This window comes from Magnolia sinica, chromosome 1 (assembly GCF_029962835.1).
Source record: "Magnolia sinica isolate HGM2019 chromosome 1, MsV1, whole genome shotgun sequence".
Classification (NCBI taxonomy): Eukaryota; Viridiplantae; Streptophyta; class Magnoliopsida; order Magnoliales; family Magnoliaceae; genus Magnolia; species Magnolia sinica.
Genome location: NC_080573.1, coordinates 133,641,320 through 133,785,498, shown reverse-complemented (window position 1 = coordinate 133,785,498; position 144,179 = coordinate 133,641,320). Strand labels below are relative to the sequence as shown.

Below are 144,179 nucleotides of genomic sequence, written 5' to 3'. Positions count from 1 at the left end.
GGGACCCACCTTTAATTTATGTTATCTGCACCGTCCAAATGTATCTGGGCGGTGGATTTGGAGGGTGTATATATATATATATTAGTATAAAATATAAAATACATTAAAATATGTGATTATAGTGGGCCACGTTCGTGGGACCCACGTGATATATGTGATTTGCATCCAGCCGTTAGTCCACGGCCTGGACGCTGGTCCTATTAAAAGGATATAATATTATATTATATATTTATATCTATGATGTGCATTTATCATTATAATATATTATATTATATTATATATGTGTGTGTGTGTGTGTGATGTACACACACACACACACACACACACACACACACACACACACATATACATGTGTGTGGTGGGCCCCATGTGGGACCCACCTGCTGGACAGATTGGCGTGCCATGCATGGCCCCCACCATTATGCACGTGTTGTAATCCCTACCATCCATCCATTCATGTGGTGCCACCATGATGTTTGGGTCTTAGCCGCATCGTTCATATGGTTGGACGGTGGGCCCCACAATCTGATGCATATGTTGCATCCTAACCATCCATCTAGTTGGCGAGTGTGTCTCAAGGCTTGGGAATAAAAATAAGACAGATTCATTATCACTTGGACCACACTGCAGAATAGTGGGATTGAACGTCTACCATTGCAACCCTTGGGTCACAGAAGTTTTGGACCAATATGAAATTTGTTTTTCCTCTCAGTCCAGGTTTTTGTGACATTATGAACTGACTGGATGGACAATAAACGCTATGGTGGGCCCCTTTAAATTTTAACAGTGGAAATCATTATCACCACTATTATTTGTGGTATGGTCCAGATGATCTTTTGATCCGATTCATTGTTTGGATAATGCTTTAAAATGATCTTTATCGATGGATGAATGGTGTGGCCCAAGTAGTGCGGCCCACACGATGTTTATGAGGCCTATTGGTGCAGCCCAAGTAGTGCGGCCCACTCGATGTTTATGAGGCCCATTGGTGTGGCCCACTTGATGTTTATGAGGCCCATTGGTGCAGCCTGTTAATGCGGCCCATTTGATGTTTATGAGGCCCATTGGTGCGGCCCGTTGATGCGGCCCATTTGATGTTTATGAGGCTCATTGGTGCGGCCCATTTGATGTTTATGAGGCCCATTGGTACAACCCGTTGATGCGGTCGACTTGATGTATATGAGGCCTGATGTGATGTATTTATGGCCCATGTGCTAAGGCTCATTGTGAGATATGTGCGGCCCATGAGTGAGGCCCATAAGTGATGTGTATTAGGCCATTGTGTGAGGCCATGGGCCCACTATATATTATATTTGGCTCTATGTAGGTTAATCCTTAGGAGCAATGTTGGTTAAATGACCACATTGATGGGCAATGATGGTTTAATGTCCACGTTGTGACCTTCCCTTAGGCCTTGTTCGGCTCATTCTCCTCGAGACTGTTGAGACTCAAATATAACATAATTTTCTCCATTTATATCTTGATTTTATGAATATAAATCATCTTAATATTCTATTTTACTCATGTATGTGTTGCAAGGTAAATTTAAAAGCTTGGATTGAAAAAGAGTGCTAAAAAGTAAGAATTTGATGCTCAAAAATCACCAAGGCAAGGAATAGATCTTAGAAAATCAAGATTGAAGAATTCGCATGCCAAAGATCCAAGAAAACCAAGCGAGGAATGAAGAGAATCGAAGATTTGAAGTGAAGAATCCTGAAATCGTCCTGAAAAAGTGTATTATGAAGTTGTGAAGTTTATTTTGAAAAACTGCGCAGCAGGAAGTCTGTTTTAAACTAACTATGCAGGAGAAGTCTATTTTAAAAAAATAAGCATATTTGAGGCATTTTCTAGGGTTTTCAACTTTGTACGAAAATTGGAGTTCCTTACTTATAAATAGGGCCTCCTAGGGCATTCTTAAACATCATTAGAAGCATTCAAGAGCAATATCTAGGGTTTTTAAAGAGTTTTTAGTTTTATTAAAGCTTTATAAGTTGTTTTTTTTATTTTAGATCTTTTCTATTTGCATTTTTTTTCTTCTTTCTTTCTTGTTGCTTTTTATTTCTGCAATTTAATTATGTTTTTCTAAGTTCCCTCTAGCCCAAGCTAGAAGGGAAGCACATGGGTTTATTATTTCTTTAAGATTATAATGATTGATTGTTTTAATGATGAGAAGAATGGTGTATGCATGTTATCTATTATTTAGGTTTTATTTTTTATCCTCTTGTAAGATTCATATGTTTCCATCATATGAGATCCACATTGATGGATAGGCTTACCCTAGATCAATCAGATTTCCTAGATAGGAGATGTTCTCAACCTGCTATATTTCTTTGATATTCATTATCCTATAGCTATTGAATACTTAAAATCACTGGTGCTTGAGAATATATGTCAATGGTGCAAATCCATTATTTTCTAATCTTTTATATCATTTATTAAATATTTAAACTGTTTTATTTTCCGATTAGGCTAACCATAGTGCTCAGATCCTAGTTGTGTTATCCAAGTCATCATGATTTTGGAACATTAACTTATGTGTGGAACTTTGAAGCTTGGGTGTTATTTTATTCAGTTGAATTACATCCATTCAAAAATCTCAAAATCAAATCATCAGATTAATTTTTATTACTTAGTTTGTTTTACATTTGATTTTTTTTTCTTCTCGCAATTCATCTCCCTGTGGGATCGACCCTGTATTCACAGGATATTACTTATGAACTTCTACACTTGGAGGCAAGTAATCAAATTTTTGACGCCGTTGTCGGGGAGAGACTGAGATAGATCAGATCTGTGCAAGATAGTTAAGGTAAGTTTTCTTCTAAACCCTCCAGATTTTCTGTAGATTTTTTTTTCTTTTTCTTTGAAAATAATTTCAATTGGGTCTTTCAAGCACTAACTATGACATAAGGTTGCCCTGCTTGGGATTTTATCACCCAAGTGCTATGGTTGTCCTACAGTTGCTGTTTGATCACAAAGATCATCCGTTGAATCTATTTTCCAGATTAGCATAGTTTAATTTCTATATTAGTTTTACTTTTATTTATTTATTTATTTTATTTTTTATTTTTATTTTTATTTTTTGTGGACTGAACCCTCATGGTTGGCCCTGCCACCTGGGTTGTTGATTTATTTTGTTTTGTGGACTGAACCCTCATGGTTGGCCCTGCCACCTGGGTTGTTGATTTATTTTGCTTTATGGACTGAACCCTCATGGTCGGCTCTGCCACCTGGGTTGTTGATTTATTTTGCTTTGTGGACTGAACCCTCATGGTTGGCCCTGCCACCTGGGTTGTTGATTTAAGTTTTTATTTTTATTTTAAGTATCATACTTGCTATTTGAATTAGTGGTATTTGTTGTGTGGTGTGGATGGTTTATATCTCGTTGGAGTAAGGATTAAAACAATCGACTCTTCTCTGAAGGGGGACTAGTTCCAGGCCTTGATCATTCACTTAGAAGAGGCACTCAACATCACTTGGATTTTATGGCAGACCCAGTTGATAATCCAAATCCAAATTTATTAGATCCAACCATAAATCAAAATAATCCTCCTCTTGAGGATGAAAATGAAGTTCATAGGAATGTGTTAAACCAATCACGGACTTTACGTGAACATTTACACCCTGAGAGATCAACTTTACCATCCTGCATAGTGTTCCCTTCTTACACAGGGAACATTGATTTTAAACCAGGTGTGATTCAATTAATTCCTAAATTTCATGGCTTAGATTCTGAAAGCCCCTACTTGCACCTCAAGGACTTTGAGGAAGTAATTGCAACGTTACAAGTAAACAATGGCAATAGGGATGTACTTAAGCTTAGGTTATTCTCATTTTCTCTAAAGGATCGGGCCAAAGCATGGCTCAACTCTTTAAGACCTAATACCATCACTTCATGGCAAGCCTTAAGTAGAGAGTTTTTGAAAAAGTTCTTTCCCGAGCACAAAATAAATGCACTAAAACAAGAAATCATGTCATTCTCGCAAAAGGGGAATGAACTATTTTTTCAAGCTTGGAAGCGCTTTAAGGACATTCTAATTACTTGTCCACATCATGGTTATGAACCATGGCACGTGATTGATGCTTTTCGAAAGGGGCTCACCATGGATACCCGTCAATTCATAGAGATGATGTGTGGTGGAACCTTTCTTGACAAAGATCATAATGAAGCTTGGGATTTTCTAGATATGTTAGCAGAGAATACTCAGACATGGGATGTCTCTACTAAATCAGACCAAACTAGACCCATTCCTAGAGAGAAAGCGGGAATGTATGTCATAAGAGAGGAAGACAACCTTAATGCAAAATTCGTTGCATTAGCTAGAAAGGTCGAGGCCTTGGAAATTAGGAAGGTTGATATGGTTAAAGCAAACACTTCCTTAGGTAATTTTTGTAGCATTTGTGGTGGTACAGACCATGACACAAAGGATTGTCCAATAATCTCAGTTTTACAAAATATCACGCATGAGCATGATCAAGCAAATGCTATAAATAATTATCAAAGGTTAGTTATGCAACCAATGGGAAACACGTACAATCCAAATTGGCTAATCATCCTAATCTTAGTTGGAGGAATGGACCACAAATTAATGCGCCCAATGTACCTCAAATGCCTCCACAAAATAACTTCTTTGGGGCACCTAACAATGCACCATATGTGCCCCGACCAAAGCGATCATCTGTGGAGGATGCATTGACTATATTCATGAACTCTCAAGTTCAAATGAATCAGTCTCTAATCCAATCAAATCAGGAATTAAAGACAGTTGTGGCTAGGATTGAGACTCAACTAAATGCTAGGGAAAAAGGCACCCTTCCTTCTCAATCTGTGTCAAACCCTCAAAACACACATTTCATTGGAGACTCAAATCCAAGTGAACTACATCATGAATAAGCTAAGGCCATCATTACCTTGAGAAGTCGAAAAGAGGTCGATAACAAGATAATGTAACCGGTAGAAATACCGAAGGATGAGCCACTGTCTCAAGAAAATGATGAACTGGTTATGGTTCAAGAGCCACAACAGCAAAATGATAAAGAGACTAAGTCATATGAGCATCCAGTTCCATTCCCATCTAGACTTTGGAATCCAACTGTCCCCATGAAATATCAAGAGGTGTTGGATGTGCTCCAAAAGGTTACTGTCAATATTCATCTGCTTGATGCCATTAAACAAATTCCATCATATGCTAAATATCTCAAGGACTTGTGCATTGTAAAGAAGAAATTAAATGTACACAAAAAGGCCTTCCTTACTGAGAAAGTGAGCGCTATCATTCAACAAAGGGTTGTACCCAAATACAAAGACCTGGGAAGTCCCACTATTCCTTGTATTATTGGAAATTTTCAAATTGAGCATGCTTTGCTAGATTTGGGTGCAAGTGTCAACTTAGTACCTTATTCGGTTTACAAACAAATGGGGTTAGGCGAGCTTAAACCAACCACGATTACACTCTAACTCGCTGACCGCTCTATTAAGGTACCAAGAGAAATTTTAGAGGACGTGCTAGTTCAAGTGGAGAAAATCTACTTCCCCGTGGATTTTATTGTACTAGACACTGAACCATGTGTAAATGTTAGCACTCAAGTTTCCATCATTTTAGGCCGCCCATTCCTAGTAACTTCAAATGCAATCATAAATTGCAAGAATGGAATGATGAACTTGTCTTTTGGTAACATGACTCTAGAGCTAAATATTTTCAATCTATGTAAGCTGCCCATTGATAATAATGAGATCCGTGAGTTGAATTTCATGGACTGCTTGATAGAAGAAGAGGAATTAGAACCTAGTCTAACTGATGAATTGATTCAAGTCATTGGAGACTTGAAAAATTCTGATTTAAAAAAAGTGATTGCTGAAATTTCTGATGATAATGAGAGCACTACCACCCAGGACATTGGTATGTACCAATGGAGACCGCGCACTCAAATCCTATCTATTGAGGACTTGCGACCTCTGCCATCACCAACTAATGTTCCAAAGCTTGATTTAAAACCACTACCAAATGAGCTTAAGTATGTATATTTAGGTGAAAATAAAACTTATCCTGTGGTGATCTCTTCATTTTTAAACAAGGATTAAGAAATTAAATTGTTGAAAGTTCTAAGGGACCACAAAGGAGCCTTAGGCTGGACCATTTCTGACATCAAAGGTATAAGCTCTTCCATATGCACCCATCGAATCCACCTCGATGATGACGCCAAACCAATTAGACAACCTCAAAGGCGTCTCAATCCAAACACGATGGAAGTTGTAAAAAATGAGGTGATCAAATTATTGGATGTGGGAATCATCTACCCAATATCTGATAGTGTTTGGGTGAGTCCAACTCAAGTAGTCTCAAAGAAATCTGGAATAACTATTGTGCAGAATTCTAATAATGAACTCATACCGACACGTGTCACCACTGGTTGGCGTGTTTGCATTAACTATAGAAAATTGAACTAGGTTACAAAGAAAGACCATTTTCCTCTATCATTCATTGATCAAGTTTTAGAGAGGGTAGCAGGTCACTCATTTTATAGTTTTCTTAATGGATATTCTGGATATAATCAAATAGAGATAGCCCTGGAAGACCAAGAGAAAACCACGTTCACTTGTTCATTTGGCACATTTGCTTTCAAATGGATGCCATTTGGATTGTGTAACGCCCTAGCAACTTTCCAACGGTGTATATTAAGTATTTTTTCAAATATGGTTGGGAAGTTTCTTAAGGTTTTCATAGACGACTTCTCTGTATTTGGGATTAGTTTTGAGGAATGCATCAACAATTTATCTCTTGTCTTGTCTAGGTGTGAATAGAAACACATTGTCTTTAATTGAGAGAAATGTCATTTCATGGTTTAAAAGGGAATTGTTTTAGGCCATGTTATCTCCAAAAATGGAATCGAGGTAGATCGCTCAAAACTCGACATTATAGCTAATCTACGTATCTCCCGAACTGTTAGAGATATTAGATCACTTATAGGGAATGCTGGTTTTTATAAAGGATTCATCAAGGACTTTAGTGCCATTACTAGACCCTTGACTAATCTTCTTCAAAAGGATGTTCCATTTAAGTGGACAGATGAGTGTACAAGTGCCTTTAATAAAATTAAATCATCCCTTACCACTGCACCTATCATGCATCCACCAGATTGGACACTTCCTTTTGAACTAATGTGCGATGCAAGTGATTATGCCATAGGGGCTGTTTTGGGCCAAAGGAAAGATAAACGACCCTACGTTATTCACTATGCGAGTAAAACTCTAAACTCGGCCCAAGTGAACTACTCAACAACTGAAAAAGAGTTACTTGCAGTAGTTTTTACTTTGGATAAGTTTAGGTCCTACTTACTAGGATCCAAAGTGGTCATTTTCATGAACCACTCGGCTTTGAAATATTTGTTATCTAAGAAGGATGCAAAGCCGAGACTTTTGAGATGGATCCTCCTACTCCAAGAATTTAACTTAGAGATAAAAGATAAGAAATGAGTAGAAAACGTAGTGGCCGATCACCTTTCTAGATTGGTGTTAGATGATTTCACCGAGGAGATGCATATCCAGGACACTTTCCCTGATGAACAATTATTTGCGATCTCTAAATTGCCTTGGTATGCGGATATAGTGAACTATCTTGTAACGGGAAAAATGTTATATCATTGGAAGTCACAAGATGGGAAGTGTTTTGAAACCGAGGTTAGGAACTTCTTCTGGGATGACCCGTATTTATATAAATATGGGATTGATCAAATTTTAAGGCGTTGTGTCCCAGAGGATGAAGTTCAGAGTGTTATTTCTTTTTGCCACATGGAAGCATGTGGTGGCCATTTTTTTGTTAAGAAAACCACTGCAAAAATCCTGCAGTGTAGTTTTTACTAGCCCACCATGTTTAAAGACACTCATGCTTTCTGTGTTGCTTGTGATAGATATCAAAGGTTGGGAAGAGTGTCCCGGCGTAACATGAAGCCTTTATCCCTAATTTTACTATTGGAGATTTTTTATTGTTAGGGTATTGATTTTATGGGTCCATTTCCATCTTCTTTTGGATTTCTTTATATATTGGTTGGTGTGGACTATGTTTCAAAGTGGATTGAGGCAGTTCTAAGTAGGACCAATGACAACAAAATGGTCATACGATTGTTCAAGGAAAATATTTTTGCTAGATTTGAAACTCCAAAGGCCATCATTAGTGATGGCGGGTCTCACTTTTGCAATAGAATATTTGAGGCTTTGATGAAGAAATATGGCATCAAGCATAAAGTGAGCACCCCATACCACCCACAAACGAGTGGGCAAGCTGAGATTTCTAATCGGAAAATCAAACACATTTTAGAGAAAACTATAGGGCCGGATAGGAAGGATTGGTCCCTCAGACTATCCGACGCTTTATGAGCTTTTAGGACTGCTTATAAGACCCCGATTGGAATATCTCCATAAAGATTGGTATATGAGAAGGCTTACCACTTGCCTGTGAAATTGGAACATAGAACCTACTGGGCAATAAAGAAATTAAACTTTGATATTGATCAAGCAAATGGACAAAGGAAATTAGAGTTAAATGAATTAAAGGAGTTGAGGAGAGACTCCTATGAAAATTCTAAAATCTACAAAGAGAGGACCAAAGCTTTTCATAACAAAAATATCCTAAGGATGAATTTTGAACCTCAGCAAAAGGTCCTATTGTACAATTCTCGTCTTCAGTTCTTTCCGGGAAAGTTAAGATCAAGATGGATAGGACCCTTCATTGTGAAGAATGTTTATACTCATGGGGCTGTTGAAATTGAAAATCTACGTAATGGCAATGTATACAAGGTTAATGGTCAGATATTGAAGCCTTATGTGGAAAACTTTCATTTGGGAGAGGAGTCCGTCCCTCTTCATGAGCCAGAATATTCAGAATGATGCTCCTGGTCTGACGGAGCATTTGTGTAGGATTTGTATCATATTCAATTTTTTTAGTGTCACATAGCAGGTGAGTTTTTCATGGCAGGTACTATCCACCATTTCTTTTATTTTTATTATTCTTTGCATTATATTATCATTACATTAGGGACAATGTAGATTTTAGGTTGGGGGGTGTGGATAGTCATCCATGTGAATTTTTTTTTTTTGGGGTTTCAGTTTATTTTATTATTATTTTTATTATTTTTAGGTTTAAGGTTTTTTTTTAGGTTTATGAAAAAAAAATTCAACATTTTCAAAATAATATTTTTATATACAAGAATGTGAACATGATGATATTATGCGAATTCCAAAGGCAAAGTTAATACTTAGTCTAGGTTGATAGTAGTCAGAATTCTGATAACTGAAAATTATAGACTTGAGTTCAATTATCTAATCACTGGTTTAAAGTGAGTTGTAATTTGATGTACTGAATTCATAATACACCCTAGCTAACTAAGTGAGGAATATGATATGTGAACTAGAATAATAACTTTTGATTCAAATAAGGTTGAATGAACTAGTACCATTGATATATGTTTAAAAGAAAGAATATTGAAGGAAAAAAAAAGAGTGATGGAAAAAAGAAATTTTTATTATAGAGCATGAATGCAATGACCATAACAATCGTGTCAGTAATCCGGAGTAAGGATACCTAAGTATCCATTACTGTTACCATTACAAGTACGATACCTTAGATTATGAAGCAAACCCGATGGAAATCTTCATCTAGGGTGGTCTATAATAATGAGGATATTATGATAAAAGAAGAAATGTCATAAAAAAAACTAGAGATTTCATATTCTTGGGATGATTGAAAAGAGTTAGGATAGGGAACATACATATTTCTCAAAGTTAGACTAGTGTCACAGAGCACCTAAGGATATTGGATCATAACTATTCTAAATTTTGATTAGGTTTCTGAACTCAGGGATGTAATGAATTAGGAAATTGAGATTCTAACTTCAAACTTAGAGTAAGTATTGTTTTGTTTTGAAATTCATATGATGAATGGATGCATAATTGTATAAATTTCTAAGTGATGAACTGTTTTTCATGTTTTCAATGTTTGTGGGTAACATTTCTGAAAACTCTCACGAGACTATAACTCGTCCACTAGGAGAAACCTAAGGGTTTAAAAGCTTGTTGCATATACTAAATGCAATCTAGATTACTTGCGAAAGTGGTGTAGTTAGAATTTTATTTTCATTTTAATTTTATTTATGAAATTAATTTTTATTCTTATTTTTATTTTTCTTCGCTTATTTTGCTTAGGACTAGCAAAATGCTGGTTGGGGGGTGTGTTGAAACTCAAATATTACATAATTTTCTTCATTTATATATTGATTTTATGAACATAAATCATCTTAATATTCTATTTTACTCATGTATGTATTGCAAGGTGAATTTAAGAGCTTGGATTGAAAAATGGTGCTAAAAAGTAAGAATTTGATGCTCAAAAATCACCAAGGCAAGGGATGGATCTTAGGAGATCAAGATTGAAGAATTTACATGCCAAAGATCCAAGAAAACCAAGCGAGGAATGAAGAAAATCAAAGATTTGAAGTAAAGAATCCTGAAATCGTCCTGAAAAAGTGTATTATGTAGCTGTAAGTTTATTTTGGAAAACTGTGCAACAGGAAGTCTGTTTTAAACTAACTATGCAGCGAGAAGTCTATTTTAAAAAAATACGTATATTTGAGGCGTTTTCTAGGGTTTTCAACTTTGTACGAAAATTGGAGTTCCCTACTTATAAATAGAGCCTCCTAGGACATTCTTAAACATCATTAGAAGCATTCAAGAGCAATATTTAGGGTTTTTAAAGAGCTTTTAGTTTTATTAAAGCTTTATAAGTTTTTTTTTTTATTTTAGATCTTTTCTATTTGCATTTTTTTCTTCTTTCTTTCTTGTTGCTTTTTATTTCTGCAATTTAATTATGTTTTTCTAAGTTTCCTCTAGCCCAAGCTAGAAGGGAAGCACATAGGTTTATTATTTCTTTAAGATTATGATGATTGATTGTTTTAATGATGAGAATAATGGTATATGCATGTTATCTATTATTTAGATTTTATTTTTTATCCTCTTGTAAGATTCATATATTTCCATCATATGAAATCCACATTGATGGATAGGCTTGCCCTAGATCAATCAGATTTCCTAGATAGGAGATGTTCTCGACCTGTTATATTTCTTTGATATTCATTATCCTATAGATATTGAATACTTAAAATCACTGGCGCTTGAGAATATATGTCAATGGTGCAAATCCATTATTTTCTAATCTTTTATATCATTTATTAAATATTTAAACTGTTTTATTTTTCGATTAGGCTGACCATAGTGTTCAGATCCTAGTTATGTTATCCAAGTCATCATGATTTTGGAACATTAACCTATGTGTGGAACTTTGAAGCTTATGTGTTATTTTATTCAGTTGAACTACATCCATTCAAAAATCCCAAAATCAAATCATCAGATTAATTTTTATTACTTAGTTTGTTTTGCATTTGATTTTTTTTCTCACAATTCATCTCTCTATGGGATCGGCCCTGTAATCACAAGATATTACTTATGAACCTCTGCACTTGGAGGCAAGCAATCAGAGACCGATTATCGATCGATTCCGATTGTCGTGGCCATTTGCCGATTCTGATTGTCGTGGCCGATTGACCGATTAGCAATCGAGGTTGATTATCGTGGCTGTTTGCCGATTCTGATTGTCATGGCCGATTGACCGATTAGCGATCGATGCCGATTATCGTGATCGATTGTCAATTCCGATTGTTGAGGCCGATTCCGATTATTATCGAGGCCGACTCCGATTATTGAGGCCGATTCCGATTATTATCAAGGCCGATTCCGATTATTGAGGCTGATTCTGATTATCGAGGCCGACTCCGATTATCGAAGCCGGATATCGAGGTCGATTGTCAAGGCCCATTGTGATGTATATGTGGCCCGTATTTGAGGCCCATTCTGATGAGCATTTAGCATCGGCTTAATGCATTTGAGGCCTATGTAATGTATGTGAGGCCTATGTGATGAAGTTTATTGTGGTGCATTTAAGGGTCAGGCGATGGAGGGCGTTGTGTTGTATATTAGGCCCATGTGAAAGGCCCATCGTGATGTATATTAAACTCTTGAGTGAGGCTCATCATGTTGTATATTAGGCCCTCGTGTGAGGTCATGGGTCTACTATATGTTAGGCTTTATGTGGGTCATTCCTTGGGAGCAATATTGGTTAAATGTCCACATTGTCAATGCCGTTTATTAATACCGATTATGAGTATGTGATAACATAGCATCATAATACATGTCCATACGCATCATCTGCATGTTTGTTACGAGATGTGGTTGACCATTGCATATGTCATTGGGCATATTGTTATGAGACTCCCTAATAGGCGAAGGTTATCTCACATGAGCACACGGTATGCGCAGGGTTGATGCATGACTGGATTGTATGACTCATGCATCTTGCATTGTGTGTTGTGATTACTGTACGTCCTAGCGACATCAGGGCCGTAGCCTCCACAGGCATGTCATGGATGACTAGATGGGACACCGAAAATGTTTGGTTCGAGCATCTGGGCACTTTGGATGTCCATGGGTGAAAGTCCCTAAACCTCCATGGCTAGGAGACGCCCCAACGTCGAAACCAAGTGGATACATGAGCGCCCGAGTGCCGAATACCAGGAGGTCGTGTCTCCCACTATATCGTGGTTGGTTAGGAGGGGGTGTGACCTTATTCGCCCGAGAGTAGGGGGCATAGCTACGCTGAGTTTGACCAGCTCGTGAATGGGTTTACTATCAACGTGCCAGGTAGATATTGGCTGACTACTGGTCAGGAGGATAGTGAGGACACTTCCACTTGCATGGTCGCGCGTCAATAGGCGGCTATTTGCATGAAGAGTGTACTAGACCCCCGTGATGATCCCAAAGATGTACGGTACAGATTTGTAGAGTAGGCATTATATACTCATTCATTCATTCATTATCCACTCAGGCTAGTGGTGCGCAACTATTTGTTACATGTGCCTTCGCAATGGCCAGAATTTCGGTTGGGGGCGCGACTAACCTGAAATCAGGAGTTTACCACATTGAGTCTGACTATCCAAATTAGGTATGAGACTGGTTTGGATAGAAGTCCCTTGCGGTGGATCCCGTAGCCTACGATACTACGTACTATCATCCCGACTTCACACTCCATCATGGTCACCCCATTCGCACCGCATATTACATTACATTCGCGGCATATGATATTTTGGGTTACTGTGTTTCTGCATTTATATGGTCTAGATACGGCTGATGGTATTCGTGAAGTCATCAAAAATTGTATATTGCATTGCATCCTCGGCATTTGATATTTAGCTCTTTATGGCTCCTTGTTTGTATAGCTGATCTATATTGCGTACTCTAAAACTGTATGACTTATGGATTTGTCAGTATTTTCGATTATTTTGATATCGTATGATTCATGATCTTGCCAGTATTTCTGATATTGTATGATTATGATACTGTATTGAATACTTGACACTTACCTTGTACACACATGTACACCACCCTCTAAGCTTTCTATAAGCTTATGCACGATAAATGCATGCAGGTGATGTTAGGTTGCAGCAACGTGGAGCTTGGAGCATGTAGCTGACTTCTGGAGCTTTGATTTTGACATATGTATTTCCCTTTCAGCATTGTATTCAGATGTTTATATTAGTGGATATATGATGATAATGTTATCTTTGTGATTTGGGTAAACTTGTGGTTATGCTTCTTACGAGATAAATGTACGTTGAAAAATCCTCCTTATAAAATTTCAGGATCGGAACTTGGCATATGGGTGCTGGGAGCTAATAATGGGGTACTAATGAGGCTGTCGGCACCGAATTCGGCGATCGGGATTCCTGTGAATCCGATTTCCGAGTTTGGGGCGTGACACTTGTTTGTTATATCAGTTATTTTTTTTAGGAGACAATTTTTGAACTTACTGCGAAACAGATTGATACATCAAAACAGTTAACATCAATTTAACAAAATGTACACAATGCTACAAAGAACACATGATCCACTTGGTTCTTCAATCAGTTTATGAAGATATTAGAATAGAATATTTTAACATCAGGTAACTGCAAAATTATAAGATGTATACCAGAATTAAGAACAGATCATACAACAAAAATTTTTTATCGTTCTAACTCAGATTGATACGTGAAGCATGTAAACAGCAGAAAAAACAAATGTATACAGAATTCATAATAACTGTTAAACCACATGTTTTAGGCTTATCAGTTATTTTTTTATCCTCTGAGAATTTTTTACTTTCTCCTGAACAGATTGATACATCAAAACTGTTAACATCAAATTAAGAAGATGTACATAAAGTTACAAAGAGTACAAGAATCACTTGGTTCTTTAATTAGTTAATGATGATATCAAAATAAAAAATTTTAACAGAAGATAACAGCAGAATTATAAAAGGTACAGCAGAGTTAACAATAGATTATACAACAGAATTTTTTTATCGTTCTAACTCAGATTGATACGTGAAGCATGTAAGCAGTATCAAAAGAAGATGTACACAGATTTCAATGTAACACCTAAACCACATGTTTTAGGCTTATCAGTTATTTTATTTTTTTTTCATCTTACAATTTTTTTACTTGCTGCTGAACATATTAATACATCAAAACTATTAACATCACAATCACAATATATTAACAAAGTTACAAACAATACATAAATCACTTGCTTCTTCAATCAGCTAATGAAGATTTTAATAGAGAATTTTTTAAGCTTAGATAACAGCAGAAGTGCAACATGTACAACAGAATTAAGAGCAGAATCAACAGCAGAATTTTGTAATCCCTCAACCTCAGATTGATACATCAAACATGTAAAGGTCAGAAACAGCAGATGTACAGGTCCTCTTAGTTTGTTAATTAGTATCCCTTATTTACTTGCTGCTGAACAAATTGATAGTTCATATCTGTTCACATTACATTAAAAATATGTACAGTATGTAAAAAGAATACATAATAAAACAGTTGGTTATTCAATATGTTATTCAACATTTTAAACATAAATATTTTAATAACCCTGAAACATCAGGAATAGAAGATGAAAACGCAGAATTATCAGAAGAGTTTTGTAAACCTTTAACCTAAGATTGATACATCAAACATGTAAAGAGCAAAATTAGAAAATGTAAAGAGAGTTAAAAGTAACAGAGAAAACACTTGTTTCTGCAATCGGTTGCTTTATGAGAAATTCTCAAATTTTTACTTGCTGTTAACAGTTTCATACATCATACCTATTCACATGACATTAAAAATATTTCCAGAAGGAGAAAAAAAACACCTCATTCACCACTTGGTTCCTCAATCAGGAATTTCATATTTTAGGAAAGAATTTGTCTGCAGATACAATACCTCTATTTGAGATCAACCTAGACTGTGCAGTTCTTTATGAGATAATGCTTACTCCAAAAAAATGAAAGGTTCGAAGACAACAAATGAAGAAATGGTTTTGAAATCTCAGATAAAGGTTTTATGTAATACAAGGCATATCCACCTGATTGAAAGATTCGTCGGTACAGACACCACCTGTACATGGCCTTCCGCAAACAGATGGGTGTCATGCACCCATCTTTTCCAGACTTCTATTATTCAGCGAAATCTTTTATCAAAACCGATATTGGATTCAACAAGAGAAGACTACCCCACCATCGCCCGTATACGCATAGAGATGGGAACTAGAGTATATACGGTCAGGGTGTATATGCCTGACCGTATAAAGATAGAATCCGATCTTGGTAAAGGTCGTTGGATAAATCCAAACCGATTTCCAGAGGACGGAGGATCATACCTGAAGCAAGTGCACTCCGCAGTTGGACTGAGAAGCACGGACACCCGGTTTGCAAAGAGGAAGGTGGCAGCAAGGTACTCGAGCCAGTATGATAAAGTTTGTCTAAGAAAGAGAATAATCTCAGTTCATTTCCGACATGCAGGGTAAGGGAGATGATCTACGGAGAAGAATGAGTATAACATCGCCCGTTCTCCCAACATCCATCTTGAAATAGAAAGTTTTCGACATCTATTGCTCTTCAGTACAATACAGCGAAGAGACGGGATCGGACGCTGCGATGTCATTACCAAGTACTCTACAATCGATGAGAAAAATCGGTTCCACGCAGTATTCGCACGCGTGGAATGCGTTGCCCGCCCATTCGTGTCCAAACAAAGGACATGTCACATCAAGGTGTGTAATACGATACTATACACTCACAACCGTCAATCCAAACAAACCCTTAATGGATTACCCTTTCTGACTTGTGCTTCAACCAGGCTACGCCCTTATTTTGATGGGTTGGATTGGGACCCAAAATACATAACTGGTTATTAAATGTGTGGGTCCAATCCAATTCAATTGTCTACTGCTTATTTTCACCCCATCAATTGTATGGTTTGGTCGTAATTTGCACGGTCAAACTTAATTTTTCAGCCGCGCATGAAGATACCTCCAACATGTGCGGCTCACACATGCGGACTCTACACACGTGGGAGATCGAGATGGTTCATCAGACAGCCTCCAATGAACATATCTAGAGACGCAAAATCCGCCACTTCTACTCATCAAGCGGGCCGCATGTGATCTGAACGTGACCTTAACTCTCTTTTTTTCTAAGCTTCCATTTTTAATATGTGTGGCCCACCTGATGAGTGGTCCTAGTAAAGAGAGAGAGAATTTGACTTGATGACTAATCAGGCTGCTAAAATGAAACTCTCCTCGTATTAAATCGCTGTATTAACGAGATTGACCCCTCAGGTATCCCACCCTCTTTCTCTCTCACGGGTCACATGAATGTGTTTTATATGGTCAGGTGCATGATCCCAATCCTCATCAATCCCACGTTGAATTGACCAGATCATTTGATGGGGAATCATGTGATCTTTTACTCCTTTGGATATTGGTTTTCCACTTTGTACAAGTGAGGCCCAAGGATTGCTGATCCAGACCGTTGATAGATAGGCCCCACCACTGATTTTCTATATTGGAGTACCCTTTCCCTCTAACGTTGTCTGTTTTCAGTTTCGGATCCAATCCATCCAGTATCGGTCCCAATGGTTCAGTGGTCCTGATAACCAAACCATGTTTGCCCATCCATATGCAGGCACGTGTGTTAGATCTAAGCTTTTCATCAGATGAGCTACACTGTTTAGACCTCCTGGCCTAAAAACTCAGGCTAATTTACGCCTCAAGTGGGCTAAACCATGCAAAAGAAATGGATGATGTAAAACTGCCTGTTTTTGAGCCATTTCCAACCACATGGAAAAGCTCAGCTCTTGCACGTGTTCCAAATTGACACGTGGGCCTGCACATGGATGGCATAGCTTCACACGTGTATGGAATTAAGAAACCCAGCGTAGTTGCAATTTCTATATATAATTATAATACTGCCAATTGATTTTTGTATTGCAGAGAGGGTGTTAGTTTACAAAACAGCTGAAATCATGAATTTCTTGGGGAACAAGTTTGAGCTCCACAGTTCATTCCTAAGTAATTTTATTTTAATGGCAGGATTTAGTGGTCCGCTGGACTACCAATTCATGTTATTCTCCATAGTCGTATGGGTAGAAATGATGAGAACCATCTGGGTTTCGCTGTGGACCCCTGCCACACGTGGCTCAGGTCCCATCATTTACACCAACGATTAAACAAATAGGGTAACACCAGAATCTGGTAGTGCTGTGGATCATCATTCTTCATTTATCCCCTTGACATATCACGTGTGGAAGGATGTCATTTTAAGCCCAAGATGGACAACTAAATGCAACTAACTTTCTGACCGGATTTTCAACGGTAAAAATGAATAATGCTTCGTGAATTGAATTGCCCAAGTGGCAGTCTTTGAGAGAGAGATTTGCCAAAATGATCTCAATTATTTTTTTATTCTTTAGAAAGCAGTAAAGGTGAGAATTTTAAAGCCCACGTGATCCGTGTATGACATCTATCCGGTCTAACATATGCACTCAAACATGATGATCATTCAAATAAAAAAACTTAAGCCTGTTTAAGTATTAGATGGTTTATAAGTGATTTTAGATGACTTTAAGTGGTGTAAATCATTTTTTTTTTAATGATGTAGCCCACGCAATGATTGAATTCATTGTAATTTTTTGTCCATCTGATCATCATCTGTTACACATCATCGTCAACATATAAATGCCAATTGGGCATCATTATTATGGACCTCAACACTTCCTTTTTTTTAAAATGAACCTTTAAATGCATCATCAGGTCATTTCTAATTATTAAGGCATTATTTGGTAAAATCTGAATTAGTATGAAGGAAATTTTCTATAAAAATTATGGGTTTACATGAACCGAGTTAACTCAGTTAGCTTGCTTGACTCAATTTGAAAAAGCTTGATTCAACTCGGTTCGAAACGGATCCTTACTCTTGCACGGGTGGTAGGCTCTCAGGAGTTTCAACACCCAGTCAAGGGTCCGAATATCCATATATGGTGAAATTCCACTAGCGTTAGTGTGTGGGGTTTGTGTTTGTGGATTAAAAAAAATATAAAAAAAAAAAACTCGGTTCGAAACTAAGTTAGAGCCGAGTTGAGCTGATTTTTTAAGCTCGAAAAATTTCAAGCCGAGTTTGAGTTTGCCCGAGCTTGACTCAACTCAGATCGAACCCCGACTCGAATCAAACCAGTTCGGTGACTCGGTTATTTTGATATTGATGTTGCTCAACAAGTGCTTGATGAAACGAGTCAACGAAGGTGAGAACAATATAAATATGAAACAAATACCTTTGTATCTTGATTTTTTTGTTCCTTGCTAAGTGTTTGATGAAATACCTGTAAACCAATCCTGCTACTTTACATTTTGTGAGAAATTGAAGGTGCACCCCATGTGTTTGAGAATATGCTGCAGAGGCTCGATCTTGGCTCGAATTGGCCCGAGTTGCTAATCGAACCGAGCCGAGGTAGCCAATCAGGCTCGAGGGCCGAGTCGAGCCGAGTTCGAGCTTGGGTCAACTAATGGTCAAGCTGAGTCAAGCTATGCCAAGCTCAACTCGGTTCAACTTGTGTACAACCCTAATAAAAATTAATTTCTAATTATTCCTTATGAGAAATCTATAGTGTGAAAATGGATAACTGAGTTTGTATTTGCACTATTGAAAAGTTGATTTAATTTTGAGTTGTTTGTTTGTTTTGCAAGTGAAAATTTAAACCTTATTAAGCAAAAATATATTTTGAAAAAAAAAATGACAACTATAAGGAAGGACAATAATTATTTTATAGATTTCATTGGCTTCTTTACATGCTAAGTAACAAATATATATATATATATATATATATATATATATATATATATATATATTAAATCATGGATTTCTTGTGACCAAACGTACCTTAACATCCCTATGTATCAAATAATAGAATTTTAGATATTACTATGCCTCTGCAAACTGCCTATGGATGTTGAAATTATCGAGGGCTTTTGCCAACAAACATTCTAAAAGAGCACCCGCAACATGAGTGTTTTATATGAATAATTGTTCAAAACTCTAAATTTATTAAAGTATACTTATTTTTCAAGTATCCCCATTTTTAAAAAAGTTTCTACTTTTTAAAATTCCACCGCATAATGAGTATAAAAGAAAAAAGCATATAGACTTGATTCTATATGATATGATTATTTTACAGGTGAGATTCATGAACATGCTTGCTACTTAAGGGTCAGTTCAATTGTAAGTTACTTATGCCACTGAAAATTTTATATTAGTTTCTACTTATTAAACTGAAGTAATTAAATGTAACTCTAAATAAAAAAAGTTAATTATAATTGATTTTAAACCAAACTTACATATCTCAAATAAGTTCCTTATCTACTGTAGTAATTAATTGATATTAAACCTAACTTACATATCTCAAATAAGTTCCTTATCTACTGTGGTAAGTAATTGAGCCCAGCTTACACATCTCAACTAAGTTCTTTTTCTCTTTTTTTTTCCAACACGTGTTCATTATTATTATTATTTTTTTTCAACACACGCACACACACACCAAAACACACGCCATAGCGGGATTTCACCACCTGTGTACTCAAGCCCTTGACCTGGTGTTGAAACTCCTTAGAATCTACGACTGGAGGAAGAGTAAGGACCCATCTCAAATAAGTTCCTTATCTATTGTAGTAAGTAGAAAAAGTAACTTATTTGGTCATATTCAAACCCGCGTTAAAATCCAATGGCTAAATTTAATCTAGTTTAATCAAGTTCATTGATCTACAGTGGCCTATGAAATGTGGCTCCTCCCTGGCTCAAGTTACAGCATTTTTCCCCACAAAATCTAGGCCATATCCTGACCCACTTGCAGTAATTGTACCAAATGGGATCTCCAACTTAAAATGGGTCCAAGTTGGGCACCGAGAGCAGGCCAGCCGAACATGTACTAGCCTGCGGAGTACCAAGCCAAAGAGACGAAAGGCTACAAATAGAAAAAGACAAAAAAAAAAAAAAAAAACCAAGAAAATGCTGCACAACTCCCCAAATTAATGAAAAGAAAAAGAATTCCAAGTTGCTGGTGTCGTAAGTTGGGTGACACAACCATCTATAAAGGTGGAGAGAAGCGTATGCTAGGGCTTTGAATAGTATGACAAGGTGAAGTCATTCATTCACAAGCGTCTCGTTTCAATACAGCCCCCCTCCCCATTAGATATGGTCACATACAGCTCCTTTCTTCATCCCAACTTGTCAGTTATCGGGACATCCAGTCCGTGAAAAATGTGGGCCACGCGACGAAGATCACCTGGGGTGAAAATCAGGATGGCCTATTCATCTGGCTAGCTGCACTGTCGAAATGAGTAGGCAGCCGTTGCTCCTACTCAGTGGCGTGGCCCATCATTTGCACGGTTCTCATTTATGGCAGTTCATGTATCATCAGATCCCTTTGTAAGATGATCAAAATGTTAGACTAGTTGCATGGCTTTTCAGCCGTCCATTTCTTTTGTAAAGTACGGCCCACCTATTAATCTGACTGACCTATTAGATAAATGTGATCCACCTGATGAGATACCTTGTACACGCGTTATAACAGTTCGTTGGATTTCATTCCAAAAGGTCGCCGACACTTTTGTTAATTGGCTACGTTTTTTCGGAATTATATAAAGTATCATAATAGTTTTTGAGGCCTGGGATTCCCTTTACACAGGAGCAGTAAAAATGCCCAAAAAGGTTGAGATTGGAAGATCTCAACCCTATATATATGGTGGACTGAAAATAGACGGTTGGGATGAAAAATATCGAATTGTTTTTTTACCTTCTGATTTGAGAGATTTCCAAAGGTATATCTCGAAAAAGTGGGCCTTATCAGATCGACAGTGTGGATTTCCAACTGATGAGCCCCCACATACACAAGATCCTGTGTATAGACGGATGTTGATGAGTAGGAGAAGGTAGTTCCTTATCTAATTCCGTATTGAGGCTTGCACCGTTGCACGTATACATCCCGACGCACTGGAGTATACGTATGAACTTTTGCCCTTCAACTTGGGTCAATCCAAACCGCTATATGACAGCCTCACTTTGTATGGATGAAAATCAACAAATGAAAGCTTTGAACTTTAACCGTCAATATAAACTTTATACAATCAAAGGTTTGAAATATCCAATCCGATCGTTTTTTCTTTTTTTTTTTTCGGGCATCCGTCATCCAATGGTAACCTATCAAACAAAATAGCTTGGGTCATTGAAAAGGACCCAAATCCAACGGTTAGGGTCCCAACGTATATTATTGCAATACATCTGGATGCATTCAAAGAAACCTTTCTTAAGGAATTCTTGCCAAAAATGGTAAATGTGGATAAGCTTCCCCGTTGATAGGGACATGCCTTCGGTGGTTGCGTGACTTTGGGGCTCACCTTCGTGGATGTGTTTTATATCGTACCTTCTCCATTTTGCTTGCTCAATTTTGGGAGTGACTCGAAAATAAGTTGATTAGAAGCTTAAGTAGACTACACTACAGAAAACATGGGCGATTGAATGGCAATTATTGAAAACTTCTTGAGGCCTACACTTAGGGGAGTACATCGAGTTGAGCTAGCCTCAACTCGACTCGGCTCGGCTACTAGTTGGCCTAGCTTGAACTCGGCTTGGCTTGGTCCTCGGCCTTGATTGGCCAACTCGGCTCAGTTCAATCAATAGCTTGGGCTAGTTAGAGTCGAAGTTGAGCCAAAATCGAGCGTCTTTAGCATTTTCACAAAAATAAGTAATGCACTTTAAATTTTTCATTATATGTAAAACAGCAGCAGCCATTTACAAGTATTTCATCAAACACCTTATAGACAAGGTCAAAATCAAAGAAAATTGATATTTGTTTCATATACATACCTTGCTTGCCATTGGCCGACACTTCATTGAGTCATTTCATCAAACACTCGGTGAACATCAATATCAAAATAACCGAGGCACTGAACTAGTTCAATCCGAGTCCGATGTGAGTTGGGGTTCAATCTGAGTTGAGTCGAGTCGAGCTTGGACAAGCTCAAACTTAGTTTGAAATTTTTTCATGCTCAAAAAATCAGCTCAACTCAAATTAGAATGGCTTCGAACTCAACATTGAACCAAGTCAAACCGAGTTTTTTCCGAATTGAGTTGAGTTCACTAACCAAGCTCACTCAGTTCGTGCACACACCTACCCACAGTAATTTTAATTTGCCATCCAACCTTTAGATGAAGAGGAGATAAATATTAGCTTGAGCCACAACTTTTATGGCCCCTTAATAGCGGATGTTCAATTACATTGTTTCATGTAGAGTAATTCATGGAAGATTTTGATGATCTTCATTTTTGAGCCCATGTGGGAAGGAAACCTTTTAGGTCGTGAGTTTCGCTAAGCACACACACCACACAAGTTCTAGCATGGAACGTACGTGTGATATCTAATACATTCATCATGTTGGTAAAACATTCTACACGTTTTTTCAAAAATAAAATATGGTCCGATCAGCATGTGGGTCCCAATATTGGAAACGGGTGGATGGGTTTGATAACTTGACCCAAGTTTGTCATAGCCGTACATTTTTTTTGCAAACTTTGGTCCACCTGATGGATGGATTAGATCTTACAGCGGTCCTTTCGTACTGAAATGTGTGGAGTGTACATGAGCCCGGACGAGCTGGGCTATTCAATTTTTGCTTCTTCTTTTTTTTTTTTTGCTTGGCCCCGTTCATTGACAACCCTCGATCCCAACCATATGTGTTACGGGCCATGTTGTGTATTGTCCAAGCACCCAAAATCTCCAGATGGAAGTAGATGAACCATGGGTCCTACCTTTGCAATATGTATAACTTTTGGTGCATGTCCCATCCACAGTTATTCCGGTCACATCAACGGCTTAGATCACTGACCAATTGTATCATCTGTTTTTCCTGGTACGTTTAGTCTTGGTGCTAGTACGGACCGTCCAAACCTTAGCCATGTTTTGGGTGGAACATGGTCGAAAATCTCAGTGATTAGAACCGTCTGTCTGGTGACCTTCACCTGGACGGCTGGAAAGTGAGATCACTGGTGGAAATATTCAAAATTAAAGATTGTTATGATTGTCCATTTGTTGCACGGTAGAATTTACTTGAGAGAGTAAAGATTTTTTTATTTTTTTTTCCTTAACTAATTCACTCCAAATTGTCCACTGTTTTTTTGGAGGTAAATTTTCTTATACTTTTATGAGTTGTTTACAGTAGTAACATAGTGTAAAAGTATAAATTACAATGCCTGCAGGATTGAAATACCTGCAGGATAGAAATAGGTAATTTGACTGATGAGTGTTTGGATGAGCATGATAAACTTGTTATGATAATACGTTCACATTACTTAAATGTTAAATTAATGGGGAAAAATAACAAATCAAGGTAGTAAAATACATTGATGTGTGTGTTTGGATTCCACTACAATATGATGTTAAATTAGAATTATTACAATTTTCTTTACATGTCTTGTATTATATTTGTATTCCACCACCAAATTATATCGATAAACAAAATTTATAAAATTATAATTATTATGGGTGAAAATGCAACGATCGAGATAACCATAATAAGAGAGAACACAAAACATAAGTTGAGGTCGAACAAAAGTTTGGCCTTGACAATCAAGAATGACCTCCACGAGCGGTTCAAGATCAACCACCAGCAAAAAGTTTGACTCTGGTCGAGATTTTATCACAGCCAGTTAACGACTATCAATATGGACCCAGCTAGCGTCGAAGAAAGGCAATTCACAATCAACAGTTCGGCTCGGTCTGTGGGAATTCGACCCTCCGACCTAGAAGTCGACCTTGGCCCCCGGCTTAGAGGTCGACATCGACCGACTATCGCGATGTCTTCGGATCTTGAGTATTTGAAAATCTTATTAAAAGAAGATCTTCGAGTATCTCAAGAAGACAACAACGACACATCCGAAAGGAGATCTCTTCCTTAATACACATCTACTGTCATGCCCCAAACTCGGAAACCGGACTCACAAAATTTTCGATCGCCAAATTCGGTGCCGACAGCTTCCGTAGTACCCCATTATTGGCTCCCAGTATCCATACGCCAGATTCCAATCTTGGGATCCTAGAAGGAGAATTTTTCAATGTATATTTAACTCGTAATAAGCATAACCATAAGTTTACCCAAATCACAAAGGCAACATCATCATCACATATCCACTGATATAAACATTTAAATAAAATGTTAAAAGAAAAATACATATGTCGAAAATCAAAGCTCCAGAAGTTCGCTACATGATCCAAGCTCCACGTTGCTACAACTTAACATCACATGCACGCATCTATCGTGCATAAGCTTATAGAAAGCTTAGAAGGTGGTGTAAATGTGTGCACAAGATAAGTGTCAAGTATTCAATACAATACCATAAATCATACAATATCAAAATAGGTGAAAATACTGACAAGATCATGAATCATACGATATCAGAGTAAGCAGAAATATACTGATAAGTCCATGAGTGCCATCAGTCATACCAAGGCTATGCGATGCAACGCATGAATGCTAACGGCCATATCAATGTAGAAACATGGCAACCCAAAATGCTAAATGTTGCGGATGCAATGTAATATGTGGTGCGAATGAAATAAACAAGCTGGAGTGAATTCGGGATGATAATACGTAGTATCGCAGGCTATGGGGTCCATCACAAGGGACTTCTATCTAAACCAGTTTCATACCTAAATTTGGATAGTTAGTCACACGCCCCAACCGAAATCTTAGCCATTACGAAGGTACACGTAACAAATAGTTGTACACCACTAGCCCGAGTGAATAGTGAATGAATGAATGAGTATGCAACTTCTGCTCAATAAGTTCACATATCAGCACCGTACATCTCTGGGATCATCACCGGGGTCTAGTACACTCTACATGCAAATCGCCGCCCACTAATGCACGACTATGCAAGTGGAAGAGACCTCACTATCCATCTGGCCAGTAATCAGCCAATATCTACCCGGCACGTTGATAGCGGACCCATTCACAAGCTGGTCAAACTCAGCCTAACTATACCTCCTATGCTCGAGCGGGTAAGGCCACACCCCTTCCCAACCGACCACGACACAGTGGAAAACGTGACCTCCTAGTATTCGGCACTCGGGCATTCATGTATCCACTCGGTCTCGACGTTGTGGCGTCTCTTAGCCTCGGAGGTTTAGGAATTTTCACTCACGGACATCCAAAGTGCCTATATGCTCTAACCAAACATTTTCGGTGTCCCATCTAGCCATCCACGACATGCTTATGGAGGTCATAGCCCCGATGTCGTTAGGGTATAAAGTAATCAGAATCACACAATGCAAGATGCATGAGTCATACAATCCAGTCATGCATCAATCCTTCGCATACCGTGCGCTCATGTGAGATAACATCCGCCTATTAAGGAGTCTCATACAACCTACCCAATGACATATGCAATGGTCAACCACATCTCATAACAAACATGCAGATGATGCGTATGGGCATGTATCATGATGCTATGCTATCACATACTTATAATCGGTATCAATAACCGGCATCGACAATCGACTTCGACGATGTAGACATTTAACCAACATTGCCCCCAAGGAATGACCCATATAGAGCCTAACATATAGTGGACTCATGGCCTCACACAAGGACCTAATATACAACATATGGGCCTCACTCAAGAGCTTAAGACACCTTACGATGTGCCTCTCACATGGGCCTAATATACATCACAATGGACTCCATCGCCTGGCCCTCAAATGCATCACAATGGGCCTCATCACATAGACCTCATATTCATCACATTAGGCCTTAAAACGAGCTGCATATACATCACATAGGTCTCGACAATCGACCTCGGCAATTGAAATCGACCTCGACAATCGGAATCTACACTTGGAATCGGCTTCAATACTCGGCCTCGACAATCGGAATCGGCCTATATAATCAGCCTCGATAATCGAAATCAACCTGGATACTCAGCCTCGACAATCGTAATCAACTTATACGATTGGCCTCGACAATTGAAATCGGCCTCGACAAATCAGAATCGGCTTTGATGCTCGGCCTCGACAATCAGAATCGACCTATACAATCGGCCTTGACAATCGGAATCAGCCTCGATACTCGGCTTCGACAATTCGAATCAGCCTATATAATCGACATCGACAAATCGGAATTGGCCTCGATACTCGGCCTCGACAATCGGTCGAATAAGGCCTCGATACTCGGTCTCGACAATCAGAATCGGCCTCGACAAACGGAATCGCCCTCGATACTCGATCTCGACAATCGGAATCGGCCTATATAATCGGCCTCGACAATCGGAATCAGCCTTGATACTCGGCCTCGATAATCGGAATCGGCCTCGACAATCGGAATCAGCCTCGATACTCGGCCTCGATAATTGGAATTGGCCTCGATAATCAGAATCAGTTTCGATACTCAGTCTCGACAATCGGAATCAGACTATACAATCGGCCTCGACAATCGGAATCGGCCTCAATACTCGACCTCGACAATCAGAATCAGCCTCGATACTCGACCTCGACAATCGGAATCGGCTTATACAATCAGCCTCGACAAATCGGAATCGGCCTCGACACTCGGAATCGGCCTTTATAATCGGCCTCAACAATTGGCCGAACAAGGCCTAAAGGAAGGTCACAATGTAGACATTAAACTATCATTGTCCATCAATGTGGACATTTAACCAACATCGCTCCCAAACAGTGGCCCACATAGGACCAAACGTATAGTGGACCCATGACCTCATATAAGGGCCTAATACACATCACTATGGGTCTCACTCATGGCCCAAATACGCATTATAGTGGCCCTCGGCATATGGGCCATGATTACATCACATCGGGCCTCGGCATATAGGCTAACATACATCACATCGGGCCCTGCACGTGGCCTTAAATACATCATATGGTCCTAATCGTATGGGCCAAAAATATATCACAATGAGCCACGGCATATGGGCAGGAAATATATTACAATGGCCCACAACATATAGGCCGGAAATACATCATAATGGGCCGCTTATATACATCACCATACACATCGCAATGGGCCGCATACATGGTCTGGAAACACATCATAATGGGCCATATCACACAAGCCTCAAATACAAAACAGGCGGGCTCTGCACCTGGGCCTCAAATACATCACACGGGCCTCAAATACATAGCAGGTGGGCTGCATCAATGGGCCACACCAATGGGCCCCTTATACATCAAGCGGGCCGTATCAATAGGCGGCGTAGATATACGGTACAAACATATAAGGTGGGTCACATGTGCTGTCAAGGTAGGAACCACCATAACATTATTTTCTATCCAACCTGTTCGTACGGTCACAAAGACCTGAATAACAAAACAATTATCACATTGATCCAAAACTTCTGCACTCCCAAAAGGGTTTCAATGGTAGACGTTCAATTCCTCACTGGTTGCAGTGTGGTCCACCTGATAGACCACGTGGATATAGAATAAATACATCAGGGGTGGGTCACATGTCCCATGGATGGTGTGGATAAAACATTCATTGTGTGGGGTTCACGTCCCATGGACGATGTGGACAGGAACGTACATCAAGGTGGTCTCCCGTCCCTAGATAGCGTGGGTGAAATCATACATCAAGGTGGACCACACGTCCATCAAAATGGACAAACGGTGTGAATATAACACTTGCATCAAGGTGGAGTCCACGTCCAGCGGACTGGACTGGACAGTACGAATATACAACTCCTCATCAAGGTGGGCCCCAACAAAACAGATGGACGACATGGCTGTACAATACATGCATCCAAGGTGGGTGGACAGTTTGGATTAACACTCACCGCATGATCAGGCCCACATAGCTGTTGTCCAAGCAGATGTGCGGTTTGGATTATCACATACATCATACGGGACCCACGGAACTGGCTAACGTCAATGCAGCAACTGCTGCTGTTGACGTGGCCTACTGGCCCACTGTCCAAATAGTGGATGGCAGGGACAAAACATATATTTCATGGTGGGTACCCACCGTCCAGTCCTGCTAGACGGTGCAGGTGAGACCCATACATCATGTTGGGTGACACACAATAATGGACGGTGTGGATCTCACACATCAGAGAGGTGGGTCCCACATACACGTGGCCCACCACTTACATATAGAATAATATTTTATATTTATTATTATTATTACTACTTTATATATGCTGAAAGGTGGGTGGACGGTTTGATAAAAGACACATATTATATGGGTCCCACCGTCCATATCTGGACGGTGGACTGCATGGATGGAACGCATATATTTAGTGGGCCCTACCTCCACACGTGCAACATGTGTGGAGTGGGTCCCACACGGACGGTGTAGGATATATAATACATACCTCATATAGACCCACGGAACTTGATGATGTTGCACATCAGCTGTTGCTGTTGCTAGTCCAACAGATGGACGGTCGGATGCAACACATGCCACATGCGGCGTGTGGACGGCAAGGATATAGAATACATTCATCAAGGTGGGTCCCATCCCACACATGTGGGGTGGGCCACGTCCCATTTCAAAAATGGACAGATGGAATGTATAAAATACATACATCAAGGAGAACCTACACGTTGCAGGTGGGTAAATCCCACGTCCCATTGCTGGACGGTGGGGATAATACACATATCATACAAGGTGGGCCCCACACACTGCTATGGTGGGGTCCATGCTTATTCAATAGGTACATCAAGGCGGGACTCGCACAGATGGACGGCTGGGGCAAAACATATGCATCAGGGTGGTTCCCACACGTCTAGTTTCTAAACAGTGTGGACAGGCCCATCCATCATGGCTGGCCCCACAACATAGATGAAATGCATGCATCATTGGTGGGCCACACATTAAGAGAGAGAGAGAGGGAGAGAGAGAAAAAAAACAGATGGAGGAGGGGCCCCGTCACTATGGGCCCCTCAATACAATGCATACATCAAAACGGGTCCCACCACAAGTGGGCCCTCAAATCATCAAAATCAAATCATAAATCACCCACCTACCCTTCTTCTTCCTCCCTAGCATTCCAAGGCTCCTAAGAAGCTCCCTCAATGGTGGAGATGATGATCTAAGGGTTGGATTGGATAGTAGGAAGGTGGGCCACACCTAGCTCTTTCTCATGGAGAGCTTGGATGTTGGATCTCTCCTTGGGTTGCTTGGAATGAGAGAGAAATGAGAGTGAGAGAGACGGGTGATGTAAGGAGAGAGGGATGGGTGTGTAAAAAGAGGGATGGGTTGGGTTGAATTTTGGGTGAGAGAGGGATGGGTGGAGAAAGAGAGAGAGTTGACTTTAGGTAAGGGTGGTGTAAGAGGGGGATGGTTGTTTGTACTTGACTTGATTGATGGATTGATGTGACATGTTGTAGAGATTCTTTCGAAATTCGCAACGCGCGGCGTTTTCCTCAAACCGAACGCAGGCCCACATCTCCTAGTCCGGGTATCGCCTCGGCGTCGGAACCGCGGCGACGGCGCGGTCGCAAGGGTATAAGTTTCGAGTTGAGCCGACTCTGATATTCGGGACACGATTCAGGATCACGGGCAAACTACGATAATAGATCGCGGGTTGCCAGAATTCAACCGGGAGGACTGCGGAAGCCAACGGAATGGTACAGGTTAAGATACGGGTCTCACATCTACAATACGAAGGCACTACCAAATACATTATTGGCAAAAAAGAGATTATAAATGAAAAACTCATCTACGGTGAAAGCTACGCACAAATACATCATAAGTTTTACTAGACCCGTAGTCACTACCCTAACTTTGGCATCAGAGGGTCCACTATTATAACTAAGGTCTCTATTATTGTTTGCTTTTGCAGATACAATCTACTGAGGACGACTGGATCACACCATCAACAATAATAATAATGCTTTTACATTACATTATGGTCATAAACTGTAATCCAAGCAAACCATTGAATATTAGATGTGAGATAAGGGATCCAAGGACATGGATTTCATAAATCCATGGAAATCTATGAACTTCTTTAATTCATGAAATAGTATTTAATTTGAATTTGATAAATTCTAAAGATTTTATTATTATTATTTAAAAAAAAAAATCAAACTACTGCTCCATGGCTTTGGAGTACAGAGGTGGGAGGTGGATTGCCTACTGACACTGTCAGTGGCCACTGGACAGTGTCCCGTTGGCTCCATTATGGCCTATGTGTTCCGTCCATCCATTTTTTGGGATAAATTTATGGCATGAGCCTGAAAATATGGGAGATCGAAATCCCATGTGGACCACATTAAAAGAAACAGTGGTGATTGTATGCTCACCATTAAAAACATCGCAAGAACTACAAAAGTTTTGGATGAAGCCTAATTTTATGTTTTCCCTTTCTCCAAGTCATTTAATCAAAAAGTTGGATGGCAAATAAACACTGCATTGTGCCTTATGAAATTTTTAATGGAGTGCGTTCAATCACTGCTGATTTTAATATGTCTCATTTTTTAGCTCATTTATTATTTGGAAAAATAGATAGACAACATAAATTTTCTATATATATATAAAAGGTTTTGTACAGTCGAGCTCGAACTCCCCATGAGGTCGAGCTGTGTGGGCCCCACCATGATGTATGTCAAACATCAACACCATACATTTGATGGGTCCCCTTTAAATTATGGGATATCTCAAAAATCAGCCTCACACTGAACTCAAGTGGGCCATACCATCTAAAATCATGTGAAGACATGCCTAAAACATATAAAAGCACTTGGTGGGGCCCACTTGAAATTTGGATGCGTCTGAAACTGCGTCTGACCCCTCATCCAAGTGGGACACATATAATGTATGGGCTGGATTTGTGAACCACATCCTGGTGGGCCCAAAAAATGATTATGAATGTTTTAATAGAGGGCAACCCCTCTCAACGTTTGTAAGTGGTGTGGCCCAACAAAGTCACGGATTGACTTGATTTTTAAGCCCTACGCCCACTATTGAATGGTGCATCTGACTGATGGGGTAGATGTTCGAAATACATCATGGTGGGGCCCACACAGCTCGACCTCATGGGGAGTTCCCATGAGCTCGTCCGTATGGAACCTTTTCCCTGCGCTTTATATATATATATATATATATATATATATATATAAAGCCGCCGGTATCCTTCACTATTAAAGACTACTCTTTTCCTCTCTTTTTTTTCTTTTTTTAAATTATACTTTTTTTAAAAAAAACTTTTCCAAGCCTCTTACTATAGGATTTGAATTTTTTTTAGGAGATTTGGATTTGTCTCAATCCATGAACTTATGTTAAGTGAATATTTTTTAAAAATCTCATATTTTACAGATTGTTTGAAACCTATGGATTTCACGGATCCTTGCCCCAATCAGGCAAGATGCCATGCATCGATGTACACCAACTGGCAGTTTGCACGTTTCGCTCCCTTGAATGATTCTTGGTGGGATTTTGTCAGTCATTCAAGTCAGGCTTTGTAAAAATTTGAATTTAAGTGCTTAAAGATTTCCTGCAAGTTGCTTGGATTTTTGCCCACGACCAATAGATGCATACAGGGTGGGGGCCACCTTGTTAATGGATTGCATATCACAATCTAAATAGACCACCAGCAAAGACGCCTTCCTAATAAAGACAAAAGTGGTACAAAAATGTCCATGCACTAGTTAGATGTAAATGCTATTTAGATGATAAGTTAGCACCCTAATAAGACAATTGCCAATGTGTCATCAGTGCATGACATCCAGCCCGTTCGAAACGTTGGCCCCATGATGAAAAACATCTAATAGACATTTCAGGACGTTCTACTTATCATGTGGCCCACACCATAGTAAACATATAAAGATTATGTGTAGCCCAACTGCTGAGTCGATCGGTCTTATTTTTGTACAACACGGTTTTCTGGTGGGGCCAACCTTTTGGACGGGTTGGATGCGACATGCATAACACGTTAACGGCATCTAAGGCACAGCATAGTGGTCCGAGTAGCCCATGCGACCCCAGCACCACATAGTCCTAGGATTTGAGGTTGGTCCTCGGTAGATGACTTTTCGAAATCGGATTGCGTACTGAGTTGCTCAGGACGCTCTTATCGTACTGAGTAAACTTAGTTGGGCTATTTTGAATGTATTTCGTTTATCCACGCCGTCCATCCGTTTTTCCAGGTCATTTTAGTGGTTGGGTCTGAAATTGAAGAATGTCCAAAGCTCAAGTGGACCATACCCCAGGAAACAGTGGGAGTTATGATTTTCACCGTTGAAACCTTCCTATGGCCCACAGTGTTGTTTATTTGTCATCCAACCTGTTCATAAGATCACAAATACATGGATGAAGGGAAAACATAAATATAAGCTTGATCCAAAACTTATGTGGCCACTAAGAATTTTTCAATGGTAAAGGTTCAATTCATACTTTTTCCTATGGTGTGGTCCAGTTGAGATTTTTACCTACTTCATTTTTTTACATTATGCAATAAAATTATCTGTTAAAATGAATGTACGGAATGGATACCCCACAGGTTTTACTCAGTACGCAGTTCGGTTCCGGACTTTTCCTTGTAGAACTCCGGGGCCCACAGAAATTAATGGAAGCCCCTGCATTTAATGTCCCGGTCCCTTCACTTCTAACGATGGAAATTTCCCACGACACCAGTCAGGAAGCCTTTGCTACAAGAGGCTGCTGGGAAGGCCCACCTTGATGTCTGTATTGGATCAACTCCATCAGAGCAAAAAATAGGGGGATCCAAAAACTCAAGTGGGGACATCAAAGGAGTCCATGCGGATTGAAACACTACCATTTGAATCTTCGAGGTGCCACTTTGATGTTTATATGCCATCCAACCCGTTCACTAGGTGGCCCCAGGAGGACTAACGGAAAAACATGAATATCATCATGATCTAATACTTCAGTGGGCCAAAAAGAAGTTACAATGGTGGGCATCTCCGTTGTCACTTTTTTTTTTCCTATGATGTGGCCTACTTTTATTTATATGTGCCTGATTTTTTAATGGAGTGGATGTCACAAATAAATCAAGGTGGACCCTAACTGCTATTTTTGTTGCATGGGCTCCCTGCACCAAGTGTGTGGTGGGAAATTCACGTCGCAGGGCCATTTGAGCGAGGAGAGACTGAAGAGGCTGTGTAGGGCAGATGGGCCGCTGATGCAAGTCTTTGTGATTTTCAGACCATTCATCAGATGTGCCCACCATTTAAACACCCTGGCCCATGATCACCGTGGGCCCACCACCATCTATGTGTTGTACAAACAAGCTGTAGATAGGTGGTGAAATCCCACTGTAGCGTGAGTGTGTGGTGGTGTGTGTGCGTGTGTAAAATTTTTTAAACAAAACGATGGCCTGTTTATGGGACGAGGCATCTATAAAGAGACCCTGCATATTGAACGGCTCGATTTAACACACGTGTCAGTAGTTGATTGGCAAGTACCAGCAATGGTCCATATTCAGCGCACATCTGCGGTTCACTTTTTCTAGCCGCGAGATGTTCACGTGTCCCTGGTGAACTCATATTCAACAATGACACCTCTGGTACATGTGATGTATGTGTTTTATCTTTTTCATTCATCCATTTTGCCAACTTATTTAAGGATAATGAGCTCAAAAATGAGCCATATCCAAATCTTAGGTGATCCACACCGTCACAAGAATTAGTGGTGATTGAACACCCACCGTTGAAAACTTCTTGAGAGCCACTAAAGTTTTGGATCAAGCTGATATTTATGACTTCCGTTCATTTAGGTCCGTGTGATTTGATCAAGGGTGGGAAATAAACATTACAATAGGACCTGGTAAGTTTCTATGTTATTTAGCAAATTCTAGATTTATTTATTTAAAGAATAAAAGTATAGCTCCATAGCTTTGGAGAGCATTTATTCTAGCGGCAAAGCATTCATTGTTACAAAGATGTTAGGTTTTCAGTTATAATAGTAAGTGGTTGAAAATATAAAATGATTACTTGTTTGTAATTATGTTGTAGCATCATTTACATTTGTTTGTAACGAGTACATTATGCACATTATGTTGTTATTTGTTTTACCGTGAATTACTGTAAAAGTTATAATTTTATAATGTAAAAATGTAATGATTATAAATTTATTTATCAAGTTATTTACCTTGAGATGAAAATGATGAATCATTTGTTATTTGCTTTGAATTACACCTAAATAGGAGAACCCAACATGCCATGGGGAATACCTTCTTTTTTTTATTTTATTAATTTTATTTTTTATTTTTGACTTTGCTAAGATTCAATTATTTTGGGGATTCCTCAATTTTATAAATTTATGAAGGTGTGGATTTAAAAAAATCAAAGTTAGATAAATTTATAGTGCGAATGAAAATATGGCAGGCTTGAATCTTATGGGTTTACATGATTTTTTGCGGCATGCATTGATGTATCCTGAAAGGGTTATTTTGCAAAATTTCACTCTCTTAGACGATGCTTGAGCAGAATTTATTAGCCATTCAAATCCGTCTTTGCAAAATAAGACTATATAAGCATTTGTCACTACCTTTCTCTATCTAATGTGGAATAGGAGTAGGGGTGTACATTGAGTCGAACCGAGTCGAGCTGGCCTCAGCTCGACTTGGCTCGAACACTGGCTGACCTCAGCTCGACTTGGCTTGAACACTGGCTGACCTCAGCTTGAACTCGGCTTAGCTCGGTCCTCGAGCCTGACTGGCCAGCTCAGCTTAATTCAGTCAGCAGCTCGGGCCGAGTTCGAGCCAAGATCGAGCCGAGTTTGCCATTGAGGCATTTCCACAAATACCTGAACTCCAACTTCAAAAAGAGAAGAAGCTACCATCTCTTAGTTGTGTCTTTTGCTCCATGTCTTGAAGATGGAACTTCAACTCATTGTTCTGACTAGTAAGCTCAGCTAAGTCTCTCCGATTTGTACGATGCATGCTCCCACCACTTTCATTCACACTGTTCTCTGCTTCATTGTCACTGCTCTCCCCAGTCTTCGTGTCGTTAGCTCTGCTATCCAAATCTTCATGGTTCTCATTGCATTGTTTATCCAAAGTCTCGCCAGAGTTCAACGCATCCATATTGTCCAAGTTCATATACACAGAGAACAGGTCATCCACAGTTGCTTCCCCTTCAAATTTCCTCTCCCAGGTCCCTTCCACATTTTATCAAACAGTTAGTGAGCAACATCAATGTCAAAGTAACCGAGTCACCGAACCGGTTCGATCCGAGTTGGATTCGATCCGAGTCGAGTCGAGCTGGGGCGTGCTCGAACTCGGCTCGAACTCATTTTCGAGCTCAAAAAATCAGCTTGAATCGACTCGAACTCAGCTTTGAACCGAGTCGAATCGAGCTTTTTCGAGTCAAGTCAAGCGAGCTAACTGAGCTAGCTCAGTTCGTGTACACCCCTAAATAGGAGTTTTACACAATAAGATAAAAACAACATGTCTTTTATATTTGTATAAAATACTAAAACAAGTCGCGCATATGACATGTTAACAACATCAAAGATGAGGTTAGCGCAATCCAAGTAGCTCAAGTGAGACCAACACCTCATAGCCCTAGCTTTTATGGTGTCCTCAGTCTAGGCAAGAGACCACAAAAATGTTAGGATTAGGTCCCTCCTCATGTTGAGTGGGACCTACATGTGTGAGCTTAAGTGGTATTTTAGTGTCACATGTATGTGAGGGTATTTTAGTCTTTTGTCCAAGCAACTAAAATAAAATAATATGGTATTTTCCTTAGATATACTTAGAGCAACATTCGTGATTTTCTTTCTTAAAGAAAAATATGATAAATAATAAGAGAAAATGAAATTTTGCAAGAGAAGAATAATAAGAGCCTTCTATTATTGAAATCTTCGCATTTGGGTTCGTAAAGCTCCATCTACAATGTTGATTCCTTCAATTGTCTACTCCAATAGTTGTGTTGGGGATTTTCTATAGTCCCTTGTTGGTGAAAATTTATTTCTTTATGTTGCTTATAATATACATTTGGGTGATGTAGTTGGGATATCCAAGAGAGGTCTCTTGATGATTGTATTTTCATTATTTTAATTATAGTGAATTTTTTACAGATTAGGTCCTATGATTTTTTCCTTCACATTGGAGAGTTTGTCACGTAAAAAAAATTTGGTATCTCTTACATCATACATGTTTGATGATTTGCTTGTATAAGTATTAAAAGTGATTTTTCATATATTAAATCTTTTATATTGTTAATACCAATGATCTTTTCATGCATGGGATAGTTGTGTGGTTTCATAATAAGTGGTATTCAAGTTTCGGATTGGTTCTAATTATTTAGTTTGTTAATCATGAAGGCAAGCACGAGTTGAATAGTTAGTTTGAATGAAAATAATTTGATGATTTAAAAAATCAAGATAGAAGATTTATTGTATTGTAATGACTTGTACACACATGTTAAATATGTTGGGGCCAAACCAAAAGTTATGACTGATGATGAGTGGAATAAACTAAACTGGAAAGCCATTAGGTTTATTCGACAATGGTTGGATAATAATATCTTTCATTATGTGTCTACAGAAACTTTGGCACAATCACTTTGGAATATTTTGGAAGAGTTGTATGAGAAAATGACTGCGGACAATAAGGCTTTCTTGATTAGAAAACTTGTGAATTTGAAGTATGAATAAGGAAGCTCGATTACAAAGCATTTGAATTAAATTCAATGCATTGTGAATTGACTCTCTTATATAAAGATTACGCTATGTGATGAGTTGCAACCCTTGTTACTATCCAATTCTTTGCTTTTCAATTGAGAGATCTTAGTGGTGTCTCTAAGTAACAGTAGTTTGTTAAACACAAAAACAAGACGGAAGTCCTTGAATTTCACTTAATCAGAAGTATTTATTACATAAAATAGGGGGAGAAGGAAAACCAGAAAACCTCACTACCATGAGAAGTCAAGAAGCAAGTCCAAGTCAATAAATGATGTTTATTGTTATAATTGTGGCAAGATATGTCACTACCAAAAAATGGGTGGTAAAAGCCACATAAGGAGAATAATAAAGAAAATTAAAAGGAAAAACAATAAGAGAATGACACAATTGCGGTTGTCTCAAACGGTGATATTATTATATTATTGGGTTGTAAATAAGCATGTATCAATTTCATATGTCAAGACACATATTGGGTCATTAATACTGATGCTTCATATCACACTACTCCTCGTAAGGACTAATTCACATCTTATAAGTCTCGCTTTATATAAGACTCAAGTGCAACTATGCATAGCGGATAATAATTCTTCTATTGATTTATGGCACAAGCGATTTGGTCATATGAACAAAAAGAGCTTACAAATTATTACCAATAAGCATCTTTCATTGCTTAGTTGGAAAACAACATAGAATTTAATTTCATAAAAATCCTCCCTATAAAAAAATAGATGTTTTGGAATTGGCTTATTCTAACGTTTGTGGTCCAATTAAAATAAAAACTCTAGGTGGTGCTTCTTACCTTGCTACCTTCATAGATGATGTTTCTATAAAGGCATGAGCACATGCCTTGAAGACTAAAGACCAAGTATTGGATGTGTTCTAGTATTTTCATGTTATGGTGGAAAGGAAAACAGGTAAATTGTTGAACTGTATTTGTATGAATAATGGTGATGAATATATTGGGCCATTTGAACAATATTGTAAAGGCCACTGAATCCGACGTGAATAGTCTGTTCCCAAGACTCCACAGTACAATGGTGTAGCATAATGATGAATCATACTATTGTTGAGAGAATCATGTGTATGTTTTCACGACCCAAATTACCAAGTTCATTTTGAGGAGAAGCTATGCAAACCGCTTGTTACTTAATTAATCTATCTCCTTTAGTTCTAAATGAAGATGTTGCAAAAAGGATATGGACTAAGAAAAATGTTTCTTATAAACAGCTAAAAGTGTTTAGTTGTCAAGTATTTGTGCATGTTCCTAAAGATGAGCGGTCCAAACTCGATGATAGGGCAAAACAGTGTATCATTTCGGGAATGCAGATGAAAATTTTGGCCATAGGTTATGAGATCCAATTGAAAAGAAGGTAATTAGAAGCAGAGACGTAGTCTTTCTCGAAAACTAAATAATTGAAGACTTTGAAAAAGTTAAAAAGCCCCAGCCCGGTGTTGATGATCATATTGATGTAAATCCGCTTTCTCCTCTCATGGCGCATGATAATGGGAGAGATGTACAGGGCTGAGAAGAAACTTTTGGTGATGTCGAACATGGAGAACATGGGGAACAACCCCCTTAAGAACCAACAGTTGAGCCTCAGTTGAGAAGGTCCACTAGAGCGAGCCAACCATCCAAGAGGTACTCACCTCGTGAGTATATCATACTTAAAGATGGAGGTGAACCTAAGACCCATCGAGAAGCGCAAATCGATAAACATAAAGGAGAGTGGCTAAGAGTTATGCAATCGGAGATGGATTATTTGTATAAGAACCATACTCATGACTTGGTGAAACTGTCAAATGACAAGAAAGTACTCAAGAACAAGCGGATATTCATATTAAACTCTCGAAAAGAAGAACTCGCAACTAAGCTACAATGCAAGGTTGGTTGTGAAATGATTTGAACAAAAGAAAAGCATTGACTTCGATGAGATTTTTTCGTCTGTGGTGAAGATGTCATCTATATAGGTCGCATTGGATTTGGCTGTAAGCATGAATCTAAAGGTTAAGTGACTAGGTGTCAAGACAACTTTCCTTCATGGTGATTTGGAGGAATATGCGTGCGTGCGTGCGTGCGTGTGTGTGTGTGTGTGTGTGTGTGTGGAGCAGATATAAAATTTTGAAGTCAAAGGCAATGAGCACATGACTTGTATGTTGAAAAATAACCTATACTAGTTAAAACAGGCCCCAAGGCAGTGATTTAAAAAGTTTAATTCATTCATGGTGGATCATGGGTATAATATAACCACTTAAGACTATTACGAATTTACTAAAATTTTCTAATTATAATTTTATTATTCTATTTGTTTTATGTTCATGATATGTCGATTGTTCATCAAAATATTGACAAAAATGATAAGTTGAAAAATGAGTTAAGTAGGTCCTTTGCCATGAATAACTTAGGACCCATAAAATAAAATTTGAGCGTAAAAATCTCTCATGATATGAAGGTTGGCAAGCGTTCATTATCACAAAAAAAAAAAAACTATATTGAGAAAGTACTTGAAAGGTTCTATATGGGCAAAGTAAAACTTGTCAGTTCTCCACTTGCATATCACATTAAGTTAAGAAGTGAGCAGAGTCCCTCAAGTGAGAAAGAAAATTTCTCATGCATCGGCGGTAAGAAGTTTGACGTATGCTATGGTATGCATGAGTCCCGGTATCGCACATGCAATTAGTGTTGTTAGCAAATTTCTTGTAAATCCTCACAAATAGCATTGGAAAGTAGCTAAATGGATTTTCATACATCTCAAAGGTTCATCCAAGGTGTGTTTATGCTTTGGAGGAGGCGAGCATGTGTTAAAATGCTACAAAAATGCAGATATGACATGCGATATTGACTACAGGAAGTCCACATCGGGGTATATGCTTACTTTTGCAAGGGGCAGTATCGTGACAATCCAATTTGTAAAAAGTGTCCTTATCTATTATAAAAGCTGAGTACATTGCAGTGACAAAAGCTTCCAGGGAAATGTTCTGAATGAATAGATTCTTTCAAGAACTTCGCTTCATATAAGATAGTTATATTATTTATTGTGACAGTGAGTACCATCCACGTCGGTAAAAATCCAAGCTTCCATTCCAAGTCCAAGTATATAGATGTAAGATATTATTAGATTCATAATACTTATGAAGAAAAGTAACTGCAGCTTGAGAAGATCAATACCGACAAGAATAATTCGGATATGGTGACTAAGGCTTTACCTAAATACGAGCATGAGTTTTGCATAAGCATGGCAAGTTTGAGCATGATGGAGCCCCCCTCGAGTGTCGGAAGGGGGAGATTATTTGGCTTCCTCCTCATGTTGAGTGTTAACCACATGTGTGGGCTTAAGTAGCATTTTAGTGTCATATGTGTGAGAGGGCATTTTGGCCAAGCAACTAAAATAAGAGAATTTGATATTTTACTTGGAGATAGTTGGAGCAACATTGATTTGCACGTGGAAGGGAAAGTCGTGTGTTTTCTCAACAAAAAATTCATGGGAGGCCATGACATTTAAGGCCTTGGTTGAATTCTTACAACACCACTTGTCTATGGGAGCCTTTGCAACAAAAGGCTAGCAAGTCCACCTTAATATATGTGTTACATCAATTCCATCTGTGCATTGGGTAGGCTTATATTAATATGGGTGACATGTATCCCAAAACTCAAGTGGCTGGACATCCAAGGAAACAATAGGGATGAGAACATTACCATTGGATTCTTAAACGTGCCACCTTGTGCCTTCATGCCACCCAATCTATCCCCAAGGTAGTAATGTAGAACGTGACACAGATACATTCATAGCATGATCGGACCAATAGAAAGTCAAACGGAAGTAAAAATAGTCTGTTAGATTTGGGCACAGTCTTATGTGAGGCATTATGTAACCAGGGCCCATGAGCGTCCAATTCAAATAAATTCAATCCGGATAGGAAGAAATTGGCGTTTGAAGTATGAATCATAAATTAGTTAAGGCCTGTTTAAATACGCGTTTTCGATTGTATTGTATCATATTAGATGGTATGATGTGACATTTACCGTGTTTGGATTAGAGTGAATAGGAATTGAATCTCATGCGCGCGAATATATCCGCGAGCCAAAATTTTCAAAAGGCGGTGGAGTATTATCAGAATGTAAATAGTCCGTCGGTACTTCACTCTTCATTGCGCTGTATTCGGCAATGGACGAGTTTTTCAAAACTCCAAAGGTTATTTTTCAACGGGAGAAGAAGATATCTCTACACCATCATCCACTTTGTTTAACATCGATCTTTTACATGTCGTTTTGCTGTTGAAAATCTTCTCTTCCGCATGCAGGTTACTCTGTTCAGTGGGCAGGATTCTCTGCTTACGACATTGCGACTTGCCAATCGGGCAATCGCAAACTTGTTCGTGGTTTCACTCGGCAATCCTACAGGTATGAATCTCCTTATTCCAAACAAGGGTGATACTGGGAGCGAAAGACCAGTGCAGGTTAGCGGTTTGCATCTACTTGGCCCTGGTATCGCCCCCAGAGACATGCATGTCCTGTTTCCTTTACGTCATGGTGTGTATACGGTCTGCTGTATACCCCAGTAGATTGTATAGCATCTATTCCCTATCCACCTATGGCTATACCTCCGTTGGGCTAACAATCCGATTTAAATCTATGAGAGTAAGAATCCAATATTGGGGTTTTGTAAAATCGAGGTGGTGTGTGTGGAAAGCTGGAAATGACAAGAGCATGCGTCACAGAATTAGGTACACGATTCTGACTGTGGCTTGCAGATTTATTGGTGTTTGGAATGTGTTGGTTTATAAAAATCTTATTCCCCGCAAACATGCTATGAGTTTTCCAAGGTGAGTTATTTATAAGGTATTACTCTCCTAAAACATCTGTTTCTCTAAATTGCACTCTCTTTTTGCATGTTATCGATTCATTATGGGCCTTTTAAGATGAATCTCCCTCCATCAAATGTTAACCATTTTCGCCAACATATTCCCTGTAAACTGTCGGTAAGATCGTTGTATGATGTTCCTGAAATCATCTTTCATATGCATATTTATAACTATAGGGCTGCTTGGTTACATGTCGCTACCCTGAGATATTCAGCGGTAGCTGCATGCCTTTCCATCATTGTATATGTTTGAAAGTGCCGATAGCTTCATGCTTTCGGTCCTTTGTGGTAACACAGATATGTTTGAGAATGACGACTGTTAATATCAAAGGTTATATGAGAATATGTTTTCGGTTTTAATGTTCGTCTAAACAAACATGTTTTAAACTTCCATCTCATTGATGTAATATTTGTTTATGGCTAAATCAAAGCCTAACCCCTACATCTAATCATGCGTCGATGCAGACATTAGCAGTCTCTCCATCTGTCTGTGCAAATTTGACAATTCATTACAATCTCATTTCTCAGCGAACAAGGTATGTCATTTCTGATTCTCAGATTGCCATTTTTTTCCGATAGTATAATGTTCACTGATAGCTATCTAAACAGTTACATGTAAATAGAATATGAGAATAGTAAATCTATGATTGAGTGTCCATTGTTGGTCTCGTATGAAATTGTGTTTCCTGGTCAGATATATCTTTTTGTAAATTGATATCCATATTTGCAAAACTAACAATCAACATATATTCCCGTATGCTTAAAAAATCACGGTAAAGAGATGTTGATATGCTGAATGAAATAAATGTGGTTATCGTATGCAGCTTCGTTTGAAGTGAAAACAGAGTTTTAAAATTTTGAGACCATAGAAACCAATATTATTATTTTGACAAAGAACTATAAACAAATATTAAAGATATGTTTAAATTCTCAAAAACAAATATTCATATGTAGGCCAGCAACTGTAATCACATATTCATGCTTGCTTAATTTCATGTTTTCGGTTCTGCAGTGATGCGTTCATAACTGATTACCATATAGATATCGGTGGAAAATAGTTGTCTGAAAACATAAATTTTAGATAAAAAATCTGTTTATATAAATGTGAATATTTAAATGTAAGAATAAATTACAATCAGTTAACATCCATGCTTCTGTCAAATTCATGCCTCATTCACCTGTAATCAGATATTCCTGCTTCAATCATTTGCATTACAAACTGTAAACAACTCAATAAAGTTTTGCATAACAAATCTTTCATGACAAACTTACTTAGAATCTCTGTAGTGACTCCTACATATCACTCCCTACATGATTAACAATTTTATTACTGCTTTCCAATTCTCATTCAGATTAATTTCATCTACAATTCGCTTATGGCTTCCAATAGTGCTGAAAATAATGATGAAAGGTCCTCTGCTAGTGATTGGACTGAGAGTGAAGTAGTTGCTGTAATAACAGTCATTGCAGCCTCCACACGTATAATGGGCATTGTGGAATATTATCGTCGTTACTGTATTAAGTCAAAGAATAAGGAATGCCGCATTGATAGGGATAGATTTGTCAATGACATCATAAGAAAGAGCGATGTGGATTGCCTTACACAGCTGAAAATGGGCAGAGATACTTTCTTTGAATTATGTTCATTGTTAAGAGCTTAAAAACTCTTATCCGATACCGGGAGATGTACTATGGAAGAACAGGTTGTAATGTTCTTACATACTATTGGACACAATGTACGTAATCGTATGATTGATCATCGATTTATAAGATCTGGTGAGACCATAAGCAAATACTTTAGCAGGTCTTGGATGCTATCATCGGTCTATATCTAAAATATGCGAAGTTTTCTGGTCTATGCATACCCAAAGAAATATCCGACAATCCGCTATGGAGTGCCTACTTTCAGTTAATATATATACAAGTGTTGGATGTCATTTGTAAGATTTTTACTTTATAATAGGAATGACGTGTTCATGTGGCACACGTTTAATTTTAGGACTGCATCGGGGCTTTAGATGGCACCCATATCTCATATTTTTTGCCCAAAGAAATGTGCGCAACTTTCATAAATAGGGAATGATTTTGTCTCAAAATATTCATATTGCATGTACTTTCGATATGAAATTTGTATACATGCTTGCTGGTTGAGATGGCTCCACATCGGATGCATGTGTCTTACAAGATACATTAACCTGTCGCCCAGACTGTTTTCTTATTCCTCATAGTAATCATATATATGGGATGTTTCTTTACATTTTAGGAGTTTGTGTTCATGACATAACTGAAACATATATTCTAATGTGTAGGAAAATATTATGTCGTTAATGCTAGCTTTGCAATTCGCCTAAGTTTATGGCCCCTATCGATGTGTGCGATATCATTTGAATAAGTTCCGTACTAGAAGGAAGCTTACTAATAAAAAAGAACTATTTAATTATCGCCACGCACAATTGCGTAATGTCATAGAGAGGTCATTTGGGCTTTTAAAGTGCCGTTTTCCTATTCTACGTACTTCTACTCAGTTTAAGTTTAAAACACAGGTTAATATTGTTATTGTTTGTTGTGTTCTTCATAATTTCATTCGTGTTAGTGGTGATGACGGACTGGCTGAGGTAGTAGAGGATGATGGAGACAGCACAGAGGATGTTGCACCATCCCCTGTAGAGATATCTTACGTTGGAGGAAGGACAAGCTCTATCTTGGGTGACGGACTGCAGTCGGGAGGAATGGTTGAGGAAGAGAGATGACATAATCGATAGAATGTGGAATGACAGTCTTTCACACACCAGACAACGTACTTAGTTCTTTTCTGGGATTGTACTTATCTACTATGTTTATAGTAAGAGTATTTTAAAAAATATTTATTATTCGTGTGGCTATCCAAACTAAATAACGTTTTTAAACATTTTCATGTTTCGTATATGAATCATTACTTTATGAGTTTATATTGTGATCCTGTCATATTGCTATTAATATCTTATGTTTGTAAGTAAAATAAATTTTCTACGAAGCGACACAAAAGATCCAAGGAATAAAAACGTCGAAATTTTACCGTCACATATGGGTGGTCATCTAGCCTTAAGTCCAAGATCACCCACATAACTTCTTTCAACTTCAAAAAAACTGTTACGCCCTCAAGGAAAGGGTCATTACCAAAGAAATTTTTCACTTCAAAGCGTAAGATTGCCTCTACTAGTAAATCAAGTAGAGTGCAATGGACCGACAAGATGGACAATTCATTGGTTGATGCGTTGGTTGAACAAGTAAATATGAGCCTAAAAAGTGATATTATGTTTAAACCCGAGGCCTATAAGGCAACCATCAAAGAAATTAATGATACATGTAGCATTTTACTTGAAAATCGCCACATATCTAATCGCCTGAGGACTTTAAAGATGTTGTATTGGGCTATCAAGGATCTGCTAAATGCCTCTGGGTTTGGCTGAGATCATGACATAAAGATGGTTGTCGCAACGGATGATGTATAGGACAGGTATCTTGTGGTAGGATTATGATAATTTTGTAAATTCCGGTTTAATACATATACTTTTCATTATCCTCATATTTAACATATTGTCTTTGTGTCTACAGACACACTCTTATACCGATCGAGTCTGGGGCAAGCACATTGATAGATGGGACGATTTGACCTTTATTTTCGGGAATGAGTATGCACATGGATCGTTTGCTAGCATGGCTTACTCTTCACCTATATCAGGAAAACAGTGCCGTAATGAAATATTTTCTGATGACGGCTCAGAGGAGGAGGCTTCTGATACTGTAAGACTCTCATCTGATGATGAGTATCCACAAAATGATCAGAGGCTTACTCCCGCACTCGAAGAGGCGATGGATCCACAAATATCACTAAGAAGCATAACAAAAGCCCTATAGAGGCAATGTCTAGATCTCGCCACAGTTGAACATTTGCGAGTGACGTAAACCGTCATAGGAAGTGTAAGCCGAGCGAGCAAATTAGGGATAGGATGGGGGAAGTCGCTGATGCTGTAAAGACCTTGACCATAACTATGGTGCAGGGCAAGACTATGACGCGTGTGCAGCGTTTGCTGGGGATACTTGAGGAGGTTGAAGGTCTTAGTAATGAGGATCAAATTCGGGCTGCAAGGGTGCTGCAATCTGATTTAGTCAGTGCGGGTTATTTTATGAAGATGGTACACGAAAGAATAAAGGAATGGATAGAAAAAGTTATCATTCCTCGGTGTGGCCTCGAGTGATGTTGGCTCATTTAAACTTTGAATGATTTGTTAATGGTGGCATGAAGAATACTGGTTTTTTTTTTAGCTGGGTGGTTATGGTTTCTGTTTTAGCAGGCCTATCTTGTCTTGTTGGGGTGATGTAAGAATGAACTATAATACTGCTAGATGATTTCTGTTGCTATTTCGATCAGCAATACTAAAGATAATATAGATCTGTGTATATAGTAGATTGATCTGAAATTCTGTTCATTACTGTAGATTTTTATGCAGCTGGACGAGTTTATGTCTGACTTGAACTGCTGGATAGTGTTAAGATTCAAATAATGTAGGAAGTGGATCACACTAGGACAGGTGTAGATTTTAATGCTGACTACTAAGTTATGTGGCATTTACGCTATGACCTTTTAACTATTCCACTGACTGCTTTGTAATATTGCTATCATCAGCCTCTTATTGCTACATTTCTGCCATGCTTCAACCTGACACGATAATATGGTATATTCGTATATGCTTCTATTTTAAATTGATGTAGTTTTTACAATTTGGGATTATTGACAGTTAATATTCACAGGATGCATTGAGTTTCTGATTCAGAATATAAGAATGATTCAGATTCGCAGGTTTGAATTTCATTGTCTACATACAGATAACCTTCATAGATTTGGTTTATGTCCGACATGTTATTGTTGATATTAATCTTTTTGATTCCCAGTATTACTGGTACACTCTTGTATGAATTTTTTAAATAGGTTATATTGATAGAAAATAACTGAAACAGAGGTAGTTGAATCTATTTATATAGTGATAAGCTTCTTACTATTACGATGTAACATATAGACTTTGACACAGCCAGCGTAATCATTCTCCTCAAAATTTATTATAATTTTGTCATTCAATATTCGGACTGAGATAGTGTATGTTTACCAATTGCAAAGAAAATGAAGAGGAGGTTTTACGTAGTGTTTGAGGGAAGAACGCCCGGCATATATGAGACGTGGGAGGAGTGCAAAGCTCAAGTTCATGGATTCAGTGAATGCAAACACAAGTCATTCGCGGCTTATGAAGATGCCATGCTTGCATGGAATCAACACAAGGTTAGATAAAACTTTAACAAGTATTCGTATGTTATAAGAAATCAAATTTCCTTGATTGATATACATATGTTACAATCATACTATTAACAGAGATTATGCATTGTTTACTGCATTATTTAGACCACCGCCATCGGTAGAGGAGTGGATGAAACAGATTTAACTCAGTACGTTCGTGCATCAGCTACTACCATGATAATGGATAGCGGGACATGTGTAGCTGCACCCATAGAGCCAACAGTAATTGGTGACAATGGTCCGCAGGATGACAATGAAGAAAGAGTGGGACCTGATCGTCCAGGAAATGACCTACATTTCCCTTGTCCGCTTGCTGGTTTGCCGTTTGATCTCTTCATATTGTTTGCGGCTGTTTACGTGAATGTCCGCAGCAGTGGATAATCTTCTACGTCTGTAACACTCAAAGAATTGTTTGGACTGTTTAAAAGAAACCACTTACGGGTGTCTCATTTGTAATATTCGTTTTTGACGTACTTAGTTTTTTTTTTTTCTTTTAGAACTTTCAATATCATTTGTAATATACGTGAGTAAATTTTTTTGGTTTTTTTTTTAAAATTTGTTTTTTGTTGTTTTGTTTTTTAGAACCGTCAATATCATCTTCTTATTTTCTCTCACTTTTTTCAAATTAATATGTATTTTTTCTTATTTTGTTTTTTGAGGCGTGGATGACGTGAGGAGTACACATGGGGTCCATATATCACAGGTGGGTTGCTACCCAAATGTTGGTTGACCATCTGTACTGGTAGAGTTGAAATTTGTATGATTGTATAGTACTCAATTTTAATATCTCCTATCCAAACATTGATCTGTATCAGGTATTGTATACTGTGCCAACCAATACCTCTAATCCAAACATTGATTAGTATTTGCTTGATTTGGATGTATTTTGAAAACCGTTCAATGCATATATGAACAATACTCAAATAGAATACAATACAATATTATACACGAATCCAAATAGGCCCTTATAGCTTTTGATTTGAGAATCGTCGTTGAACACACAACCCATTAATCTTTTCCCATAATGGGCCATTTAAGGTCAACTGAGTTGCGTAGTTGGCTGCGGCAGTCATTAAGTGAGAAATCGCTTCATTCCAGTTCAAAATCTAAAATTTAGACAAAGTTTATTATTTTTAGTAATTTCTATTTTTATTATATTTCCTTATTTTAGTGTCTTATATTTTTGTCCTTTTTAAAGATTAATTTTAATCTTATAGGGAATCATTTAGTAAAGTTGATTTAAGACTTTTTATTTCTAACAAAATTTACTATTTCCAGTAAGTTTTATTTTAACTGAATTAAGACTTTTATTATGGTTAAAATTTTGCTAGGTAATTTTGAATTAAAATTAAATTTTTTTATTTACTAGTGGTCTAATTGAGAAATCATATACAACACACATTATTTAATAAAAATATTCAAATTTTCTCTTATAATTTTCTCCAATTCAAGAAATATCTTATACATTTAAGGTTTTCACTACTTGAAAAAAGATGATAATATTTTTCATCATTATTTCACACTCTTCCCAATATCATGTGAGTCCCACCAAGACTATGGGAAAAAAAGACAAATACCATCATGATCCAATGCTTCAGAGGGCTGAAAAAAAATTACAGTGGACATTGCCAACCTTACCATTTCCCCCCGAGTGGCTCAATTTCATTATGAAAGTACCTAATTTTGCTTGATTTATGGACGCGGAGTGACCGTTACAAATAAGTCTCCGTAGGCCCTGCAGTTGTTCTCGTTACAAATAAGTGTGACAGGAAATTCCAGTCACAGGGGCATTTGTGTCAGGAAAGAAAATGAAGAGGCCGTTAAGGGCAAATGCGCTACCGAGGCACCCCTTCATGATTTCCAGGGCATTCATCAGATGCGCCCCACCGTTTAAACGCCCTGGCCCATGATCTAAGATCGTCCACTCATCGCGTGGGCAGCGCACGTAGATGTGAGATGTTGAATGCGTTCGAGGGAGATGATAATTTTGGCACTCTTTTCTTACACGTGGCAGCATGCCGCACGTGTATTTAGTAATTGGGCTTATCCAGGCTCATCTGATAAACATGTGAGTCACATGTAAACGTGGAATGCTAACCAATACCGATTATTACATTGCAATACATCTACGAACCTGAACGGTTCTAAAAAATTAAAACAAGCCTGTTTTTGAGACGATCCATCAATACAGTAGGACCACGCATATTGAACGGCTCGATCTAACACACGTGTGTCAGCATGTGAGAGGCAAATACCCAAAACTGCATCTGTCGCTTTGTGGGTATCAACATTCCTCAAAGTGGACGGTTATTAAAGGCAGTGGACGGCTAATAGTCAATATTCACCGCACGTCTGCTGTTCACTTTTTGGGCCATGGGATGTTATCGGGTCGACGATCCGAAGAGTGTCCCGATCATCCCCCGGTATACTGCCAACCGCTTCTCTAATCCTTCCTCGCGCGAATCGCCGCGGCATTTCAAGGCGATCCATTGTCCATGTTAAGATCATTTTGCCTCCGTCGCGACTAAAGAAGAAGTGCGTACGATACCTCGTTGGGCCCACATATAGATGTGATCAGGTAATAGAGCAGTTCCATCCTTTGAAGAAACCAACAGTGATTACGAAAGGATTCTGACTGTTGATTTTATTCGGGTTGAATTTGTGCCACTGAAAACTACATTCGACGGTCTATATCCTTCTATAGTTAAATTAACGGTAAGAATAATCCATTCGGTGTAATTTTCTTTTTGTGTCACGTATAGGCTATCACCTAGATTTTGGACGGTTCAGATCATCATGATACTTTATATGTAAGCCTCGGCGGGTGACACAGCTGTAAGTCTGGAGTTGGGACCGAGGCTAACCAGGCCATTCTCGTTTATTTATTCATTCTTATTTAATCATGAGAATAATCCAGAGTTCTCTGATTACCGCAACTTACAGTTCTCCCAATTGCACTGGACACTTGGGCAGTCCAATCGATCCAGCCCTACTTTTGTCCATTAGATCAAGAACACATCCTATGGCCCACCATTCAAAAAAATGCACCTATCAAGAGATCATAACCACTGATCAATAGCCAATAAAATGGACGGCCAATATGGCTTCCTAGGTTCAATCAGCAGTTTCAGTTGTGGAGTTCATCATGGATCTCTTATGCCTCCAAAAGCATCACTTTTATCAGACAATCCTCACCATTCCATCCATGGGTCATAAAATAAATGACTAATCAAAAAAGGCCAGATGATTAACGGATCAAACCTTCGGATGGGAATGATTTTGACCACGTAACCAATGAAATACGTGATGGAAATAATGAACAGTCCTGATCGATTGATTGGACAGTAAAAATGAGCCGATTCAAAGTGGACCACTGTAACTTTAAAAGGGCAACGAGAGCACTGTATCAAAATTTCCTTTTTAATTATTCTCCGTCCATCCATCCATTGGAGGGAAGCGGAGCGGTTAATTTTAATTCCCGTTTAGTGTGCGTAGTACGCCTAGTTTTAAATAGTAAGTAGCTTCCCCGTGAAGCCGTGCGCAGAATAATGGAATCTCCTTTGAGTGGGTGCGCAGGTTAACACCCAAGGAGAAGAACAACGACCCCAAGGCTACAGAGAGAGAGAGAGTTTCGATCGTCCGATCGATCGATGCAGCCGTCCGATCCATGTCGAGAATGAAGCATCTCCTCCGCAAACTCCACATCGGAGGCAGCGTCAACGACCACCAGCGATTAGGCGAAAACCGTCAGAATTCTCCTTCTCCTTCTTCTTCTTCGTCACCTGCTTCTTCTTCTTCTTCGGCGACGGCGACCGCGACCGCATCAGCGAGAAGCAGGACCGCCGAAGCCGGTCCTCCTGCGGAACTGCAGCGGGCCGGGGCCGGGGCCGGCGGCGCTTCTGCTCCCTCCATCACCCCTTCCGATGGCTCCGTCGATTTCAATTTCTTCGAAGAGGAGTTCCAGGTGCAGCTCGCCCTCGCCATCAGCGTCTCGGATCCCGATTCTCGCGAGGATCCGGAATCCGCGCAGATCAACGCTGCCAAGCGCATCAGCCTCGGGTGCACGCCGTCCCCTAATGTCGAGTTCCTATCACTTCGGTATTGGGTATGTTTTCTCCACTTCCACTTCCAATTCCCTTTTTTTTTTTTAATACTCTGGTTCTTTCGAACTCTAGGGTTTCTCCTCCAAATCTAGTTTCTTCTTCTTCACACAACTTGAGGAATTAGGGCACAAGTTATCAGAGTTCTAAGTCTTTCTGATCTGTATTTGCTAGTGTTATGTCTATGTATTAGAATTTTGTAAGGATTAAAAATAATCTTGGTAACCCATAACTTATATAAACTATGATCTATCAAGATTATTTTTAATCCTTATAAAAAATCTGATAGTGATTACTACTAACTAATATGAGATGAACTCATTTTTAAGTGGTTACCAAGCAGGGCTTTGATTGAAGAATATTATTTCATAATATATTTTTTTTGAATTGCCAAATGTTATTTTATATCCTAAATCTATTTCATTTTCAATCTGGCGAGATCAGATTTTACTTGCTTGAATTTGAGGGCATTGATTGAAGAATATTATTTCGTAATATATATATATATATATATTTGCCAAATGCTATTTTACATCCTATATCTAATTCATTTTCAACCGGGCAAGATTGGATTTTACTTGCTTGAATTTGAAATAGAAATTGTGTTTTACTATGGGTGCGTTTGGATGGACTATTGAATTGAGTTGCAGAATTTAGTCTAATAGAGTGGAATAACCGAATTGTAATTTCTGTAGCATTTGTATTAGGGTATTCGCCTCTGAATAACAATTGCGTTTTCTTTCAAACTGGACTTGAGAGAAACACTGCTGCAGTTTGGCAACTAACTTCTCATTTCCCAGGAAATCCGGTTGTTATTTTTTGTCATTTCCTTTTGATTATACTGAGTTTTCGCAATTCATTTGCGCATTCAAATATGCCACACTTGGTAACATGCTTTTGTGTTTCCCATCGGAGTGCTACTTTGACCATGTTTTGTTATGCAAGGTTGCATCATCGGATTGCGGACTTCCAGCTGTGATTTGTGAGCCCCGATGATTCATTTACTTGCATAATTTTTTTTAGTCGGCTTTGACTAGGAGTGTTCTTTCAGATGTATAGTATTTTTGATGAATTGAATATGAGCAACTACATGGACGATGGAAGTGAGCATTTGTTTTATACCTTGGATGAACTGTGGCTGGAAGAATGAACATGACCTTGATTTTAGGATGGTTTTTTTTTTTAAAAAAAATATATAAATGTTTGATAAGTAGTATGGGAAGTGACGCATGTTCCACAAGCCTCTTCTAGGCAAGTGGGTTTGGAGAATTGGAGTTGAAAAAGGAAGTCTGTGGAACAGGTTAATCAAATGCAAATACGGTAGTTCAACGGGAGACTGGTGGACGAAGGAATCATCATCTTACAGGGCCTCGACCCTCTGGAGAGGTATTCTATCCATGAAAAAAGAGGTGCTCAAAAGCATCACTTTCAAAATTGGCAACGGTGAAAACGTCAGATTTTGGCTTGATCCTTGGCTGGGAGATTCTCCTCTCAAAGAAGAATTCCCAAACATTTTTCGTATAGCCCCTAACCAAGCCATCTCTGTTGCAAACTGTCTCTCCTATTTTGCTGGAAACATAGTCTGGAATTTGGTTTGCAGAAGAAACCTTCAGGACTGGGAAACTACAGAATATGCGGCACTTCTAGAACGTCTCTCCATGGCTAAGCTGGATTCGGGGATGGAAGATAAGCTGATTTGGAAGGCAGAGAAATCAGGATCCTTCACGGTAAAGTCGTTATACAAACAGTCGGACAGCGACCCTCTCCTCGATGATCAAATCATGACTAATCATATATGGAAATATTCGACTCCTCCAAAGATCGTTTTCTTTGGGTGGTTAGTTGGAAAGAATAGGGTGCTTACAATCGATAACTTGAGGAAGAAAGGGATGATTCTCCCAAACATCTGCCTATGCTGCATGGCGAATGAAGAGATGAACGACCATCTATTCGTCCATTGTCCTTTCATCAATCAGATTTGGCCTTCAATCTTAAATCCTTTCGGTATCAAGTGGTGTCTTTCTGACACTTCCGCCCGGCTATTAAAGGCGTGGCATGGAGTGCGCCTTGGAAAACACAAAACCCCTAATGGTGATTAGCCCTCTTAGCTGTTTGGTGGACCATTTGGGAAGAAAGAAACGGCAGATGTTTCAGAAACAAATCAAATTCTGTGGAGGCTTCTATGCGAAGAGTTAATCAGCTAATCATTGAATGGGCTTCAAATGTTGACTCCCTAAAGGGCTGTAATCTCTGCTTCCTAGGAGCTTAGTTCTCATCGCCTCCTCGGCGATCTTTGTTCTCTTTGTTTTCTGTGTTTTTCTTTTTAATAGAAATTCTGTGATCTTTTCAAATTTTTTTTTTTCCACAATAGCTAGAGCTTTCAATGAGAAAATTATATGCACAGAGTAGTGGTCTAATCACCAAAATAGAGGATGTTGGGTCTGTCTTAAGAGTAATTAGGTTCTAGTAGAATCCTTTCAGCTGCAATTCCAAGTTTCCAAATTAGCCTGGTTTCAGATCAGCATAACAAATTTTTACTAATAAAAAATTTACAAATTTACTATAGGGAAAGTTGCAGGCTTTTTCGTTTAAAAAAAATTTTAAAAAGAAAAAGTGCAACATAGTATGTACTATCTCTACTTCACTTTATGGCAATTGGAATTGTTTAGCTGCAATCAGTCTTGCAGTATTGTATTCCTTTCTCTATTTTTCAACCACAAACTTGTTATGTATCAAAGATCTGTCCCAGTGCATGTCTTCTACTGTACATCACACCTTATCTGTTGCTGTTTGTCTTGGACTATGTTTCTTTATCTGTAGTTGTTTTTGCCGCAGAAGAGAAAGATTAAGAGATCTGTTTGAATTTGATACGACTTTGGTGAGTCTATGTGATTTTCTTTTTGAGGAACTTGACTAAAGTAGCATGAAAAATATGGTACATAATGACACTTATAAATAATTATTAAATACCATGAAGGAATGCACACTGGGAAAATAAAAGCAACTATAAAAAGAAATGCAAACAAGGAAAAAACAATAAATACCCCCTAAAAATTGCAAAAACTCATTCATGCATCAAGCATGTCTAAAACTAGCCTTTGCATTATGCATGCACATATCTGAAGATGAGGGCTGGGTGCGCACCTTGGTTTGCTCATAAAATTGTATGATGCGTGGTCTGAAAATGTTTATATCTAGGACTGTTCTTTTATTTGCTTATACTAGCTTTTGGTCGATCATGTCTCTTTTTTCCTGCTTCCTGATGATTAGGCTACAGCCATTTGCATATGCTATTTGATATTGGATTAGATTATCTTGTTGATTGGCTTGAAGTTTTATAAATATTGCAATCTTAATTCTTTATTGTTAATATTTTGGAGATTAGGCTGGTTTAAATGTTGTCATCTTATACCATGGCTTCTTCATGAAATACATTTTTTTTTTGTGTGCAGAACTATAACGTTGTAGATTATGATGAAAAAGTGGTGGATGGGTTTTATGATGTATATGGCATTGTCTCAAATCCAAACATGCAAGGGAAATTACCCTCACTTGTAGACCTCCAAGCAATATCCATTTCAGATAATGTTGATTACGAAGTGGTTTTAGTAAACAGAACTGTTGACCATAAACTGCAACAGCTTGAGAGAAGGGTAGCATCTATTGCTTCGCAATGCCAAGCTGCACAGGTTGGTCCAGCTGTAAATGGGTTGGTCCAGAAGATAGCTGATCTTGTTGTTGAAAGTATGGGCGGTCCTGTTGGGGATGCTGATGATATGTTAAGAAGGTGGACAATCAAGAGTTATGAGTTGCGGAATGCTCTCAACAGTATTGTTCTTCCACTTGGTTGCCTTGAGGTTGGACTGTCACGTCACAGGGCCTTGCTTTTCAAGGTAGCAACTGTTGTCTATTTTATTTTATTTTATTTTTTCATTTTTTAAAATAAATTTTTTATAAGCATGATTTCATTGTGACCATGGAGCATGTGGAGTTTGTGCATCCATCTCTCACTCTTAAAATACAGTTGACAGTAATTTATAAGCATTTTTTTGAAGGATAATCTATGAGCATTTCAAAACTTGAAATTTCTGAAGTCCATTTGAAATGCATTTTAAGATTCCCACCCACACTGTTGGATGTTGGGACTTGGGAGATACGTGCACACTCACTTTCTGTGCTTGCTTAGCTCACTTAATCTTTTCCCTGGAATTTTTACTTAAAATCTAAGTTCTTTTTTTAAGATCCACCAATGATGGATGGATGGTAGGAGATGTGCATATGGAATCTATGTGCATTCTGAACTCAAACAATCTTTTGCTGTATTTTTTTTCTAGAAATCCAAGTTTTTCTAATAAATTTATATAAAATCCACTCTTGATCTCATGTTTGTATGATACTCTCATCCAACACTAGACACATCATATTTGTGATTCTACTTGGGCATTCTATTTGCCTTTGGTGAATTATTTTGGCAGTTGCATTTCTAGCTGGAGTTGTTAAGAAATTGTTATAACATGTCATGCAAACAAATGTACCCATACTTTTGTATGCCAAGCCTGTGTAGTGATTTCTTTTAATGTTGCTAATGATTGCCATGTAAGCGATGACTGGTGACAAACTTGTGCATAACGTATGAACTTCAAAGTGTTCGGTGGGCGAGATAACATTTTAGCACCTTTAAATAGGTGAATCTCATGCCCCCCATGTTTCTCAACATGAAAAATTTGCATGTTTAGATTCTAACGACACAGGTCATTATCATCTTTATATCTGTCCTAGATAAAATCTAATCTTAGCCCTTATCTTGGTAAGTGGAAAAGTTTTCATATCCCTCACCAGTCTCAAAGTTCTTTTAGGTCTTCCTCCATCGTCCCCCCAATCACTTCAAACCAAACCAAAATTCCCTTCCTTTTTGGGGCCATCTCCAATTTTAGCACATGCCTGAACCATTATCTCTTATGGCATGTTTGGATTAGCTATTACATACATAATGTGCTATGAATGAGTAATATTATCATTACCACCGTAGTTGGAAGTAAATCGGGGTGGTCGTTGTTCACATGACAACCATCGAGGTTGGATACATGTGGATGTAAATTTGTCCATATGTTATATCCACATTGTCCATCCATTTTGTAATATAATTTTAGTGCGTGAGCCAAAAAATGAGGTAGATCCAAAGCTCAAGTGGACCACACCACAAAAAGTAGTGGGGACATTGACACCCACCGTTGAAACCTTCCTAGAGCCCACCATGATGTTTATTTGCCATCTAACCTGTTCATAATGCTACACAGATCCTATGAATAGGTAATGATTATTATTACCACAGTAGTTGGAAGTAAATCGGGGTGTTTGCCTTTCACATGACAACTATCGTGGTTGGATACACGTGAATGTAAATTCACTCATATGTGTTATATCCACACCGTCCATCCATTTTGTATTATCATTTTAGGGCATGAACAAAAAAATGAGGTAGATCCAAAGGTCAAGTGGACCACAACACAAAAAGCAGTGGAGACAATGAAGCCCACCGGTGAAACCTTCCTCAGGCCCACCATGATGTTTATTTTCCATCCAACCTCTTCATAAGGTCACACATACCCGGATGAAGGGAAAACACAAATATCAGCTTCATCCAAAACTTATATGGATCCCAAGAACTTTTCAATGGTAGGCGTTCAATCCCCATTGCTTTCTGTGGTGTGGTCCACTTGAGCTTTGGTTTTGTCTCATTTTTGGGCTCATTCCCTATAAAGATCTCACAAGATGGATGGACGATGTGGATATAGCACACACATTATGGTGAGGCTCACAGAACTTTGCCATGTTAACACACCTCCACAAACCGGTCTCGCAGCCATTCAGAGGGATTACCGATATTCAACAGCTCGGCTCTATACAATCAATGGTAAATTGTCGTGATGTGAGTTTCCACCACCTTACAGTGGTAGTCAATGATCCAAACAGGCCCTTAAAGAAGAAATCTGTATCCACATCTATGCAATGGTCATCCTCAGTACATGTTGCCTTTATTTGCCCAGCACACTACCCTGTATCACATAGCCAGTCTAATAGTTGTCATATAAATATTTTCCTTAAGTTTTATGGGCATGTCTGATCATACAACACTCTCGAGGTGGATCACATCATCCACCCAGCTCTAATCACATTGGCATAGTCTTGGATTTCTCCATTTGTATGATATGGCTACGATAACAAAATGCATCACTTTGAGAAATCTCCTGGTCATTGTTTATATTGAAATCCTCATGTCTATTACTGCATCTATTAAACTTGCATTCCAAATATTGTATCTTGGTTTTGCTAAAAACCTCTATACTCTAAAGCGTTCCCCTGAACTTCCTATTTGGCATTAACCCCTCTCTAATATCGTTGGCCGATGCGAAGTCATCGGCAGACGTTGTACGCCAAGGGGTCATCTGGGTGCAAGCAGTTAGTTGTGTGTGGCAGGTTTGAAAATGTAATGGCTTAATGTGAACCCCTGATAGAGACCCATTGCCACCCGAACATTAACGCCTCACCACAGCCTCTTTCACTTTTGTAATGACGTCCCTCATACATGTATTTAATGATGTTGGTATATTTTCCTGTGACCTCTTTCCTACCCATTCCTACCACATATCCTCCCTAGGCACTAATTGTATTCTTTCTCTAGGTCAATAGAAACCATGTATAAGTTGCTGTCTCCGTACTTCCTGATCAATTGTGCAAGAAGAAAAATAGCTTCGGCTGATTTCTTTGTTGCCCTTGCTTTGTCTTGGTCTTTGCTCTTACACTCTCTCCCGGAGCTTCAAAGCGCACACTAATGGAGCACACGTGGAATCCTTCAATTTTTTGGCCTTTAGGATTAAATTGTTAACACTGCACGTTCAGTATTTTGTGCTTCCTTTCATTCTTTGAGTGTCATGCATCAATTAGTTTTCCAATGTGCATTTAACTTAGCGAACCATTACTCATTTAATAAAATCCCAATTATAAAATAAAAAACACTTAAAGAACCATTTAAGAATGGAACCATGGTTTTAGCTTTTGATAAATGTGGAGAATGGCTGAGGAATTTGTGGCAACCTTTTCTCCAACTGTAAGTACACCAGAAATATTTCGAAGGGAGACCAAAAAAGCCAACTTGTGGTGTATCAATGATCAGGAACCTATTGTGAACACAATGATTTGATGGTTGGGGGAGTGGAGGAGCTATCATTATTCTATTCCTCTTCATTGGCATATATTGCTGGCTAGAATGACCGGCTTTTCAAGACATTAAGATCATCTCCGGGACATAATGTAACCAGGGCCTTATTTTAGGCTAAGGGGTTGTTTGGATGCATGTAAATGGGGCTTTTGGTGTGTTTGACAATGTAAGTGGATTTCAAATGCATTGAAGAGGGTGTAAATGGGAGTTGTTTCAAATCCAAAGGAAAAGGTGAGATTTGGGTGTAATTGGGGAGCAATGGTCAGTTTTTTGACCATTGCTGGCTCCACGAGGCACATGAACCGATTGCTGCCACTGCCGGCTCCACCATTGCCGTTCAAACCCATTGCCATGGCCAATTGAATCCCTGGAGATGGCAAGCATGAATTCACGTTTCTCTGCTCCTTTGTTCTCTCTCGGCTCACCTTCCACCATCCTCATGCTCCGTCCATGCCTTGGCAGCCATGGCTCTGTGGATCTTCTCGGAGTAGAGAACCGCTCTATGTATTATGGGTTTAAAGAAAAGCCTGTTGGATTTGGATATTGGCCGCAGGTTAACATTGATATCCTGGAGTCTGGCCCCTCTGGCCAGTAATCCGATGGCGTCCACATGGTTGCAGGACCGTGCATTAGACGTTGGTGGTGCATGATCGGGAAGATAAGAATGGGGGTGGAGGTTGAGTTGGAGTTGGATGGGGGAAGGATGGGGGAAGAAGGATTCATGTTAGTGGACACGTGAGGAAATTTTAATGCACCATCACTTTCAGCGTTTAAGACTTCTGCATTAAGTGAAGTGAGGAGAGCTGAAAAAAAGAAGACCCATATTTTCAGTGAAAATTAATTTAAGCATTTAATGATCTGGATTTGCCAAACAATCTGAATCGTATGAGTGCTGAAAATAAGTTTGATCAAATGGCACCTAAGGGAAAAAGACTTCCTACAAACCGTTCTCATGGATTTCTAGGAACCTAACAGCTCTTCCATGAGATGTTAGCCCTACACCATTCTAAATACAGATTTACATTATAACTTAAATAAGTTTGGGTTTGTAAAAATAGGAATCCAGATGATAAATGACCCATAAATTGGATCTGGTGATTTGGGCGGACAATGGTTCATTTATTGCTGCCTTCTATGCTCAAGTTGTGGGCTCAGCCAGGGTTTTGAAGCCCTTAAAAGGAATCATGCCTCATGCTTAGGGTTTGATCATCGACAAAGACAGCGGTAGGCGTGCCTAGCTAAACTGGATTCTGTGGTTGACATGGAATGGTAAGCCACTGTACAGACACTTCCTGCCTGGCTGCAATGATCTTTTCTCTATTGGATTAAAAGAAATGCAGAGAATATGGTGTGGGATCTTTCTTGCTCCTTAGTGTTAGCTAGGGTCTCTATTATTGAAAGAGGAAAAATGATTCTTGGCTATAAGAGTTGATATAATTTATAGTCTTGAATGAATCACAATTCTACTCTATTTGAGGAATGTTTGGGAGTGGCTGATGTGTCATCTGCAATATCTTGGCCAACAAAGTATCTTAGTTTGCCATGATCCTGGTTCTTGAACATTTTTTTAAATAGAGGGATATGCCGATATGCCTTCTAACTTCCTTTGGTGGATTAGACACATTGATACTAGTCCTTGGTGCCATTCTTTAGTGGCTGTTGAGTCTCGCAATGCACCCCAGTGGGTGTAGTCAGAAGCAGATGCTCTTGGACTTGTGAAATGGGGCGCACTAGTGCAAACAATGTCCAGATTTTAATCATTTTTATGTTTTTTAGTGACGCATCATGCGTATGCATATTTTTTCCCTGTATTTTTACTTAAGGAAGTGTGTCGGGCAGAGAAGCCTTATAACTTGTTCACCTGAGTTGAGAGTCACATTTGTAGTCAAACCATGATATACTGATAGCCTGAACTAACCAGTTAGTGATCAGTTATCATTGCCTCTCCAAGAAGGAAAAAAAAAAGGAAAAAGAAAAAGAAAAAAACATCAGCATACCCTGGTCATTCCTTAATGAGAACAAATGGACTCTCCTTTTTGTGTGCAACATCTGCCCCCTGGTCATCCCTTAATGAGAAGAAATGGACTCTCCTTTTTTGGTGTATCAGTGCTCATCTTTTCTTTTATACGTTTATGATACCATTGAGGATATTTCAGCTACAGGTGTTGAAAATGTTGCCATACTTGTGCCAGGTACTAGCTGATCGGATCGGTTTGCAATGTAGGCTGGTGAAAGGAAGCTACTACACTGGTACAGATGAAGGAGCTGTGAACATAATTAAAATTGATCAGGAAAGGTGATACTGCATCCTGCCTTATTCTTCTGCTATTAATGAAAATGCTTTTTGAGTGTAATACCAACTACTAACTACCAGTAATTAACTATAATGAGGTTGGCAGTTTATGTGGGATATCGTATCAGCTGTTTCACAATTTTAATGGGTATCATTTGATGTTCTAAGATGAGATGAAATTTATTCTTAAACAATTTGCTGCTAATATTTGTAGAAGAAAGTTAAAGCTTTCGATGGGTACAGTGATATTCTGTATCCTGTGGTGGCCTTTAAAATAAAACCATCTTCTCTCCATGCACAATACTTACATGTGACTTGTACTTTCACCTACAAGATGTGGGTGTACCATTCTCCTTTTCTTTGATGTATACTCACAAGTTATTTATATGTTAGTATGTTTCTGTTCATTCTCCCGATATGATATTTTTACCATATTATGCTTTTCTTTTTCATGCATACTCAGTAATACCATTAAAGGTTCTTAATTAGGGACATGCTGTTTTCTTTTCTTTCTTTTTCTCTTCCTGTTCCAATACCTGTCTATTTTAGAATGTTTATCAGTGCAACAAGCTCATATCTGTATTGCAGCTCACGTGCTGTTTCTTCATCCTACCAACTTTTTTCTTTTTTTAGAGATAACAGAAATTATATTAAAGAAGAAAGGATTACAAAAGGGAGGATCGACCTGCTGAGTTAGCGAGAAAGGGATCCTCCCGAAGAAAACAGATTACATTCCTTAATATTAAGAAAATACAAGGCCCATTCCGCTGTGTGCTGCTGAACTCTATGGAGGACGAAATCCACTGAATTAGAAGTGTTGTTGAAGCATCTCCCGTTTCTTTCCTCCCAAACCGACCACCAGACCGCCAAAAAACATAACTTCCAGATCTTGTTAGCTTGGGGTCCGATATTAGAGCCAAAAGAAGCTAAGAAAACCCCGTTGAAGCAGGGCCACACCAGGATATGTTGAAGGATCTAAGAACCGCGTGCCATAATTGAGACGTATAGGGACAGTGTATAAACAGATGATTCACCGATTCTTCATCCTTCATGCAGCAGAGACAAATGTTAGAGAGAATCGTTCCTTTTTTTCTCAAATTATCCACAGTCAGCACTTTCTGTTTACTCACCAGCCATCCAAATGCTGAAATCTTTGGAGGAACAGCCACCAAGATGGACCGATTTGGGGCCAGACGGTAAAGATTGGGGAAGTGCTCCTTGATGAGAGAATCTCTTGTCCATTTATCTTCCCAGAAGTGAGCTTTATTCCCTTTTCCGATTGATATACTAGTCCCTTCCACGACCAGCTTCTTTGAGGCAAGAATGCCTTTCCACACAGCAGATACTTTTTTTTTTTTTCCTGGGAGTATCTTTTGTCCACCACCCACCCTAGGAAGAATCATATTTACTTTTAACAATTCTCGACCACAAACTGCCACTATCTGAACCCAGTCTCCACGTCCATTTGCCCAGCAAAGCTCTGTTCATAGTGTGGAGGTCTCTGATCCCTGCGCCTCCAAACTGATGTTGTTTACACACTTCTTTCCAATTTACGAGATGAAACTTCCTATCCTCCTTCCCGTGCCACAAAAAATCTTTTCAGATTTTATCAAGGATAGATAAAATGGCAGTTGGGCATTTAAAGAGAGACATAAAGTAAATGGGGAGGTTTGACATTGCTGATTTGATTAAAGTTAAGCGACTGCTTAGCGATAGATAACGGCATTTCCATCTGGCTTGGAAGAGATCGAATCAGCACACTATTGCTAACTGCGAAGAGTTACACTGCCTCAGCTGATAGATTGACTCCGTACATATTGGATTTAGCTAGGTTTATTTTGAGGCCCGATACAGCTTCATAGCAGTGGATGATGGCTTTCAGATTGCCCACTTGGTCTTCTGCAGCTTGACAGAAGATAAGCGTGTCGTCGGCAAATTGAATATGCGAGGTCAGGGTGACCATCCCTTTCACTTTGAAGCCTTGAAACAACTTTTCTTCCTGACCTTTTAACAGCATTCTGGAGAGTGCCTCTCTAATGACAAGAAAAAGAAAGGGGGATAGAGGATCTCCCTGGCGGAGGCCTCTGGATCCCCTGAAGAAACCCTTTGGAGAACTGTTTAGAAGAATAGAGAAGATCACTGATCGGACGCAGTCATTCATTCAGGCTATCCATTTGTCCCCGAAGCCCATATGGCCCATCATGTAGGAGAGAAAACCCCAATCTACATGGACGTAGGCTTTTTTGATGTCGAGCTTACAAATAAGACCCTTCGGGGGCAACACAAAGGGGAAGACCCACAAAAGTGGTTGGCAGGTTACTTGTCGGGTAGTCGAGATTTTCTGCGAAGAGTTACACTGCCTCAGCTGATAGATTGACTCCGTACATATTGGATTTAGCTAGGTTTATTTTGAGGCCCGATACAGCTTCATAGCAGCGGATGATGGCTTTCAGATTGCCTACTTGGTCATCTGCAGCTTGATAGAAGATAAGTGTGTCGTCGGCAAATTGAAAATGCGATGTCAGGGTGTCCATCCCTTTCACTTTGAAGCCTTGAAACAGCTTTTCTTCCTGACCCTTTAACATCATTTTGGAGAGTGCCTCTTTAATGATGAGAAAAAGAAGGGGGGATAGAGGATCTCCTTGGCGGAGGCCTCTGGATCCCCTGAAGAAACCCTTTGGAGAATTGTTTAGAAGAATGGAGAAGATCGCTGATCGGACTCATTCATTCATCCAGGCTATCCATTTGTCCCCGAAGCCCGTGCGGCCCATCATGTAGGAGAGAACCCCAATCTACATGGTCGTAGGCTTTTTCGATGTCGAGCTTACAAATAAGACCCTTCGTACCAGCCTTGTGACAGGAATCAAGACATTCAAGAGTGATGAGGGCGCTATTGGTAATTTGTCTGCCCGAGATGAAAGCATTTTGATTGTCGGAGATGATAGAACCCATAGCTGTTTTGAGACGGGTGGCAAGGACTTTTGCCAGAATCTTGTAGGGACTGCTGAGAAGACTGATAGGCCTGAAGTCAGTCACTGAGTTAGCTCCAGCTTGTTTCGGAATTAAAGCTATGAAAGAGGCCCCTAAATCTTTGGATAAGCGCCCTTAGGCGTGAAATTTTGAGAGGAAAGCCATGATGTCTCCCTTTAGGATATCGCAGAAAGAGTGGAAGAAATTGATGGAGAAGCCATCAGGGCCAGGGGCCTTGTCTCCTTCCAGGGAAGCAAGCGCTGCTCTGACTTCCTCGATCGAGAATGCTGCTTTGAGGGAAAAGGCTTCCTCTACTGAGATTTGATTGAATAGAAGATTATCAAGCCTCGGCCTCGCCCAATCTTCTTTACGATAGAGATTGCTGAAATAAGAGACTGAGGCCTTCTCGATTTCCATCTTGTCCTCTGTGCGGACCCCATCAACAATGAGAGAGGAGATTCTGTTCATTCTCGCTCGGGTCGAAGCAATTGCGTGAAAATATCGAGTGTTCAAGTCCCCTTCTTTTAGCCATTTGCATATCGATTTCTATCTTCAAAACAATTCTTTTTTGAGGATTCTTTGAGAGTAGGTGCGAGCAAGCTGGAATCGTTTTGACCTTTAATTGATGTTCGTTTGATTTACTTTAGCTGCAGAATCAATGGCTTGAATTTTTGCAAGAATACTCCTGGTGTCCTCGTCCCTCTGATATAGCGCTACTGATATCCAGTCCTTGATTTTGAGCTTGAGAAGTCTCGGTTTTTGACATAAAGCGAATCTAGCATACCCTGTAACTTTTAGCTCCGATCACCAGAGATGGATTTGCTCTTTAAAGCCTTCAATTAGCAGCCACGCCATGTCAAACCTGAAGGGTTTGGGACCCCATTTCTCCTTGTCGACTGAGGGGATAAGAGGATGGTGATCGGACGTGGGTCTGGGAAGGATGGATTGGGAAACTGAGGGGAAAGATTCGACCCAATCAGCAGAGACCAGGAATTTGTCTAGTCTGGCTAATGAAGGGCAACTCCTCTTGTTGGACCAGGTGAACTTGGCCCCTAGCAACGGCAGGTTCACGAGGGCATAATCTTCAATCCACGCAGAGAACTTCTTCATAGCGGTTGAAGCGGGCCTCCTATGTGATCTTTCGACCGCCCGACGAGTGATATTGAAGTTGCCCCCGATACACCAAGGCCCTTTGAAAATCTGTCTAGCTGCATTAAGGTCTTGCCAGAAAGCATCCCTTCTATCTTCTCTGTTAGGACCATAAACTGAAGAGATGAGTAATGAAAAATCAGAACTAACCTCTTTAAGAAGAATGGAAACCGAAAATTCTCCAATGCGACTGCCCAACAGAGACCATTTGGATGATTTCCAAGCAATTAGGATACCTCCAGCCGAACCTGAGGCATCGAGGTTCACCCGTCTCACATCTTTCGGCTTCCAAATAGAGCCCAACAGCTTCTAGGAGAAAATCGGGGTCTTTGTTTCTTAGATAGAAATGACATCTGCCTTGCTTCTTTTGATGGTATCACTGAGAAGGATCCGCTTCTTCCTAGATGCCAGCCCTCTGACGTTCCATGAGAGAACTATCATTAAGAGATTGATTTTCCCCGCAACCTGCCGAAGGTTCTGACTGCTTTTGCCTCTCTGACCGGTGAAGAGCTTAGGTGGAGGTTCCTGGATGCCCTGATTCCACCTAATTTGTTGGGAGGTTATCTTAGAGGGGATCTCCCAGAGAGAGGTCTTCCACGCGATTCAATGCATTGGAATAGAGCAACGAAATCGTCCGGATGGTCGCTGAAAGATAGCCCTATAGATCTTCCGACATGCCCCATGGCTTCCCTGATCCACCGTTTCTTTTGGATTATCTCTATAATCCTTGCCTTTTGAGCTTCCAGCTCCGAGTTGTTCGTCAATGAAGATCCCTTGAACGCTGCACAGTTTCCCACTCGAATCTGAAGAGGTTTTGCTATAATGACTTCGGAATTGTTATCTTCCTGGAACAGAGATATCATAGCCGACTCCGGGTAAGCCTCCCTGGAACAAGAGGATAGAGGAGAGAGACCAGCGAGAGAGGAGGGGTCCTCGGAAGAAGGGGGATCCCTATCTGATTGGGATGAAGAGTCGATATAGAGGAGGTTTGGGCCAAAAGCGTCTGGAACCAGATTGAAAGGGACAATTCCTTGTTCAGGAAGGATATTTGGGTGGGTCGAGGTGGGGATGTCGACTCCGATATTGAAGACGTGGGGAGAATGGGTAGTTGTGGGAGAGACGGGCGAGGAAAATGGGGTAAGTGGGGCTGGAATTGGGAAAGACGGTATAGGATTCGCGAGAGGAGGGCGATATTTCCCCACGGACGAGATGTTGCACGAGCTATGAGGGGGTAAGGAGGGAGAATGGGGCTGGTTATTGACACGTGAGTGAGAGGAGATAGAGAGGGGAAGGGGTCGGATCTCAAGGGGGGATTCTCCGCCATCCACGTGGCAATCGGATCTCTCGCAACGGGATGCGTGTCCAAGGCGGAAGATGATGGGACTTGGATTCCTCTCTTTTATTCTTTTGATGTGTTCTGCACAAAATCCAAGGAGAATAGTGATTTTATTACTACCTTACCACACCTGGCAATAAGACTGGCAACTGTTGTCTATCAGTGTCACCAATGTTGATAATACTGGCAAGGGTATTCCTGATTATTCTTAACATGTGATGTAAAGTACCACAATGGAGCAGATCTAGTTCAGTGTATGAAATTACCATGTTGGTGAAGGCAATGTAGCAGACAAACTTATTTTCATCCACCCTGATAAAAGGTGCTTTCCATGGGTATAGATCACAGTCAAGTGGTATGCATGTAACTCCTACAACTGCCTTAGGAGCTAACCTAGTTTCCTTTGATAGTTTGTACCAGTTTGCTCTTTCTTTTTCTTCCTGTTTGTGTTATTGGAACCTTGGCTAGAATAATGACTGGCCATGGGCAGCTTTGTGATTCATCATTCATCTACTAAAGTGTTGGGTTTTTTTTTTTTTAATTTCCCTTTCTCTTTTTGTTTTGATAAGCCTAAACCTTTGGGTTCTCGTTGAAAAAGCCACATTTGTTTTTCCTATTTTTATCTTTTCACTAATGATTTCATTCTTAAAAATTCCTGTCCTTCGCGTCACACTGTGAGTACAATGATTTTTATTCAGGCTGAGAATATGCTCAGAAGGAACACATAATTAAGGGCTTCTGCTTCAAAATGTTCTGAAAATCCATTTCGTAGTATTTTATCTTCTTGTCCATTATCCTTCCATTTGCAGCCAGTTAACTAAAAACTTCCATCCATTTTCTTTCTTTTAGATTTGTTGAACTTACAGTCTCTCTTTATCTGCATTCCCTCTCTCTCTCTCTCTCTCTCTCTCTCTATATATATATATATATATATATATGGTTCCAGGACTAGTACATGGAAAAGAGCTGTCATACGATACCGTCATCTTCACTTTTGTTTTATTTAATCTGAAAGTTAAAGTTGCAATTTCGATAGCTGTTGGGTTTTTTTTTTTGATTTTAGAGTTCTAATAGTGAGCAGTGTACAACCGCATGGGGTTTGGGCGAACGGAAAGCATCGTGGGTGTGCTCCCCACAGACGTGCATTCGATTCCCCTCCCCGGGATTACCCGATGCATGTGGTTTGTGGGTGATTGCGTGCATCCACAGGGAATAGTCTCACCTCAAAATGGGGCGGGGACACCCTGTTGTCATTAAAAAAAACATAAATAGTGAGCAGTGTATGACTGTCATTTGATGGCTTTGGAAAATAAGTTCTGTGTATACTGTGGTGCCAAAACTTTTTTCGTAGAATGTTTATTGCCAATTATCTTCTTTATAACTTCTGTAGCTTCTTTTAGTATATGAGATATAATGACAGAACTTTTACCAAGGATGATGGATTGATATTCTAATTCAGTGTTTAATGGTGTCAGTGAATACATCATCGATCTAATGGGAGCTCCAGGGACATTAATTCCTGCTGAAATACCCAGCAGTCATCTTCAAAATTCCGGACTCAATCTAATGAGCTCCGCTACGATGGAACAGACGGTCAAGGATTTATGTTTGGCACTTGATAATGGAAGATTGGAAGCAAGCTCATATGGTCCGAATCTTGATCTGAAATTAGTTGGTTCAGGGTCAGATGGTGCATCAAGAGTTTATTCTCATCAGGAAGAGGGTGTTGTCAGTCTTAATGAAAGAAATCAAACTGCAAGATTTGAGCACGAATTTGGGAAGCTTCCTTCATTAGGTAGACTGCGCAGAGGGTCATCGGGAATGGAGGAAACAGCTTCATCTGCTCAACAGATGAAAGTTAAAGATGTTTCCAAATATGTGATCAGTGCAGCACAAGATCCAGAGTTTGCACAGAAACTACATGCTGTGCTGCTGGAGAGTGGTGCATCACCCCCTCCAGATTTGTTTTCTGATATAAATTCTCTGCAGGATCTGGTAGAACAAAAGATGCTGGGTCGAACCTACATAACAGAAGGGAGGAAAATTGATGGCAGAGGTGAACCATGTCAAGACACGTTGTTGCCAGACATGGAACTCTCTCTTATACCCTTTCAGGGAGTAAAATCTTTCACCAATATTGTCTGTGGAGACGAACAAAAACATTTGGCTGATGATTTGGCTCAAAAGCAGAGGCAGGCTACAAATGTTTCCGATAGCAGTTTGGGATATCAGAATTCAAGCCGAAATCCTTCTGTAGAAAATCCTGGCTTGGGTGCCACAGATCTTTGTTTTCCTGTCAATGCAAATGCCATCAGTCCAGGTCTACCCTCACCTTTGGGGTGTACAAGTGAATGGCTTATGATCCAGGCTGATTCTACTACCGTGGCGGACTGTGTCCCTATGTCAGATTCATCTGCCGTAGTGCCAACAGCTTCATATGGGGAACAAGTTCGAGAATATTTCATGCCATGCACAGCTGACGCAAGTCAGACACAACCTGGAAATGCTTTTTGTGGAGGTGGTGCGCAATGCTTTCAAGCAAGCACAGGAAGAATTCCAAACCATCTTGAAACAAGAGGAAATGTTTCCTCACCAGTGGGTCAAGAGAAGATCAATGAATCTATGGCGAGATTCATAGAAACAGCCACTATCATTCCACATACTGCAATCAGTAACAATGAGAGGAGTAGTGCAATGCTGGATGATGTTGCAGAATGGGAGATTCCTTGGGAAGACCTTCAGCTTGGTGAACGGATCGGTCTTGGTAAGCATGAACTCTGAACTGATCTTTTATGGGTTAAAATAACTAGCTGGAGCATGAAGGACTGTGTGTGTCCTTTCTTTTCTACTTCTTCCTTAGATCTGAATGCCAATTAAATTAAATCATCTCATTTCTCACTCTGTTTTTATTTTCTAATTTGATAACAAAGTTTTGTTAAATGGATACAGAAACATGATTACACAAGGGCGCAACAGTGCCTGATACATAAACTTATTCTAGATCCTACTTAGCACAGGTCAGCAAACTTAATTGGCCCTCTTAAGGATATTTAAAAGGTTCGAATGGGTTTATTTATCAGTCTTCCATATATTCTTGGTGTCTCGTTAGTTTATCTGCTCAAGTTATCCAAAATTGACCACTTTGAAAAGATGTCTCCTTGTTCCATTACACAAAAGACGTCAGTCTTGAAGTTTGCTGCGATGGCAACACTGACAAGTGACTACAGAAGAAACTAATTTGAAAATCCGTAAACCATGCAATGTGCACAAGGGTTTCTTGCTGGAGGCCTGGTTATAAAAATTATTAAATAAAGGAATTGGTATGTAAAACTTGATAATAATTCATTAGTAATTGGCTCGGTCTTCCAAATATCGGCAATATTATCGATAATATCGGTATCTCTAGGTTAGTGCTACCGAAACCAATGGCATTTAAAAAAATTTCAAATATTGCCGATGTTTTCAATAATGTTGGTGATATTTAGCAATATTATCAATACCAACGATATTTCGAGAAGAATCTGTTACATAAGTTTCCTGGTATCAACATACCATTGATAATATCGATACCAGCGATAATATTCCGATACTAAGAAAACTTTCATAAATAATCGAAAATTGACAAAAAAAAATTGGGAAGAACTCCCCAAAATCCCAAAAGTCCATTCATGTGGGACTATTTTTTGGAAATTTGTTCCTTAGGTAATTTCAATCACTCTTGGTTTTTATTATTTAATCAAACTTTGAATTTGGGGGAGAAATCTCAACTAGAAGCGGAAATGAGCTGGAACTCAAAGGTGACAAAAATCCATAGAGCTTCATTTTTTCCCCCAAATGTTAGTGCGGATTGCCATGGAAATCCATGTTCATGCATGATTCTCATGAATTGACATGGATTTATGGAGTAAAAATATAACATCTAAGTGGAAAATAGGGGAAAGCCTAATTTTTCCATTTTTATATTGGAAAATGTGTTTTCATTGTTAATTAATGTAAAATTTTTATATATTGATTAGTGTTGGCCAATTTGTTGGTTGGCTACAAATTTTACATATTCATGCTATACTAATCTTTGTTGACAAGACGACACATGGTTTAAGCCCCTATAAAATAGGATCTTATCATATGTAGTTGTTTTTTCATAATAATTTGATTCCTAAATGTGAAAATGTGTCTTTTAACATCTCTTGAAGTTTCATTAAAAAATTTCACCGGAGCATTTTCCTCAAGCAACGATATTTTTCCAAGTATCGGTGATACTGATACATGTTTCTGTATCCTTGATCATCGATACATGTGGTCCCCCACAGCTCTGAAGAGACGGATATTCTCCCAACTTTGATTCTAGAATAAATTTACATTAGGGAACCTTAAGGCACCAAGTAAGAAGCCTCACGATCTAAGAGAAATGTTAGCGATCTCAGCAGTCGATGCAATCGAGGAATAGCTTTCCATGAATATCATAATTGGGAGACTAGGGTACTACGCCCAGGTAGTGTTTAGAGAGGCCCAAACTATGTGCTCCCCCAAAGCTCTGAAGAGACGGATATTCTTCCTTATTCCGCAGTACTCCTCAAACCAAGTCTGCCATCGAAGTGCCTTCACTATGACCACTACACTGCACTGTAGAGATGATCAATCATAATCTATAACCTGAGGCTGCACTTTGATGATCGGACCCGAAAAGGAGTCCTCCCTCCATACCCACTTTTCCAGCTGCTTCTGGCCTTCTGCAGCTGCCATGAAGTGGAGCATCCACATGATTAAGATGAGAAATGGGATGGTCTGGGATAACAACTGCAGGAAGCATCAGAAATGCTATCTGTAAAGCAGCTGTTTGCTGTGCCATGAGACCTTTTGTAAAGCACAAGGGTGGTGTTGCTGATTAGATTCTGACCAATCATTCTCATTTTAATAGAAAATTAAAGTATATGAGCAGAAGATCTTGGTGGCTATCATGTGCAAGCTAGTTCCAGAAAAACGACAATAGAACCAAAATAGAAGTATCTCAATCAAACCATACAAAATAACGATGATTCGAATAACTAATTTTCTTGATTGAAAATCCAGAAATCCTGGAAATACTTTTGCTGCAATTTTGAATCAACTGACTCTTGGCAAGGACTATTGACATAGTTCTAGATACTTTGTTGGTTCAGTCAATTGGAAGATGTCAATTCCATTCAGATTGCATTGTTACAGCAATACAAGCTGTGTAGTTAGCATGATGATATTGCAGGGTTATTTGTTTATGTTAGTTTGTGATGTTTCATGTCTCAGGTTCATATGGGGAGGTTTATCACGCGGATTGGAATGGCACAGTAAGTTGTAGCTATAGTAGTATGTTCTATATCGCCTTTTTTAAATATATTTTTATGAATTTTAATAAAATTTTCATGCATTATATTTTTTCTTCAATTGATGACCCACAATACTGATATAATATTGTTGAGACATGTTTAATGCATCTTATTTATTTATTTATTTTTCTTCTAGAAATGACAAAAGGTTAAATTTGGTGCCAACTATGCAATAATAAACTAAATAGGAGATGGAATAGAAAAAAAATTATGTTTTCAATTTCTGATTTCCATGCATGGTATCTGGAAAATTGACTAATTAGAAGTTGAGTTATTTTAGCTTTTTTACTGGATTTATTATTTATGACAACCAGGTTCAAGGTCTAGTCTTGAGCCTGACCATTGTCGGTACTGCATTCAATAATTTCAGAAGGTTTCAACTTTCAACTCCCTCCGCACGACTGAGATGTGTATGGATTGATTCATCAACTATTTCTAGGATAGCCGTCATAGTTTTGTTTCATTTGTATGGGCAGATTCAATTTGGCTTACAGCAGTTACGAACTAATTTTCCAGTTATCATCTTATTCTGTTTTCTTTTTTCCTATCGTTTTGTTATCATAAGAATTCTAGGAACAACTTTTTTGTTGTCTGCAATAAGGTTCCAAAACCAAGACCATTGTCAGACTCAGATAAAATCTCTGTTTTGTGAGACTTGTACTGCTTCATGCCTCAACCTTTCTAGGAAAGGGCTGACTAGGCTTACCGTTGTTGTTGGCTTGGTAGCTCAACTGTGTAAATTGTGTTGGCTCCAAAAGGTGTTCTGTCCATGTTGACGGAGTAACTATTTATCACAAACTACTGGACCATATTAAATCAGACAATTTTATGAACGAGTAACAGAAACTTTAGTAAAGGAGATCAAAGAGGAATCGATGTCCCAATGAGAAAGTTTGGTCTCCTAGGATCATCAATTGCATGAGCCATGGCCATGACATTAGATTCCTTTCTAAAAAGATTAAACAAAGTATTTAATCTATTAGACAGGGATTATCCCTGTCTCATTGAATACATAACAATGTGTCCAAGGTTCAGATCAGATGGTTGAAACCGAGTTTGCTTGAGTTTTGAGCAAAACTGCATGTTGTTGTTATTTGACCAAGTGGAACTCACGTGGCCAGCTGATATGAGTTGAGTTGGCAGGCCATGCTATAGAGTATCTATCTATAGATCTGTTTATTTATTTGTTGCAACTAGGATGTTACTATATTTTCATGCACCAACTTTAAATATTGTACATTCATGCAACAATTTTGAGTGAATCATCCCTTAAGTCTCAACCAAGGTCATCCCCTTACCAAATCAAACTTGCAACTCTACTTTAAAAAAAAAAAAAAAAAAATTATTTCTTTATATTAAAAAAAAAAAAAAACCCTGGAAGAATGGTATAGTTTCTCGAAGGCATGTCAAGCACTATTGTTCATTCAACTGCTATGTTCTAAGGAAGCTGCCAACAAATGTGAGGACCACTAGTGGATGGATAAGTGACTTCCAATTATTGTAGGTTCACACCAGGAGTTGGCATTGAGCGCTTGTCTTTTTGCAATGGTTATGGACACTTTAACGAGGAATTTATGAGAGGCCCCTCATGTAGGACATGAAATTCAAATATGATGTGCAAGATTGTCAGGCTTTAGATCATGTTAGTTCAGAAACAATTACACAAAATTCCATATTCCACACAAAAGTTCAAGCAGTCAATCAAGGGGAATCTATGCAGGTCCATGCCTACACAAGCTACGGCTGGATCAATCAAAATTATAGACTAAACAATAATTAGAGGAGGGTAAATTCATCCATACATGCACAGAAATAATTCCCAATCCAAGGGATTCACAGATTTCAATTCGGGGAACCCTAAAGTTGAAGAAATGGCATAAAATTGGAGATTTGAGTAATTTACGGTTAGGGTTAGGGATTTGGGATAAAAGAGGGTGAAAGAGAGGAGAGAGACGAACTAGAGACGCGTCACACGCGTGGACAGCAGTGAAGGCCCAGACGCACATGTGCCAGAGGTGGTCCGCACATTTGTGGGGCACACAAATCAGAAAACGGCCAACTTGGCCCTAGTCAGCCAGGGGTGGGCCACAAAACGTCTAAATTTCAGCCTAATCCGATACACTGTCTGTGCGTGGTGCTCCGCCAAAGTTTCAACCCTCCTGTAGGGTCAGATTCTGGAAATCTACTGTAGAGAGAACACCGATTGCAATAGAGGATGAATTTGAAGCGTAGATGATTGTAGGAGAAGAGAAATATAGATGGTAGAAGGTGGGGGCGAATCGGGATAGGTGTGACTTCTCACCACGGTAGTCAGCCCTTCGAGGAAGGGAGGGTTTCACACCCAGTTGGATCTCCACAACTCAGAAATTTAGAGCAGAAAAATGCAGAAATTTTATTAATCTTCAATGAGAAAAAAAGGCTACAAGTGGTGCCTATTCATAATAAAACCGTATACCCCAAAACTCGCGCCATGTGCGAAACCTATTACTTGGAGACGAAGTAATAAAAAATAACTAATCAAAACAATCTAAACTGTTCATAATATTCCTAATAACAATAATAAACAAAATCCAATGTACTAGATTAATTAGAATAGTGGGTCACCATCATGAGAACCCATGGTGGAATTCACATGACTATCGGGTCCACTCCAACGAGCCAAAACGCAGTCCTCTAACTAGGAGGCCCTCCCTGGACGTCGTCGTCATCGATTTAGATCGATGGTGGGGCCCTCCTCCTCCTTGCGTACGTGCGTAAGGGGGTGTGCGTGTGCACATGATGTCCCCATCAGCCCCATGGTGTATGTTGTTTGCAGATGACGTGTTATGGATTGACTAGATGAGGGAGGGTGTAAGCATAAAGCTGAACCATGGAAAGATGCTTAAGAATTTAAAGTTTTTAAAGTTAGTAGAACTAAAGTAATACATCTTTAACAAAAATAGTAGTGGAACTAGGAATTAGTTAAAGATTACTGACCATGAATTTCCCTAAAATGACCATTTTTTATATCTTGGATCAATAATTCATGCTAATGGCAATGTTGTCAAAATCGTTATCATATCACAAATTGTAATAAGAGTTTAATTGTATCAAATTTCTAATCACTTTGTAAACGTAAGATTTTTTATTATTTTCTTAAAAAATTGAAAAAAATCTGCAAAATATAAATAAATCGGAAAAAAGAAACTCATTAATTTTCCATTTCCCATTAGTATGTGCCTAGTAATACCACCATACCATGATAGAGTTAGAGGATTCTCGTCTTTCCTTTGTTTTTTGTCATTCAAGAAATTTACCTTAAAAAACATATAAGAATCTTTTAATAATTTATGTTTTGTTTACCTTTCTTAAGCATAGAATCACGTTGGAAAAGCGACATTTGAATTTGTAGACCGGCATAAAAAGATATTTTGATTTCTAACCATCATTACCACAATACATATAGTTCAACGTGATCATAGCAATCTAAAAAACGTTCTAGATAAGTCATGCACATGGTATTAAAAAAATTGGTTACATTAGTACCGTAATGTATGTTATGTAACAGTAACGGTGGTGACCATCATGCAATACAGGGCTGTAACACCCAATTGGAAAAAAAAAAGATGACCCATAATGGGCCGATACATTTTACAGGGCTGTAACAGCCCACAGCATAACGGCAATATGGCTATAGCCATTATGGCCACCATTACCATTATTGAATGCTATATCACTTTGCTGTATATAGGTCAACATGAGCATAGGCATCTATAAAAAAAACATTCTTGGTATTAAAAAGCGGTTACATTATGATGGCAACTTATGTTATGTAACGGTAACAGAGGTGACTGTTACACGATACGGGGCGTAATGCCCAATTTGGAAAAAAATGGCCCATAATGGCTGATATGGGTACGTAATAGCCTGATACATTTTTTCCTTCAATATAAATTTCGACAGTTATAGGGCTACAACAGCCTGCATCATAACGGCAATATGGCTGGCCATTACGACCATCATTACCGCTATTGTAAACCATATCACTTAGTTGTTTTGACCAATTAAGTAAGAAATCATAAGAAAGTGCAAAATGATTTAACGTTGAAGAGAATATTGATTATTTAATCTCTTATAAAGAACAAAATAAAGTAATTGACCTCTTCTAAATAATTCTTAAAGCCACCACCAATTTAAAAACATAAAATGAAAGGCAAGGAAAGCTTAAAAGAGAAGAGACCAAGTACAATTTGAATTGTAGATAGTAGGATTCAAATGATAGAATCGTAGGATAAATCTAAAATGGGATTCAAGGTGAGATTCAAATCGTTTTGCTTCAGATTCGACTGAAATTGTAAATCGTAAATCATAGGATTTTGACATCATTGGAGAGCGGAGAGATTGTGAAGGATTTTGATCATAGACTTCAAGCTGGTTGGAAGAAATGGAGATGTGCTTTTGGAGTTTACGTGATTGTTGCGTACCGATCAATCTGAAGGGAAAATTATACAGGATAGAATTAAAAATGAATGCATATGAGGGAACATCGGAGTAGCACTTAAGATAAAGGAAAGTAGAGTCTGATGGTTTGGCCATGTGCAATGGAGACCAAGAACTACACCAGTTAGGAGGGAGTTGGTTCAAGTTGAAAGTTCTAAAAGGACAAGGGAAAGGCTTAAAATGATGTGGGTGGAGGTAGTAAGAAAAGTCTTGAGGGAGGACCGATGCCTTAACTGAGGATATGGTCCATGATAGAGTGGAATGGAACAGGATTTTTGCAGTTGACTCGACTTAGCTGGATAAGGATTAGATGATGATTCTAAGGAAGTTGATAAATGCTTTTGTGATATGCATAATCCAACTGACTCTGATTATTTCAGATTGCTTTTTGCATCTCTCTCTCTCTCTCTCTCTCTCTCTCTCTATGTCTGTCTACCTCTCTCACTTGTCCTTGCAAGTTCTTCAAATATGAATATATGATTAGATTCCAACTTGGTCAACGAGAAATGTTTTAGACATAGAGATATCATTTCTTGAAGCTTATGTCTAGCAATTTAATTTATTCTTCAGTAACGTGTTTGTGAAACCATTCAAGGCATAGTTTCCATTCGAGTTTCCGAGTGAGGGTGGCAATGGCAGGGTGGCCCGTCCGATCTAATGAGCCCGACCTAGCTTTGGGTTAGCATTGGGCCTCACTTGCTTGGCTTGACCAATTTTCATGTCGGGCTCGGGCTCAGGTGATTTTAGCCTGGCCCTACCCACCCCGACCTGGATTTATAAGTACATGTGTTATAACCTACAAATATGCCATTCAATCCTCACCCAGTTTTGGGCCGGGTTTGGGCCTCACTTGATTGGCCTGACCAATTTTCATGTCGGGCTCGGGTTCGGGTCATTTTAGCTTGGCCCTACCCACCCCGACCTGGGTTTATAAGTACATGTGTGATAACCTACAAATATGCCATTCAATCCTCACCCATCTTTGGGCTGGGATTGGGCCTCACTTGTATGGCCTGACCAACTTTCATGTCGGGCTCGGGCTCGGGCTCAGGTCATTTTAGCCTGGCCCTACCCACCCGGAACTGGGTTTATAAGTACACGTGTTATAACCTACAAATATGCCATTCAATCCTCGGGTAGACAACCATCCATCTTGAATGTAGATAGTTGGTTTCATTCCTCTGAAATATCTATTTCTTTGTGCATTTGTGCCTACTCGATCAACGGATATATCAGAAACATTCAAGTGGGAAATAAGGATTTTCTCAAAATTTTGGGCCAGGCTGGGGCCCCAATAAATTTGTTGGGTTTGGGCATGGGCCTGCTGTTCTAGGCCGATGCCAGTCTTGGATTGGGCTCAGGCATTGCATATTAAGTGTTGGACAGGGTGCCCTGTCCTAGCCTGGTCCATTGCCACTCTTATTGCTGAGGGGTACTTGGATCTTTCATGTGTGTTTGATTATTGTGCTTGTGCAAACTTTAAAGTAGGGGATATCTTGAATATGTGTAGACCAGGCTTGCAAGCAAGGTTTAGTTCTTACACCTGTTCAAATGATGTGAGTCCAATGTGCCTAGAATCATCTCTATAAAATAAATTTAAATTAGGAAGTGTTTTAATATTATTATGGATATTAACTCAGTAGCTGTGTTAGTAGTCACTTGGAATGTTTGAATGCAAATATGTGTGCGCACGTGTGCATGCTTGTGCCTGCGCACGCATGCATGTATGCACGTGTTCATGCTTGCGCCTGTGTGTGCATGCTTGTGCCCGTATGTGTGTGCTCGCGTACGTGGAGAGGAGGTTCTGCAGCAACAATGGGATCACAAAGATAGAATATCACTTCCAAGTAGAAGATCCTTTCTATGGTCTAGCAGATTTCTTTGAATTGAATGGGAAGAGAATAGTGGAAGAACCTATTTTCTTCTTTGTTTTTCCCCAAATATGTGAGTGCATCGTTTCAATTCAAGCAGTCACCTGATTTCAAATAGTCTTTGCCATTTCTTAGATCATTTTAGTCCTAAGTGATGTTTTTCTAGTTCGATGGTCTGGTCGAACTCATATATGTTGGGAAAAATTACTCCAGGTTGATATTTTAAATTAAAAATTGCATTGAATGGTGATAATTTGGAAGCTATTGTCTATTCTCTGAAAATTTTAAATAGGAGTGACAATGAAGCTAATGTAGGTTGCTCTTGGGCTTATATAATTTCCATGACAGGAAGTTGCCGTGAAGAAATTCTTGGACCAAGCCTTCTCGGGTGATGCATTGGAGCAGTTTAGATGTGAAGTAAGAATCAACAAATTTAATCTCTGACGTAAACTCTAGAAACATTACAAACAAATTCCCTGGTTTTGTGAAATCCTTCCAACTCGATGTCCACCCTTTGCGCAGGTTAAAATCATGCTCAGGCTGCGGCATCCAAATGTTGTTCTTTTCATGGGAGCAGTTACTCGTCCTCCAAATCTCTCAATACTGACTGAGTTTCTTCCAAGGTTTGTCAAAAATATTCTTTTCATATGCTCATAGTGAGCTTATTACTTCTGGTGCGTTTAAAGTCAAATTAAATGGGTCTGCTTTATCTCAGATCTTTCTTGTGCTCGTAGCGTCTAGCGGCTCGTAACTTGAATACTGTATACTACTACTTAGAGATAATTGAATGCATTCCTCTGCCATTTATTCTCATCTCAGCTGCCCTTCTATACATTTTAACGGAAACACTGTAGCGTATAGGTATTAATTGCTACCTGCAGGCTATTACTTATTCATCAAGTTCACTTTGTAGATTGTACTACTATGAAAGAAACAAAAAGAATAGGTTGATATTGATGGCTTTTTAATTAAACATCTTACGCTGTTCATTATCTATAACTGAAGTTCATACTGCTTCAGCTGGTTAGTGCCATGCATGAGCTGCAGTTTGTTACCTTGAAAAAACTAAGAAGGATTACCTTGATATTGATACCTGTGTCAACTTCTTATGCTTAATTCCTTTGTCCACAGAGGGAGTTTGTACAGGTTATTACATCGCCCCAACATTCAACTCGATGAAAAACGGCGATTGCGAATGGCACTGGATGTGGTATGAGTGGTCAAATCATCATTTATTTCAGTGACTAGTTATTCATTTCGACCTAAAGCTGGGTTACTTGCTCTCAGGCCAAAGGGATGAATTACTTGCACACAAGCCATCCTACTATCGTGCATCGAGATTTAAAGTCCCCAAATCTTCTAGTTGATAAAAACTGGGTGGTTAAGGTTTGATTCTTAGTGCTTCCATCTGAAAGTTAATGTACATTTTTTAGTTGTCTATGTTGGAGGCTGTTTAAGTGCATGTGTAGTATGTTCTATTTTGTGCATGTTTTTTCCTTTGGTCAATCAACCTAGTTTATGCTAGTTCAAGTGTTAAACCTTGTGGCGCTTTGCATGTTCAATGCTTGACTGCAATATCAGCTTCATGACATATAGCATACTATGAAACACTGCTAAGTTGGATCTTGTGAATTGTTATATTTAATGGTAAAAGTGTATATAATTTTACAGTTATGGTAACTTTTAAACTTGTTTTCTGACTTAACCATGTGGTCTGCTGGTTTTCTTTCATTTCTCAGCGATCAATCGCTCCATAAGGATACTGAAATCTGAGTCAAAACTGTGATTTTTTCCTTTCACTTTACGGGATATTTATACACAAGCCTAAAGATCCTTGTTTAAATGGGATACTTATAAAAATTGGTTGATCCGTTACAATAAGAGATTTGAAAGGAGGAAATTATGGTACAATTACAATAAGAGATTTGAAATGAGAGGAAATCATGGTACAGTTACATCTTTGGAGGAGAGAAAACAGGAAACGGTCAAATATGAATTTGCATGGCTGGCACATCAGTTATGGCTTGCTGTAATCATGTTAATCGGTTTTACTGATTCGAGAGTTATATCAGATATGATGCGAACATACGATCAGTGACCTTTCCACGTAAATATACGACACATGTTTGTATCATTATATTTTTGGGATTTTTACTGCAAAATTCCTCAGCAATTCAGGTTTTACCAAATAGTGCCTTGAAGAAACAAAATTCCCAGATAATGCTTTTTAGGGAGATAAATTATATACATGCCCTTGTTTAATTTTTCTCCAAAAAGTGAAGAATTGAGAACTGTGGGCTGGGTGTTATATGTGTCTGACATCCAAACCATAAAAATAATGCACCACACTGAGATTATCACACAAGCCGAAAATATGGCAGGTTCAATTGTAAAGAAGGCCAATCCATAAAGGATAATGTACACCACTCAGAAACACCTAAATTCTAGATTTTTTGTTCTTGTGATCACCATGATTGGTTTCATATGTTGGACAGGTTGGATGTTACACATACCATGTGGGCACTACACTTGACTTTGCTACTTATGAAGAAAAAAAAAGGGTGAGGGCATCTTGGTAATTCCTCTCTTGAAAGTGGGAATTTCCAATTGTCCAGGCATTGTTTGGAACATTGCAAATTTTTTAGGAAATTTGTTGTAAAAATCCCCATATTTTTTTGCATCTAAAACCTGACTTTTTCATTGCGAATGCTTTTCTGTTGGTCAATGGAAAAGTTGACTATGCATTCTCATAGAACTTCATTGTCTCTTGTCCCCAAAACTTATCCACAAACTTCTTTGACCAATTTGAAGTTACAAATCCTATGTGGAATTGTCATTGACAGCTGATTCAAGAATCAATTGTCTCACTTCCTATTTCCAATCTCCCAGCCTTTGCCTTTGGGTATGGCATTTGACTTTTGGATTTATGTTCAACTATCAATCTATCAACACGTTTAACTTCCATAACGAAATAGTGTATGAAGAGTTGGAAAGACTCGAGAGTTTTTGAGAATGTTTATGAAAGAAGACTCGAGAGCAAGAGCTCTTCCGAGATAAGATTCGAGAGTTCGTAGGGATCTTCCTCCAGAAGACAGGTGACTAGAGAAAGGAAAAGAGAAAGTGTTTGAATCTCGTAGGGAACTCAAGTCAAGATCATATTGGCACTCTTCCTCAGGGCATCGTGGAAGATCTTCCTATCCCATCGAGCATAAAGGTGGGGAAAACCCTTTCTTCCTGAAGAGGGAGTTGGGTCTCGATCCTATCATCAAATCTGTAGGGGCGATTTGAGATTTGGCAGGTGATGTTTCGATTCAGTAGATAGGAGCTGGAAAGAGCAATTAAGAGAAGGGGTGGCCCATCTCCTACCGAAATTGTACGCAGAGTCAATTGATGACAATTCTTCGAGGGTTTGAATTCTAGCGGGATAAAGAAGGAAAATGGGTCAAGGGAAGATTTATAAAAAGTTAAATGATTAGCGAAGGGAGCTTCCTGCACTCTTCGTAAGACTGATTCTCAGAAGAGTGGATGGAGCTGAACTTTTCTTGGGTGCTTGGTCGGTTTGGTTTGGTTAGGGAAGTGACCATGCCATGGGTTAAACGTTCGGCCTTGATTAAGGGTTTTGCTTTTGTGCAGATAGGTAGCAAGGTATCCTGTATCGGTATCAGTTGGTGTAACGGTGCCCTCTGATCCCGATACGGATACGGGGGTGTAACGGCGATACGGGAGCGTAATGGCCCGTAACGGTGTAATATTTTTTTTTTTAAACAAAAAAAAATGAAAAAAATATGGATTAAATCCGGAATATTCTAAGCATTCCAAATATGCATTCATTTATAAATTGGAACATGTTTATGGTGGTGTAACAGTCCACCCTTTGGTGAGAAGTTATATCGGACTGTCTGATGAATTTATAAACCAGATAACCTGAATTTGACTACAAAATTCATATATTTAATTTTCTAAATATCTAATTTATATACTTAACAATTTGATATCATTTCTCCCAATAGTTCTTTTAAAAAATGAAATTAAATTCAGGTAGATCGCATTGCCAATTTGGGGCTGACTTGGAGGACCAACCCATGCCCCAAATCAGCCTCAAATTCATGCAATTTATTGGCATTATCCCACTTGTGAATTGGTGGACATTTATTGGATAGTGAATCATGAAAAAAAATCAAAAGGCCCTATTTTAAAAAATAAGCGTCCACAAATTAACAATTAAAACTATTCAAACAATTTGATTTTGGCATTTTGAGTCAGCAATTACAGTCCATAATTTAATTGGTAAATTTTAAGTTAATACATGTCTTGTGTACAATTTTTGAAGGGCCTGAATTTGGTAGGACTCGGATTGTGAAGTGTAGCACACGAGTGCCAAAGTTTTTTGGACCCCACTCGTGATGAATGTGTTATATCCACACCGTCTATCCATTTTGCCAAATAATTTTAGGGCATGAGCCTAAAAATGAGGCAGATCCAAAGCTCAAGTGGACCGCACCATAAGAAACAACAATAATTAGAGAACTATCATTAAAAATTTATTGGGGCTACAAAAGTTTTAGATCAAGCTGACATGTGTATTTTCCCTTCATCCACGTCAGTGTGACCCTATTTTTAATGGTGAGCATTCTATAACCACTGTTTCCTATGCTGTGGTCCACCTGAGATTTGGATCTTACTAATTTTTTGAATCATAACCTAAAATGATGTGGCAAAATGGATGGACGGCATGGATAAAATACATACATCATGGTGGGGCCCATGTGGCACGTGTACATTTTATTAAATTGTGCGACGTGCTGCGTAACTCGTACGCAGTCCATTCATTTGACGCAAGCAAGTCCTGTGGGTCTGATCATGAGGTATGTGTTATATCTAAACCGTCCATTCATTTGACGAGCTCGTCTTAAGGCTTGACACGAAAAATAATACAGATCTAATTATCAAGTGGACCACACTGCAAAAAGCAGTGGGGGATTGAACGTCTACCATTGAAACCCTTTTTGGGATCACAGAACTTTTGGATCAATATGAAATTTGTTTTTCCTCTTCATTCAGGTCTTTTTGACCTTTTGAACAGATTGGATGGAAAATAAATGTTATGGTGGGCCTATTTTTAGTGAAAATTATCATCTTCGTTGCTATTTTTGGTGTGGTCCAGACGATCTTTGGATATGATTCATTTTTTGGCTATGCTCTAAAATGATATTTAAAAATAGATGAACGGTGTAGATATAATAAATACATCACTGTGGAGCCCATGTAACTTTGATCTCCTTTGAACCGTTCGTACAACTCGGAGCTCGAGGAGTGTCAGCGCTCGTCTTAGCATGACACGTACCTACAACAGCTATCCTGGTGTGTGGTACACCAGTTAATCTGCTTCCGATTTCAAAAAGAAAAAAAACGGGAGAGAGGGAAGCCGAAAAGAAAAAGAAGGAAAGAAGAGGGAGAGAGAGAGAGAGAAGAAAAGGAGGAGGAGGAGGCTTGGGCTGCAGCCGCAGCAAGGCAAGGCAAGAAGAAGAAGAAGAGGAAGAAGAAGGTGGAGGAGAAGAAGTAAAGAAAAGAAAAAAAGGTATGTTTTTTTTTTTTTATAATTATTTTTATAATTTTTTATTTTTACCATTTTTTTTTTCATTTTTCTTTAGGGTTATGGACTGTAACGTTTGTTACGGTACCGTAACGGCTGTTACGAACCCAAAAAACAGAGGTGCCTCGTTTCGGGGCCAAATCGTGTAACGGTTGATGCCGTTACTGTTATGTATCGGCCGTTATGGCTGAAACGTAACCGATTTGGCATACCTTGATAGGTAGCGAGGAGGAACTTTCCAAAGTTATCCAGGGTCTAAAGGGACAAAAGTTAAACATGAAAAAAAATTAGGATTCAAATCCCATTACGGGCCATCGGAGATGAATCGGGAGCTAGGGTTTGGGACCTCTTAGGGAGAATCCTAGGGGAGGTCCTCTGATATCCAAACCCTTTTCATGTGGGTAGATTGCTTGGGGTGGTGTTTGGTAACCAAGAGGAGGATTATGAAGCCCTCTTTCAATTGATTTTTGAAAGAGGTCTTCGGTTGTCTCATGTTGTTTCTCCTACGTGATCCTTGAAAGTAGTTAAGGGTTTAGAGAATTGATTAACCTTGGGGTGGATTAGAGTGGGCAGACTGATGCCATTCCTCGCAATCGGAGGAGGGGGAGGGGGTCAAATTGGTTCCCCGATGAGATTCTCTATTGGAATTCTGAGGGCTTGGCTGCCCTTAAAAAAGTTTTCAGGTTAAGGAAATCTACTCCTGCTCCAATGCCTGTCTTTTCATTCTTTAGGAATCGAAACTTTAGTCGGTTAATTGGGGTCTGGTCAAATTTGTCTGGGGTCACGGGGTTGTCGAGTGGGAGGCTCCAAATTTGGTTGGGTCGTCGGGTGGTGTTCTAGTAATGTGGGGCCCTGTTTTCTGGAATAAAGAAGATAGTTGGGTGTGGCAATTCTCTGTTAATGTGCTTTTATGTGAGAAGTCTTCTAGGTTTAGTTGGATTTTTTTGGGTGTATGGTCTAGCTCAGCCGTCTTTATGTTGCTTGGTATGGGATGAATTATCCTTTCCCTTCGAGAGATGACATCTCCCCTGGTGTATAGGGGGAGATTTCATTGTCGTCCATTTTGCTCACGAGAGGTTGCATGGAAATCAGTTCACCAGCATTATGTAGGGTTTTTTTTTTTTTTCTTTTTCTGATTGGATTCTTAAGCATGATCTGGTAAATCTCCCGATGGGGGATGTTAAATTCGCCTCATCTAATGGCAAACCCTCTCTAGCCATGTCTTTGTTGGATAGATTCTTGGTGGTTCTTGTGGTGAATTCAAAAATTTCCCCTTGTCAAAGAGGTCTCCCCAAGCCCTTTTTTTTTTGTCATTGCTCTGTTATTCTTAAGGTTAATGAAATTAACTGGTGTCTAAAACCTTTTAGATTTGAAATACCTTGGCTCGAGGTAGATTTTTGTTTGGCTTTTTAAAAGCTTTGTGGGGTCTTCGTTGGAAGCTCTGAGCAAAATGTTGTCTAGAGGTCATTTAGTAGGCCTTTTTCGAGGGTTTGAGGTTGTCGATTACCCTCAGTGCATTTGTCATCTCCAATTTGGGACGACAACTCGTTGTTTTGTGAAGTGAATGAGTCCATGGTGGACAACCTCAACATGATTATTTGCTGGTTTGAGGGTGGTTTCGGGTCTAAAGATGAACTGGGATAAGTTTGAATTTCTTGGGATCCATTTGCCTGGGGAGGATGTCTATTGGCTTGTAAGTTTATTCGGTTGTTGTGTAGGAACCTTTCTTCATATCTCTATCTTCTACTTTGCGTGGGAAAGCTTGCGGTGCATTTGTGGGACAAGGTCATTAAACGTATGGAGAGAAGCTTTCTCCTTGGACAAGCAAGCTTGTTTATTTGGGGGGCATAATTACTTTAATCAAGGCTTCCCTGTCCAACCTCCCACTGTATTTTGTAGCTATAGTATGAATGACCGTCTCTTTCTTTTTTTTTTTGTGAGGATTATTAAGGCAATTAACAGGCAATTAACAATAAGGCTTCCAAGCCAATAGTGGATCTAGTCACATAGACTAGAATATATTTGCCAATGAAGCAACAAGTCTATAATCGATAGTATACTTGTGTGTGCTTTACAAGTTAAGTACCTAACATACAATCCAATTCAGGCATTCAAATGATTTAACTAATCAAACACATAAGCACAAATTAAACATGTATGCAATTCACAATCCCAATCACAAGCATATATAGTGGTTCGGTTTCCCTAGTCCACTCTCGGCGGATGCACTCTCCTTGAGTGTACCGATATTCACTATCTCGGAGGTTAAACCAGGTTCACCTCTAACTCATACAAGTGTACACTCCCGCCAGATGCCTACACAAGGACTAATCAAGTGTACGCTACCGCCGGAGGCTTACACAAGAGACTTTAGCTGGTTTTTTATTGGCTAACCAACAACCTTGGTCCTAGGCCATGGACCTACGTTTACTCCCGCCGGAGGTTCCCATGGAGACTAACACGTACACACCCGTGTCTGGTGAATTCGGCCCTACACAAACTCTTACCCTCAATCCTACACAAGGAAAGAAAGTGTGGACTCATACATGACACTTGTCGAACTGAGCCCCTTTGACGCGTCGTGCTTGAGTTACTTTTTCAAAGCTCGCTTGTGCTTGAATATACTCAATCGCTCCCTCAATCATTGATGCCAATGCTTGGCCAATGTTTTATATCTTACGAACGTTTGCCTGACATATAATGTGCCAAACGAGGTGACCAAGGTAAGAGAGGTTGGGTGAATCTCCTACAACATATGAGAATGTTGTAATCCTAAGGGATTCACCTAAATGAGTCTTCTAGAGGATTTAGACAAAGGATTTGCCAAGAAGTCTAGGTCTAAATTTTAGAAAATGGTGGTGTTCAAAATCATCTTCAAGGTGGAGGTTAGAATCCTCATTAGAGTGAAAATCTCAAGGAAGATGACTTGGAAATTATGGGATTAAAGGTTTATGATGTGCGGTTTGAGTGGAAAAACAATTAGCCTTTTATTACACCAAAAACCCATGAAAATGCCCAAGGTTCGTATGTCCTTTATAAATGAACTAAGTTCTAACGGTAAAAAAAAATGGACAGAAAATGGCCGGTTCGATCGATCGATCTGAGCATTTGATCAATCGGGCGATGTATCGATCAATCGCTATAATTCCAGCATTTAAGAGAATTTGTTGCTGGACAATTTTGGCCATGCTTGATCGCTCGAGCCCGATCGACGATTGCTCGATGGTTGCCTACTTGGGCAGTTTGTTTCACAACTGCATTGCACCTCTTTCAGTCGTACTTATCATAATCCAATTTTGGCTTATGAGGCTATGGATGATCAAACAAGGTTTACCTATAAGGGTTAGGATCATCTAGAGGTTAAGGGTTGTTTTGGGTCAAGGTTAGGGTTGCCAAGGCACCTCATATGTCTGTTCTTTGCTCCTTGATGATCTAAGTTTCATGTATCTTTGGTTTTCAACTTTCAAGGGCTCAACCGACTCTCTGACACACAGACACCCATGATTGATAAACAAGGTGCGCAAATAAGTGCACTAACAACTTCTTTTGATGAATCGGAAATGCCTTGACCTTGTTGACGATATGCTCTCTTGGGCAAATTGGTTGGTGGTTCGGTAACGAGGAATCCAGTTTGTGGAGATCCTTAATTGTTGCTAGATACGGTTCTTCTCGAATGAGCTGGTGGACCAAAGATTTGTCCCTCTATTAAGCCTCTTCCTTTTGAGGGGGAGGTGTTATCAAGCGCCTTAACCTTGTTGACAATATGCTCTCTTTGGCAAATTGGTTGGTGGTTCGGTTACGAGGAATCTAGTTTGTGGAGATCCTTAATTGTTGCCAAATATGGTTCTTCTCTGATGAGCTGGTGGACCAAAGATTTGTCCCTCTATTAGGCCTCCTTCCTTTTGATGGCACGAGTTTTCCCGTCATAGATGGGTCTAGAACAAGATTTTGGGAGGATGTATGGTGTAGACTCTCAGCTCGTCGTTCCCATCTCTGGCCGATCTCTGTCTTGTGAAAGACATTTCGGTTTCTAGCAGCTTATGTTCTGTTCTGTTGCTAGGAGCTTCTCTAGCTTGGATGCTGGAGGTATCTGGGTCCCTTAAATGACTCTGAGATAAATGACTTAGTAGTCTATTTGCTATCCCATTTGAAGGGGTTAGTTTTCTTCTCTAAGTCTATTTTCTATCCCTTTTGTAGGGGTTAGTTCTCTCCTCTAGTTAAACACTTTGCGTTGGCAGTTGGACAAGTTGGGTGCTTTCTCAGTGCAGTCTTTCTATCTATTCCTCTATCAGTCTGACATTTCTGGGTGCTCAATTCACAATGGCTAGTCTGGTCCTACGAAGTCCCTCCGAAGATCGCTGCTTTTGCTTGGCTTGCTAGGAGAAATCAGATCCTCACCATTGACAATCTCCACAAAAGAGCTTTGATCTTGCCCAACACACCTCCTCGGCAGTTTGGTCTGGTATTGTAGTCCTCCAAAAGTCTTCCTGGTTATGCCAGGTTCCATTGAAAGCGTGGCCATAGCACACTGATGGCGGAGGAAGTTGGTACATCCAGATGGAGAGTTGCCTTATTAGCTGCTATTTGGTCTATTTAGGGAGAAAGAAATTACTGATGCTTCTGTAACAAAAGTGGATTGGTTGTCAGGGTCTTAAACCGGGTACTCAGGACTGTCTATGCCATTCTTCCAAGGCTTGATGTACATTCGGCCATTGTATGACAGTTCTAGATTGTCCAATGCTGCCACAGTTTATTTTTGTTTATTTGATTTTCTATCATCCTATGGAAACCGTATGGATAAGCCCATGTAAGATTCAATGATTTATGCTATCAAACTCTTCCAGATGGGATATAACCTTATAGTTACAAAGAACGACTATGCAAGCTTTTGATCTGTGTCCATCAAACAAGGCAAGCTTATATTCATTTGTTTCCCTGTATGGCATTTAAAGAGAGTCTTCACTGTCTTTTGACTTTTACATGTATCATATGCATTGAGCAAGTCCTGAGCTGTTAAGGACAACCTTAATTATGCAGCTATGTCGTGTTATTACTAGCACTTTCTCCATGATGAACAACCACCCTAACTGTTTTTCCTTTATTGTCAATTGATTGTATTCAATTAGTTTGTGTGCTCGTGCTGATCAAATTAAGAATGCTTTCATGACTAAGGAAGCACCCAAGTTTTGATATCTACTGGCACATTTTTCAGGTCTGTGATTTTGGCTTGTCACGGTTGAAGCACCACACATTTCTATCTTCAAAATCTACGGCTGGAACGGTAATCCTTTGTGACTCCAACAATTTTGTATTTCAGCACCTGTTAGTTAACTTCACATACTGTGTCCTTCTCTCTGTTTTGGTGTAAGATCCAGAGTTTATCTGGATGGCCTTGTCTCCGAGGGACAAATTTTTGTGTTTGATTTTCTCGAACTACTATTATTCATCAATAAATGTTTCTTCTTTAGTGCTTATTGTTTGTGAAACTGCTTTGAGTGTTTCTTTTCCTGAACTTCATTGAATAAGAGGAGTAACTTAAGGTAAAGGAAACACATTCTTTTTACAGGAGATCTTGTCACAACTTTAATGGATGTGTTGGCGATTGCGTTAGATTCTCCTCCTGAGCAAACAAAATTTCTAGCCAAGAAGCCTTTCGTTGAATCTCTTCAGAAATCAATGGAAGCCTCTTGGCTTGGAATGTATGTTTGTCACTACAAAATAACATCAAATAGCACCTTAAGTTGCCAAGCTCCTTCCCTTATACTCCAGTCGAACAATCCCACCTGGAGGATCCTGAGAAGGTCATTCCAACAGTTACATCATTCTTTCTAAGAACACCTCACACCTTGAAAAGGCCGGAGGACCAATCAGGATCTGAGAAATTTCATGGACCCTGGATTCCATGCATTGCTTCAAATTTTAGATATTTGCATGTGTGAATGGACACTTTGGTTTCTGTTCTATGATTGCATCAGTTCTATAGTGAAATGCTGTGTGTTGAACTGCAGCCAGAATGGATGGCGCCAGAAGTTCTAAGAAATGAACCATCCAATGAGAAGTGAGTAGCAGCTTTTATTTCTCTTGGAAACTATTGATAATGGCAGTTCCATTTCATTTTAAGACTCACACCTGTTGGTAATAATACAAGCGGTTTTCTTCTTGCAGATGTGATGTCTACAGCTTCGGTGTGATACTGTGGGAGTTAGCTACCTTGCGCATGCCGTGGAGTGGAATGAACCCAATGCAGGTAGTTGGAGCTGTCGGGTTCCAAAATAGACGCCTCGATATACCAAGTGAGGTTGATCCGATGGTTGCACAGATCATATGTGATTGTTGGCAGAGGTAAGCTTGCAATTGTATCACATTTAATACACCGTATAGGCTTGTCAGGTTTAACCAAATCACACTAATAATTCTGGTAAAAAAAAAGTTGTTGGGTGATTTTTTTTTTTTAAAAAATTGATCAATAAAAAGTTGTAGGGTATTTTTTAGTAAGATTTTATAAATCCATGAAAAATATGGAAATTACAGGGGCAGCAAGGCCCTGATAGCAAGTGGCTCAATTCTAGTATAGCCTATACTGAATTTCAATAATTAGTCCGATAGAGAAGAAATGGCTTCCTTATAATGAGGAAGAAGATCTGAATTTGCTGTTCTACACCTTTCAAGTCCAGCTTGAAAGTAACACATAATCTCAATTTGGGAATATTAATAATAAAGTAATTGCGATACAGTCACATCCAAATTTTATTTTTATTTTTATTTATCGGCAGCGATATCCACTTTATTGGAACTGCAATTGAATTTACTGCACAATCCCAAGTACATAAATTTTTTGCTTATTCACATTTGATTATATGGTCTCTTGGAAAAGTAGGTGATATGGTCAGATCTGTCTGACTGAAAAATATAGATGCCACTTCATTAGTGCCAGACATACCCATCTACATGCATACATCACAGCTGCGTAGCTGGCCCTACTGGTCATGTTGGTGGGCTCCACAGCCTCCACTGCATGCCATGACACCAAGAAAAGAGTGAATGTTTATCTGTCAGATGGTTATGACATTATCGTTCCTGAAAGAATGTGGGAGTTTTACATCCACTGTGACTGATAAAATACAGCTACCCATTCTACTTCTGCTAATTCATTGGTGCAAAGTTGCTCACTTGTCCTATTGTCTTAACCACCTTTGGAGAAGAAAAGGTTGTATTTATCACTTGGTGGGTGTGGATATCAATTTCCTCTATAATAAACACTTGGACCTATCTGAGAGACTTGTAAAAATGAGTTCTCATTTTATTTAACAGCAATTATGTGTTAGAGATCTTCAGTATCTCTTAAGACTCGTTAACTAAAATGAGACACTAACAAACATGGCTGAAAATTTTCTCACCATCTCTTTTGTTGAATGCTCTTGAATATGCCAAAATTAGTCACGGTTGTAGTGGGATTGCACTGACTCTGACAAACGTTTTGGTTGCTTGTGCAGTGACCCGGGTCTACGCCCCTCGTTCACTCAGCTGATGGCTCCGCTGAAACACCTCAAGCGCTTAATTGTGGAGGTCACTTAAGCTCCAACACTTGGGTAAATGAATGAAAATAATGGTAGTTTGCCACGTTAAAGTGTGCCAAAGTGGCACAACTTTGGTTGCGGAAACATTGGTAGCAAAACTTGGAGAGTACGGATATCGAGAGGAGAGATTGAAGTCAGAGTAGATGATTTGCTCAAAGTTGCAACCCCTGAACCCTGCCAGAATGGTGAGTGGGACGTTTCTCTGTCAGATGACGATTGCGCGAAGTGCATCGGAAGACAAACAGGGAAGTAGCATGTCGCCTAGTGTTTTAAAAAAAATGTTAAAAGAAAAGGAAGAAAGTCTATAACAAATATTATAATTATTGTTGATGTTTTGGGTGTCTAATTCAGTGAAGCTCTGGCAGCTTCAGAAATGTATACATCAGATTTGTGCTGATAATTGTCAAGAAAAGAAGGAAAAGAAAAAGAACATTGGATGGGAACACACAAAGGCAGTGTTCCATCATTATTTACAACAGATGAGGGCATAAAATGGATGTTTGATGCTTCTCCTTGAATCCACACACACTAATATGTCATCTTTGTGTATGGAAGAGCTGCAGGATTTAAATGAAAATGGAAGGCAGAAGTCTAGTTGATAAACCCTCATCTTGTCAGGCCCAAAACAAGTGTTTAATGAGGGAAATCCTTCAGTGATGGCCTTTGAGTATCAAATCACAGGAACTATGGACAGCGGGGACCCTATTATGATCTCATCCTAGCAGGTCCTGGATTGAAATAATTCCAATGAACGGGTTGTGGGCCCTCTAACAAAACAATTATGATATTAAAAAAATGAAAATAGAAGCGTAACTGTAACAGGTCTTCCTTATCATATAGAACTGAAAGGGACCTTCCACCATTTCAATCTTAGTAGGAAGGTGTTGGTTCACATGCCTAATTTTCTATACCCTGCTTTGGTCATCATTTTAGGAAGTGATGGGAGGGCTCTCACTTCTCTGAGTCTGATAATGCACAACTTTAGGTAGAATGCATACTGATCTATTATAATAGGATGCGCAAGGACTTTAGCCAGTGGATTTGGGGTCATCTTTCACTTCAATGATCTAAACTGTTTATATGATGCATGCAGAATCACCAAACTCTTAGATTGGAATTAGAAATACTAAAGATTTTTGGTTCATTTAAAAGGACCATGAAGGGCTACGGAAGTCCCGGCTTACCTTTTATAATAGGTTGGAATGTATTCTGGCACGCCTTATTGGCCCCTCGTAAGGTTTGCTATGGCCACACGCATGCACAAGGTATCCCAGCTACAGGCCACTTCATGTGGCATTCTCCCATCAGGGAGAAAGATGGAAGCTATATCCATCAGTAGAACTTGCCCAACAATCAAGCTGGTCCACACTTCAGTTGGGCCAGTGTTAGAAACAGGCATACAATCTAGCAAATCATTGCCCAGTTTTTTTTTTTTTTTGGCCTCCTACTGACAGGTGGATCATCTGAGTGGGTCTATTCGATCCGACCCGATCCTGGCCTGTTCGATGGAGTCCGATCCATTGGTTTGGGTCGGATCCTGCCCACCTCTAGGTGGAATGATTTTTAGAGCAGAGGATTTTTAGTGGGAGCCCTCTGATGGACGGCTTGGATCTTGCTCCTGGGAAGCCTGGTGTATGATTGTATTGTCAGCTAACTGCCCACCTCTAGGTGGAATGATTTTTAGAGCAGAGGATTTTCAGTGGGAGCCCTCTGATGGACGGCTTGGATCTTGCTCCTGGGAAGCCTGGTGCAAGATTGTATTGTCAGCTAACGACCAACATATGGTAACTGGAAGAGTAACACTTAGAGAGTGTTTGGACGGTGGCAATGGATGTGAGTAGGTAGGAGTGGTTTTGTGAAACCCATGGATTTTAACTTGGGCCTGTTTGGGACTGACGTTGGAAGTGGATTTACCGAGTCTTCTTGGAAGCAACACGGGCCTACTTTGGGTTTCGTGTGGCTAGTGGTCGGTGCTAGGTGGACCCCATCATAATATGTGTTTTATCCATGCCGTCCATCCATTTTGAAATATAATTTTAGGGCTTGATCCCAAAAATGAGGTAGATACAAATTTCAGGTGGACCACACAAGGGGAAAACAGTAGTGATTGAATTACACCATTAAAAACCTCCTAAGGCCAACTGTGTGGTCCACTTGAGATTTGGATCAAACTCATTTTTGAGCTCATACCATAAAATGACATGGAAGAATGGGTGGACGGCATGGACGAAACACATACATCATAGTGGGGCTCACAAAGCACCGACTGGGAGTTGTTAAAACCCTTCCATCTCATGCCATCCAAACACCATGGCAAAGGATCCATGGAATTACAAAACCTATGGTATTGTAAGACAATTCCTTGACAAAGCCTATCATTACATTTTTTTTTATACCCATCCCACCTAATGCCATCTATTCCTATCGTCCAAACACTCCCTTAGCTCATAGTAACAGGACCCGTCCACAATACAGCAAGCTAGCCATACACAACCCCACCTCCCAAATGCAGGACATTTGAGCCATGCAAAAAAGGTTCGCCCATAATGATGACCACCCTTGAGTGTAAATCAGATTGATCCACTCATCGCTGTACATTGAGTATGAATGTATGATCATTGGCTGCCCATCAATATCCATGATTGTACTGGCCTGATTTTCATTCCATGAGGTCTTCTTGATGGCCCACATTTTTCACAGCTCAGATGTCATGTTGACAATGAGAAAAAAAAAAAAAAAACAACAACAACAAATGTTTTCCTCTCAATTGGGGCAAAGCTGAAACCTGTTACAAAGAGCTTCCAATGAATTGGGTGCTGAAATCATAGTAGAGGATACCAACCATCAAGTGCAAGCCTGTATGGTTATTGAGCTGTTTAAAATGCCAATATTCCTTGCTCGGGTCTTGTCTTTAGCTTCTTTGCTCATCCAAAAAGACACCCGATAGTTTCGTGTTTTCCATGCAAGTCAGAGACTCTTGGCATGGATACAACACCATCATATCCCATAAGAAGGATACTTTGAAAAAGAATCAGAAAAAAAATATTTTCAAAAAAGCCTGTTCATATCCTAAAAAACATCAAAGATATGGAACCCCCCAAGTTATTGAAGAAGGATGTAAACCGTGTTCCACACGATGTCTAAAAGCCACAGACGTTGGATTTTTTTTCTATAGAAAACAAAAGCAAGAGCTGGCGTTTCCTGAAGAAGATTAATAAAAAGGGAGAATATTTGTTGATGGGATGATTGATATACAGCAAGAAGGAAGCCCACATGCACGCACAATTGAACAGCATATCACCATCTCAATCATCCCCCTGGTACAACAATCATCTCCTAGAAGTTTGGAATGGATTTTGATCGAATGAACTGTTTGAGAATAGCCTTCTCTTCATCAATGCGCTTCTTCTCTGAAGGATTGCTGGGCTTTGCCTTTCTCTTCTCTTCCAACATCCACTTGAAAAGCTCACGCTGCTCATGTTCAGGGATGGGTTGGCGTACCTCTATGGGCTTTGCAATGGGTGGCACCAGTGATGTTTTCTCGGGAACTAGGGCAGTTGTACTTGCAATTGGAGCTGGAGTTTCTCCTGCAATTTCATCATCTTCTGCGCCCGTATCTTTCTTCTTGGTTCTCATGAACAGATAACCTGCAACATCACACTACCATCAAGACAAAAAGAAATTCCTCAAGAAGCAACGCCACACTACCGTCAGCAATAAAAAAAAGAAATTCCTTAATGCTGCAATGCCAAACTACCATCGATACATTAAGAAACTCCTCAAGGGCCTGTTTGTTTTTCAATTTACACAATAAACAAGTCATTATTACTTACACATGTAATTACAGCAGCAACCCCAAAGCTGATGTTGACAACTATTGGGTTTGGGCGAAAAGCAGAGGCAGGAAAACGTTTTGGGCAAAAAAACTATGGGTCCACTGTGATGTATATGTCATATTCATGCCATCCATCCATTCCGCCAGGTCATTTTAGGGGGTGAGACCAAAAAAATGAGGCAGATCCAAAGCTTAAACAGTGGGAATTGAATGCCTACAATTGATAACTTCTTGGGGCCACAAAAGTTTTGGATCAAGCTAATATTTGTGTTTCACCTTTATCCATGTCTGCATGACCTTATGAACAGGTTGGATGACAAATAAACATCACTGTGGGCCCTAGGAAGGTTTTAGCTCTCGACAATTGAGGTTCGTTAGGACCACTGTTTCATGTAGTGTGGTCCACTTGAGCTTTGGATCTGCCTCATTTTTGGACTCATGCCCTAAAATGAGCTGGCAGATGGATGGATGCTTGGATATGACATAATACATCATGGTGAGCCCCACAGTTTTTATCAGTACCAAAACAAATGGAATTCACTGTTTTCAGGAAGAGTAAAAACTTAGCAAGCAACGGTAAGAAGTAATGATGGGCCATTTACAGGTATTTACAAATGTAATTGAGAAAATCAAATAGGCCCTAAGCTGCAACACATTATAAACAAGAGTGCAATTGGAAATGTACGAGTGAAATTCATTTTTCACTGATGAGAGAAGACCCTTACCAGCAAACATGGCTGGTCTGACTGGCATACATCATCGAGAGAGAACAAACATGGGTCTGGGCAGAACGTGTGTATATAGAAGCTACATGAAAGGTGACATCTGCTGTTCTTTGGATCCATGTATTGGTTGATCCAGGATTGGTGTAAAAGTATTAATTTAAAATGCATGTATTGGCCAATCCTGGATTGACCAATAGAAGGATCCAAACAGGCCCTAAGGGCACTGTGAGAAGGTGGCTTTCAGGTACTGAAGTGTAAGCTCAAGATATACTACCTGTTTGGACCATGGGATCAAATGGTATGGAATTGCATTAGACAGAATTAACACCATTATTGAGCAATGATTACATGTCTAAAAGTACCATGGTTTTTTGGCTGTCCAATCCCACGTTTCGGATCAAATTCTTAGCTAGGGAAATACACATATTAAGTGAAGTGTGCATTTGGTGGACCATGGAATTGTAATCAATGGACCACATTTCACAACTAATACTGGTCACTTGTACACATGTGCAACTTGAATGTGACGTTTAAAAGGCACATATGGATGGACGGCGTGGATAAAGCATATGCATCAATGTGAGGCCCACAAATGTAATGGACTTTGAAATTCTCCAGAAATCATGCAGTATCTCCCACTGGCTCTGGATGTTATGATACTGGGATTAGTCCAATCTTTCCCGTCATTTCCAAATGCCGGATGGAATTTGCATGGGACCAAATGCAATTCCATACCACCTAATACCACACACCAAACAGGCAAGTTTTTAAGAATAGAATAGTGAGGAAAACACATTAAGGTTTGTAGATGGAGAAGCCTGCACTATCCATACAATAATGAGTGAAGCATCGCATAGACTGCCATGCGTGAGTGAAAATACATTAAGGTTTGAACATGGAGAAACCTGAATTATCCATATAATAATGAGTGAAGCATAGCCTAGATTGGCGTGGGTGCGTGGGTGTGTGCGCATGTATAATGTGGTTTGCTAGCTCCTTAGCCAAAAAGGTGTCACACCGTGGGTTGATTAGTCATGTAATCCACTCCTTTTGATGGAGCTCCTTTCTTTCTCCATAGTAAAAGTTTTTGATATCTATCATCCTCATCACAATCATCTAAGCGTTGTCCCAACAAATTGGGATCGGCTACATGAATCCTGCCTCACCATTCCACAGTAGCAACGACCATATCCTCAGTGAAAAAAATAGGCCGTCACATATTTTCTTAGTTCATCCACGTCCTTTTGGGCCTTCCCCTTACCCTTGGGTCCAGTGCATTAGTACTGGAATTGCACCAAAAAACACCAAAACAAGACGTAGAGACTGATCATGATTTAATTTTTTTTAAGATAAAAAAACAGCCAATCATGACCTAGAGACTGATCATGATCTAATGCTTGAAACTAAATTTGCTCCTCATCTTACAATCCCAGGTTCTCATTATCATCACTGGTGTAGTCCGTGGAGTCATCCATGTATGGTATTTAGGAAGTGGTGGCAAGAAATGACACTTCTATATTTACTTTATTAGCTTTACAGTCAATTGGACACAACTTCTTTGCAGTGGTATTCCGTCCATTTGTTAAATGTAGGCGTTCGTCATTTTGCCTATTGTTTCTCCTCATCTGTTTGGAGTTCTTGCCAGTCACCTTAAACATGGTCTACAAAGTCACGCCTTTAGGTGCAAGCTTGTCCAAAATGAGAAAGATGACATGGATTTGAATACCAACTTCTAGCATTGGGCCATATGAATTGGTGGTAGTTACTAGAACTGGTGCTGCCTTGGGCTTATGGAAGTGTTGTGATTGTTTTTCCTTTTTTCACTTATAAATGAAAACTTTGTTAAAAGAAAAAGGAAGAGGAAAACATTCATTAAGATAATGGACGCAAGGTTCTGGTACACAAGCTATGCCTGGAGGGGCACGCATATAAAATAAAGCTAGTGTACACCCCATGCATGTGCCAGCAGGGCACATAGGTGTGAGATCTAATCCATCGATCAGGTTGGTCCGACCTACTACATGTTTTACCAAAAATAAATTTTGATCCAATAATCATGTGGGAACCAGTATTGGAAACCGGAAAATGGGTTAGAAAACTTCAGCCAAGTTTTTCAGAGCAGTACATTTGTTTTGCAAACTGTGGCCCACCTGACCAGTTGGCTAGGGCATCAATATAGAGGTGCCTACTGATGGATGGATTGGATCTCAGACATCTTGTGCATGCTGGAATGTGTGGTGCATACACAGACTTTTGCCCGTGTGTGGGCTCAGCAAAGCTTGCCTGAAGGTTCCATCTTTAGCAAACAAATCAGCTTGAGCATTGGTTTCACCAGATAAAATGCCTCAAGGAAATGGAAAACATATAGCTATTAACTCATACACGAGGGATGTAAGCTTCCACACAACAGGACCACTTATGTACCCAAGCAAGGGCAGTCTTTAATCCCCTTCAAATCCCAAGTCTTCAATTCCCCTTAAACCATCAACAGGCCCCCAAGGAATAAAAGGGGAAACTGATGCCATTTTTTATTTTATTTTTGAAAGGTGACAAACTGACAATTTTATTAATGAAGCAAGGAACCAGACACAAGAAAACAACCAGGCTGAGTGACACTCTCATTACTTAACCAAAACAATAAGCATTAAAAAACCCCAACAGGTGAATGAAGCAGAAACAATGACAGCAACAATCCCCATATCCCAACCAAGAAAACGATTACAAAGATTCTCAATCCCTGATAAATCTTCCATAGCCAGCCCTCTATATTCCTGATAATCTAAGGACCAACTGATGATCACAAGAGATTCTTCTCTTAATGAAGTTTAATTATGGTGATTTTTCTTCAAAGATTCTGTGCTACTATTCTTTCCACAAGCCCTAAAGGATTATGAAAGAATAACAACTTCCATAAAGTTCCTTTGCAATCAATGAAAATGCTCTCTGCCATTCAATCAACGAGTCCCCAATATTGTCGTTGAAAGTCCATGCAACCCCAAGCCAAGACAGAAAAAGGTCCATATCTTTGTTACCATTGAAGAATGCAAAATCAAATGATTGACATTTTCTTCATCTTTCCTACACATGACACATGTTAGGAAAGGCCATCTTCTATATTTTCAAGTCATCCAGGATGAATGCCTTTTACTACTTGGGGGATGAGCATTCCACACTTGGCAAAAGGAGAACTCTCCTCACTTGCAGATAAGGCTGAGAATAAAAATTTCGCAAAGAACTCACCATTGCACAGCCATTTCCACGCTTCCCTATCTTCTGCTACCACGCCAATATGTGCCTTAGCTTAGCTTATACAGGAGTTGCAATGGACCGGTCCAGGGTTGGCTCTAACCCAACCCTAATCCCTGGCCCTGGCCCTAACAGGCCGAGCTAGTCCTATAGGGAAATCGGTCACGCAATCAAAGGTTTTTAATAGGCCCAATTTCAGAACTTTTTTTTCAGATATCCACAGTATAAGCAGTTCGAATCACTGAAACATGACCCTTACGGCGATCTAGGCCAGGGCTTAGCCCTATAAGGGGGGGAAAATTCAAGTGATCAAAGATTTTAATAGGCCCAATTTCAGAATTACTTATTTTAATTTTGTGCGTGTGTTGGGGGGACTACACACGTACGTTGACCAGGAGCCATTAATAAGTATCTTTTAACAATTATAATGGTGGTCCACTTAATGACCGGATCAGGCCAACAGGCCATTCATCATTGGCTTTGGTCTAACCCGGCCTGAGCATCGAACCTAGATTTCAGGCTCACACCTGTCCCTCAGGCCAACTTGAGGGGCCCAAGCCCTGGCCCTACGTGGCCAAATCGCTCGAGATAGGCTAGGCAACTTGGCAAATTGCCACCTCTATCTACAAGGCAAGTAAAAAATTCTACCTTCTCATCTCCTTGCCAGTTTAATCGACCAAACCATGCCCTTTTCCACTTATATCGTAAAATTCTCGAGCCTTTTCTTCCATATCAATTGCAAGCTCACTGAAAGCTTGGTAAGATTATTAAAAGGCCTGTTTAACCAAGCATCTACAGCAGGGAATTCACTTTTAAGTTTTACCTGCTAAGAACTGAATTCCTTTGTCAAATTCCTTCCCCACTTTTCTCGAGATATCACCGATGTCTCCACTGAGGTGCCTACCCACTTTACAATATCCTTCCACACAATGGTTCCCCCAAATCTATGGCATAAACCTGGAAACCATCCCTCGCATCCCATCCTTCCCACGAGCTGTATTTTCCCATAATGGAATTCCTTCACAAAGATCCTCAACTCTCCACTATTTGCTGAACAACGTCTATTTTCTCTATAGCTTTTGAACCTCCTTCCAATTAATTAAATGGAACCTATGGCCTTCTTCTCTCCCTTCCATTAAGAAAGTTCCTTGAAGCTGCTCAATTATGATGCAATTGCAATAGGGTTCTAGAATTAAGGGAAATAAAATAAACTGAGAGATTTGACAAGGTGGACTAAATAAGAGCAATTTGTCCCCAAGGTAAAGATATCATTCTTTCCGCCTAGCTTCAATTCATTCCATTACGGGATCCCAAAAGGATTCAACACTCGGGCAACGCCCAACAGCAAGGCTCAAATAAGTGCAAGGGAGCATGCTGAACTTGCACCCCAATACCTCCGCCATTTGCTTGATTTACCGCCATACCAAACACAACACATTTTCTAATATTAAGCTAAAGACCAGAGAGTGGGTCAAAACACCAGAGAATGATTAGATAATTGCTCAACATTACCTCAGACATTGTCATCTGTAAACTAGTAGATGGGACCTTTGTCGTGATCAAACTTAAACCTTCAACGGAACAGAAACATGGTTCTGAATATCAGTATCAACAGGTGTATTGGCTTGACAAAAAACCGATACAATATAGTGTTGCATATCGGTATCGGCCCGTGTTGTGCATTTTTTAAGTAAAAAAATATGGAAAATTATTTTTAAAAAATAGGAAACAAAATGAGATATCCAAGAATCTATCTTTTTCATGTGTGTATTTTGAACATGTATTCAATGGTGTATTAGACCATTCTTTGGTAAGAATATTGTCTGTCGGGTTGACTTGTTGTAAGCTATTATGTTGAAAAATATTCATCTATCATTTCATCCATATGTCCATTTTTCCCAACTTGATTTTTGGAAGGAAAAAAATTATATATATATATATATATATAATAATCGTTGAAAATACATAAAGTGTTCAAACAACAATAACTTTCACTTTCTCAAACTGATTTATGAAAAAATAAAATAAAATAAATTCGAATGTAAATATGTTAAAAATACAATTACAGAATATAAAATGTAGATCTATGTTTCAACAACATAGATTTATCATTCCCCAAAGAAATTTAAAAAATAAAAAATGGCCCAAAAATACATAAATAATTAAAATCTAGCACCAAATGATAGATTTATGTTTAAGAAAAACATATATTTACTTAGATTAGTCATTTATTCATTTCCCTCATATGTATTTTGAAAAAAATTAAAAATTACAAAAAAGCCCAAAAACAGCCCAAAAATACGAAAAAAAAATTGTAAAAAAATTATTTAAGACATGCATGTGCAAAAACTGTAGATCTATAGTATTAATTGTCTTCGTGCATCATTACAACAATTAGTAGAAAAAAGTTTTTTTTTTTTTTTTTTTTTAAAGGAAAAAAGAAAAGAAATTTTCCGAAAATCAGTGGGGTAGATAACTTGACCTCCTACACCTAACAGAAAGGAGAAGTGTTCTCAAGAATACTTCTGTTTTTCTCCTGCCACATGCTTCGCATAATGGCATGATGAAGCATATTGATTGCACATCGCCGCCTTGGTTAAAAGGACCTCCCATCAAATCCCTTCTTAAGGTTTGCAATGCAGATAGGGAGAGCCCATGAAACTACAAATAGCTAAGGGCCAGTTTGGTTAGCTGTAAATGCATGCAAACAATGGTAAACAAGTAATGATGACTTTGGTATTAGCTGATGTTGACAATATGGTTTTTGGAAAGAGGATGGAATTGCTCACGTAAACTCTATAACCCCACCATGATGTCTGTGTTTCATCCATGCCGTGCATTCATTTTGCTAGATCATTTTAGGCATAAGCCAAAAAAAATGAGGTAGATCCAAAACTTCTGTATCCCCCAAGAAGTTTTCCATGGTAGGCATTCAATCCTCACTGTTTTCTGTGGTGTGGTCCACTAGAGCTTTGGATCTGCCTCATCTTTGGGCTCATGCCCTAAAATGATCTGAAAAAAATGAATGGACGATGTGGGTATAACATATACATCATGGTAGGGTCCACCTGTTACAAGGTTGAGATTTGCTTGATTTTTGAGGAATAATTCACACCCTACACCAAACAACAAGCACCTGTCATGATTACTTATTGATCGCCCACTACATGCACTTATAGCTAACCAAACAGGCCCTAAAGGAACTAAAAACCTCCCAGACCATTCCACAAGAAATAACACAATTAACACTATAGTCCACTAATTATGCATCTTTCCAACACATAAAACATATGTTGGGTAAAGTATGGTATCTACATTGGAGATAGTCAAGCATGATAATCTTCTTTGCTAGGGATGTCCAACATAAAGCTTTCACCTACAGAGGAGCCAACGGACCTCAAACTTCAACATGTGGGTATTTGTGGGATGCCATGGTTGTTACTTAGCACGACTTATCCTCGTGGTGATTTTCTGAACTGAGGGGAGATGCAAATCCATCATCATTTGTCATCTAAGACTTATCCCAACTAATTGGGGTGGGCTACAAGAACCTTGTTTCGCCCTTCTATTCAATTAAGGACCATATCCTCAATTTAAACATTTAGTTGCGGGATCCTTCTAACTACGTGCCTTTTTGGCTTTGAATCACTGTCGGACTCTCATTCTCACCCAAATTTGTTGCCACTTTGCTTCACGCTTCATACAACTATAGCTAAACCATGAGTCATCAAATCTTTCTCATTACCTCCACCCAAGTCCATTTGGGCATTCCCCTTGTTATTTTAGAGCCTTCGACTTGAACCAAGTCACTCGAAATCAATGAATTATTGGTCCATGTCAATGTTACTTGGGCATGTGGCAAAAGTGCCGAGTTTCAAATTTTCCTAAAGTGTCCGGCACGGCAAATTCCAAAAAACCTAGGCATGAGGACACTTCTGCAAATAATATTTATTTAGACGATGGAAACACTAAAACAAAGGAAATTAGACAAGAATAAGAACAATTAAAAATGAATATTCACAAAGTCCAAATAAAAATGAATTACAAGTAATCTAAACTAACAAGTAACCAAGTAACAAATTGGGGTAGGCTACAGGAAATGCATAAGATCTTTTTTTTTTGTTAGCTTGCTAGTACACAACACTGTCAGTTCACACTTCACTGTTAGCCACCCCCCACTAGGGATCGATACCAAGACCTCAGTGTTGAAACGAGGTATCTCTCACTCAGTCTACCACTTGAGCTATGGATCTGGGTGTAAATGCATAAGATCTTGTAGCACTAACCAATGAGGCCCTATAAATTAGTATTACACTAGGAGGTTCTGGACAGAAGTGTTCGAACTCCTAGGGCTGGTATAGGAACAATGTCTATTGATGCAGAAATAGCAACTGGGCTGCTAGTTTCCTCCTAATCTATCAAATATTATTGAGCAAGGCCTTCCTTAAAGATTGGGATGAGTCCATGTCAGTCGATGGTGTGAAAACACTTCCTAATGTCGAATTCCAAAAATCTCATTCAATTGGGACCTTCCGACAGACCGACCTCCGCCATAGCTGCATTCAAATTTCTCCACTTAAGAAAGATGTTCTATTCGGGATTCAAATCCATACCCAAATTGAGTACATCGGTGAAGGAAATTTGGGGTTGGGTTTTTACCCGGAAGAGCAGAAGAAGAGGTAGCAGTTTACCCATCAGCATGAGGAGATAAGGGCCGAAGTTATGAAATTGTTCTCACACTTTCTTTTTTTTTTAACATTGATAATTTTATTAAACGAGAGGCTGAAGCCAAAAGAAAACAAGCACACCCAAAACAGGAAATACATTAAAGCTCAATCCAACAATCTGGAAAATGAACTAAAACTTTTCCTGACAAAGCCCATTCCATAACAAAAGATTTAGCCGTACAAAACACCTCCGAGACACTGTGCTGACAATTCTGGATGCATCTCTCATTTCTTTCCTTCTAAATGGACCAAATTCCCACTAAAAGACTTAACTGCCAAACCTTTTTTCCTGACTTGGACTATTCCACCTCCGCCACATTAGATATAAACAATCAATTGACAGCGGCATCACCCAAACGATCCTGAACAAAGAAAAGAAACTGTCCCATGAAAAGAAATTGTTCTCACACTTACCCATCTTCTCAAGCCAACGGGCAGAAAGCAGTAGTCCATCAAATAGTGGACAGAGTCCCCTAAAGGAGCAGGAGTTATATTCCGCCGAACATCGTTCTTGCCAAGGTTGTATGTCTTTTTCCAGCCCATTCAAATCCAAACCATTGAGACCTCTTAGAGGTTCCAACAAGGGAGCGCGAAGATCCAAAAAAGCTACTCACTTCTACTAAGGCTAGGCTTAATAGGAGCAAGAGACTTGGTCGCAATCTTGTTTTGCCATTCTACTGTATTAAGGACCATATCCTCAACTAAACCTTTGGTTGTAGGATCCTCCTAACTACGTGCCTTTCTGGCTTCGAATCCCCATCGGACTCTCATTCTCATTCCCGCTTCTCACCTATTTATAATTGCTTACATGTTGAAAGAGACACTCCTGTGCCCCTGCATCCAATTTTTTTTTGCCAATTCACTTCACGCTTCATGCAACTATAGCTAAACCATAAGTCATCAAATCTTCCTCATTACCTCCACCCAAATCCATTGGGTATTCCCCTTGCTCTTTTAGAGCCTTCAACTTGAACCAAGTCACTCCAAACCAGTGACTTCTTGGTCTCCTTCAGTGTTACTTGGACACATGGCATGGCTGCAAATTCGGTGTCCTAAAGTGCCCAGCACAGAAAATTCCAAAAATCTAGGCACGAGGACACTTCTGTACACAGGAAAATAATATTTATTTAGAAAATAAAAATAAAACAACGAAAACACTAACACAAAGGAAATTAGACAAGAATTTTTTTAAAAAAAAAGAAAAGAATAAAGAAATGAATATTAACAATGTTAAAACAAAAACAAATTACTAGTAATCTAAACTAACAATTAATTGATTAATAAAATATTGAGGACCGTGTACAATCACCTCAAGAAATGATAATTTGTATGAACACTACCCACTCTCTAAAAAAAAGAAAAGAACGACAACAGTAGAGAGAGAGAGAGAGAGAGAGAGAGAGAGAGAAATGAGAAAGAAAGAATAAGGAACAACAAAACTTCTGCTTTTTTAAATATGCGTCATAGAACCTATTGTGAAAAATAAGCCAAAATCTAGAAATGAAGTTATCGGTAGTTTCATATTATGACTCGAAAGTTTAATCTGACAATAATTAGCGAGCAGATCCCTTGCCCAAAAACATTTTTCAAGTGATGTTTGTTACTTGCATTGGAAGAAAAGACATGGTAGGTGGGGAATCATCTTGAAGTGATTATCATAAAGCACAATTCAATGAGCATTTATGTGCATCTTTCAAACTCTTGTTTCTAGGGTTTGAACAAGAACACTCATCTGTCATTTCCAAACAGAGGCAGCATGTTGGTCATAGTATCATACAACATATCCATTGTTTAGGGCCCCAGAGTGTCCCTGCAGCAGTTCATGGTAACACTGAAAAAGTTCATATATGTAATCTTGATAAATATCCAATTTATCTCTGGAACATGCATTAAAATTTTCTAGGTCTAGCATCCAGCATTATCATGGCAGGAGGTTTGCTTAGTCTGACTCCCAGCTCCTCAGGGACCCAATGGCCTCGTGACCTGACTGCAGTTGTGATGGACTATAGCACAAGGGTGTGGTCAACTAGTGCTAACGTGTTCAGTCCTAGTTCCTAAAGTACAGTAGGTTCAAGCTATGAGACTTGGCAATGGCTTGCCTTGGCACAGCAATGCTTATGACAGTGGTTGAGATAACTGTGGTATGGGCACCTGGAAGCCATACACTATTCGCTCATGGGCTGCAGTGCATTGGTCATCACCTGCGTTGGCGTCATGTGGCTTGCAGCAGCCCTTGCAGGCAGCTGAAAACTCAGCAGACAAAAGCCATACATGAGATTGTAATAGGCACTTTATGTTTGAGGATTATAGAAATAGGAAGGGAACTGAAAAGATTCCGAACACTTTGGATGTTTGTTGTTAATCTCATGTATGTAATGTTGTCTGCTTTGATTCCAAATGCAATGTTCCAAACATGCATAGGACCTTTTCTATGATACTAGACATCGACTAATGCTAGACCGATGGTGGTAAAGGGTGTTAGATATCTCTAAAGATGCTTTCGTGCAATGGCACAAAGTGCTTGATATCATGCTTGTGCACTAATGACTGCAATCATATGTTCTATGATGCATATAGAAAGGTGCTACCGCCCTTTGTGGGTTTGTTGGGTGAATGAGAGTCTATTGTTGCAGAGGTAAGTTACCTATCACTTGGACTTTCCTGCTCACATCTATTCCTATGTAAGGTCATCATTGGGCGATCAAAGGCAACACCTTAAATACCATACAGTACGATACTTGAGGGGAGATTATCTTGTAGAGGGTTGCAGGGACATTTTATAAGATTCCATATGTCCTTGTTCGATCGGAAAGCTTTGATTGTCAAACAAATATGAGGGCCCCAATTGCCAATAGTCCCATAATATTTGCTATTTGATTAATAGTTCATCTCAAATGAACAACCTAAAGGCTGCATTTGGATGCACAAGTGAAATTGAACTATGGACACCAAGTTCAATCGAGAGGAAATGGCAAAATGAATTTTCCTAGTATATAAAAGTGGGAAGTAAGCCCTCAATTTGCAGTTATAGTTCTTTGAAGTCCAACTTGAAAGTAACATAAATGCACTTTGAAGGCCGGACCTCAATATGAACACTAAGGAAATGGCAATTTGATTGTGTATGCTTTATTAGACTAATAACCACAATCATATGGCATCCGAATGCACACATGCAAAAAAGAAAATAAAAATCTCATATTTCCTTCTCAACACCACCGAAGCTTTGGTTTAAGGAATGATTGACTTGGAATCCTATTGACCTAATGAGATGTTTGGGCCCTAGTAAAAAAATTAATTCATTCATTCAATTGATAAAATCTATGCGATCTCGTATATGATAATTGATAACAGCCCTCTTTAGCATTGTCATGCAACTAAATGATGTAAATTGACATATGCCTGGTCTGAAATAGATTTGAATTAGTTAGGGATTTTATCAGAAGGTGCACTCACACAAACACAAAAACCAACACTAAAATTTACTGTCATAGAACAAACTCAATGCCCTTCTGATGAACACCCAAAAAGAATAACATCAGGAAATATAATCGCTCCTGCTAAGTTCCACATCCACCCAAAAATGGACGAATGCACTTCTGCCCAATGCAACATTTAGGGTGCATTTCAAAGCAACCCAAATCATGTCAAGGTCAGGGCAACTTCATTTGAGGCGGAATGCAAACCAAACCCATTGGGCTGGCTAACAGTTTTCTATTTTTTATCCCAAACCCAAATAACAATTTCCCCATTTCAAGCACATACCGTTAATCTGCAGAAAAAATAAAAAAATCATTCCTCCCACATCCTTGATCCTCAGAGAACCACCAAACACGGCCATAATCAGCAAAATCACATAACCACGGCTTAAAAACATACATGGTTTTTAAACCAAACCCGATTGGGCTGGCTATCAGTTTTTTCATTTTTCCGAGCCCAAACAACAATTTCTCCATTTGAAGTGCATAACATTAGTCTGCAGGAAAAAATATTTCCTTGGCCATCCCAGATTCTTGGGGTAACTCCAAAGTCCAAACACAGCCATAGTCAGCAAAATCACATAACCACAGATTAAAAACAAGATAAAAACATACATGGTTTTTCATATAGCCGAAAGCGGGACCAAAGCAAGCATTCAAAACCCACTTCTCATTTAAAGCTCTGAGCATGATTTCTTCAGAACGAAAGAGTAAACGAGAACCAGAAAGGCGAAAAAATCGAAGTGATAGAGTGTGGCCCACCTCCGACGGCGAGATTAACGGCCAACAGTAGCGGCCAAACGAACTTGTAACGGCGAGCGAATGACTCCTTTGGAGGAGTTGGAGGTGGAATGGGCCCCATTGCAGATGGGTTCGGAGCAGGTGTAGAAAAGTCTTTTGCCTTTTGCTTCAACTGCCCTGCTAGTAGTAGAAAATATCAGAAGGGATCACGATCGCTGATTTTTATTTTTTTTCTTAATTTTTGGGAAGTTTGGAATTTGGGTTTTTTTTGAAGGAACTGAAAGAATCAAATGAGAAGAAAGAGAAAAGAAAAGAGAGATCGATTTTCATACCTTTCTTGGGTTTGGTGGTGTATAGCTTCGGACCATCACTCATTGTTCTTCACCTTCTTCCTGTCTTCTTCCCCACGTATTCCCTCCCCTTTCTATTGAGGTTTTCATTTTTATTTTTGGGAACTTAATAAAAAACTAGCTAACTGATATCTAATTTACATTCCGATGCCTCTTTCGGAGAAAGTTTTCGAAAAACTACCTCATTAGCCAGAATTACTTTCTTCCCACTAACTTACGTTAGACTTCTTTAATGCCAGGTTAGGTAGACCGTGAGATCGAATGTTGGGCTGCTCGAGTGGCCCACCACTATTTGTATCAGCTTTTTTCAGCCCTGTGCTAAAAATTAAACCTTATTCATGATTTAGGTGAACCACGTTATTGGAAACACTCCACGAGCACCTCCAAACTCTTTGCCTTAAGTGGGGCTGTTTGGAGCATGAAATGAGATGGGTTTAAGTGGGATGAAATTATCAAAATGTAATGATTACACTCGGTCACGGATTGTCGTCTAATCCCATGGCTTAGAGGCCATCTCACTTCATGTCTAGAAACGGATTGGCTACTCACTTTGCTATTACCGGTCGGTGCTTTATGGGCCCCACCATGATGTATGTGTTTCATCCATGCCGTCCACCCATTCTTCCATGTGATTTTATGGTATCCGCCCAAAAATGAGTTTGATCCAAATCTCAAGTGGACTGCACAGTTGGCCCTAGGAAGTTTTTAATGGTGTAATTCAATCACTACTGTTTTCCCATGGTGTGGTCCACCTGAGATTTATATCTAACCTCATTTTTGGGATCAAGCCCTAAAATTATATTTCAAAATGGATGGACAGCATGGATAAAACACATATGTCACAGTGGAGTCCCCATAGCACTGACCACTAGCTACACAAAATTCAAAATAGAATTGCAGAAACTCTTGCCCAGCACTGATTTCAAGAGGGGGCTTTACAACCCATACCTTGTGTGAATCCCAAACAGACATCTCAATGATCTATGGGATCTTAAAACTCACTCCCACCAAATCTCATTTAAACCCATGCGCCAAACGCCCCCATGGATTTTGAAAGGATTTGAGTAGATTTCAAGTTGGTTGTTTAGCATTATAAAGTAATTGGGGGTTTCAAATTCAAGAGATTCCCACTCAAAGAGAGGGTTTGAAATCCACGGTACAAGCTTGGATTACATCTAAAATCCTTTCAATAGTTGCATATGTACTATGTGTGTCACTAGATTATTAAACTATAGGGCATATAGCCTATTAATGATATCCCAAAACAATTAGATTATCAATTGCATCAATATAATTAATTTAATATGATGATCAACGCCATCTAAACATTGTCCATTTAAATCAACGATTAGAAATCGTTGGTTAGTCACTTGGATATGATCTTGTGCTTGTGGCCCATCCGAGACTTAGAATTTTATCATTTTCGAGCAAAGTATACATTTTAGCGGGTTTATTATAACTATTGTGTCAAACATTATATTTACTAATTAGAGATATTAAAATTAATTTAGTAATTAAATTCAAACCCCTGTAAATATAACATTCATAGGTACCTTTATATTAAGGTTGATTTCCAATCCAGGGTACCAAACACAATAGGAAGATTTCCAATCTAGAGGGTTCTAAATCTAAGGGGTTCCGAATCCATGCTTCCAAACGGGCCTTTAGCGTGACCCATTAGAATACTAATAAGCCTGACTTCTAGGACGGAAGAGATAATGGTTAGAATATATTTCAATTTTCATGGTGATCTCTATAAAATAAAAAATAGACATCGTTCTCCCGACTATTTCCTTTTATACGGCCAAGTCAGCATAATTTTTGGGCTATATCTCTAAAATTGAATTACATATTTAATGTTTGGAGTAGATCTTCAATTAACATTATAGTAGGCCCTATCAAGGTAAGAGTCTCCGTTAATTTTTAAAGGTCTTAAAGAGTTTAACCCTAAAGTTCTTGGGTTAAGTACCATGTGTGTGGGTGTGAGGGTGTATGCGTGAAAATAATAATAATAATAAGTCCTATGGATTTGACCATATTTTCACAACCACCTAGTAGATAGCTTACAACATTTAAAGTTTTTGTGACATCCAATCCTCCTTCTCGCTTGTCCGCATAATGAGGATCACCTGCTGAAAAAATCAGTCATATCCACTCATCGAGTGAGCCTCACCATTAAAAAAAAAAAAAAAACAGTTTGTAGTCCTTGATAAATAACAACTACTTGTAACCATTGATAAATAAGAAAAAAATATATATATACAAGTGTAGCTGGATGGCTTGGAGAGTAAATAGGGTTGAGTTTTGCACAAAGGTCTCCATGGTGGGTCCAACCTATTGTACGTGTTAGATGTCACATGCACTTGCAAGTAAGAATTTATGTGTTAGGTGTACCAGGGTTCCAACCGGTTGGACTCATAATATCTCAATTTTTAAATATGAGCAGGTCTCAAGTCCAACTGGTTAAACCACAACTTATAGTCCACTCAGTGAAAATACTTCAATCATATTAATTGCATGCCTAATCCAATACATTCAATAGTTTAGTACCACCCTGAGAATAATAACCTTATACGAAAATAAACTTATCCATTCATCAGGTAGGCCACACCATGGAAAACAATGTCTAACCATTAAAAAATAGAAAAATAAAAATGTATCCTACTTAGATTACTCAACATGGATGATTTTTGCATCAGGTGATTCTTGTGATAAGTTCAAGCTATTGGACAGGTTGGATTTTGTACGAACTTAACGGGTTGAATGTTATAAGCTCAGTGGACTGTTACTTATGGTCCAACCACTTGGAACCTTCTCTTTAAATATATGAGTTCGAATCCCTCTTTTAGTTCGCACGTGGGAGATGGACACAGCTCTTTTATTTTTGTGGAATTTAAGGTAATGTATATGAAATCCACTCCAACCATTAGATGTCTAATTCAGTTTTAGACTTAGAGGTCATTTGGCATCATGGATTTAAGGAAGTTTCAAATCCCCTTGTATGTTTGGCATTATAAAGCAACCGGGGGTTTCAAATTAGGGGTTTAAAATCTAAAGCGAAATCTTGGGTTACATCTAAAATCTTTCTAAGAATTGTATGTGTAACATGTGTGTCATTGGACTATTAATCTATTGACTATTAATCTACTGGGCACATGGCTCATTGATGATATCCCCAAAACAATTAGATTATTAATTGCGTCACTATAATTACTTTGTACAACGACCTAGGTCATCCAAATATTTGACCACATAAATCAATGGTTACAAACCACTAATTAGTTACTTTGATGTAATCTTATACTTGTGGCCCATTCAAGACTTAGAATTTCATCATTTTCAGGCAAAGTATATATTTCAACTAGCTTATTACAACCATTAATGTTAAACATTACATACGTATATTAATTAGAGATATTGAAATTGATTTAGTAATTAGATTCAAATCCCTATAAATATACTATGCATAACTGCTTTAGGGAGCGTTTGGCGCATAGGTTTAAATGGGATTTAGTGGGAGTGGGTTTTAAGATCCCATGGATCATTGCAAAGAGACGGTGAGGGTTTTGTGATCCTACTTTGGGTTTCATGTAATTAGTGGTCAGTGCTATGTGGACCCCACCATGATACATGTATTTTATCCATGCTGTCCAGCCTTTTCGAAATATAATTTTAGGGCTTGATCTGAAAAATGAGGTAGATATAAATCCCGGGTGGACCACACCATGGGAAAACAATAGTGATTGAATTAAACCATTAAAAACCTTCCAGGGCCAACTGTGCAGTCCACTTGAGATTTGGATCAAACTCATTTTTGGGCTCATAGCATAAAATGACATGGAAGAATGGGTGGATGGCATGGATGAAACACATACATCATGGTGGGTCCCACAGGGCACCGACCAGTAGTGGCAAGATGAGTAGCCAATCTGTTTCCAAACATGAAGTGGGATGGCCTCTAAGCCTTGGGATTGGACGACAATCCCTGACATAATGTAATCATTGCATTTTGGTAATTCCATCCCACTTAAACCCATCTAATCCTATCCTCCAAACACCCCCTTAAGATTATAGGGGATTTTGAATAGAGTTATAGAGAGAACAAAAGGATTTCAAATATATGGGTTTCAAATCTAGGGGTTCCAAATCCACAGCATCAAACCGGCCCTGTAACGCCCCGTGTTTTCAGGACCCGAGTATATGACTCGTTTCCCAAAAACCCGAGTGTTAATCTTAAAGGATGGTCAAATTCACGTATTTTTTTTTCTCCTTATCAGAATAAGTAGATGAGCGTAGAATGGACAAGTAAGCTAAAAGGGAAGTTTAAATTTTCATTTAGAATATACAAGTGGTTACCCATAATGACTTATACAAACCAATGTCCCCATCCTCACGAATACAAAATGAAATAATATTACATGTGAAATAAGATAAACTGCAACAATCTTGAACTGTAAAATCATGTAGCAACCCTTAGCAAATAGAATCATGCACTCTTGTCAACCATAGCCTGCTCCTCACCAATATACGGGGCCACCTACACTACCTGTACGGTTGTATATTTGATAGATGAGTGGCCAGCTCAGTGTGAATTCCCCTCAAGATTACAAACCGCCGCATTAGGTAAGCATAGTTATAAAACAACAAGGCCATCAAAACAATACATGATGTAATCTTTTTAAATGCATGGATGCATGTATGCACATCGGCCTGGGGATGTACATCCAGCCGGACTTGGGCTCGTCACCCATGCAAATCATCGACCTGGGAAAATCATCCAGTCGGACAGGGGTCGATAGTCGGTGGTCTGGGAGCTAGCGAAACGATACCCCGAAGATCCTAAGGGCACGTGCTACAGTCAGAATTAGCCACCGTCATCGCCAACATGCTATGAATGCATGATTAGCCAAACCGTTATTAGTCCGATTACAATCAGCCAATTTAGGTAAGCTCAAGGTCACTACGGGAGCTCGTCACCGGCGTAGGCCGACAGCTCGGGCATAGTGTCCCATTACCACCATCCCCGGCTCATGAGACTACCATCTTAGGATGTTTAATGGAAACTCATCGACTAGTGGTCAATCATATTACAACATATGGGGCTTGCCATCGCATGGTTGCACAGTATAAAAACATCGAGCCCATGTAGGGAAAATACCAGGACAAGGACACATACGGCGATATCAAAGCAAGACAAATATCAAAATAAGCCACATAGGGCGAGTATCAAAATCATGCGATAAAAGACCATCCTTGAAAACTGTTGGACACAAAAACCCTGGATGGTAGGCCCATATCACTGGTTAATTTAAACCACCATTCAATAACCACTAAGCCGAAGGTCCATTACTATCACAACCAGTCGGGTTACATCCCAAGTATGGGTGTACACATATAGGTGGGGGTCTCCCACTGGTGTACCAATTCAAGTTCCATAAGCAATCCACAAATAATCCATGAACAATCATACAAGATGAACATTAAGCAGGCAACATAGCAATTCAATTTCCACCAGCTAACACATGTGATTATAAGAGAGAGATATCAAATATAAATTTAAATAAAAACTATAACTTAAGCTAATGAGAAGATGGAAAGCTCAAGGGGAAGAATCATCACCTGTATGGTAGTGTTTTCGAACTTGGTCTGAGCCTTGTTTTGGTCCGGGGTTACTCAGGGAGTCTCCTAGAGTTATAATTTACATTTGTCAGGTATTCCCACGACTTGGATTAACAGATATATCACAGTGAAGTCCCGTGGATGGTGCAGATATGCAACACATCACGAGGTGGCAGTTTAGATGAATCATGTATAGTAGGGTGGAGTCCACATGTATGGCACGTAGAGTTTTAGAAGGTAGTTTGATATCTCGGCCATCTCTGACCAATCATGGGGTGTATCTAACGGATGGTTTAGATGGCACTGATGCTACCCCTGATAGTACACACATTCCATGTTAGCCTTCAAAACCTCAAGTGCTGAAGTGAGGTATCTCCACACAGCCTACCAGTGGGGCTATGGATTTGGGTGTTCACATCTGGCGCTGGATGTCCATAGATGGATGATCTAGCTACGTCCATTGATGGACAGCCAGGGATCCATGGTTCTTGAAGGACGGAGTGGATGTATAATATACACATTAGGGTGGGTCCTATGTAAATGGGCCCCACTTCTAGCTGGACTGGGTGTCGTGGATAAGGTACGTGCGATGTGGTGGCCCACGCACCACAGTCGAAGGATGGACGTTTATGCATACATACATAGCAGCGCTCCCCTGCCTTACCGTTTATCCTACCTGGACGGTTGAGATACCACATATACCTCATGGGCATGACCCACCAGGGATATGAATAGGCTCTTGGATGGTGTGGATGCACCATACGCCCATGACAAATGGGGCCTGCAGTCTGGACAGTTGAGAGGTATTACATACCTTAAGATGGCATCCATCTTACTGATGTCAGTTAATCAGTGAAATCCACCGTCCAGAAGAAAACAGATGGACGGCTGGGTGAGTTTATGTGTAAGTGGTCCCTACCACAACACATGTGCTATACAATACTTCCTAATTATTTATTATATCACTTTATTATTATTATTATTTTTTTTTATTTTCATCATATGCATTTATATATATATATATATACACATTTATTATTATTATTATTATTATTTTGAACGTGTAGGGCAGCCCAGCTCAGAATGTCTTTGGACGGTCCTGGGCACATTGTTTTTAGATGGGCATTTGGGCATTGTGCGGCCCACTGTGGCTTGATGGTGCGGCCCGCCAGCAGTGCAGGCCGCCAGCTTTTTAGTTGGGCCCACCACATGTGCCCATTACACATGTAATTATCATATTAATGCCACATGCACATGTATATGAATATCATATATTACATGCATCTGATGTATATTCCAGCCTTATATAACGTTGCATGCCTCTGATACCTATCTAAACGTTATAACTCATATGTACCTGATATAAATCTGAATATTATATTATCATGGGTTCCACATGGGTGTGGGGCCCACATGTAATACTTTATTACATGAAATGGAGGGGACTCCATACTATCGCAACGGTGAGCTGAGAATGGAAGGTTTGGATGAACTTCTCAGATCCGGCCCGTAGAAAACCTCTGATGGACGGCCTGTATGCAGTCCTCATGCATCACATTTGCATGGAAGGACGCATTCAACAGCGGTGCTGTATGCAATATAGTATATTATATTATGCTGTATCCACATGCACGTAAAGATGCATGCTTCTATATTTCAATACACTATTATATATATATATATTTTTTTTATTTTTTTTTCTTCTTTAAAGTAGGACGTCCAAGGCCTGGGAAAATGGACGGACGGCCTGGACAAGCTGCCTCATCAAGGTGGGGCCATATATGTGGCCCACCAACTGTGGTACGGTGGAGTCCACCTGCTGACACTGTGCGCATGCCCGCCTGCATTTGTGCAGGGCCTAAAACCAAGGCAGCCCATCTATTTTGGGTGAGGCCCACCTGCATTTGGCAAGGCCCAGGTGTATTTGGTGTAGCCCACAGGCACTTCTTCCTTGCTTTGCAACATGTACAGCACCCTACCTATCGTGAAAACGGTCCCTGCTTCAGCCGTTTTGGAAATCATTCCCGGCTCTGATTTTCAGCTCAACCACGGCTCTTTTCCTGGCCGTTTCACACTCATGTCGATGCCCAAATGGTGGCATGGTGATTGCCACTTCTCTCAGCCAAAGAATGGTCCCATCAGGGCCGTTTTCATGTCGAAAAATGGCTGCTTCTCCGTCCGATTTTATTTTATTTTTTCCTGAGGTGTGCAGCAGCTCAACAAAGCCCGATTTTTAGGCTGTCCTAGAACTCAATCTTAACAACTTCCTGATGCCATTTATACGTCACTGCTTGGCCTAAAAACAGAGCCATACTTGGGCCAGTTTCGGCCCCGAAACAGTGCCTGAACGCAGGCCACCATCGACACCAAAACAGGGCCTGTTCTTGGTCCGGCGTGTGGTTCTAGCTGCAGGGTGTTTTTCAGTTATGAACAAGGCTTTGTTTGGGGGTTTGTTTCAGGTGCGGGAGAGGCGTGGTGGAGCTTTAGTCCCAGTTTGTTTTAGAGTTCCTAGAGAAAGAAGTTTTACCTGGTGCAGTTAGGTCCGACCCGAACTTGGGTTGTCACGCACACAGCCACCACCCTCACCTTCTTCCTCTCTTTTCTCTCACTTTCCTTTCTCTTTCACCCCTCAAGTGGTGTGGCTGCAGACTTACACTGACTCGGCTCGGTCCGTTCTCACGGACTGAGTGGGGGCAGTGCGAGCCGAGCTCACCGTACGCTCAATTTTCTTCTCTGTTTCCTCCCTCTCTCAGTTTTCTCTCCTCTCTTTCTTTCATCCTTCCTTGGATGTGGATTTTGAGGGCACTAACGTCTCCCTTTATAGGCAAGGAGATGGAGATCCAAAGGCTGGGATTGGTTCTGCCCATCCCCAATCGACGGCCGCCGATGCCAGACGCCGCTTTCTATAAATGGAAAGATCTGTTTCCACTTTTTATCTATGTCAGGGAGTGTATGGCTCGAGAGAGAGAATTCTCTTTAGCTGGCGGTGCACGCCAGTGATTCCTTGGGCAAACCGACGCCGCCTTGCCCTTCACGCCAGCAATCCATCCGCCCTTTAAAGACCCAGCTGTGTTTGCTAAAAATGGACGGCTCAAAGCTATTTCCTTCGTTCCTCTGTTGGGGCCCTTATCCTAATATGGTTTTGTTGGGGTGGATCCCAACAACAAAATGAACGATTTGGATTACCCGGGAAGTGGCTATGGTGGCCCACTTTAAAGTTCCAAGATACTTATTTTTAGATCGTACGTTGGCGGGAGATTTGCTTTAAGAAATTGTATTTGAGTCGGTCAAACATTGTTTGACCGCAGAGAGTTGTTCAATGCACCTCGTGCATTAGAGCTTGGGTGTACGTGCACCTGGCTTTGGGACACATCACAGCTCCGGTCTCTGATCTGCTCCGATCAATTGTCTTGGAGTCTAGTCTTAAAGGTCCTAGCTAGGTTTGGGGCGGAGCTGAGGCCCAGGTGGGCTGTATTATTACATTCGGGGCCTTCCTTTGTCCTTATGGCGTATTCCAGTGGTCAGATGGGCACGATGTTTTGCTTCAACGGTGGATTCTCGTCGATCTAATGGTCGGATTGTTCCGAAATTGAATGTCAATGGCTAAACTGGAATCTAGATTTTAATGGTCAGGTTATGAATTAAATGGTCTAATATATATTTATAACATTAAATAACATTTTTGGAATATTTTATATTTCATTTTAATTTATTATATATATTATTATTATTATTATTATTATTATTATTAATTATTCGTATTTAATTCTCATGGTTCTCTCTTTGGAGATGTTCTTCATGTTTTTTAAGGATAAATTATTTATTTGTATTTAGATATATATATATATATATATATATATATATAGATATATGTACATTTCTAATTTGTTCACGTGGATAATAGCCCAATTAGAGCCATTTATTCATTTTTTCAGTCTTCTATAAGTATTTGATTATAAGGATTAAATTATTTGGGCTTGTAAGTGGGCCAAAATACGTGGGTTTTTAACATTTAGTTACCAATTTATTTAAATCAACGGTGGGATATGAGATATTGGCATTCTGACTATTGACACTAAGTAATGAGTTGTGACTTATCAAATGATGGCGAACAGTGTACGTTATTTGTATCTTCATACAAATACGCTAATCTAGATTATAATAGTAACACCCGAGTACTGAAAATTACGGGGTGTTACAGGCCCTTACGGACAAAATATTAAGTTGACTTGTGATTCATGTGATGGATATGAAATCCACTCCACCCATTAGATGTGTAATTCAGCTTTACACATAGGGGTAAAACATTAAGCAGAATTGTGATTCATGTGGGCCACCCAAAGAAACACAGTTTTGAGAATGACATCCACCCTTCCTTTTTATAAGGTCCACTTTGATTAATATATGAAATTCACTCTAACCATTAGATGATTTTGCCATAATTTAGGCCTAAATCCTAAAAGTCAGGCCCATATGTTATTCGTGTGAGTCACACCAAGAGAAAACGTTTCGAGGGCAAGTGTTGCCTTGTACACTGTAATCACGTGGTCCACTGGAACCATGGATTAAGCTGATTTTTGAGAATTATGATTAAAATGGATGAAACACCGAGTGGTTGGTGTGGATTTCACGTAAGCATCACTGTGGATCCTACTTTAGCCGACGAATCATTTAGGGAAGACAATCAGACTGATATTAGTTGAATTAATGGGGAGTTTTTTGAAAACCTTTCTGAAAGAGGTACTGAAATGTTAACGTGACATTGTTTAGGTAGTTATTTGTAAAATTCTTTTTCTTTTTTAGTGCACTCGCACGTGGAAACGAGGACCACATGTAGGAGATCTAAGCAGTTCATCAATAGATCCCCGCTGATTATTTGCCAGTCCATCTAGGGTGAGTTGCTGACGGCAAGGGCCCATCTTGATGTATGTGTTGTATATCCAGCCTGTCCAGCAGTTTTTTCCAGTTCATTTTAGTACATGATCTTGAAAACAGAAGCACATTTAAATCTCAAGTCGACCACACCACATAAAACAGTGGTCATTGAAAGCCTAATGTTTATTTTCCATCCAACCCTTTGATAAGGTCACACGGACCTAAATAAAAGGAAAACAAAAATGTCAGCCCAATGTTTAATTTCCCTTGAATGCCTAATGTTTATTTTCCATCCAACCATTTGATAAGGTCACACGGACCTAAATAAAGGGAAAACAAAAATGTCAGCCCAATGTTTAATTTCCCTCCGACCCCTTGAGAAGGTCTTAGAAACAAACCTAAATAATGAAGGGAAAACAAAAACATCAGCTTGATTCAAAACTTTCTTGGCTTATAAAAACTTGTAATGGTCAATGACAACTCTTTTCCTTGGTAGACTCTCGGGAGTCTTTCAACCCGCTCAAGGGTTTGAGTATTCATAGATGGAGAAATTCCGCTGACGTGTGAGTGTCTGGGGCTGGGGGTGTACGTGCGTGCGTAAAAAGAGAGAAAAGCAAAAAAAGAGAAGATCTCTTTCCCATGGTATAATTCACTTGAGATTTGGATATGCTTCATTTTTGGGACGCTGCCCTAAAATAAGTTGGAAAAACTAATAGATGGAGTAGATATACAGAACATACATCAATGTGGGCCCCACTGTCAGGGACTCACCCACTAAATTGTCAACCGGGACTCACCTAATCCGCAGCCATATGAAAGAGCTGGTGCCATCATCAGGTGGTCCAGAAAAATGGAGGTACCGCCAACTGTAACCAGGGTTTACAGGTAATGTGGGGCCCACCATGATGTTTGTGTTATATCCATGCCGTTCATCAGTTTTAGCAGCTCGTTTTACGACATAAGACCAAACTCTACCGATATCCAAAACTCAAGTGAGCCACACTACCAGAAAGTTAGTGGGGATTGAATGCCGACCGTTGAAACCTTAAAGTGGGCCACAAAAGTTTGGGATCATGCTGATATTCATGTTTTCCCTTCATCAAGGCAGAAATCACTTTATGAACGTGTGAATGGCAGAAAAAGGTCACAGCAGATCCCAGGATGGTTTCACGTTTCCATCCCACTGCTTCTTGTGATGTGATCCACTGGAGTTTCAAATGTCCCTCATATGTGGCTCAGGTGGGCCCACAGAGCTTCGGTTTATATGATATTCCTCAGACCACGGTTCCTGGCAAGTAGAGTCCAATCAGAGGCAGCAGTAGGACTTATCATTGATAGATCTTAACTATTGATTTGTCATTGATGTAGAGTGGATCGTGGAAAGTTTCATGGCCAAGATGGATCAAAAGAGGCCTGATCGCAAATGGAAGTGATTTGGACCGTCGGACCTTAAATCCGGCGTATCTCGCAATTCGAAATTAGTTATTCGACGTATCATATATGATTTTCAAGTAACACGAGCTACTTTAGCCACCCAACCCTGGATTGCGCACGCCAAATTTGATACACTATTAGATTGGCGACCGAATTCCCATATTATTTTTGTTCTTATTATTTATAGTAAGTTTTAGTTTGAGTTTAACTCTTCATCCGTTGGGCTTTAGGAGTTGCTCCCAACATGAAAAAGTGCTTAGAATAATTAAGAGAACATTGTGATTCGGCCAAATAGGATACTTACTATTTTTGGCCAAAAACCATGTGCCCTAGTAGACATTACAAGTATCTATAAATGGTAAGTTGCGAATTCTAGGAGTTTTAATTGTAGTTTGATTTCGAAACTTCTCCCATGGCTTAATATTCTTATTTAAAGGGTTGTGAACTCGTTTATTTCATTCATTAATCAAATTACAAGTTTTATAGAATTTATTTTCTATTTTTCTTGCTTTTTTTCTCATGTATTCAAGGAGTATCTGTGAGGAGTTCAAAGAAACTTAGTGATCGACCTCATTACGTTCATCCCTGTGTCAGTTATGTACATATGTGTTCCACCTAGGGGTGTACATTGAGTTGAACCGAGTTGAGCTGGCCTCAGCTCGACTTGACTCGGCCACTAGCTGACCTTAGCTCGAACTCGGCTTGGCTCGGTCCTCGAGCTTGACTGGCCTAGCTCAACTCGTGTTAGTTCGAGCCGAGTTCGCCATTGCAGCATTTTCACAAACACCCGGAGTGCACCTTCAAAATCTCACTGTATTTGAGACAACAACAATGGATTTATAGGTATCTTATCAAACACCTTCTGAGCAACATAAAAATCAAGGAAAAAGGGGTGTTGGTTTCATATATATACCTTCCTTGCCATCAGCCACACTTCTTTGAGTCATTTCATCAAACATTTGGTGAGCAACATCGATATCAAAGTAACCGAGTCACCGAACTGGTTTGATCCAAGTTCGATTCGAGCTGGGTTCGATTCGAGTTGAGTCGACCTGGGACAGCTCAAACTCAGCTCGAACTCATTTTCGAGTTCAAAAAATTAGCTCGACTCAGCTTCGAACCGAGTCGAATCGAGCGACCTAACTGAGCTAGCCCAGTTTGTGTACACCTCTAGTTCCGCCAAATGATTATATCTACTTGCTTTCTTACTGAGACTGACAATCCATCCAGTGGGGATTACCTGATGAACAGGTAAAACCTTGCGCATGTGTTTCATGTTTCGATGTGTAAGGCGACACTATCTATCACTGAGCCGTGAGTAGTAGTGAGCTAACATTACATGTTTTTTCGTAAAAGCAATTCAAATTAAATCATAGGTAACGGCCGAGATTTGGTGACTCAACTTGTTTAGCCCTGAGTCAGCTCATCGCTCACCCGAGTCAAGGATAACTAGTAGTAATGGAACGCATTGAGTTTGATCAATCCGAGTCGAAGTCACAGCAGCCTCATTCAAGAAGCCATCACTCATATGAGAAACTGGTCCAACATGACCATTGATTTTCAAGTTTGGTAGATGTCATCTTTGGTATTAGTCCAGTATTATCTTTTATCTTTATTTCATTTGAATAAGACAATGCGATTGTGACATTGATTCAATTGGATGGTTGATTTTTTGGCCTCAAAATGCATTATTGGTCTTTAGTTTTATATTAATCAGACTATCCATTTTTGGTGTTTGTCTGATTAACCTATTCAATTTTAGTGTCCAAAAGGGCCATTGATTTTTAATTTGGAAGAATTGGACCACACACCTACAATAGCAGAACAATCAAACCAATAGTTTTAAATTTTAGTCCATTTGGACCATTGATCTTTAAATTTGGATGAATAATATTGTTCATCTTTAGCACAGTGATGTCACTCTAACATGATTGTTCATTTTTGGTATTATTGGCTTTAAGTTTGTCTAACTAAGACTATTCATTTCCAATTTTAACACAACCATACTGCACATCTTTAATAAAGTACCAATCAAGCTGCAAATATTCAATTTTGGATCAATCAGGCCGTTCATCATTGATCATTCTAATATGACTATTCATCTTAATTATTAATTGAATAGGTTCAATGAGGCCATTGATTTTCAATCTCTTGTTTATCAGTCCAATTAATGAAGTGATTAGACCGACAATCTTGTAGTCTCACCTACAGTTATAAATCAAAGGTGTAACCCAATTGAACTTATGTTTATCCATCACGTGGACTTAACCTAGAAGTTGAATTCTTTACAAATGACTTAAATATGATTACTGTAAATGGTAGAGTGACTTTGCTACCATGATCCAATGAGATTCAATTTTACATTAATTCATCTCTTAAAAAACATCTTCTAACATAAAATTGGATTCAATTGTCACAAATGACTTTTAATCATAGCTTCCTATTTTTGTTTTGATATTGATTTCTTGCTTAAATGGTTGCATCAGTTTAAAAAGGCAGTTTGCGGTGGCGGGCCAAACAAGCAACATGCCCTGGTTTTGATGGTTCTAAACTGGCTTTTAACTAATTTGGACAACTTAAGAAAAATATTTCTACCAAAAGTAACTTTTTTTTTTACTTTAGAATAACTTTCTATTTTGAAAGAGAAGCTACCAAAAGCAGTCACACACCATGGAAAAGGCATATTGATTTTTATTTATTTATTTATTAAGATAGTGATATTATTGATTGAATGATCCTAATAGCTAGTTGATGTATCTTGTTTGATGAATTCAGACCATGAACGAGTTTTGATTTGTAATAGCATTTTATGTTCACCAATCAGCCACTTAGGATATCAAATTAATGTAATCATGGGTTTAAGATCACCTAAATTGGGAACCATGGCTTGGATTTTTATTAGGATCTTTACAGCAAAGTCCACTGGGATTCTCAGTTTACAAAATAATGCCTCCATGAACCAAAATGCCTGTGGAGTGCCTTTTGAGGAAAAGAATTGCCAAAATGCCTTTTTGAGGTTTTTTATCTCTTTAAAAGTAATCAGTCAAGAATGGTATGTATGTGAAATCAAACCCATGCAACATATGCACTTGAACATGATAATATTACCCAGACAAAAAATATAGCCGGTCAAGTCATCAGATGCATTATGTGTGAATTTGGATATTTTTGGGTGGTATATACTGTTTTTATGCTGCAGCCCAGCTAATGATTGCATCCCTGTTATTTATTTTTTTTAAATTTTTTATTTCCATCTTAGCATAGTGGTGAGGTGCATCTGTTGGATGGATTAGATATCATAAACATGGCAATTGGACCCAACAATTCTCCTCACCACTTTTAAAAGAAATAAGGCATGCATTTTGGTTATTTCACCCTTCAGAAAGCACCTCTTCCTAACTCCAAATCTTGGATAAACTGTTTAGTAAAATCCAAATTACTGAGGAATTTCATGGTAAAAATTCCTATTTTAATTTACTTTCGCCAACCATCAAAGTTCTGGCGAGAATTACACATTCTGGTAAAAATCTATCATCATGGCTGTGTTTGTCATGGGTCATGAAAAGTAGTAATTCATCAGTAGAATTTCTAGCCAAAGGAGCTTTAATGCAACACGAGATCCCAATGTCATGATTTTTTTGGAATTCAGCTAAGAGAAGGAAATTCAACTTGCACACTGAATTTTGGACCAGCATCTGTTTGATGGCAACCAATCAAACTGTCAGGAATTTGGATCACCAGTTCAATTGGCTGTTTGGAGTTACATCCCAATTTTCATCTTGCTCTAATGTCCACCACACAGGGGATCAAGTGGACCCCTCCTTCATTGATTGATCTATCCAGTGGGCCTATCACAGTGTTGTAAATAGACGAGCAGTTCCTACTACTCGGGCCCACTCGATCAACGGATGGATTAGAAACATTTATCTGGGAAATATTAATCAGATCAAAATTTGGGCCAGGCCTAGCCCTGGCCCAACAAATCTTTGGGCTGGCCCTTGAGCCTCATAGTGTCGGATGGGCCGCTCGCCTATTACCACTAATGGTACTGAGGGTGGGGCATCATGTACAAAATTAGATTGCCTTATCCAAGAAGTGTATTGTTCCACATTGAATTTGTAGGGTTGCCAATTTTCTTCCATTAATCCAATGGATAGGATTGTCTGTCCAGCATGATTTCCATATTTGGGGCATGGCACATTAACATGTCTTGGCCCACTGATATACCAATTGATTTTTCACCTTATTTTTCTAACATTTTCTCCACTTAATTAAGGTAATTTTGGTATAACAACAAAAAATGATGTCTCAACAAATATGGCCATTTTGAAAGATCATGCAATGAAATAATGTAAAAAGACATAAATTAAGGCTGGTTCAGATACTACCAAATAAGTTACTTTTTCTTACAACAGTGGATAATTAACTTATTTCATATAAGTAAATTTGGTTTATGATTAATTATAAGTGGCTTTTGTTTTTTACTTAAAAGTATTTAATCACTTTAGTTAATTTTTTTAACTTTTCTATTTTTCATAAGTTGCTAAACAGAGGCATCGAGGGAGACGAAAGACAAGAGAAGCTGGTAAGCAAGTTGTTTATCGAACGTACTTATCTTATTAATAAGTAGAAAATAAAATAAGTTACTTATGACATAAGTAACTTATCTTAAGCAATGTATTAACATGCCATTTGGATACCACCAAATAAATTACCTTTTCTACTTATGGTAGTGGATAAGTAATTTATTTGAAATGGTCAAGTTTGGTTTATGATCAATTATAAGTAACTTTTTCATTTGAAGTGCTTAATTACTTTAATTTAATAAATAGCAACCAAAACAAACTACTAAAGACATAAGCTATTAGAGATTTATTGATTTATTTTAAATAACTTACTATCTAAACAGCCTATAATTGATGTCATCGTTAAATTCTTGAGGTCCACAGGAGTTTTAGATCAAGTTTATATTTGTGTTTTCCCTCGAATCATCTCTATAATCTTATGAACAAGTTAGATGACAAATAAACATTATTGCGGGGCAGAATGGTTTTAACAGTGGAAATCATTATTCCTAACCTTTCCTATGGTATAATCCAATTTAGCTTTGGAAATTACTAAATTTTGAGCTCAACCCCTTAAATAATAAGTAAAAATGGATGTACAGCAAGAATAAACCAAATACATTCATGGTGGGGTCAACTGAGTTTACTCAGCGTGAAAAGAGCCTACTAACTCAGTACGCAATTCTTCCACCAAAAGAGCCTCTTATGGGGTATGATTAGACCATCTTAAATCTGAAATCATATGCTCAGCTCAGCCGTCCAATAATTGGTCCGCAAATAAACCATTTACTAAAGACAAATCCATTTTGTTTTTAAACATCCATTTGCACCCTAATAATCGAATCATAGGACCTACCGCACAAGTGACTTCTTACACCTGCCCATCCATGAAGGAGCCCACTTACATAAGCGGTTCATCAGACCATCCATCCATTCCCAGAATTACCGCATAACTTGTGGGAGAGTATGTCGAGGCTTTTTTATTTTATTTACTTTGAAGCGCTTCACTAAAAGGGTATATATTAAAACAGAGAACCTGGAACTGACACAACACAGCTGGGACAAGGCTATAATGATTATCTTCATGTAATTTTTGTGGTCCAGGGTAACACGTAAGTCAAAGGTTTTCTAAAAAAGATTCCTTACTCAAAGCAGGTCTTATGGCAACTGCGGATTTTATAGAATGTGGGGCTCACACTACAGATGCCATGCTTGGCCTGGTCCTGGCCGTTGGATGGCCCAAATGTCAGAGATCACGGTCCTTTTTCTGATATTTTACATGATGAACCTGCCCTGTAACAAAAAATTAATTTTGGTTCGTTGATTAGGTAAATTGTACGGTTGATAAGTGAAAAGTCCGATACTGTAAATCCAAATTAGATGTGTGGGTCACTTGAATAGTGTATTATCATATTTACGTAACATGGCATGTTCAAAGAATGGCCGACGCGTCACACGTGTGCCATCAAATGTGGAACGAGCCACACGCTACCTGCAACTTGGGTCTTGCATTCTATCAAAACAGTGATTGGTGAAATCTGGACGTCCCATACGGTGCGCCCCACCAAAGACAATTCTAGCCATCAGATTAATAGACTTTTCCCCTCCACACGCTGACGACTGGGCTTTGGGGTCACATATTGAATGGTCCCTCAGCAATTTATGACACGACTGACCAGATGGATGATATGAGCCCACCGATCACACAGCCACATTTAAGGTTAGGGGAGTGGATGTGGACCAAGATGGGTCCATCGCACAGATCAAAGATCTCCACCATCACTTGCTTGGAGAGATCCAAAATGCTCCCCGTTGTACCCTTTAAAATTACATGATTATGTGGACCACATCTCCGTGGGCTTAATAAATGATTATGAATGTTTTAATGGGAGGATAACCCCTCTCAACTGTTGTATGTTTTGTGGCCCACCCAAGTCATGGAATGACTTGATTTTTAAGGCCGTGGCTCACCATGGAATGATGCATCAGACTAATGGGGTAGATGTTCAACACACATCAGGGTATGCAAACAAAATTGCATTGAATTGCTGCTCTTTCACATCCATCCATTCCTTTGAATTTTCAAAGACATTATCCAGATAATCTCAATTAGATAAGTAATCGTTTTGATTATTTCTTTCATGTGGACCACAATCAACTGAAAAAAATGGATGGTTGTAAAGGACCGGCTAAAGTCTTCGAACCTGTCCACTTATTTCTAACATCACACATATACATTCTAAGTGGACTACCTTCAATCTTTCTTCGGTAGAATCTACAGGGTGAGGCCCACCTGATGGATGTCTTAGATACGCTGGTACATGTGCATTATCTAACTTGTACATGCATGTGGGCCCAGCCTAGCTCTGATTATATATGATGCCGTCATCTTCGTCCACCAACACATCACATGTATTAAATATTATCCGTACAAAAGCTGGGACACACGATGATGATCAACTGATGTCACAATCAATCTGATCCATTCATTAAGAGAGGTACAACATCAAAATCAAGGGACAATCAATTGTTATATATATGACTAAGTGTACTACACACCCAGATCCATAGCTAAACTGGCAGACCGAGTGGAGATACGTCGTTTCAACACTTGAGGTCTTGGCATAGCGGGGGTGGTTAACACGGAGTGTGTGCACTTACTAACAAGCTAACCCAAAAAAGGAAGAAAAGAAAAAAAAAAGACTAAGTGTACTACCATCGCGGCTTTATTTCATGTTAGTTGATCATCATGGTGTGGCCTACCTTTTACAGTGATCGAATATTCTATATATGTTGCATGTTGGCAGGAACTGCTTGTACCAGAATTTTAATAATTTCTCCTTTCTTTTTAGAAATGATCACATACAATAGTAGCTGCATGTGAACTTTTACCTACAACTGTCAATGTATCAAATCTATAGAATATCAGATCCGTGCAAAAGGTGGGCAGAACCATGATGATCTGGTATGAAAATCAGGCCTATTTTGGTTATAGAGTGGGAATCATTGGACGTACGGCCGGTTGTATGACTCAGTGTGACTCACCCAATCAACGGATTGATCAAATTCATGAACCAAGTGATCATCATGATGTGGTCCACCTTTTGCATGGATCAGATATTCTACATATGTGACACGTCTGGCATGAAGTTTTTTCATGCATAGCTGCTGTACTGAGTATTTCTCTTTTATTTTACCTGCCGTCACATGAATCAGAGGGAGAATGTTTACACACACACACGCTAGCAGGGAGCCATTCAAAACCACACCTATCATACATCAGATATAGCCGTTGCGTTTTCGAATTTTCACTCAGTAAAAGTCAACCGTTCATTGTTTTCATTTTCTACCATCAATCTGATGGCCACTGATTGGATGGCTTAGATAATCCAATTGGTGTTGTTTTATGGCCGTTTTCCATACACAATGGCCTCCAATTTATGGGCGGTGCATGGGGTTGAGAGAGGGCTATACCAACCCTAATAGTGTGGGAATTGAACGCCTACAGTGAAAACTCCCTGTGGGCCACACCACAGCAGCTTTGGGTCAAGATGTATGTCAGAGTAACCTTATGAACAGGTTGGATTACAAATAAACATCGCCCTGGCCCTTTAGGAAGGTTTCAACGGTGGACGTTATTATCCCATTGTTTCCTGTCGCGTGGTCCACTTGAGGTTTGGATATGTTTCAATTTTGGGTTTGTGCCCTAACATGAGCTGATAAAATGGATGGACGGCTTTGATAAGACACTTAAATCATGGTGGCCCCACAGAATTTACTGAGTTACTCGGTACGCAATCCGCGACCTCACCGTTTTCCGATTCGATCTACTGGATCCGTCTGTGCTTGGTGTCATCATCTCCCTCCAATGGTTGGGGACTGACTCTAAATGCACGAGATTCACACCGTCCATCAGGTTCGGAACCACATGTATGGCACAGATCCTGAGAATAAGGCCAATCCAACACTCAGATGTGCCACACAATGTGAACAGTGTACAATTATTCATAGAACTCCTAAATCGGCATGGTGTGGCCTACATGAGTTTTGGAATAGCTTGATTTCTATTAGTAAAATTAATCCCGGTGAGTCTCGTCAGATGAATGGATAGGATTGGTCAACACTATAACACAAGATCCGAACTCCATTCCATGTCTTTACTATCATCATGCAAATATAAAAAAACGACCCTGATGGATGGATAAGTAATCTGATTGCGTGGTGTGCTACACGTTACCCACGTTGGTGGTGTGTTGACGTGGCAAAGTTTTATAAGCCCACCATGATATATGTGTTAGATCCACACCCTCACTCCATTTTGCAAGATTATTTTAAGGCATTAGCTAGTCAGCTGCAGACCTCAATTGGATTACATCACACCACAAAAAGCGAAGGGGACAATGATGGTTTTTTGAAATCTTCTTATTCCCCCCAAATGTTCTTTTATAATTCAACCATTTATAAAGATACATAAACTTATAAGAAGGTAAAACATAAATATCAGGGCGATCCAAGACATTTATTTACCATTGAACCTGTTTATAATGTCACATAAATTTGGACGAAGGGATAACATAAATATCAATTGGAACCAAAACTTTTGTAGCATTTAAGAAGTTTTCAATGATAAGCATTCAATCCCCGTAACTTTCAGTGGTCCACTTGAGTTTTGAGTCTACCTCATTTTTTCAAACATGCAGTAAACTGATCTTTCAAAATAATGCTGAATGTGAATATCACACATACTAGGATGCGTATTGCGTCCTACCTCGCCCAGACGGTAATCCGTCCGGGCAGGGCTCTGTGGGGTCCAAAGTGATGTAATTATTTTATCCATGCCATTAATCATTTTTCTCAAATCATTTTAAGATATGTTGCAAAATATTAGGTAGGTACAAGTCTTAAGTGGACCACAAAGTGGAGATTTCACATCCACCATTAAAAAGTTCTTGGGAGGTGGAGAAGTTTCGGATCAAGCTTATATTTGTCTTTTCACTTCATCTACATCTACGTAACCTTATTAATAGGTTGGATGGTTAAAGAACATCACATTGGCCCTCATAAAGGTCTCAACGGTGGGCGTCATTATCACTGCAGCTTCCTTGGGTGTGGTCCGCTAGAGCTGTGGAACTAACTCGCTCTTTGGATCATAACTTAAAATGGTCTAATAAATTAACAGCATGGATAAAATACTTACATCACTTTGGGCCCCACAGAGCCCTGCCCGGGTAGGACGCAATCAGCGTCCCACATACATAACAGTGGGGCTTTCAGAACTTTGCTACTTTAATGGCGTCGGCAGTGTGTCATCCGCCGTGCGTGCAATCCGTTTTTCATTTCTTTTGTTTTTCTCAGCGTTTTTTACCCCTTTCTTTTGGTAAACTTTTCTTTCTGGAAATTTCGTACCGAAAAATAGTATCTTGTGGGCCGACATGGGACCACTAAGGACATTGTCATGTGGCATGAAGCCATGGCCCTTAGATTTGCAAGAACTGCAGCGAAAACTACCCTTGTTTGGACTCACTCTCTATAATTGAGGTGAACCTCATGGAATAGTGACAGTGTCCCTTTCACCTCATTTCTCTCAGTCGAAAACATGCCCAATAGTGATTCACAAGCATTGTACGTAGCATCATTTCTGATCGTAGAAATTACTTCTGATTTTTGTGATCGATGGATATTATCGTGCGATTGAAATCGGATAAGGGACTCTTTGTGCACCATGAGAGGCCAAGCTATTTAATTTAAGAATCTTCCTTATCATTTGCATTAATTGTAAGATATTTGTGTAGTAATTCTTTTATTTAATTATTTATTATAGTAGGCTGTGTATCTTTGAATGCTAACGTGTGCATGATGTATTGATGTGCTCCATGTACATGATAACATGGTGATTTTCTAAATAAAATGATGAAATTAAAACCTATGATCATGATTCACGTAAATTAAGATTATGGGTGTTAATGGGCTTGACCTGAGATTATGACGCAGGGATGAACGTGATGAGGTTGATCACCGTCTTCCACAAGGATAACTACTCTTAATCCACGGAGCTCCTTTGGACTCCTCAAATCCACAAGGAGAAAAAGAAAATATAGAAATAAATTCTATGAAATTCGTAATTTGATTGATGAATGAAATAAACGAGCTCACAACCCCTTAAATAGAAATATTAAGCAATGAAGAAATTTCAAAATCAAACTACAACTAAAACTCATAGAATTTGCTACTTACTATAAATAGTAAACTTACTATTTACAGACGGTCGTAATGTCTATCAATGCACAAGGTTTTCGGCCAAAAATAGTAAATGCCAGATTTGGCTTCACCACACTTTTATCTTAATTATTCTAAGCACTTTTCACCTTGGGTGCAATTCCTAAAGCCTAACGGATGAAGAGTTATAATTAAAATCAAACTTACTATTTATAGTAAAAATGAAATTAAAACAGAAAAAGACCGTCGATCTGATGGTATTTCGCAAATCCGGTTTGTGCAACCCGGCATAACGGGGTTTGGTGGCTAAAGTAGCTCATCTTACTCCGAAATCGTATATTTTACGTCCGATATCTTATTCTGGATTGCGAGAAATGCCCGATTTAAGGTCCGATGGTCCTGATCACTTTGGTTGTTGACCGGGTCTTTTCTAATCCATCTTGGCCATGAAATTGTCCGCGAACCGCTCTATATCAAATTATCTGTCTTGGATTTTGATTTGGGCCGTCTCTTTCTAGCCAGGCTTGATCAAGATTTTAAGTGGGCCAGCACATGAAATATCATAGCCCTACAAGAAAGTGTAAGTGGATCTTGATATGTTAAGCTGTGGAGGGAAAAAGAAGAAACCTAGGAACCTTTTGCAAGGGATTATCAAACCATGCATCTATCTTGGAGAGAGATATTATAAGATACATTGAAAGAGTTTGGTAGGTTGTACTCATGCATGCTTGTACGTCGAATTAAATCCTTTGAATCGTAGGTCCCACTGAGGACGAGGTGTAGCACAATGATCACATTCATCGGATGATCCAGACTGCAGGATCAATGGGCATTTTCCTTATGAATTTGATGGCCTCAGATCGAATGGTCAGGATGGAATCAAATGTAGCCTTTGACCTAAACCCCATCCAAGATGGGTCCCATAACTCGTACAGTCTTGATCGAGTACACGTATGCCACGCTGTACGGTTCTTACACACATGTTATGCTCCGAAACTCCATTGTCTGGTACATAATCGTTACTTTCTCGCGTGGGGAAAGTAGGGCTGCAAGTGGCCGGGCCTGGGTAGGTCTAAGCCCGGATTTTGAACTGTTTCGGGCTGGGACTTCGGGCCTCGTATTTTTAGGCCCGAGCCTGGCCCTAGAGAAGTAACTTCGAAAAAACCTAAGTGGGCTCCTATTCTCCAACAGTAAAAATCCTCATCAATTGCCCATTTTGGTACCACGGATCATAGGCTATCCTTGCCTAGATTTGGGTCGAATGGGTAGCTACGTGGCATCACAGGAAGGGTCCATTTCCTTTCATCTGATCAACTCCTTTTTACCAGAAGTAACGAGAAACAAGTACTCATTTGATACTCTGGTAAAGTGCGATACTCCATACCCATCCATACAGAAATAGTACATGTATCATCCATGTACATCATATCAAACCATCAGATAATGAGACCTCCCCTAAACCAAACTGATCAGACGGTCCAGATCTCAGATTAATGCAAGAGTTTCATTGAATATACAAATTGTAGTCCATCTTCAATCATGACCATCCATTACATGCCCAGATCACCCTTTATGATTGTGCATTGACCCCATCTATAGCGGGATCCTGGATTTGGACCAAAAAATTAAAGTACCCAAGTGATGCTACGTGTATGATTTATGGGTGCATGTGTATGGAGCATGAGAATCTGCAGAGTAGAGAAGCTTTCTCTGAGTGAGAGAGAAAGGAATGTAACAATAACAAAGGCTGACCATCCATTCCTGTAAATGAGCTGAAGAAAGCAAATCAATGAAAATGGTGGGACAACAAAGGAAGGGTGTGTGAAGGGCCTGTCCTTGTCTATTGCCTGCGCAAAGCAATAAATGCCTTTTGGCAAGACTAAGAAGGGAGAAATGCTCCCATGCAAGATCAAAGCCCATCTCCTCAACCTGCACAGTCCCCTAAAATTCCATCCCATAACTCCATACTCCATTTATTAGGATCCAACTGCTGCGGGGTGAAGGCTTGCAGATAGGGTTTTGTCATTTTGGAATGTGTAGTTGCATTCCCTCCTTTTTCTACTTTTACTTGCCTTCGCTCTCTCTCTCTAACTGGGAGTGTTTGGCTGGCCACTTTACATTTTGCAATTGGAGTCACGTGAATGCCATCTTGGCCTTTCCCTTTCCCTCCTCCAAGGGGCCACCCTGGAGATGAACATTCATGATTTGTTGGTCTATTCTCATACCTATTCATGCACACATAACCCAATTGTTATACCACTCTCTCGCATCGATCCAGACCGTCCATACTGTTGGTCTCACTTAAGATGTGTGTGAGAGAAGGAGAGAATGAGATTGATTGGATACAATCTAACCCTCTAATTGATCTACATTTTCTAATTTCATCCAGACCATTGAAATTTTTTCCTGTGAAACGGACACGGATCAGCCATTGAAAACCATCTTTTGGTGAATTTTTTTATGTTACAACCTATCCACAATGGGCTCCACAATTTGGACCGTTTAGATTTCAGCGCATGTAAGTCACGATTTGGACGGTTTAGAAACTGTGTTACAATTGTACCAGCGTAGCATATAACAACCTTTCGGACCATGTTAGGTTTTAACAACTATATACTTCCTATTCATATCTAGCTTGTTCTTTCTTGGACAAGACCACTCAATACTCATTCCTCTTATCTCTCATATCTCAATGACTCCAAATTATCTCAATCCACCATCTCCTTTGCCCTTTGTAGAGGCAAATCAAAGCCAAGATCTGCTACTCTGCACACCAACCTCCCAGACTTCCTCATCTTCATCTGACATATTCTTTAGCCAAACACATGATCAAAAGCCACTGCTACATGAACACGAGGTAAGAACAAAAGGGGTTCTTTAAAATAAAAAATAAAAATTCATATATATGATTTCTTGATTTTTCTCTCTATGTAATTGCACCTCTTTGTGTACTTAGCATCTAATCTCTTGATTGATCTTATAGGCTGACGCACCATTTTCGACTGCTGGGACTAGTGATCATCACTGTCTTGTATCACCACCACTTCCAATTGTCAAAGACAGCGATGAATATAGCCTCGAACCATCGATGTACAAGCATGATGACCGTGGACAATGTGATAGTGGCCCAATTAGGTGGATGTCATCGAAGATGAGGCTGATGAGGAAGATGATGAATTCTGATGGAATGGTTGCGAAAAAACACATTAGTAGTGCACATACATCTCAGAATGAGCTGCGATCTCCACTTTGTGATGGTGATAACAACAACAACAACAACAGCTGCAGCAGCTATGGCAATTCATCCACCCATCTGATCAGAATCTGTGCTGATTGTAATACAACCAAGACTCCTCTATGGAGGAGTGGACCACAAGGACCCAAGGTCTCTCTCTCTCTCTCTCTCTCACACACACACACACACACACACACACACACACACAAAATTTAAAAAAAAAAAAAAAAAAAAATTCCTTCATCTCCTACTACTTGATGGGTGCAGTCACTTTGTAACGCCTGTGGAATTCGACAAAGGAAGGCTAGGAGGGCAATGGCAGCGGCAGCGGCAGCTGCAGGAAATGGTGGAGTGATGGTAGCTGATATATCGTCGGTGACTAGTAAAGTGCGAAAAGAGAAGGGATCCGACTGCACAGCTCAACACAGGAAACGATGCAAGTTGGTGGGACCTCGCACAAAGAAGAAGCTTCGATTCGATGATTTCAGGATAAGTTTGAGCAAGAATTCAGCATTTCATCAGGTGTTCCCACAAGACGAAAAGGAAGCTGCCATCTTATTAATGGCGCTCTCCTGCGGCCTTGTTAACGGTTGATTTTCTTCTCTTTTTTTCTTTCTTCTTCTTCTTTTTTTTCAACTTACTATCTGTTTTCTTGTCAGTGTGGTGACTTTGTGTTGTGGAGAGAGAGAGAGAGAGAGATCAAATCAACCCAATAAATGAAATAATGTAATCGTTGGAGTTTGTAATAATAATTTCACTGTTTTTTTTTTTTTTTTTTTTTTTATAAATTATTTAAGGAGGTTGGTAATGAAATTACCAATCAAAGATGATCATTTGCTGCTGAATTTAGATTATAAACCACTACTAGCTCTGGATTTTTTTTGGGGTTTGTATTCTATTCATGTTGGCTTCCTTTATTTTGATCTCTCTCTCTCTCTCTAAACAACTACCAGCTAGTTTTTTTGGGGTTTTATTTCTATCCATGTTGGCTTCCTTTCCGTTGTTCTCTCTCTCTCTCTCTCTCTCTCTCTCTCTCTCTAAACAACTACTAGCTAGTTTTTTTTTGGGTTGGATTTCTATCCATGTTGGTTTCCTTTGCCCCCCCCTCTCTCTCTCTCTCTCTAAACAACTATTAGCTAGTTTTTCTGGGTTCGATTTCTATCCATGTTGGCTTCCTTTCCTTTGCTCTCTCTCTCTCTCTCTCTCCAACTACTAGCTAGTTTTTTTTGGGTTTGATTTCTATCCATGTTGGTTTCCTTTGCTTTCTCTCTCTCTCTAAACAACTACAGCTACTTTTTCTGGGTTCGATTTCTAACCATGTTGGCTTCCTTTCCTTTGCTCTCTCTCACTCTCTAAACAACTACTAGTTTTTTTGGGTTCGATTTCTACCCACATTGGTTTCCTTTCCTTTGATCTCTCTCTCTCCCTAAACAACTCTCTACTCCAATTTGGGCACTTGAACAGTCCAATCAACCGATCCAGACTGTCCATTAGGCTGGGCATACATCTTAATTATAGGCAGCCATGAAGAAAATACACCGATCGGACCATTCTAACAATCTAATCAACAGCCCCTAATGGACGCTCAAGGTTATTTGTATATACATATGTCCAATTAACGATTTGATGCATTTATTTTTTGGGGGCTCCATCGTATATTTCTTATGGTTCCAAAGCATCATCATTTTCATGAGGCCATGCTAACCATCCCATCTATGGCTTGGAAAACAAATGGCTATAAAAAAGAATACCATCTTATAGATGGATTTGATCATCCGATCAGTGTATGCTCGACCTGATGTACAGTCCAGATTGGTTTATTGAACTATCCAGATGTCCCAATTAAAGTCGATCATTTCCCTTTACATAAAACAGTCATAATAATTCACATTTTTAATTTTCATTATTGTTTAAATAATGTACGTAGAAACAAGGTTACAAATCTATGAGCACAACTAATCAATGCTCATCCTACCATGTTATGAAATTGGTCATCCAATCTGGACCGTTGAAGACATCATCTTGGTGCTAAATCATGAACAGGCTTGTGGATGGGGCAACTGATGCTGGGATGGGCGTGATGAGGTTGAGAATGTCTTTCTCACTGGATAATTACTCTGAATCTATGGAGCTTCTCTTGACTCCTCACAAAGATTCCTTGAATTCACGTAAAGATATGGAAATTAAAAATAAATTCTAATAAAATTTAAAATAAGTTGATTGATAATAAAAATGAGTTTACAATCCCTAAATAGTGATATGAACCCTAGGAGAAGTTTTGGAATCAAACTACAACTCAAACTCTCTAAAATCGTGACTTACTATAAATAGTAAAATTACTATTTATAGATGGTCATGATTTCCACTAGGCCTGTTGTTTTCGGCCAAAAATAATGTGTCCTATTTGGCTTAACCATATTATTCTCCTTAAATTTATAAGCACTTTTCATGTTGGACACAATTCCTAAAGCTCAATGGATCAAAAATTATGATTGAACTAAAATTTATTATAAACAGTAAAAACGAAAATAAAATGGATTTTTTTACCATTGATCTGATGGAATTTTGCAAATTTGGCGTGGGTAACTCGGTATAGTGGGTTGGGTGGCTAAAGTAGCTTTTCCTACCTAAAATCATATATGGTACGTCCAACTAGATAAGCTTTTTTAAGGTTGTGACGGTTCAGATCACTTTTGTCTCTGATTGTGCCTTCTTGGTCCATCTTGGACATTAAAGTGTCCGTGACCCGCTCTACATCAGCAGCCCTGCAGGTCTAGGCCTATTAAATTTTTTGATTTTGAGCCTGGCCGATTAACAGCCCTAATCATGAACACAATATTTTCATAAGATGATTTGGGCCGTGTTTGGATGCACGAATTTGGAATGATAAAAGGTAACTATATTTCCTAGTATTCATAACTAAGGGCCCGTTTGATTTTCTAAAGTAAACGTAATTGCATTGTAAATAGGTAATAATTATTTTCACGTGTAATTATGACATCGTTTTCTAGGATTGATTTGACTCTTACTTTTCTTAACGCTAAAATCGAGGACGCTGTCAAAATTTGCAGGGCCCACCATGATGTATGTGGATTATCCACACCGTCCATCCGTTATGCCAATTGAATTTAGTTCATGAGCCAAAAAATAGCCAGATTTAAAGTTCAAGTGGACCACACCACAGGAAAAAGGGAATTGAACACCCATCGTTAAAAACTTCTTGGGGCTACTGTTTGCTTTGGTGTGGGCCACTTCAACGTTGGATTTGCCTCATTTTTCGGCTCATGCCTCAAAATGTCATAGTAAAGCAGATAGGCAACATGGATATGTCATATACATCATGGTGGGGCCTACAAATTTAAGTTAATCATTTTGGACAGTTTTCCAAAGCAGAAGTACCTACCTATTTCCAAACAGGATGAAATTGTAATAAGTAGGTATTTACAGGGCATTTACAATGAATAAAAGAAAGTATTGACTGCGAAGTCGTAAATCATTGTTATCCTTACCTATAGCTCCATCTCACGTACAGGTGGCATGGATGTCTAAGATATGAATCGTTCATCTATTTTACTCGTCCATGGATATGGGTTGTGCCAAAAGTCATACCATTTAGATGACCCTAGCGATCCATTTTTACTGTTGTTTTGGCTTTACCCAATTACACTTTTGTAATTATCAAGGGCCATCCATTAGGGGACCAATGTGATTTTTGACATGTGCCACATCCACGGGGGCCGCCAAAGGTTTAGATTTGAAAATAAGAAAATAGAAATAAATTCTAAAAATTTGAAAATTGATTGATAGTTAATAAAATAAATTTACAACTCTTTAAATAGTGATACCAAACTTTGGTAGAAGTTTCTTAATCAAACTCTAACTCAAACTACTTAAAATTCGTGACATACTATAAATAGTAAACTTAATATTTATAAACAGTCATGATTCCTATTAGACTTCGTGGTTTTTGGCCAAAATTAGTAAATATCCTATTTGGCTTATGTCATGCCTCGAAATTCGAGTATAAAGTGTGCACCCTCAAACTCGAGTTTCAGTTCATAACTCGTACATAAACTGTCTAACTTAATTCCTTAATCAGTTTAATTAGATGTGATAATTACATTTAGTCTAAGTTCCACCAAACTCTAATTACACATATATAACACTTAACACCAATCAATCAAGCATATATAAATCTTGACAACCCTTAAAATAATATAAATATTAAAAATAATTCATTTATTATATCATCATACTACAAATATGTTTATTCCATACTAACATTATTTCAATTAAATAAATCTAAATAATTTCTTAAAATCTCAAAATTAATATTAATATGCATTATACGCTAATCAAACTATTCTATCAAATAAATCATATAATCAGAAATGGTCTAATACCGCCACTTCATTTTCAGATAAGTATGACCACGTTTCACATGGGTCGTGTTCAGGTGCGGTAAATCCTTCCGGTTCTTGCTCCACATCATCTGCTAATGTCTCTTCTGTACGGTTTTTCTATCAATAAAAGGGTAAGTTGGTTAGACTTAGTGAAATAACCCAGCATGGTTCATAATCATAACAATTAAAATAATATAAAAATGTATGTACAATGATATGAATGCAAATGGTGTATGAATGCATCAGATGGGATGATCGTCCATATGCTTGGGTTGGAAGTCGTCAACCCGCATCCACCCGTTAGGTAGGCTTCCACCTTTCGGTAGATTTAAGCATAACCCGCATCTGGTAATGCTCTACCAGGATTGACATTTCTTTTAGGGAGGGCCCTTAGGATCAACATTTCTTTCAGGGAGGGCTCCTAAGATCGACAATGCATAATGCAAATGTAATTAATGATCGATAATGTATGAATGTAGTATTTTCATAACTGTCATATATACTTATCTTAATAATAAATTCAATATAGAATTATAATTTCCTGTAATTTGGCATAAATTAGTATATAATTTTCCGCATCATACAATATTTCAATAAAACACTCAAATTAGTATATCAATCAATCAAACCATTACAAATAATTTATTTTAATTTCAACGAATCATGAGACACGTTGGGTTACTAACCTGAGTCTGGTAGTATAGAATCCACAAGGTAATTTGGTTGGTTTGAATTCAGAGATCCTATTAGTTATATCAGCAACATTATTATTCATCTAGTTATACTACATGGTGGGGCTCACTTTTGATATATATCCTAGGTGGTTAAATCCTAAATGATCAAATAATTAAAATTATATATTTATTAAATTTAATTATTAAAATTTAGATTTTTTTTTTAAGATCCTGAAATTGAATGTTAAATAATTAATCGGAGTGGCCTACCAGATGATTGGATTATCCAGATTCTTAAGGTCTTAACAATCAGTTGTGTAAAAATCTAAGCTTTCCTGATTAAACATTTATAGATTTGACTAGTGTGACCCATCTGATTGTCAGATCAATCTGAAATTCAAGGCACTGTTATCTTTTGGTGCTTACGAGTTAGAATCAAATGACCAGTTCAGATATATATTAACACAATCAGATTACACCCATTAAATTTATTCATAAAATATTACTAACCAGATATGAAATCATAAAAGCATCACTTTATTAAAATTGTCTCTACACACCTATACAATGATCATGTGGATGATCCACACCATCCATTGTATAGCTCAAGAAGAAATTAACAACATAACAAGAATCGATCCCTGAACCTCTCTCTCAACTAAGAATGTCTCTACCAACTCAACATTTGACTTGTTTTTATTTTTTTATTTAAAAATAAAATCTTTAAATATTTATTTTAATTTTAATGCACCAAAATTTAAGGTTGTTACAGCTTAATCATGTTATTCTCCTAATTTTTCTAAGCACTTTGAGTCTCCAACACAGCTCCTAAAGCACAAAAAAAGGAAGAGTTATAATTAAACTAAAACATATTATAAATAATAAAAAAATTAAAAATGATTTTTGACTATTTATCTAATGGAATCTTGCAAATTTAACATGGGCAACCAGCCGTAGCAGGGTTGGGTGGCTAAAGTAGCTTCTCATACCCTGAAATCATATGATACATCGAATAACTCATTCTAGTTTGCTATATACACCTATTTTAGTTCTAACAGTCCACATCACTTCCACCTTTGAACGGGCCTACTCTGGTACATCTTGGACATGAAAGTGTCCACAGCCTACTCTACCCACTTTACATCCGGATATCACATGAGAGTGCACCATTGTTATAACTATGATAACATTGATCAAACTGATTAGTGCGTCCAAACATGCCTTTAAATTCCTCAGTGACGCACACCCACCCCCACACACTCACGCCGTAGAGGGATTTCACCACCTATGGATGCTCGAACCCTTGACCGGATTTCCTCTCATTTTTAACTGTTAAATAATTTTCCTCCAATTCTATAGTCAGACAATTAAAAAAAAAAGTAGTGTTCGGGCCATGACGCATCTAAACTGAGACCCATAACTTGGACCGTTTAATTCGAATTACTTGCATTCAACATATGCAATTCATATCCGCCTGCGTATCATCCATCATAATCTGTCAGATTATTAAAAAAAAATTCCTGAGTTTTTCCATATGCTTCAGATGATCACTTCCATGCTCGGTAGTTAATAGAATGAATACACGTGGGGTCAATGGGGATCATAACAGGTTTGAGTGTTTGGATTAACATAAACACCAGGTGGGCCCAACACAGCACAAATGTATGGTAATTCCCATATATTCGAGCGCATGTACATGTGATCATTCGGGAATTGGTATGCTGTCATTGAAAGGGATAAGAGTCACGTTAGACAAGGTAATCACATCAACCAGAAATTGCCAGCCACTAACTCATTCAAGAGATCGTCAACCATACATTGACTTGCATGGGTAATATAGAAGAGCTGATACAATACAGCCACACTTTTCACTCTGTGGATCCGGACCGTACACTTATAGTGGGCCCTACCATGTATGGCCCACGGATAAAATATCAGCTAAAATGGATGTTCTTAAACGTCTGATTGGTAGCAGAAATATTGACGGTCATAAGGGAAAGGTGAAAAATGGATGGATGAGATTGTTGAATGTAGGCCTTCTAAGAGCGAGGCCACGAGGTGTATATTCCTGATCCGTACCAACTATCGTTCCACGTGGACAGTGGATGGTGGCTGATCGTATCATTTCCTTTATAAAAGTTGATAAGATGGGTAGTTTCATTGACTGTCTGTCTTTATTTGAATATTGGCTTTTCACGTGAAAATTATTTCCTAAGTTTGGAATCTACACTGGACGTTTTAACGTCCGGAATAAACACATTTACTTCACAACGATTGCGTGTTTGGGAATACCATTTTATTTTCATCAGCCCATCAGATTTCACAACTGATGCCAGTCGTGTGTATGCACGTGTAACTCAAATATCACATATAAAAGATACATGCATTAATGTGGGGTTTAATAGATTTCAAAATGCATTATTGTGCGGTTTAATAGATTTCCAAATCTATGGAAAATCCTACAGTATTTATTATTGTGGTTAGATGATATGATACTTAGATTAATTTAATCATTTTCATCATTTTTAAATGTTAGATGGAATTTGCATAAGACAAAATGCAATTCTATACCACCTAATCACACTTTTGTGTTCTAAACAAGCCTTAAAATAGCATTATTTTTCTCTGCATACATATAATTAAAGAAGTTTTAGAAAAATTAAAAATGTATTTATTATATTTGTGCAGAGCAAAGCACCACTTTAGTATGGTGAATCTTACATGGAGGGAATGGGACCCACCAAAATAGGAATTAGACTTAATCTTGATTATGTAAGCGCTCCACCCAAACAGACCCTTAAAAATTTTAGAGCACTATAATTTTAAGATTATTCTAAGCATTTAATCAATGTTTAATAAAATGGACAGTCAAGACTATTTATGAAAAATTAAGATTAAGTGAATAATTTTTTACATTTATTTGATGAAGAGGATAATAAATTTTATGTTCCTAGAGACTCCCTTTAATGAGAATTCTAACAATTCCATCTATTGCTTGAAAACAGATGGTTGTAAAAAGAAGGCCTGCTTATGTATGGATCAGATCGTCAGATGGTCAGATCATTGCGATTTTGTAGTCCGGATCGATCCTTGGGACTATCCACGACTCTCTAACCTCTAGTTTGGAGCCCTGTAACGTGTAGTTTCTCTACAAAAACTCAATCACAGTAGAGCCATCCAAAGATAACTCCACACGCTGCCACACGTGCCAACTGAAATGAATGCAGGACACCGGAATGAATTTAGGTGGGGCCCATGTACCTGAGCTCAAACTTGAGGTTGTTCAGCTGTCAAGTAGGCCACACAAGTTCGAGAGCAATATATGGCTTAAAATAGTTTGCAAGTGTCTTTAAGACTCTCATTTTTTCGTGCAAATGCGGACTACAAAATAGGTGATAGGACGTCATATGCAGAAGCCAGGTTGACCTGTCGGTACACTTGTAGGTGGTTACGGAAGGGTGCATGCCTGTGGGCTAACAATCTACACGAATTTTATTTGGATTTAGTTTCTATTGGAATTTGTTCGGTTAGGTGCGTTTGGATGCACCAAATATATCACTACATGATTAATTAGTTTAATTTGATGTAAAACTTCATAATATTATATATGTGAAATTTGGTGCACCTAAACATGGCCTTAATTTCAAAGAAGAGATAAAAAGATTTAAATGTAATTCTTGTAAGATGAGTATTAGGGAATATACGTATTATCTATGCATCAATAATGAATATTTTATACTTTAATGATAAAAACGTACTTAATTAGGAAGATGTTTTAATTTTTACGATTTCACTAAAAAAGGATCTTGGTTTTCCATACCTTACACCTTTATGAGAACTTCTTACTTGAACCAGGGTTTTTTTTTTTCCTTCATGTGTGGGTAAGGAGACCAAGACATGTATTTATGAGAAAGAATGCCATAGAAGTTTACCTATCATACTTCTCTCATTTTAAGTCTCTACACTGTAGGTTTCCCATATCTAGTTTAATAACCATGTATAGGAACTACAGTTTAAGTGTTCAGCTCCAAACCTATATATAATGATCACAATTGTAGTGGGGCCTATCGTATCACTCAATTTGAATAATCTAACGATCAGATCAAAACCGACGATCACATTGGCCCACCTATTAAGGGTCTTACAATTCTTTCTTCTTCTTCTTCTTCTTCTTTTTCAAAAAGGAAATTTTTTAAAAGAAAGTATAAATATATTAGTGATATTTGCCCATTATCTTCTTCCTTCTAATGAATATATTCCCAAAGGGTAATACTAAATGGCCCACCTTCATGGGAAGGCAAGCAATGTTTTCGAAGTTCTTAAAATCCACGTAGGATGACCAATCATCAATCCTTAAGGTACATTCAATAATAGTATTAGAAGTAAGATTTGGTACATGATTCATGCTAATCAAATGATCCTAACCATTTGAATGAGACCAATTTATTATAATCTTCTATGTTTTATGAGCCATAGATCCGTTGTTTAGAATCATCTGCGATACAGAGTGGTATCTATTAAATAAATGCTTCAAGATGGTAATTAGATCTACTTACTTTCTCTTCACAATCTTGACAGTCCATGCTATTGATCGATTGTTTAGGATCATCTTATTGGTACCATTTTTGCACCACACATTATTTATATGAATAAATGGATGGTCCAAATCTATGATTGGTCATCTCATGTGCCATTTAATAGCTTTTGCAATGTTGCTAATTTCCCATGAAGGCAGGGAGGTTAATGCGCTTCCTATTTTGCTGATACATAAAATTCCATGGGCTTCAAAAGTGTTTTTTTTTTTTTTTAAAA

The 144,179-nt window shown here is 39.0% G+C and overlaps 4 protein-coding genes and 1 non-coding gene across 6 annotated transcripts; 3 read left to right on the top strand and 2 right to left on the bottom strand.

The window, feature by feature from the left end:
* Nucleotides 1–3,950: 3,950 nt before the first annotated feature.
* On the bottom strand, nucleotides 3,951–4,057 carry LOC131223017 (small nucleolar RNA R71). Its single transcript, XR_009160263.1, has one exon. It is a non-coding gene; the product is annotated as a small nucleolar RNA R71 (small nucleolar RNA).
* Nucleotides 4,058–47,128: 43,071 nt separating this feature from the next.
* On the top strand, nucleotides 47,129–47,680 carry LOC131249569 (uncharacterized). Its single transcript, XM_058250374.1, has 2 exons — nucleotides 47,129–47,284; nucleotides 47,405–47,680. Exons 1-2 carry the CDS (start codon nucleotides 47,129–47,131, stop codon nucleotides 47,678–47,680), a joined length of 432 nt encoding a protein of 143 aa, XP_058106357.1.
* A 3,074-nt stretch (nucleotides 47,681–50,754) lies between these two features.
* On the top strand, nucleotides 50,755–91,724 carry LOC131218623 (serine/threonine-protein kinase EDR1). The gene is made up of 13 exons (XM_058213281.1): nucleotides 50,755–51,404; nucleotides 54,852–55,292; nucleotides 60,811–60,914; nucleotides 67,842–69,130; nucleotides 71,647–71,687; nucleotides 78,425–78,493; nucleotides 78,599–78,699; nucleotides 79,208–79,286; nucleotides 79,364–79,462; nucleotides 88,882–88,950; nucleotides 89,678–89,727; nucleotides 89,835–90,011; nucleotides 91,163–91,724. The coding sequence occupies exons 1-13, from the start codon at nucleotides 50,967–50,969 to the stop codon at nucleotides 91,242–91,244; spliced, it is 3,039 nt and encodes a 1,012-aa protein (XP_058069264.1). The 5' UTR covers nucleotides 50,755–50,966; the 3' UTR covers nucleotides 91,245–91,724.
* Nucleotides 91,725–94,332: 2,608 nt separating this feature from the next.
* LOC131218627 (uncharacterized) lies at nucleotides 94,333–108,473 on the bottom strand. Of its 2 annotated transcripts, none has more exons than XM_058213295.1 (3): nucleotides 108,329–108,423; nucleotides 108,018–108,176; nucleotides 94,333–94,893 (listed from the first exon to the last, which is right to left on the bottom strand). In XM_058213295.1, exons 1-3 carry the CDS (start codon nucleotides 108,369–108,371, stop codon nucleotides 94,583–94,585), a joined length of 513 nt encoding a protein of 170 aa, XP_058069278.1. In that variant the 5' UTR covers nucleotides 108,372–108,423; the 3' UTR covers nucleotides 94,333–94,582. The 2 variants fall into 2 exon arrangements, with proteins under 2 accessions (XP_058069278.1, XP_058069279.1); XM_058213296.1 differs by having other exon boundaries at nucleotides 94,384–94,893; nucleotides 108,018–108,173; nucleotides 108,329–108,473.
* A 25,186-nt stretch (nucleotides 108,474–133,659) lies between these two features.
* On the top strand, nucleotides 133,660–134,983 carry LOC131218616 (putative GATA transcription factor 22). Its single transcript, XM_058213267.1, has 3 exons — nucleotides 133,660–133,912; nucleotides 134,039–134,440; nucleotides 134,558–134,983. The coding sequence occupies exons 1-3, from the start codon at nucleotides 133,748–133,750 to the stop codon at nucleotides 134,882–134,884; spliced, it is 894 nt and encodes a 297-aa protein (XP_058069250.1). The 5' UTR covers nucleotides 133,660–133,747; the 3' UTR covers nucleotides 134,885–134,983.
* The last annotated feature ends 9,196 nt before the right edge of the window (nucleotides 134,984–144,179 follow it).

Bases quoted from the DNA above. Each gene is read 5' to 3' on its own strand.
- LOC131249569 (XM_058250374.1), top strand. From the start codon at position 47,129: ATGAAGAGGAGGTTTTACGTAGTGTTTGAGGGAAGAACGCCCGGCATA. The intron at 47,285-47,404 runs GTTAGATAAAAC...TGCATTATTTAG, and splicing joins TTGCATGGAATCAACACAAG to ACCACCGCCATCGGTAGAGG.
- LOC131218623 (XM_058213281.1), top strand. From the start codon at position 50,967: ATGTCGAGAATGAAGCATCTCCTCCGCAAACTCCACATCGGAGGCAGC. The intron at 78,494-78,598 runs GTAAGAATCAAC...CCCTTTGCGCAG, and splicing joins TGGAGCAGTTTAGATGTGAA to GTTAAAATCATGCTCAGGCT. The intron at 88,951-89,677 runs GTAATCCTTTGT...GTTGAACTGCAG, and splicing joins CAAAATCTACGGCTGGAACG to CCAGAATGGATGGCGCCAGA.
- LOC131218627 (XM_058213295.1), bottom strand. From the start codon at position 108,371: ATGAGTGATGGTCCGAAGCTATACACCACCAAACCCAAGAAAG. The intron at 108,177-108,328 runs GTATGAAAATCG...TTCTACTACTAG, and splicing joins CACCACCAAACCCAAGAAAG to CAGGGCAGTTGAAGCAAAAG. The intron at 94,894-108,017 runs GTGGGCCACACT...GTGATGTTGCAG, and splicing joins CGTTAATCTCGCCGTCGGAG to GTTATCTGTTCATGAGAACC.
- LOC131218616 (XM_058213267.1), top strand. From the start codon at position 133,748: ATGACTCCAAATTATCTCAATCCACCATCTCCTTTGCCCTTTGTAGAG. The intron at 133,913-134,038 runs GTAAGAACAAAA...TTGATCTTATAG, and splicing joins CACTGCTACATGAACACGAG to GCTGACGCACCATTTTCGAC. The intron at 134,441-134,557 runs GTCTCTCTCTCT...TGATGGGTGCAG, and splicing joins GTGGACCACAAGGACCCAAG to TCACTTTGTAACGCCTGTGG.